General features: G+C 44.3%; 1 protein-coding gene across 1 annotated transcript; it reads right to left on the bottom strand.

Annotated features, from left to right (window-relative positions):
• Positions 1-24,356: 24,356 nt before the first annotated feature.
• On the bottom strand, positions 24,357-111,109 carry CFI (complement factor I). The gene is made up of 15 exons (XM_089668516.1): positions 110,973-111,109; positions 85,465-85,714; positions 74,261-74,423; positions 69,657-69,838; positions 67,688-67,798; positions 60,921-61,031; positions 57,701-57,748; positions 42,274-42,309; positions 41,854-41,886; positions 41,378-41,413; positions 37,689-37,798; positions 35,648-35,751; positions 28,228-28,511; positions 25,788-25,889; positions 24,357-24,707 (listed from the first exon to the last, which is right to left on the bottom strand). The coding sequence occupies exons 1-15, from the start codon at positions 111,069-111,071 to the stop codon at positions 24,490-24,492; spliced, it is 1,887 nt and encodes a 628-aa protein (XP_089524642.1). The 5' UTR covers positions 111,072-111,109; the 3' UTR covers positions 24,357-24,489.
• Between the last annotated feature and the right edge of the window lie 13,250 nt (positions 111,110-124,359).

Raw genomic sequence — 124,359 nt, 5'->3', positions numbered from 1 at the left:
CACTTTCAGGTCTCCTCACACACTGCTGGTGTGTTGAATTTTTTGACATAGGGTGCTGGCAGATTACGGGCCTCCCATAGCTGCTGCCAGGCCCCTAATCTGCCATGGGCCCCTATATACCGCCTCCTCATGCTGCTGCCAGGTCCAGAGTCTCTCATGGGTCCCTGTACGGCCTCCCATTGCTGCTGTCTCCATCGCCACACTCTGCTATGTGCCACTTTCAGGTCTCCTCACACTGCTGGTGTGTTCCATTTTTTGTCATAGGGTGCTGGCAGATTACAGCCTCCCATTGCTGCTGCCAGGCCCGTAATCTGCCATGGGCCCCTGTACCGCCTCTTCATGCTGCTGCCAGGTCCAGAGTGTGTCATGGGTCCCTGTACGGCCTCCCATTGCTGCTGCCAGGAGGCAGCAGGGTCGCAGCAGTGTCAGTGGAGGCAAACGGCCACGGAGTAGAGCACCAGCTCCACTGCAGCCTACCACCACGGCCAGTAGTGGTGCCGGTGTGCACGGAGGAAGTAGCAGTCAGCCAGTGAGGAGTAGCGGGGGCAAAGTTTCCTACTCGGCAGTGTGGCAATTTTTCGTCAAGCCGCCCGAGGAAGTAAACGTAGCCGTATGTCGACTATGTGGCCAGCAAGTCAAGCGTGGCCAGGGGGCCCATGTTGGGACTACAGCGTTGCGTCAGCATATGCAGCGTCGCCATTCGGTGGCCTGGGAAAACCGTGATAAAGATACGGCGGTTCTGCCTGCCCCAGCCCAGGGTTCCATTTTGTCATAGGGTGCTGGCAGATTACGGGCATCCCATTGCTGCTGCCAGGCCTTAATCTGCCATGGGCCCCTGTACCGCCTCCTCATGCTGCTGCCAGGTCCAGAGTCTGTCATGGGTCCCTGTACGGCCTCCCATTGCTGCTGTCTCCATCGCCACACTCTGCCATGTGCCACTTTCAGGTCTCCTCACACACTGCTGGTGTGTTGAATTTTTTGACATAGGGTGCTGGCAGATTACGGGCCTCCCATAGCTGCTGCCAGGCCCCTAATCTGCCATGGGCCCCTATATACCGCCTCCTCATGCTGCTGCCAGGTCCAGAGTCTCTCATGGGTCCCTGTACGGCCTCCCATTGCTGCTGTCTCCATCGCCACACTCTGCTATGTGCCACTTTCAGGTCTCCTCACACTGCTGGTGTGTTCCATTTTTTGTCATAGGGTGCTGGCAGATTACGGGCCTCCCATAGCTGCTGCCAGGCCCGTAATCTGCCATGGGCCCCTGTACCGCCTCTTCATGCTGCTGCCAGGTCCAGAGTGTGTCATGGGTCCCTGTACGGCCTCCCATTGCTGCTGCCAGGAGGCAGCAGGGTCGCAGCAGTGTCAGTGGAGGCAAACGGCCACGGAGTAGAGCACCAGCTCCACTGCAGCCTACCACCACGGCCAGTAGTGGTGCCGGTGTGCACGGAGGAAGTAGCAGTCAGCCAGTGAGGAGTAGCGGGGGCAAAGTTTCCTACTCGGCAGTGTGGCAATTTTTCGTCAAGCCGCCCGAGGAAGTAAACGTAGCCGTATGTTGACTATGTGGCCAGCAAGTCAAGCGTGGCCAGGGGGCCCATGTTGGGACTACAGCGTTGCGTCAGCATATGCAGCGTCGCCATTCGGTGGCCTGGGAAAACCGTGATAAAGATACGGCGGTTCTGCCTGCCCCAGCCCAGGGTTCCATTTTGTCATAGGGTGCTGGCAGATTACGGGCATCCCATTGCTGCTGCCAGGCCTTAATCTGCCATGGGCCCCTGTACCGCCTCCTCATGCTGCTGCCAGGTCCAGAGTCTGTCATGGGTCCCTGTACGGCCTCCCATTGCTGCTGTCTCCATCGCCACACTCTGCCATGTGCCACTTTCAGGTCTCCTCACACACTGCTGGTGTGTTGAATTTTTTGACATAGGGTGCTGGCAGATTACGGGCCTCCCATAGCTGCTGCCAGGCCCCTAATCTGCCATGGGCCCCTATATACCGCCTCCTCATGCTGCTGCCAAGTCCAGAGTCTGTCATGGGTCCCTGTACGGCCTCCCATTGCTGCTGTCTCCATCGCCACACTCTGCCATGTGCCACTTTCAGGTCTCCTCACACTGCTGGTGTGTTGAATTTTTTGACATAGGGTGCTGGCAGATTACGGGCCTCCTATAGCTGCTGCCAGGCCCCTAATCTGCCATAGGCCCCTATATACCGCCTCCTCATGCTGCTGCCAGGTCCAGAGTCTCTCATGGGTCCCTGTACGGCCTCCCATTGCTGCTGTCTCCATCGCCACACTCTGCCATGTGCCACTTTCAGGTCTCCTCACACACTGCTGGTGTGTTGAATTTTTTGACATAGGGTGCTGGCAGATTACGGGCCTCCCATAGCTGCTGCCAGGCCCCTAATCTGCCATGGGCCCCTATATACCGCCTCCTCATGCTGCTGCCAGGTCCAGAGTCTGTCATGGGTCCCTGTACGGCCTCCCATTGCTGCTGTCTCCATCGCCACACTCTGCCATGTGCCACTTTCAGGTCTCCTCACACACTGCTGGTGTGTTGAATTTTTTGACATAGGGTGCTGGCAGATTACGGGCCTCCCATAGCTGCTGCCAGGCCCCTAATCTGCCATGGGCCCCTATATACCGCCTTCTCATGCTGCTGCCAAGTCCAGAGTCTGTCATGGGTCCCTGTACGGCCTCCCATTGCTGCTGTCTCCATCGCCACACTCTGCCATGTGCCACTTTCAGGTCTCCTCACACTGCTGGTGTGTTGAATTTTTTGACATAGGGTGCTGGCAGATTACGGGCCTCCTATAGCTGCTGCCAGGCCCCTAATCTGCCATAGGCCCCTATATACCGCCTCCTCATGCTGCTGCCAGGTCCAGAGTCTCTCATGGGTCCCTGTACGGCCTCCCATTGCTGCTGTCTCCATCGCCACACTCTGCTATGTGCCACTTTCAGGTCTCCTCACACTGCTGGTGTGTTCCATTTTTTGTCATAGGGTGCTGGCAGATTACGAGCCTCCCATTGCTGCTGCCAGGCCCGTAATCTGCCATGGGCCCCTGTACCGCCTCTTCATGCTGCTGCCAGGTCCAGAGTGTGTCATGGGTCCCTGTACGGCCTCCCATTGCTGCTGCCAGGAGGCAGCAGGGTTGCAGCAGTGTCAGTGGAGGCAAACGGCCACGGAGTAGAGCACCAGCTCCACTGCAGCCTACCACCACGGCCAGTAGTGGTGCCGGTGTGCACGGAGGAAGTAGCAGTCAGCCAGTGAGGAGTAGCGGGGGCAAAGTTTCCTACTCGGCGGTGTGACAATTTTTCGTCAAGCCGCCCGAGGAAGTAAACGTAGCCGTATGTCGACTATGTGGCCAGAAAGTCAAGCGTGGCCAGGGGGCCCATGTTGGGACTACGGCGTTGCGTCAGCATATGCAGCGTCGCCATTCGGTGGCCTGGGAAAACCGTGATAAAGATACGGCGGTTCTGCCTGCCCCAGCCCAGGGTTCCATTTTGTCATAAGGTGCTGGCAGATTACGGGCATCCCATTGCTGCTGCCAGGCCTTAATCTGCCATGGGCCCCTGTACCGCCTCCTCATGCTGCTGCCAGGTCCAGAGTCTGTCATGGGTCCCTGTACGGCCTCCCATTGCTGCTGTCTCCATCGCCACACTCTGCCATGTGCCACTTTCAGGTCTCCTCACACACTGCTGGTGTGTTGAATTTTTTGACATAGGGTGCTGGCAGATTACGGGCCTCCCATAGCTGCTGCCAGGCCCCTAATCTGCCATGGGCCCCTATATACCGCCTCCTCATGCTGCTGCCAAGTCCAGAGTCTGTCATGGGTCCCTGTACGGCCTCCCATTGCTGCTGTCTCCATCGCCACACTCTGCCATGTGCCACTTTCAGGTCTCCTCACACTGCTGGTGTGTTGAATTTTTTGACATAGGGTGCTGGCAGATTACGGGCCTCCTATAGCTGCTGCCAGGCCCCTAATCTGCCATAGGCCCCTATATACCGCCTCCTCATGCTGCTGCCAGGTCCAGAGTCTGTCATGGGTCCCTGTACGGCCTCCCATTGCTGCTGTCTCCATCGCCACACTCTGCCATGTGCCACTTTCAGGTCTCCTCACACACTGCTGGTGTGTTGAATTTTTTGACATAGGGTGCTGGCAGATTACGGGCCTCCCATAGCTGCTGCCAGGCCCCTAATCTGCCATGGGCCCCTTTATACCGCCTCCTCATGCTGCTGCCAAGTCCAGAGTCTGTCATGGGTCCCTGTACGGCCTCCCATTGCTGCTGTCTCCATCGCCACACTCTGCCATGTGCCACTTTCAGGTCTCCTCACACTGCTGGTGTGTTGAATTTTTTGACATAGGGTGCTGGCAGATTACGGGCCTCCTATAGCTGCTGCCAGGCCCCTAATCTGCCATAGGCCCCTATATACCGCCTCCTCATGCTGCTGCCAGGTCCAGAGTCTCTCATGGGTCCCTGTACGGCCTCCCATTGCTGCTGTCTCCATCGCCACACTCTGCTATGTGCCACTTTCAGGTCTCCTCACACTGCTGGTGTGTTCCATTTTTTGTCATAGGGTGCTGGCAGATTACGGGCCTCCCATTGCTGCTGCCAGGCCCGTAATCTGCCATGGGCCCCTGTACCGCCTCTTCATGCTGCTGCCAGGTCCAGAGTGTGTCATGGGTCCCTGTACGGCCTCCCATTGCTGCTGCCAGGAGGCAGCAGGGTCGCAGCAGTGTCAGTGGAGGCAAACGGCCACGGAGTAGAGCACCAGCTCCACTGCAGCCTACCACCACGGCCAGTAGTGGTGCCGGTGTGCACGGAGGAAGTAGCAGTCAGCCAGTGAGGAGTAGCGGGGGCAAAGTTTCCTACTCGGCAGTGTGGCAATTTTTCGTCAAGCCGCCCGAGGAAGTAAACGTAGCCGTATGTCGACTATGTGGCCAGCAAGTCAAGCGTGGCCAGGGGGCCCATGTTGGGACTACAGCGTTGCGTCAGCATATGCAGCGTCGCCATTCGGTGGCCTGGGAAAACCGTGATAAAGATACGGCGGTTCTGCCTGCCCCAGCCCAGGGTTCCATTTTGTCATAGGGTGCTGGCAGATTACGGGCATCCCATTGCTGCTGCCAGGCCTTAATCTGCCATGGGCCCCTGTACCGCCTCCTCATGCTGCTGCCAGGTCCAGAGTCTGTCATGGGTCCCTGTACGGCCTCCCATTGCTGCTGTCTCCATCGCCACACTCTGCCATGTGCCACTTTCAGGTCTCCTCACACACTGCTGGTGTGTTGAATTTTTTGACATAGGGTGCTGGCAGATTACGGGCCTCCCATAGCTGCTGCCAGGCCCCTAATCTGCCATGGGCCCCTATATACCGCCTCCTCATGCTGCTGCCAGGTCCAGAGTCTCTCATGGGTCCCTGTACGGCCTCCCATTGCTGCTGTCTCCATCGCCACACTCTGCTATGTGCCACTTTCAGGTCTCCTCACACTGCTGGTGTGTTCCATTTTTTGTCATAGGGTGCTGGCAGATTACGGGCCTCCCATTGCTGCTGCCAGGCCCGTAATCTGCCATGGGCCCCTGTACCGCCTCTTCATGCTGCTGCCAGGTCCAGAGTGTGTCATGGGTCCCTGTACGGCCTCCCATTGCTGCTGCCAGGAGGCAGCAGGGTCGCAGCAGTGTCAGTGGAGGCAAACGGCCACGGAGTAGAGCACCAGCTCCACTGCAGCCTACCACCACGGCCAGTAGTGGTGCCGGTGTGCACGGAGGAAGTAGCAGTCAGCCAGTGAGGAGTAGCGGGGGCAAAGTTTCCTACTCGGCAGTGTGGCAATTTTTCGTCAAGCCGCCCGAGGAAGTAAACGTAGCCGTATGTCGACTATGTGGCCAGCAAGTCAAGCGTGGCCAGGGGGCCCATGTTGGGACTACAGCGTTGCGTCAGCATATGCAGCGTCGCCATTCGGTGGCCTGGGAAAACCGTGATAAAGATACGGCGGTTCTGCCTGCCCCAGCCCAGGGTTCCATTTTGTCATAGGGTGCTGGCAGATTACGGGCATCCCATTGCTGCTGCCAGGCCTTAATCTGCCATGGGCCCCTGTACCGCCTCCTCATGCTGCTGCCAGGTCCAGAGTCTGTCATGGGTCCCTGTACGGCCTCCCATTGCTGCTGTCTCCATCGCCACACTCTGCCATGTGCCACTTTCAGGTCTCCTCACACACTGCTGGTGTGTTGAATTTTTTGACATAGGGTGCTGGCAGATTACGGGCCTCCCATAGCTGCTGCCAGGCCCCTAATCTGCCATGGGCCCCTATATACCGCCTCCTCATGCTGCTGCCAAGTCCAGAGTCTGTCATGGGTCCCTGTACGGCCTCCCATTGCTGCTGTCTCCATCGCCACACTCTGCCATGTGCCACTTTCAGGTCTCCTCACACTGCTGGTGTGTTGAATTTTTTGACATAGGGTGCTGGCAGATTACGGGCCTCCTATAGCTGCTGCCAGGCCCCTAATCTGCCATAGGCCCCTATATACCGCCTCCTCATGCTGCTGCCAGGTCCAGAGTCTCTCATGGGTCCCTGTACGGCCTCCCATTGCTGCTGTCTCCATCGCCACACTCTGCCATGTGCCACTTTCAGGTCTCCTCACACACTGCTGGTGTGTTGAATTTTTTGACATAGGGTGCTGGCAGATTACGGGCCTCCCATAGCTGCTGCCAGGCCCCTAATCTGCCATGGGCCCCTATATACCGCCTCCTCATGCTGCTGCCAGGTCCAGAGTCTGTCATGGGTCCCTGTACGGCCTCCCATTGCTGCTGTCTCCATCGCCACACTCTGCCATGTGCCACTTTCAGGTCTCCTCACACACTGCTGGTGTGTTGAATTTTTTGACATAGGGTGCTGGCAGATTACGGGCCTCCCATAGCTGCTGCCAGGCCCCTAATCTGCCATGGGCCCCTATATACCGCCTCCTCATGCTGCTGCCAGGTCCAGAGTCTGTCATGGGTCCCTGTACGGCCTCCCATTGCTGCTGTCTCCATCGCCACACTCTGCCATGTGCCACTTTCAGGTCTCCTCACACACTGCTGGTGTGTTGAATTTTTTGACATAGGGTGCTGGCAGATTACGGGCCTCCCATAGCTGCTGCCAGGCCCCTAATCTGCCATGGGCCCCTATATACCACCTCCTCATGCTGCTGCCAAGTCCAGAGTCTGTCATGGGTCCCTGTACGGCCTCCCATTGCTGCTGTCTCCATCGCCACACTCTGCCATGTGCCACTTTCAGGTCTCCTCACACTGCTGGTGTGTTGAATTTTTTGACATAGGGTGCTGGCAGATTACGGGCCTCCTATAGCTGCTGCCAGGCCCCTAATCTGCCATAGGCCCCTATATACCGCCTCCTCATGCTGCTGCCAGGTCCAGAGTCTCTCATGGGTCCCTGTACGGCCTCCCATTGCTGCTGTCTCCATCGCCACACTCTGCCATGTGCCACTTTCAGGTCTCCTCACACACTGCTGGTGTGTTGAATTTTTTGACATAGGGTGCTGGCAGATTACGGGCCTCCCATAGCTGCTGCCAGGCCCCTAATCTGCCATGGGCCCCTATATACCGCCTCCTCATGCTGCTGCCAAGTCCAGAGTCTGTCATGGGTCCCTGTACGGCCTCCCATTGCTGCTGTCTCCATCGCCACACTCTGCCATGTGCCACTTTCAGGTCTCCTCACACTGCTGGTGTGTTGAATTTTTTGACATAGGGTGCTGGCAGATTACGGGCCTCCTATAGCTGCTGCCAGGCCCCTAATCTGCCATAGGCCCCTATATACCGCCTCCTCATGCTGCCGCCAGGTCCAGAGTCTCTCATGGGTCCCTGTACGGCCTCCCATTGCTGCTGTCTCCATCGCCACACTCTGCCATGTGCCACTTTCAGGTCTCCTCACACACTGCTGGTGTGTTGAATTTTTTGACATAGGGTGCTGGCAGATTACGGGCCTCCCATAGCTGCTGCCAGGCCCCTAATCTGCCATGGGCCCCTATATACCGCCTCCTCATGCTGCTGCCAAGTCCAGAGTCTGTCATGGGTCCCTGTAAGGCCTCCCATTGCTGCTGTCTCCATCGCCACACTCTGCCATGTGCCACTTTCAGGTCTCCTCACACTGCTGGTGTGTTGAATTTTTTGACATAGGGTGCTGGCAGATTACGGGCCTCCTATAGCTGCTGCCAGGCCCCTAATCTGCCATAGGCCCCTATATACCGCCTCCTCATGCTGCTGCCAGGTCCAGAGTCTGTCATGGGTCCCTGTACGGCCTCCCATTGCTGCTGTCTCCATCGCCACACTCTGCCATGTGCCACTTTCAGGTCTCCTCACACACTGCTGGTGTGTTGAATTTTTTGACATAGGGTGCTGGCAGATTACGGGCCTCCCATAGCTGCTGCCAGGCCCCTAATCTGCCATGGGCCCCTATATACCGCCTCCTCATGCTGCTGCCAGGTCCAGAGTCTCTCATGGGTCCCTGTACGGCCTCCCATTGCTGCTGTCTCCATCGCCACACTCTGCTATGTGCCACTTTCAGGTCTCCTCACACTGCTGGTGTGTTCCATTTTTTGTCATAGGGTGCTGGCAGATTACAGCCTCCCATTGCTGCTGCCAGGCCCGTAATCTGCCATGGGCCCCTGTACCGCCTCTTCATGCTGCTGCCAGGTCCAGAGTGTGTCATGGGTCCCTGTACGGCCTCCCATTGCTGCTGCCAGGAGGCAGCAGGGTCGCAGCAGTGTCAGTGGAGGCAAACGGCCACGGAGTAGAGCACCAGCTCCACTGCAGCCTACCACCACGGCCAGTAGTGGTGCCGGTGTGCACGGAGGAAGTAGCAGTCAGCCAGTGAGGAGTAGCGGGGGCAAAGTTTCCTACTCGGCAGTGTGGCAATTTTTCGTCAAGCCGCCCGAGGAAGTAAACGTAGCCGTATGTCGACTATGTGGCCAGCAAGTCAAGCGTGGCCAGGGGGCCCATGTTGGGACTACAGCGTTGCGTCAGCATATGCAGCGTCGCCATTCGGTGGCCTGGGAAAACCGTGATAAAGATACGGCGGTTCTGCCTGCCCCAGCCCAGGGTTCCATTTTGTCATAGGGTGCTGGCAGATTACGGGCATCCCATTGCTGCTGCCAGGCCTTAATCTGCCATGGGCCCCTGTACCGCCTCCTCATGCTGCTGCCAGGTCCAGAGTCTGTCATGGGTCCCTGTACGGCCTCCCATTGCTGCTGTCTCCATCGCCACACTCTGCCATGTGCCACTTTCAGGTCTCCTCACACACTGCTGGTGTGTTGAATTTTTTGACATAGGGTGCTGGCAGATTACGGGCCTCCCATAGCTGCTGCCAGGCCCCTAATCTGCCATGGGCCCCTATATACCGCCTCCTCATGCTGCTGCCAGGTCCAGAGTCTCTCATGGGTCCCTGTACGGCCTCCCATTGCTGCTGTCTCCATCGCCACACTCTGCTATGTGCCACTTTCAGGTCTCCTCACACTGCTGGTGTGTTCCATTTTTTGTCATAGGGTGCTGGCAGATTACGGGCCTCCCATTGCTGCTGCCAGGCCCGTAATCTGCCATGGGCCCCTGTACCGCCTCTTCATGCTGCTGCCAGGTCCAGAGTGTGTCATGGGTCCCTGTACGGCCTCCCATTGCTGCTGCCAGGAGGCAGCAGGGTCGCAGCAGTGTCAGTGGAGGCAAACGGCCACGGAGTAGAGCACCAGCTCCACTGCAGCCTACCACCACGGCCAGTAGTGGTGCCGGTGTGCACGGAGGAAGTAGCAGTCAGCCAGTGAGGAGTAGCGGGGGCAAAGTTTCCTACTCGGCAGTGTGGCAATTTTTCGTCAAGCCGCCCGAGGAAGTAAACGTAGCCGTATGTCGACTATGTGGCCAGCAAGTCAAGCGTGGCCAGGGGGCCCATGTTGGGACTACAGCGTTGCGTCAGCATATGCAGCGTCGCCATTCGGTGGCCTGGGAAAACCGTGATAAAGATACGGCGGTTCTGCCTGCCCCAGCCCAGGGTTCCATTTTGTCATAGGGTGCTGGCAGATTACGGGCATCCCATTGCTGCTGCCAGGCCTTAATCTGCCATGGGCCCCTGTACCGCCTCCTCATGCTGCTGCCAGGTCCAGAGTCTGTCATGGGTCCCTGTACGGCCTCCCATTGCTGCTGTCTCCATCGCCACACTCTGCCATGTGCCACTTTCAGGTCTCCTCACACACTGCTGGTGTGTTGAATTTTTTGACATAGGGTGCTGGCAGATTACGGGCCTCCCATAGCTGCTGCCAGGCCCCTAATCTGCCATGGGCCCCTATATACCGCCTCCTCATGCTGCTGCCAAGTCCAGAGTCTGTCATGGGTCCCTGTACGGCCTCCCATTGCTGCTGTCTCCATCGCCACACTCTGCCATGTGCCACTTTCAGGTCTCCTCACACTGCTGGTGTGTTGAATTTTTTGACATAGGGTGCTGGCAGATTACGGGCCTCCTATAGCTGCTGCCAGGCCCCTAATCTGCCATAGGCCCCTATATACCGCCTCCTCATGCTGCTGCCAGGTCCAGAGTCTCTCATGGGTCCCTGTACGGCCTCCCATTGCTGCTGTCTCCATCGCCACACTCTGCCATGTGCCACTTTCAGGTCTCCTCACACACTGCTGGTGTGTTGAATTTTTTGACATAGGGTGCTGGCAGATTACGGGCCTCCCATAGCTGCTGCCAGGCCCCTAATCTGCCATGGGCCCCTATATACCGCCTCCTCATGCTGCTGCCAGGTCCAGAGTCTGTCATGGGTCCCTGTACGGCCTCCCATTGCTGCTGTCTCCATCGCCACACTCTGCCATGTGCCACTTTCAGGTCTCCTCACACACTGCTGGTGTGTTGAATTTTTTGACATAGGGTGCTGGCAGATTACGGGCCTCCCATAGCTGCTGCCAGGCCCCTAATCTGCCATGGGCCCCTATATACCGCCTTCTCATGCTGCTGCCAAGTCCCGAGTCTGTCATGGGTCCCTGTACGGCCTCCCATTGCTGCTGTCTCCATCGCCACACTCTGCCATGTGCCACTTTCAGGTCTCCTCACACTGCTGGTGTGTTGAATTTTTTGACATAGGGTGCTGGCAGATTACGGGCCTCCTATAGCTGCTGCCAGGCCCCTAATCTGCCATAGGCCCCTATATACCGCCTCCTCATGCTGCTGCCAGGTCCAGAGTCTCTCATGGGTCCCTGTACGGCCTCCCATTGCTGCTGTCTCCATCGCCACACTCTGCTATGTGCCACTTTCAGGTCTCCTCACACTGCTGGTGTGTTCCATTTTTTGTCATAGGGTGCTGGCAGATTACGAGCCTCCCATTGCTGCTGCCAGGCCCGTAATCTGCCATGGGCCCCTGTACCGCCTCTTCATGCTGCTGCCAGGTCCAGAGTGTGTCATGGGTCCCTGTACGGCCTCCCATTGCTGCTGCCAGGAGGCAGCAGGGTTGCAGCAGTGTCAGTGGAGGCAAACGGCCACGGAGTAGAGCACCAGCTCCACTGCAGCCTACCACCACGGCCAGTAGTGGTGCCGGTGTGCACGGAGGAAGTAGCAGTCAGCCAGTGAGGAGTAGCGGGGGCAAAGTTTCCTACTCGGCGGTGTGACAATTTTTCGTCAAGCCGCCCGAGGAAGTAAACGTAGCCGTATGTCGACTATGTGGCCAGAAAGTCAAGCGTGGCCAGGGGGCCCATGTTGGGACTACGGCGTTGCGTCAGCATATGCAGCGTCGCCATTCGGTGGCCTGGGAAAACCGTGATAAAGATACGGCGGTTCTGCCTGCCCCAGCCCAGGGTTCCATTTTGTCATAAGGTGCTGGCAGATTACGGGCATCCCATTGCTGCTGCCAGGCCTTAATCTGCCATGGGCCCCTGTACCGCCTCCTCATGCTGCTGCCAGGTCCAGAGTCTGTCATGGGTCCCTGTACGGCCTCCCATTGCTGCTGTCTCCATCGCCACACTCTGCCATGTGCCACTTTCAGGTCTCCTCACACACTGCTGGTGTGTTGAATTTTTTGACATAGGGTGCTGGCAGATTACGGGCCTCCCATAGCTGCTGCCAGGCCCCTAATCTGCCATGGGCCCCTATATACCGCCTCCTCATGCTGCTGCCAAGTCCAGAGTCTGTCATGGGTCCCTGTACGGCCTCCCATTGCTGCTGTCTCCATCGCCACACTCTGCCATGTGCCACTTTCAGGTCTCCTCACACTGCTGGTGTGTTGAATTTTTTGACATAGGGTGCTGGCAGATTACGGGCCTCCTATAGCTGCTGCCAGGCCCCTAATCTGCCATAGGCCCCTATATACCGCCTCCTCATGCTGCTGCCAGGTCCAGAGTCTGTCATGGGTCCCTGTACGGCCTCCCATTGCTGCTGTCTCCATCGCCACACTCTGCCATGTGCCACTTTCAGGTCTCCTCACACACTGCTGGTGTGTTGAATTTTTTGACATAGGGTGCTGGCAGATTACGGGCCTCCCATAGCTGCTGCCAGGCCCCTAATCTGCCATGGGCCCCTTTATACCGCCTCCTCATGCTGCTGCCAAGTCCAGAGTCTGTCATGGGTCCCTGTACGGCCTCCCATTGCTGCTGTCTCCATCGCCACACTCTGCCATGTGCCACTTTCAGGTCTCCTCACACTGCTGGTGTGTTGAATTTTTTGACATAGGGTGCTGGCAGATTACGGGCCTCCTATAGCTGCTGCCAGGCCCCTAATCTGCCATAGGCCCCTATATACCGCCTCCTCATGCTGCTGCCAGGTCCAGAGTCTCTCATGGGTCCCTGTACGGCCTCCCATTGCTGCTGTCTCCATCGCCACACTCTGCTATGTGCCACTTTCAGGTCTCCTCACACTGCTGGTGTGTTCCATTTTTTGTCATAGGGTGCTGGCAGATTACGGGCCTCCCATTGCTGCTGCCAGGCCCGTAATCTGCCATGGGCCCCTGTACCGCCTCTTCATGCTGCTGCCAGGTCCAGAGTGTGTCATGGGTCCCTGTACGGCCTCCCATTGCTGCTGCCAGGAGGCAGCAGGGTCGCAGCAGTGTCAGTGGAGGCAAACGGCCACGGAGTAGAGCACCAGCTCCACTGCAGCCTACCACCACGGCCAGTAGTGGTGCCGGTGTGCACGGAGGAAGTAGCAGTCAGCCAGTGAGGAGTAGCGGGGGCAAAGTTTCCTACTCGGCAGTGTGGCAATTTTTCGTCAAGCCGCCCGAGGAAGTAAACGTAGCCGTATGTCGACTATGTGGCCAGCAAGTCAAGCGTGGCCAGGGGGCCCATGTTGGGACTACAGCGTTGCGTCAGCATATGCAGCGTCGCCATTCGGTGGCCTGGGAAAACCGTGATAAAGATACGGCGGTTCTGCCTGCCCCAGCCCAGGGTTCCATTTTGTCATAGGGTGCTGGCAGATTACGGGCATCCCATTGCTGCTGCCAGGCCTTAATCTGCCATGGGCCCCTGTACCGCCTCCTCATGCTGCTGCCAGGTCCAGAGTCTGTCATGGGTCCCTGTACGGCCTCCCATTGCTGCTGTCTCCATCGCCACACTCTGCCATGTGCCACTTTCAGGTCTCCTCACACACTGCTGGTGTGTTGAATTTTTTGACATAGGGTGCTGGCAGATTACGGGCCTCCCATAGCTGCTGCCAGGCCCCTAATCTGCCATGGGCCCCTATATACCGCCTCCTCATGCTGCTGCCAAGTCCAGAGTCTGTCATGGGTCCCTGTACGGCCTCCCATTGCTGCTGTCTCCATCGCCACACTCTGCCATGTGCCACTTTCAGGTCTCCTCACACTGCTGGTGTGTTGAATTTTTTGACATAGGGTGCTGGCAGATTACGGGCCTCCTATAGCTGCTGCCAGGCCCCTAATCTGCCATAGGCCCCTATATACCGCCTCCTCATGCTGCTGCCAGGTCCAGAGTCTCTCATGGGTCCCTGTACGGCCTCCCATTGCTGCTGTCTCCATCGCCACACTCTGCCATGTGCCACTTTCAGGTCTCCTCACACACTGCTGGTGTGTTGAATTTTTTGACATAGGGTGCTGGCAGATTACGGGCCTCCCATAGCTGCTGCCAGGCCCCTAATCTGCCATGGGCCCCTATATACCGCCTCCTCATGCTGCTGCCAGGTCCAGAGTCTGTCATGGGTCCCTGTACGGCCTCCCATTGCTGCTGTCTCCATCGCCACACTCTGCCATGTGCCACTTTCAGGTCTCCTCACACACTGCTGGTGTGTTGAATTTTTTGACATAGGGTGCTGGCAGATTACGGGCCTCCCATAGCTGCTGCCAGGCCCCTAATCTGCCATGGGCCCCTATATACCGCCTTCTCATGCTGCTGCCAAGTCCAGAGTCTGTCATGGGTCCCTGTACGGCCTCCCATTGCTGCTGTCTCCATCGCCACACTCTGCCATGTGCCACTTTCAGGTCTCCTCACACTGCTGGTGTGTTGAATTTTTTGACATAGGGTGCTGGCAGATTACGGGCCTCCTATAGCTGCTGCCAGGCCCCTAATCTGCCATAGGCCCCTATATACCGCCTCCTCATGCTGCTGCCAGGTCCAGAGTCTCTCATGGGTCCCTGTACGGCCTCCCATTGCTGCTGTCTCCATCGCCACACTCTGCTATGTGCCACTTTCAGGTCTCCTCACACTGCTGGTGTGTTCCATTTTTTGTCATAGGGTGCTGGCAGATTACGAGCCTCCCATTGCTGCTGCCAGGCCCGTAATCTGCCATGGGCCCCTGTACCACCTCTTCATGCTGCTGCCAGGTCCAGAGTGTGTCATGGGTCCCTGTACGGCCTCCCATTGCTGCTGCCAGGAGGCAGCAGGGTTGCAGCAGTGTCAGTGGAGGCAAACGGCCACGGAGTAGAGCACCAGCTCCACTGCAGCCTACCACCACGGCCAGTAGTGGTGCCGGTGTGCACGGAGGAAGTAGCAGTCAGCCAGTGAGGAGTAGCGGGGGCAAAGTTTCCTACTCGGCGGTGTGACAATTTTTCGTCAAGCCGCCCGAGGAAGTAAACGTAGCCGTATGTCGACTATGTGGCCAGAAAGTCAAGCGTGGCCAGGGGGCCCATGTTGGGACTACGGCGTTGCGTCAGCATATGCAGCGTCGCCATTCGGTGGCCTGGGAAAACCGTGATAAAGATACGGCGGTTCTGCCTGCCCCAGCCCAGGGTTCCATTTTGTCATAAGGTGCTGGCAGATTACGGGCATCCCATTGCTGCTGCCAGGCCTTAATCTGCCATGGGCCCCTGTACCGCCTCCTCATGCTGCTGCCAGGTCCAGAGTCTGTCATGGGTCCCTGTACGGCCTCCCATTGCTGCTGTCTCCATCGCCACACTCTGCCATGTGCCACTTTCAGGTCTCCTCACACACTGCTGGTGTGTTGAATTTTTTGACATAGGGTGCTGGCAGATTACGGGCCTCCCATAGCTGCTGCCAGGCCCCTAATCTGCCATGGGCCCCTATATACCGCCTCCTCATGCTGCTGCCAAGTCCAGAGTCTGTCATGGGTCCCTGTACGGCCTCCCATTGCTGCTGTCTCCATCGCCACACTCTGCCATGTGCCACTTTCAGGTCTCCTCACACTGCTGGTATGTTGAATTTTTTGACATAGGGTGCTGGCAGATTACGGGCCTCCTATAGCTGCTGCCAGGCCCCTAATCTGCCATAGGCCCCTATATACCGCCTCCTCATGCTGCTGCCAGGTCCAGAGTCTGTCATGGGTCCCTGTACGGCCTCCCATTGCTGCTGTCTCCATCGCCACACTCTGCCATGTGCCACTTTCAGGTCTCCTCACACACTGCTGGTGTGTTGAATTTTTTGACATAGGGTGCTGGCAGATTATGGGCCTCCCATAGCTGCTGCCAGGCCCCTAATCTGCCATGGGCCCCTTTATACCGCCTCCTCATGCTGCTGCCAAGTCCAGAGTCTGTCATGGGTCCCTGTACGGCCTCCCATTGCTGCTGTCTCCATCGCCACACTCTGCCATGTGCCACTTTCAGGTCTCCTCACACTGCTGGTGTGTTGAATTTTTTGACATAGGGTGCTGGCAGATTACGGGCCTCCTATAGCTGCTGCCAGGCCCCTAATCTGCCATAGGCCCCTATATACCGCCTCCTCATGCTGCTGCCAGGTCCAGAGTCTCTCATGGGTCCCTGTACGGCCTCCCATTGCTGCTGTCTCCATCGCCACACTCTGCTATGTGCCACTTTCAGGTCTCCTCACACTGCTGGTGTGTTCCATTTTTTGTCATAGGGTGCTGGCAGATTACGGGCCTCCCATTGCTGCTGCCAGGCCCGTAATCTGCCATGGGCCCCTGTACCGCCTCTTCATGCTGCTGCCAGGTCCAGAGTGTGTCATGGGTCCCTGTACGGCCTCCCATTGCTGCTGCCAGGAGGCAGCAGGGTCGCAGCAGTGTCAGTGGAGGCAAACGGCCACGGAGTAGAGCACCAGCTCCACTGCAGCCTACCACCACGGCCAGTAGTGGTGCCGGTGTGCACGGAGGAAGTAGCAGTCAGCCAGTGAGGAGTAGCGGGGGCAAAGTTTCCTACTCGGCAGTGTGGCAATTTTTCGTCAAGCCGCCCGAGGAAGTAAACGTAGCCGTATGTCGACTATGTGGCCAGCAAGTCAAGCGTGGCCAGGGGGCCCATGTTGGGACTACAGCGTTGCGTCAGCATATGCAGCGTCGCCATTCGGTGGCCTGGGAAAACCGTGATAAAGATACGGCGGTTCTGCCTGCCCCAGCCCAGGGTTCCATTTTGTCATAGGGTGCTGGCAGATTACGGGCATCCCATTGCTGCTGCCAGGCCTTAATCTGCCATGGGCCCCTGTACCGCCTCCTCATGCTGCTGCCAGGTCCAGAGTCTGTCATGGGTCCCTGTACGGCCTCCCATTGCTGCTGTCTCCATCGCCACACTCTGCCATGTGCCACTTTCAGGTCTCCTCACACACTGCTGGTGTGTTGAATTTTTTGACATAGGGTGCTGGCAGATTACGGGCCTCCCATAGCTGCTGCCAGGCCCCTAATCTGCCATGGGCCCCTATATACCGCCTCCTCATGCTGCTGCCAAGTCCAGAGTCTGTCATGGGTCCCTGTACGGCCTCCCATTGCTGCTGTCTCCATCGCCACACTCTGCCATGTGCCACTTTCAGGTCTCCTCACACTGCTGGTGTGTTGAATTTTTTGACATAGGGTGCTGGCAGATTACGGGCCTCCTATAGCTGCTGCCAGGCCCCTAATCTGCCATAGGCCCCTATATACCGCCTCCTCATGCTGCTGCCAGGTCCAGAGTCTCTCATGGGTCCCTGTACGGCCTCCCATTGCTGCTGTCTCCATCGCCACACTCTGCCATGTGCCACTTTCAGGTCTCCTCACACACTGCTGGTGTGTTGAATTTTTTGACATAGGGTGCTGGCAGATTACGGGCCTCCCATAGCTGCTGCCAGGCCCCTAATCTGCCATGGGCCCCTATATACCGCCTCCTCATGCTGCTGCCAGGTCCAGAGTCTGTCATGGGTCCCTGTACGGCCTCCCATTGCTGCTGTCTCCATCGCCACACTCTGCCATGTGCCACTTTCAGGTCTCCTCACACACTGCTGGTGTGTTGAATTTTTTGACATAGGGTGCTGGCAGATTACGGGCCTCCCATAGCTTCTGCCAGGCCCCTAATCTGCCATGGGCCCCTATATACCGCCTCCTCATGCTGCTGCCAAGTCCAGAGTCTGTCATGGGTCCCTGTACGGCCTCCCATTGCTGCTGTCTCCATCGCCACACTCTGCCATGTGCCACTTTCAGGTCTCCTCACACTGCTGGTGTGTTGAATTTTTTGACATAGGGTGCTGGCAGATTACGGGCCTCCTATAGCTGCTGCCAGGCCCCTAATCTGCCATAGGCCCCTATATACCGCCTCCTCATGCTGCTGCCAGGTCCAGAGTCTCTCATGGGTCCCTGTACGGCCTCCCATTGCTGCTGTCTCCATCGCCACACTCTGCTATGTGCCACTTTCAGGTCTCCTCACACTGCTGGTGTGTTCCATTTTTTGTCATAGGGTGCTGGCAGATTACGAGCCTCCCATTGCTGCTGCCAGGCCCGTAATCTGCCATGGGCCCCTGTACCACCTCTTCATGCTGCTGCCAGGTCCAGAGTGTGTCATGGGTCCCTGTACGGCCTCCCATTGCTGCTGCCAGGAGGCAGCAGGGTCGCAGCAGTGTCAGTGGAGGCAAACGGCCACGGAGTAGAGCACCAGCTCCACTGCAGCCTACCACCACGGCCAGTAGTGGTGCCGGTGTGCACGGAGGAAGTAGCAGTCAGCCAGTGAGGAGTAGCGGGGGCAAAGTTTCCTACTCGGCGGTGTGACAATTTTTCGTCAAGCCGCCCGAGGAAGTAAACGTAGCCGTATGTCGACTATGTGGCCAGAAAGTCAAGCGTGGCCAGGGGGCCCATGTTGGGACTACGGCGTTGCGTCAGCATATGCAGCGTCGCCATTCGGTGGCCTGGGAAAACCGTGATAAAGATACGGCGGTTCTGCCTGCCCCAGCCCAGGGTTCCATTTTGTCATAAGGTGCTGGCAGATTACGGGCATCCCATTGCTGCTGCCAGGCCTTAATCTGCCATGGGCCCCTGTACCGCCTCCTCATGCTGCTGCCAGGTCCAGAGTCTGTCATGGGTCCCTGTACGGCCTCCCATTGCTGCTGTCTCCATCGCCACACTCTGCCATGTGCCACTTTCAGGTCTCCTCACACACTGCTGGTGTGTTGAATTTTTTGACATAGGGTGCTGGCAGATTACGGGCCTCCCATAGCTGCTGCCAGGCCCCTAATCTGCCATGGGCCCCTATATACCGCCTCCTCATGCTGCTGCCAAGTCCAGAGTCTGTCATGGGTCCCTGTACGGCCTCCCATTGCTGCTGTCTCCATCGCCACACTCTGCCATGTGCCACTTTCAGGTCTCCTCACACTGCTGGTGTGTTGAATTTTTTGACATAGGGTGCTGGCAGATTACGGGCCTCCTATAGCTGCTGCCAGGCCCCTAATCTGCCATAGGCCCCTATATACCGCCTCCTCATGCTGCTGCCAGGTCCAGAGTCTGTCATGGGTCCCTGTACGGCCTCCCATTGCTGCTGTCTCCATCGCCACACTCTGCCATGTGCCACTTTCAGGTCTCCTCACACACTGCTGGTGTGTTGAATTTTTTGACATAGGGTGCTGGCAGATTACGGGCCTCCCATAGCTGCTGCCAGGCCCCTAATCTGCCATGGGCCCCTTTATACCGCCTCCTCATGCTGCTGCCAAGTCCAGAGTCTGTCATGGGTCCCTGTACGGCCTCCCATTGCTGCTGTCTCCATCGCCACACTCTGCCATGTGCCACTTTCAGGTCTCCTCACACTGCTGGTGTGTTGAATTTTTTGACATAGGGTGCTGGCAGATTACGGGCCTCCTATAGCTGCTGCCAGGCCCCTAATCTGCCATAGGCCCCTATATACCGCCTCCTCATGCTGCTGCCAGGTCTAGAGTCTCTCATGGGTCCCTGTACGGCCTCCCATTGCTGCTGTCTCCATCGCCACACTCTGCCATGTGCCACTTTCAGGTCTCCTCACACACTGCTGGTGTGTTGAATTTTTTGACATAGGGTGCTGGCAGATTACGGGCCTCCCATAGCTGCTGCCAGGCCCCTAATCTGCCATGGGCCCCTATATACCGCCTCCTCATGCTGCTGCCAGGTCCAGAGTCTGTCATGGGTCCCTGTACGGCCTCCCATTGCTGCTGTCTCCATCGCCACACTCTGCCATGTGCCACTTTCAGGTCTCCTCACACACTGCTGGTGTGTTGAATTTTTTGACATAGGGTGCTGGCAGATTACGGGCCTCCCATAGCTGCTGCCAGGCCCCTAATCTGCCATGGGCCCCTATATACCGCCTCCTCATGCTGCTGCCAAGTCCAGAGTCTGTCATGGGTCCCTGTACGGCCTCCCATTGCTGCTGTCTCCATCGCCACACTCTGCCATGTGCCACTTTCAGGTCTCCTCACACTGCTGGTGTGTTGAATTTTTTGACATAGGGTGCTGGCAGATTACGGGCCTCCTATAGCTGCTGCCAGGCCCCTAATCTGCCATAGGCCCCTATATACCGCCTCCTCATGCTGCTGCCAGGTCCAGAGTCTCTCATGGGTCCCTGTACGGCCTCCCATTGCTGCTGTCTCCATCGCCACACTCTGCTATGTGCCACTTTCAGGTCTCCTCACACTGCTGGTGTGTTCCATTTTTTGTCATAGGGTGCTGGCAGATTACGGGCCTCCCATTGCTGCTGCCAGGCCCGTAATCTGCCATGGGCCCCTGTACCGCCTCTTCATGCTGCTGCCAGGTCCAGAGTGTGTCATGGGTCCCTGTACGGCCTCCCATTGCTGCTGCCAGGAGGCAGCAGGGTCGCAGCAGTGTCAGTGGAGGCAAACGGCCACGGAGTAGAGCACCAGCTCCACTGCAGCCTACCACCACGGCCAGTAGTGGTGCCGGTGTGCACGGAGGAAGTAGCAGTCAGCCAGTGAGGAGTAGCGGGGGCAAAGTTTCCTACTCGGCGGTGTGACAATTTTTCGTCAAGCCGCCCGAGGAAGTAAACGTAGCCGTATGTCGACTATGTGGCCAGAAAGTCAAGCGTGGCCAGGGGGCCCATGTTGGGACTACGGCGTTGCGTCAGCATATGCAGCGTCGCCATTCGGTGGCCTGGGAAAACCGTGATAAAGATACGGCGGTTCTGCCTGCCCCAGCCCAGGGTTCCATTTTGTCATAAGGTGCTGGCAGATTACGGGCATCCCATTGCTGCTGCCAGGCCTTAATCTGCCATGGGCCCCTGTACCGCCTCCTCATGCTGCTGCCAGGTCCAGAGTCTGTCATGGGTCCCTGTACGGCCTCCCATTGCTGCTGTCTCCATCGCCACACTCTGCCATGTGCCACTTTCAGGTCTCCTCACACTGCTGGTGTGTTGAATTTTTTGACATAGGGTGCTGGCAGATTACGGGCCTCCTATAGCTGCTGCCAGGCCCCTAATCTGTCATAGGCCCCTATATACCGCCTCCTCATGCTGCTGCCAGGTCCAGAGTCTCTCATGGGTCCCTGTACGGCCTCCCATTGCTGCTGTCTCCATCGCCACACTCTGCCATGTGCCACTTTCAGGTCTCCTCACACTGCTGGTGTGTTGAATTTTTTGACATAGGGTGCTGGCAGATTACGGGCCTCCTATAGCTGCTGCCAGGCCCCTAATCTGCCATAGGCCCCTATATACCGCCTCCTCATGCTGCTGCCAGGTCCAGAGTCTCTCATGGGTCCCTGTACGGCCTCCCATTGCTGCTGTCTCCATCGCCACACTCTGCCATGTGCCACTTTCAGGTCTCCTCACACACTGCTGGTGTGTTGAATTTTTTGACATAGGGTGCTGGCAGATTACGGGCCTCCCATTGCTGCTGCCAGGCCCGTAATCTGTCATGGGTCCCTGTACGGCCTCCCATTGCTGCTGCCAGGTACAGAGTGTGTCATGGGTCTCTGCCATGTGCCATGTGCCACTTTCAGGTCTCCTCACACTGCTGGTGGTTTCCATTTTTGTCATAGGGTGCTGTATGGCCTCCCATTGCTGCTGCCTCCACCGCCACACTGTGGCTACACACTCTGGTTTTGGCCCCGTGACTGCCCAAATGAGTGAAGTGTGCGGTGATTCTAAGATCGACGGCACTCATCTGCATGTCATACTGACTGACAGTATTATTTCTCTTCCCCAGCAGACTCCAAGGGCATTTAAATTAAAGGTACAGTGTTCTGCACTAATATTAAGTCTCTCTGAAGCCTAGAAACACCCTTTTTTAAGTTAAATTCACAGCGAATATATTCGACTCGAATCGAATATTGTCCACGAATTCGCCGAATCAGTCGAATCGAATTTTTGAATACTTCGCTCATCTCTAAATATAATGTAACAGGACTAAACAAAATGCAATTTTTCTTTTCTTTCTTTTTTTTTTGTGCAGTGTTAGTTTTAAAATAAATTGTTAGTTTAAACATAAGTAGTGTAGCTGCACATAAAAAGTGCATATTTTATTCTGTAATTTGTCCTATTTAAAATGATACCAAAATTATGATTCTGGTACAAAGCATTGCAAAGTTTGCAAATGAAATGAAGTGCTTTATTTACATTGTAGAGCTTTTTTGTTAATGGGTAAATATGTGTAAATATATATTAAATGTGTAAAAATAATAATAAACAAAAACAAAAAAAGTTTAAATATTGATAGTTAATAAAATAGAAAAAAAGAAAAAAACAGCAGGAAAATAATAGTCCAAGACAGAATGAGACTAAGGAGTTAATTAGGGCTGATTAGAGAAATGTAGGGGTTAATAAGTGGTTAAATGGAGGACCATTTTATTAAAAAAAACAAAAACTTTTTTTTACTTGTCAGGGTGTTAATTTCATCCCTTTAATGTGCAGATAAAGGAACAGAATGATACAAAAGTGACTATATGTTACTTTGTATCTTTGTAGTGCTTGGAGCAGTGTTGTTTCATTCAGTTGCTTTTTTTATAGCTACAGCTGCTGACTTCATCTATGGTATATCCCGGGCAGGGGTGGCTAACCTGTGGCTCTCCAGCTGTTGTGGAACTACATTTCCCATGAGGCATTGCAAAGATGGGAGGTTACTGACTTGCAGAGGCATGATGGAACTTGTAGTCCTGCAGCAGCTGGAGAGCCGCAGGTTGGCCACCCCTGGTATATAGTAATGCAGGCTTTGATTAGTAAAAGCTGACATTTGCCATATACTGGAGGAAGGGGTCCCAGAAGCAGGGCAGTGGGACTGTGTACAATAGTAAAGTTTTTCTGGGTGTGTGTAGCACACACAACATCTGCAACTAGTTAATCTTTGTTTTTCAGATTTCTTAGATACCTAGTCAATAGCATCCATTCCTGATGAAGTGAATTATTGTTCACAAAACACGTTGCGATATGTGATGTGCTCTCTCCACCCACTGGAATTGTGTGAAAACATTTTGGAAAGCAATTCAGTGTACAAGGACATGGAAATACAGTATTTATTCAGTATACAGTATTCCTAAATGATGTTATCATGAATGTAGACTATACCGGAATATACTAAATTTGTGTCTCCTTTATATTTTTAATAATATAAGATTCTTTTATTATTTATATATTAATAAAATGCCTGTGTTTGGTGATGTATTTTGTTAAATTCCCATGGGCAGTTTAATGTTGCTATGTATCTAAAAATTGGGAATGGGGGTACATCACTTTGTGTATCAGATCACATATGTACATCTGTGGTCTCCTACACCTCAATAAAAGCTTAATAGAAACTGTCCAGTGGCAGGACAATTTTGCAATTTTGCATTGGCAAGAAGTGGGTTAACCTCAGTAAACTAATTTCTATCCATCAGTCACAAGTGCCACTTCTTAACTACTCAGAAAAAAATAGGTTTTTTTTTAAATTTAAATGAAAACAGCTGCTGTTGTAAGTTAGCCAAGCTAATTGTGTTTGTAAAAGGATTCCACAGCCACATATTTGCTGCCAGAGTATGCTGTTGATAAGGATTTCCACTAAAATTGTACTGTTCACTAGCACTACATACAGCTTTAAGGCATTCCTCAAACCTGTAATTTAAAAGGATTGTGTTTTTTTTCCATGTCACCTTCAAGGCTGCATTAAAAAGCCCCTATGCATGCGTTATGGTATTTGAAAAATAAAATTCTTGGCACTTGGCCCCCATAGCAGTATCTAGCTTCTGGTGACTTTCTTTGATGGTAGTTTGCCTCCCTTAGACACCAAAGGGACTCATCAAGTTTGAGTTAGGCAAATTTCAAACAAGATTCTTGTTCCTAATGATGAAATGGAAGTTATTAGATTCTCACAGTAATTGTAAATGTAGGACATAGTAAGTAATTTGATATTACACATTGCATGTAATGTCACAAAGAGCTAAGGAGCTGGAATAATGCTTATTTACTGCAAGGTTACTATAAAAGTTACATATTTTAGTCTAAGAACTGTTGATCAGTAAAATGTGTTAAGCCATAAAAAAGCGTAGTTACCCACTGTCCTGGCTTGTGTAAGAATGGTGGTGTTCCATGTTAGATATCTAGGCTACATTGAGACTTTTCATTGTGTAGCCCCTGTAGTGATTCTTCATTCAAATGTAGCTCAGTGGTGATCTGTGCTGAACCAGAAGGTTTTGTACCGCTGTTCTGAAGCAGGGGTCAGGGACGAACCCCATATACATACCACTTTACTCAGTAAGGACAACAAATCTGTGTACAAAACTGTGTTCAGGACAATGTGGAAAAACATTAAAAAAACTAAGGAAACGGAACAACTTTATTGTACTACAGGAAAAAGTAGAAATTATGAAACAGTTGAAAAAACGTAATATATTTTCAAAATGCTGATATTCTGTGATTCAGCCATCTCCACATTGTAACATTTGGATACATCAATTATTATATTTAGAGATGAGAGCTCTTCCAACATGTCGGGAAATCCACTCAAAGTAGTGTGCAACCTTTGTGTATACTCCAGGGAAACCTGCCACTCCACAGTTCTCACCCCAGCTTACAACTCCCCAAACATAGGCCACATTATTAGCATCATAGCAAACTAGGGGACCTCCTGAGTCACCTTTGCAGGCATCTATGGATCCATCATATGTCCCTAAAACAAAAAGAAGGAATACCAATCATGAACATTACAATTAAGATATTAGCAAAGAACTGTTGGTTTCTGGATATAATGAAGTATAGAGATACCCTGGGACTGCTTATTGAGCAATTATGTACAGTTCATTATGACTACACAACTTGTCTTCTAAAATAAGTGTATATGAGTGATAAATTAAATATTTCTCACAGTGGGTGAAAAAACAGTCTATGAAAAAAAAGTAATATGTAATTATTCACAGGTAACCCACAGTGTATCTAAAGATTCAGGAACAGGATAAGTATTCTTTAAAAGCAAAAAAGTGAAAAACAGTAACATAAGAGGACTCCAGACAAAATACAAAACTCATTATTAAAAGAAAAAAAAACGTCAGGAAAAAAAATACATAACCTGACATTAATGAACATCACCTGCAATTGGTTGCTTGGATTTCATGCTGATCCCCTGGTTTTACTTTCTGAGTTACCAACCGGAACAAGCAAGATAAAGCATATCCAAACAAAAAACAAAAATTGGATATTTTCCAGTGTATCTAGTCCTTATGTGAAGTAATAGGATACATTTTTATTTTTAAGATTTTTTTTCCCACTGGGACTGAGATTGAGCTCTGCAATCACTTTTGCAGCAGTTGTTTTTTTATTCTGGGTCACAATCCTGCACAATGTCCTTTTATCTTTTTCAGTCAGATGACCATTTTGACCGCGCTTATGCTCATCAGACGATGTTTTCCCGGAAACTGTACCTCGCGACACAGCAAATAAATTGGCAACTTCAGTCACAGAGGCAAAATCTAAGCAGGCACCAACAATTTGCCCTCTTTGAAGCTCAGTAAGCTCTGCCACGACTCTGCATTACTAGCAGCGTGCGCAATGAATGACGAAAGTGAGGTTCTCACCAGTTAGAAAGGTGTCTCATCACACAGCAAGAATGTTATATTACTTCCGCTTTCAATGCTACACATGTCACTTTCACACCTGCAAATCATGTATTGTTTCCATTTTTTTGTCTAACCCCTGTATATTGTATCGCTTAGTGTATGCTGACTCTGATCATCAAAATTTATAGAACTCCTACCTGCACACTCCATTCCATTAAGAAATCGTTCTTTGTAGATCGAAGTACAGTTGTTCATCAGGTTAATATGTCCCCACTTCAGATGAAATACCTTAGTAAAACCTACAAAGAAACGAAAGTGAGTCAAATTCCTTCACCACAGCCAAGCCAGAAAGGGGCAGCAGCCAGCTCTCCAAACATTGTCATAGTGATAGTTAATGATGCATCTCTGTAATAAGAAGTTACAGACTGTCACATTGGCTGACAGTGTCTTTCAACAAGGTTTTAATTTTGCCCCTGCAGGTCCTGCCTATTTATATTGATGGAATAGTGTACTGCAGGGCTCAAAATTTCAAGTCATGAGCTACTAGCCAGGACTTAAGAGTTACTTGCCACCAGTTGCCCCACCCAACCGCTACCCTGCCCCACCCTTAATTCTGCCCCTAAACACACACTCCTAAATTATCTCATGAAATGGCACAGTTAAATGTTTTATGCAGAATGAAGGAAGGGAAAAGAAGGAAGGAAGAAAGGAAATGAAAGGAAGGGGTGGAAGGAAGAGAGGGAGGGGTGGAAGGAAGGGAGAGGTTCAAGGAAGTAAGGGAATGGTGGGTGGAAGGAAGAAAGGGTGGGGTGGAAGGAAGGAAGAGAGGGATGGGTGGAAGGAAGGGAGGGGTGGGTGGAAAGAAGGAAGGGAGGGGTGGGTGGAAGGAAGGAAGAGAGAGGTAGGTGGAAGGAAGGAAGGAAGGGAGGGGTGGAATGAAGGGAGGTTTTGGTGGAAGGAAGAAAGGAAGGGAGGGGTAGAAGGAAAGAAGGAAGGGGTGGAAGGAAGGATGGGCGGGGTGGGTTGAAGAAGGGAAGGGTGGGTGGAAGGAAGGAAGGGTTGGTGGAAGGAAGGGAGGAAGGAGTGGGTGGAAGGAAGGTAGGACTCATATGCTCAGTCAGAGGCATCAGAGCTGTCAGCTGCTGTGTTCAATTTCCCACCCACACATCCTCTGAAGCTGCACAGACTGAAGTGTGGGTGGGAACAGGAGGAGGCAGAGCAGATCCAGCCTCTCTCCCCTCTTCTCCTATTGGTGCAGGGGAATGTGGGGGGGGCCAGGCACTGAGGAGCAAACAGCGGGGGGGGGGGGGGCCTGGAAAGAAACCTGATGATCAGTGTGGCGGTGGGGCAGTGACAAACAACAATCTCCTGTATAGATTTTAATTAATCAGCTGGAAGTCACTTCTGACGTATTTGACGAAGCTGAGTGAAATACGCCCATCGGCAAAACGCGTTGACGTCATACATCAGATACGTCACTTCCAGTCATGCGCATTGGCGTTATGCACGCTGACCTACAAGGAGGCAGCCATTTCCACATGCCATGAGTCATGCAAAGCTGTACAGGCACCATGGAGAGGATGGAACCCGCGAAATGTTGGCTGATGTAAGCGGTTGTTCCCTGGATCAATACGGCAGTACATGTGAAGGACATTTCCATTATTTACTACCCATGGCACAGGTGGAGAGTGGACTGTTACAAGAATAACGAAGAAGGCTTCTTGTTACTTATTATATACATCAGAGTGAGAGTACCCAGAGTGACTGTCCTTATATTATTTGTCTTATTTCAGGATAGGGACATTATGATGCATTACCTAGATGCAAGCCATACAGCATATATTGCAACAAACGGAAGACCCATTGGGCCTCATTCTAGTACATACTGTATATCAAAGTGGTTTATAGTCCACACGCTGTGGTGAAGAAACCATATAAAGCAGGGCTCTACTATCTACATTTATTATTCTATCAAGACATCAACAGAGACTCTTTCATCTATAAGAATTTTTGCAACTATTTGCGTCTACCAAGGGTAGATGGGCCCCAAACACAATAATGGGTGATGCAACAGGACAATGACCCAAAGAATACAAGTAATTCAACAAAACAATGGCTGCAACAGCACAGAATAGGCCTTCTGGAGTGGCCCAGTCAGAGTCCTGACCTCAACCCGATTGAAATGCTGTGGCATGACCTTAAGAGAGCGATTCACACCAGACATCCCAAGAATATTGCTACAATGAAACAGTTTTGTGAGGAGGAGTGGTCCAAAATTACTCCAGATTGTTGTGCAGGTCTGATCTGCAGCTACAGGAAACGTTTGGTTGAGGTTATTGCTGCCAAAGGAGGGTCAATCAGTTATTAAGTCCAAAGGTTCACATACTTTTTCCTCCCTGCACTGTGAATGTTTACATGTTATGTGCAATTAAACCATGGCAACATCTAATGTTTGTGTAGTATTATGTTCAGCAGACTGTGTTCTTCTATTGTTGTGACTTTCAGAGCACATTTTATGCCCAATTCATGCAAAACTCCACGTAATCCCAAGGGGTTCACATACTTTTTCTTGCAACTGTATATTACTATGTACACTGAAAAAAACAATTACATGAACTCCAGTCACTATATACCTACCTTCTTCTCTGCCCCATCCTGAAACTACGCAAGTTTCCCCTGGTTTGAACAGATGAGTTGACCAAGGAACACACGCAGGCACTAAATTATTGTCCACTTGCATACAAGCTGGCTCATTGTATATGTTGACAACCTCCAGCAGAGCAATATCATTTTCATAGTTGGCAGCGTTGTAATTCTCATGCACTTTCACAGTTTTCACAGGGAAAGAATCCACATTCTCAGTCACAGACAGACGATCCAGGAGCTCAATGATTACACGATACTTCTGTGGCTGGTCTGCCCTAAAAAATATAGGTGTTATAGGAAGCATAATACCATTATTCAAATACAATCAGGATTAGTCAGTAAGGAAAACAGCAGTGTGCAAAGTATAGTACAGTAATTATATCAGCCCATCAGAATGTGGATTTTAGTGATCTCATATCAGTAAGCTGAAATTAAAAGTTTGGAATTATAGTGGGAGATCCCACTGCTGGTGGTAGGTCAGATTGTGGGGTGGTGGTTGTGTGTGTGTGCATGTGTGGGGGGGGGGGGTTAAAATAAGTTGGAATTTAACTTTTAGACTGTGTAAGGTGAGATTCTACCTAACTGCATATAATTTGGATAAATTGCATAGGTAACCCCTCACACTACATGGCTGATGGAAACTGTTGTGAGTCTGACCAACATTTTTGTGAACAATAACAAGCATTGCCAACAAAATACTCGGTATCTACTTCGGTAGTTGCTAACTTAGTTGTAGAATTTGTTAACATAAAATAGTGAAGCGCTATTTATTTATTACCAATAAAATACTGAAGTACCTATTATAACTAACTACTAGTGCTCTGTGAAAAAAAGCTTATATACATATATACATAGTGTGTGCATTTTGCACAATCTTAAAGTAATAATAATTATAATAATAATAATAATAATTCTTGTTTTTAATAGAGGATAATATCTGAAACTGCACTGTGTTTGGGGTGCCATTGCGTGGTACATGTCGCAGTATTTTGATGATTCCAAATCACCAAGTGTGAATGGGGCCTTAAAGTGCAACTTTACCCAAAAGGTGAAGTTCCCCTCTTTCTCCTCCTCCAACCTCTCCTCCTTCACATTTGGGACATTTTTTTTTTAAGGGGAGCGGGTACCTGGTTTTGACAGGTACCAGCTGCCCCACTTCCGGTGAGATTGCTGCGGAGACGTGAGTGGAGGTTCAGCCCCCTCCTTCCCCCGCAGCCTTTTTGGACATGTCACAAGCTTCAGAAAGCTGAGGGACCAATAAAATAGTGAAGTGCGGCTCGCGTATGTGCAGTGAGCAGCCGGCTGTGAAGATGACAGCAGTGACAGCCGAATTCCCACACTTAGTTTACCAGTGCCAAGGACCAAAGCCCAGTGAAGAAACCAGCTGGGTGAGGACATTGCTGGGTTCTGGGACAAGTGAGTGTCCTATTAATAAAAGTTACCAGCTACAGTTTTTGTAGCTGCTGACTTTTAATTTTTGCACTTCAGACTGAAGAACCACTTTAACCAGTACCCACCTGGCCTCATCATATCATATGACGTCCTCCCGGAATGCGCCTCACCTAACAGCAGATCACATGACAAATGTAAACAATGTATGGCTTTCATTCATGCCATCCATTGTGTACTATTGTGTTGATCTCTGTGTTGGTCACAGTGATCACATGGCACAGACAGGACTAATCACAGCTCATCTGTACCATGTGATTAGCTGTGGCCAATCACAGTTAACCACAATAGTAAACTATGAATTCATCCATTTCATTCAGTGAAAATGGTTGCTTATAACAGTGAAATTCACTGGTATAAGCAATCATAATGTGTAAAAAAAAAAATCCTGATCACTTCCCCAGAGTAGTACATTGTTATTGTGGTAACACTCTATTGCTCTGGTCGCAGTGTGTTAAAACAAAAATCGTAAAAAAAAAAAAAAAAAACTTAATAAAAAAGAAAGAAAAATGTAAAACAAATTATTTAAAAATGTTTTACATACTGTCATTAGTCAGTGTCCCTGTACTGCACTGGTGACAGTATGTGAAAAAAAAAATTGGGAAAACATTTTTTTTTTAAATTTCTCCATTTTCCAAAAAAGTGACAAAAAAATTACAACTTCAAAAAACTTGCCATGCCTCTTACTCAGGGGTCTCCAAACTGTGGCCCGCTGGCTGGATGTGGCCCTTTGCTTGCTTTTATCCAGCCCTTGGGGCACTTTTCCTTCCATTGATACGAAGCACTATTCCTTCCATTGGGGCACCATTCTTTCCACTGACACCAACATTAGGACGCTATTCTTCCCATTGACACCAATGATGTGGCACTATTTCTCCCACTGACACCAACAATGGGGCGCTATTCCTCCCACTGACCCCAAATGATGGGGCACTGTTCCTCCCACTGACACCAGCGACGGTGTACTGTTCCTCCCACTGATACCAGAAATGGGGAACTATTCCTCCCACTGACACCAGCAACGGGCACTGTTCCTCCCACTGGCACCATCGATGGGGCACTGTTCCCCCCACCAAGCCTAGGGTATTGTTTAATCCCACTGATGCTGGGGCATTTTCTACTTCCACTGGTCACAATCTGGCTCCCCTAAAGTTTGAAGGGCAGTAAACGGGGCCTTTTGTTTCAAAAGTTTGGAGACTCCTGCTCTTACTAAATACCTTGGACTTTCTATTTCCAAAAAGGGCTAATTCTGGGCTCCACCCTCCCGAGGAGTTCATGTGAGTGCAAGGGAGCAGCCACAAATGTGCATGGTGGCACAGTATAGTCTGACAGAGCAGACAGGGCCCAAGCCTGTGGGCTGGAGAAGCAGGAATGCTGTGAAAGCGCGCTAACCAAGGTACAGCATTTTGTATGTGAATGGGCAAGAGGACCGAGGCATAAAGCCTGAGCAGCAGTGCTGCTAAAGAGAGCCAGGAGGCTGAATCTTTTTCTTTTGCAATGACAGTGGATACCCCCTCGTGGGAACCTATATTGTATGGACTTTTCTTGTTTTCTTTTTAATAAAAGTGGCGTACCAAGCTCTGAAAAATAGTTCCTGACAAATGTGAACTCACACACTTTGCTGCAATGTAAATTAGTGAGTGTACAGCTTGTATAACAGTGTACATTTGCTGTCCCCTCAAAATAACTCAACACACGGCCATTAATGTCTAAACCTCTGGCAACAAAAGTGAGTACACCCCTAAGTGAAAATGTCCAAATTGGGCCCAATTAGCCATCTTGCCTCCCTGGTGTCATGTGTGTTAAATTTGGTGTTATCACTCTCAATCTCTCATACTGGTCACTGGAAGTTCAACATGGCACCTCATGGCAAAGAACTCTCTGAGAATCTGAAAAAAAGAATTGTTGCTCTACATAAAGATGGCCAAGGCTATAAGAAGATTGCCAAGACCCTGAAACTGAGCTGCAGCATGGTGGCCAAGACCATACAGTGGTTTAACAGGACAGCTTCCACTCAGAAAAGGCCTCACCATGATATATATATATATATATATATATATATATATATATATATATATATATATATATATGTATATATATTGTACAGGACACCAGCGATGGGTCCAGGATGGGTGCTATGTGGCACCGATATTTGGGTTATGGCCCCTTTAAGGGAAAAAACAGGTGTGTGTACTCAGGGGTCTCACTAGGGTTGCCACCTCATCCCTTTAACACCACACACATTAATTACACAGGTTCTGAGGCTAATTTAATGCATATAAGGCACTAAGTAAGTTTAAGTGCCATCTTAATCAGCCACAGAACTTGTATAATTAATATGTTTTCGGTTTTAAAGGGATGAGGTGGCAACCCTAGGTCTCACCCATGAGGTATTCCAGGGTAGCCATGTAAAGGAGAGGACTGACTCGCAGAGATGTATTCAGGAACCTAGAATTTTGGAAGTTCGGAGTGACATTCGGGTGGGAAAAGAACCTCCACTCCTCACTATGGGGACTCCAGTCCCTAAATGGTTAAGCAGCCCCAAGATTAATGACAAAAACAGGAAGCTCTGAAAGTCAGGTGTGGAGAGTAGGAGTTTTTGAGAAAGACCTGTTGGAGTGCTGCACATGTGCTGGGAGATGCCAAACAGCCCGAGTTGGACTGAGCTAACCTTGGGGTAAATCCCATCTATGAACTTTATGTTTCTTTATGTTTTCTGTATGCTGTTGTGCTGAAGATAAGCAGACTTTTCTGTTATATTCTCTGAAGTCAAGTGAATTTCGTGATACTGCTTAACTTGCATTTACAGATCAATAAACACTTTTATGTTTCAGTAAAATGGCTTTGCACATGGTCCTGAGGAGCTATACCCCTGAATATTACAATATATATATTGTGACAGTGTGACGATCTGTCACCCAGGATTCTCAACTAGGCAGGTTGAGGGGCTCCATGGTAAGTGTTTGATACGGAGGAAAGTGGATTTTCACTTTCCTCCTTTGTTTGTAAGGTCTGTTTTGGGATCTGGAGCCTGGAGATTTCAAAGAGATCTGGTAGGGATGAAATCTCCAATCCTGGGACCAGGTTTTGGAAATGGCCAGCATACTGATTGTACAGGTGTGTGCAGGCCTTTTCATAGAGTCAGGACCAGGGTTCTGGGCTCCACCCCGGCAGATAGGAGTCAGGAGGGCTCCACGTGGAAGACAGGAGTCAGGTGGGCTTCACCTAGGAGAGGTGGAAGCCAAAAGCAGCAAGGGGCTGCTAGAGACTAGCTGTGTGCTAGTGGCCATAATTCTTGAAGAAGTCTGCAGGAGACAGACATCAAGCTGAGTGTAAGCCAGGAGGCTGAATCATTGTTTTGTTTGATGGTGGATACCCCTGTGTGGGAAACTTCTGTTTGAACTTTCATTTAAATAAAAGTGGGCTAAAAAGGCCCTGAAAAAGAAAGCGAGTAGCTGTGTGCGTTTAAAAGCTCTACCACTTTGAAGCGAGTTCCCACAATATACAGTTGCAAGAAAAAGTATGTGAACCCCTTGGGATTACGTGGAGTTTTGCATGAATTGGGCATAAAATGTGCTCTGAACGTCATCTAAGTCACAACAATAGAAGAACACAGTCTGCTGAACATAATACTACACAAACATTAGATGTTGCCATGGTTTAATTGCACATAACATGTAAACATTCACAGTGCAGGGAGCAAAAAGTATGTGAGTCCCTAGCTTAATGACTTCCCCCAGAGCTAATTGGAGCCAGGAGTGAGCCAACCTTGACTCCAATCAGTGTGGTGATATTGGATGTGTTGCTGACAGCTGTCCTGCCCTTAAAAAACACACATCTGTTTTGGGTTTACTGGTTTCAAGAAGCACTGTCTGATGTGAACCATGCCTCGCAGAAAGAGCTCTCAGAAGACCTACGAAAAAGAATTGTTGACTTGCATGAAGCTGGAAAGGGTTACAAAAGTATCTCCAAAAGCCTTGATGTTCATGTGTCCACGGTAAGGCAGACTGTCTACAAATGAAGAAAGTTTAGCACTGTTGCTACTCTCCCTAGGTGTAGTCGTCCTGTAAAAATGACTGCAAGAGCACAGCGCAGAATGCTGCATGAGGTAAAGAAGAATCCCAGAGTGTCAGCTAAAGACCTACAGAAATCTCTGGCACATGCTAACATTTTTGTTAACACATCTACAATAAGGAAAACATTAAACAAGAATGGAGTACATGGGAGGACACCACGGAGGAAGCTATTGCTGTCCAAAAAGAATATTGCAGCACGTTTGAAGTTTGCAAAAGAGCACCTGGATGTTCCACAGCACTACTGGCAAAATATACTGTGGACAGATGAAACCAAGATTGAGTTGTTTGGGAAGAACACACAACACTATGTGTGGAGAAAAAAAGGCACAGCACACCAACATCAAAACCTCATCCCCACTGTGAAACATGGCGGAGGGAGCATCATGGTTTGGGGCTGCTTTGCTGCCTCAGGGCCTGGACAGATTGTTGTCATTGATGGGAAAATGAATTCCAGAGTTTATCAAGACATTTTTCAGGAAAACGTACGACCATCTGTCCACCAACTGAAGCTCCGCAGAGGATGGGTGATGCAACAGGACAATGACCCAAAGCATACAAGTAATTCAACAAAACAATGGCTGCAACAGCACAGAATACGCCTTCTGGAGTGGCCCAGTCAGAGTCCTGACCTCAACCCGATTGAAATGCTGTGGCATGACCTTAAGAGAGCGATTCACACCAGACATCCCAAGAATATTGCTACACTGAAACAGTTTTGTGAAGAGGAGTGGTCCAAAATGACTCCAGATCATTGTGCAGGTCTGATCTGCAACTACAGGAAACGTTTGGTTGAGGTTATTGCTGCCAAAGGAGGGTCAACCAGTTATTAAGTCCAAAGGTTCACATACTTTTTCCTCCCTGCACTGTGAATGTTTACATGTTATGTGCAATTAAACAATGGCAACATCTAATGTTTGTGTAGTATTATGTTCAGCAGACTGTGTTCTTCTATTGTTGTGACTTAGATGACGTTCAGAGCACATTTTATGCCCAATTCATGCAAAACTCCACATAATCCCAAGGGGTTCACATACTTTTTCTTGCAACTGTATATATATATATATATATATATATATATATATACATACAGTATATACCATAGTTTGCATACTCTATAAATTTCCTACAGACTAAATAATAAACACTGATTTGGGTTATTTTCACCAAAGAAATGTAGCAGAGACAGTTTGGCCTAAATTTATGAATACATTTTTTTGTACCATTTTATAACAGAAACAAAGAAAAACGTATTTTTTTTTCAAAATTTGTGGTCTTTTTTTGCAAAAAATAAAAACCTAGTGGTGATTAAATACCACCAAAGAAATGTTTATCTGTGTGAAAAAAATTATAAAAATGTAATATGGGTACAGTGTTGCATGGCCGTGCAATTGTCATTCAAAGTGCGACAGCGCTGTAAGCTGATAATTGGCCTGGGCAGGAAGGGGGTGAAACAGCCCGGTATTGAAGTGGTTAAAGAGGATCTTCAGTCTGTTGTGCCAAAATTAAAAGTCATCAACTACAAAAACTGTAGCTGCTGACTTTTAATAAATGGACACTTACCTGTCCAAAGATCCATCCTTTTACTCACCGGTGTTCTGGTCCCTGGCATCGGCATTTTAACTGTGGGCAGCTGGCTGTTCTGCTTGTGGTTTCATTACCGACTGCCCACTGCACATACGTGAGCGTAAGTCTGCCCGAATCGCCTAGAAGTGGGAGCAGGCACCTGTCAAAACTAGGGACTCGCTCCCCCCCCCAAAAAAAAATTGTCAACTATATCAGAAGGCATTTGGGTGAAGGTCCACTTTAAAAAGAATCTATCAAATAAGATAAGATGTCTTTTGTTATGTAATACAGTTACTTCAATAATCCAGAGAACATGCTTATACCTGACACAATGGGCAGCTGTCAGTACCCAGCAGCCACCAATGTAAATTCCACCACAGTTAACTTTGGCCCCATCTTTAATTGCGATTTGCCAAGGAAACTGATTCTAAAAATGAAAAAATTAAGTTTGGAATAACATTTCTAGATAATTCAGTTTTTATTGGATCAGTTTTACGCAGAAACAATAAGACAAAATGACTATACCATTAACAAGTCAGTAAAACAAAGTAGGCAGAAAGTGGAAATATATAGCACTGCTAATAGAAAAATATTAGAAAAAATATCCACAAAAAAAATTATGCAACCACTGTATCTAAAAAGCTGATATATATTATATTTTTGGTTTCAGATATACTTTAAAGTGTTACTAAACCCACAACAGTAAAATCAGTCTATATGCAGTAAAGCATGCTTGTTATACTCACTGTTCCTCCCCTTTTTCAAGCAACCACCTTCTGATAAAACAGACTGAACCATAGGCATTTTGCAAATGCTCAGTTTGGTGTGCATTGCTAGAGAGGTTCTTTTTTTCTTGGGAGAGTACATGTGATCAGCACAGGGACAATCAGCACTGGTCAGACAGAGGTCAGGGGTTTTGCATCCTCCTAGAGCAGAAAAAAACTCCTTCTACAAGCTTTAGCTAGTGCTTGGCTGGGCACTGATAGAAGTAACAAGACTGCTCTAACTGCTGATCAAAAAAGGTATTTAGCAGTTTGTATCTACTAAAATAATTGCACTTTCATGTTCTGTGTACTGTGGGAGACCAGATGTAGTGAATGCAGGGTCCTGGGTTTAGTAAAACTTTAAGTAGAAACAAAACATAGACTCTGTTAAGGAATCTGGCCACCATCTGGAGCAGTTACATGGCACAAGGACAAGGTAAGGCAATTCCACAATCTAAACAAGTAAAATAAGTGTTTCAAAGCTTTGTTGAATACTATTTGTAAGCTGTATCTTCCTTGTGGTTACTAATGAATGTTCCAAAGAGAATGTTCTTTGGCCTTATATTATAAATATGTGAAGAAACTCCTGGATGTGCATGATAGAGTTTGTGGTCATTTCAAGCAGACAAAAGTATCTTTCAAGTGTTGTGCCTACATCATAATCAATGTCTGAATGCATTGCTTGCATCTCAACCCATGCAATTCAAGTTTAAAAAAAAATTGACTTTAAAAGTTTTGAATTATTGTCTACTTATCTCTATCACCTTCAGTGATCAATTTAGATATAAATTATCCTGGCTACCACCTATTTTTTTTCTATAATTTATAAATAGTTATTAAGTGCAGGGACCTGTCCTAATTATTGGGATTCCCTTATTTATCAAATTTAGGGTCTGTTGGTACCACATATTTTATTATGTATGTATCAGTTTTGATTTAATGTTTTATGTTCCTTCAACTACTTTCCACTTCTGGCTTGAAGAAATGTCAATGATCTGTCACCTAAATTGAACATGTAATCTGTATTGTGCCAAAAAAACTGTGTTTAGAAAGCGTACACACTCTAATAAATTTTTGCCATCAATTTACACAGTGCTTTATATATACAGTATTGTACATTCACATCAGTCCCTCAAGGAGCATACAATCTAAGGTCCCTAACACACAATAATATATAAACATACTAGGGTCAATTTAGCTATTAACCTACTAGCATGCCTTTGAAGTTTGGGAGGAAACCCATGCAGGCACAGGGACATACAAACACCGTGGAGGTAGAGTCATGGTTAGGATTTGAACCAACAACCCTAATGCTGCCAGGCAGAGGTGCTAACCACTTAGCCATTAAACTGCCCACCCATTTGGTGTAGCGATTAGTCATAGAGTTTGACTAAGCTCCATAAATGTACTGATTAGCAGCAGATTTAGTCCAAAATTATTTTCTGCTTTGTGGATATCTGGCTAGGGATCTTTTGTAAGCACACATAAAAAACTGAGAAGTTTTATCTGATATTAAACTGCAGTTTGCATTCTACTTGAAAACAACTATTGAAATTGCATTGCATATACATGTTAGCGAACCACTAAAACCTTTAATTACCTGTTTTGCTTTTTCTCCTCCAACAATTCTCTTGAATCGTTTTATGTCAGGTAGTTTTACCGGAATCCCACAAGACACTCTATTAATACTTTCTTTTATAAGCTTTCTCTCTTTATGGATAATAAGGAAAACATTAATTATGCATGTTTTACGACATAAAATTAACTTGAAAATACCAGTTACAGTAAATGTAGAGACATTCTATCTATCTATCTATCTATCTATCTATCTATCTATCTATCTATCTATCTATCTATATATACACAGTTGTGTTCAAAATAATAGCAGTGTGTTGAAAAAAGTGAATAAAGCTCAAAATCCTTCTAATAGCTTTTATTTCCATACACACAAATGCATTGGGAACACTAAACATTCTATTCCAAAACAAAACATGAAGAAAAATATATCAAATTTGTGTTGTTCCTCTAAAACAATTGAAGAAAAGTGAATATTAGACTGTTCAAAAAAATAGCAGTGTTGTATTCTTCTTTACAAACTCAAACATTTACTATATAAACTGAAAAATGTTTGAAATTTTTGCTTTCCTTTGAATCAATTAATATTTAGTTGTATAAGCACTGTTTCTGAGAACTGCTGTACATCTGTGTTGCATGGAGTCAACCAACTTCTGGCATCTGTGAACAGGTATTCCAGCCCAGGATGATTGGACTACATTCCACAGTTCTTCTCTATTTCTTGGTTTTGCCTCAGAAACTGCATTTTTGATGTCACCCCACAAGTTTTCTATTGGATTAAGATCCGGGGATTGGGCTGGCCACTCCATAACGTCAATCTTGTTGGTCTGGAACCAAGATGTTGCACGTTTACTGGTGTGTTTGGGGTCGTTGTCTTGTTGGAACACCCATTTCAAGGGCATTTCCTCTTCAGCATAAGGCAGCATGACCTCTTCAAGTATTCTGATGTATTCAAACTGATCCATGATCCCTGGTATGCGATAAATAGGCCCAACACCGTAGTATGAGAAACATCCCCATATCATGATGCTTGCGCAACCATTCTTCACTGTCTTCAAAGTGTACTGTGGCTTGAATTCAGTGTTTGGGGGTCATCTGACAAACTGTCTCCGGCCACTAGACCCAAAAAGAACAATCTTACTTTCATCAGTCCACAAAATGTTGCGCCATTTCTTTTTAGGACAGTCAATGTGCTCTTTAGCAAATTGAAACCTCTTCAGCATGTCTTTTTTTCAACAGTGGGACTTTGCGGGGGCTTCTTGCAGATAGCTTGGCTTCACATAGGCATCTTCTAATGGTAACAGTACTCACAGGTAACTTTAGACTTTCTTTAATCTTCCCGGAGCTGATTGTTGGCTGAGTCCTTGCCATTTTGGCTATTCTTCTATTCATTCAAATGGTAGTTTTTCGCTTTCTTCCATGTCTTTCAGGTTTTGGTTGCCATTTTAAAGCATTTGCGATCATTTTAGCTGAGCAGCCTATCATTTTCTGCACTTCTTTATATGTTTTCCCCTCTCCAATCAACTTTTTAATCAAGGTATGCTGTTCTTCTGAACAATGTCTGGAACAACCCATTTTCCTCAGAATTTCAGAGAGAAATGCACTGTAACCAGCATGTACAACTTTTGCTGCTTTCCTTCCTTAAATAAGGGCAATAATTGCCACCTGTTTTTCAAAGAATGAATGACCTCACTAATGGAACTCCACACTGCTATTATTTTGAACATGCCCCTTTCAATTAGTGATTCAATTACACAGAATCAGCAGCATGCATGTCATGACTGTTGGGTCTGTTGGATTTCTATTACTCTCCTACACCTGCTAGTAAATTATTTGCCATGTAGAAATATCATTTCTACCAAAAACAGTGATTGATCAGGTTAGTGATGTCTGACTGCTATTATTTTGAACACATATATATACAGGTGAAACTCAAAAAATTAGAATATCTTGCAAAAGTTCATTTATTTCAGTAATGCAACTTAAAAGGTGAAACTAATATATGAGATAGACTCATTACATGCAAACCAAGATAGTTCAAGCCATAATTTGTCATAATTGTGATGATTATGGCTTACAGCTCATGAAAACTGCAAATCCACAATCTCAGAAAATTGGAATATTGTGAAAAGGTGCAATATTCTAGGCTCAAAGTGTCCCACTCTAATCAGCTAATTATGCCATAACACCTGCAAAGGGTTCCTGAGCCTTTAAATGGTCTCTCAGTCTGGTTCAGTAGGAATCACAATCATGGGAAAGACTGCTGACCTGACAGTTGTGCAGAAAACCATCATTGACACCCTCCATAAGGAGGGAAAGCCTCAAAAGGTAATTGCAAAAGAAGTTGGATGTTCCCAAAGTGCTGTATCAAAGCACATTAGTAGAAAGTTATGTGGAAGGGAAAAGTGTGGAAGAAAAAGGTGCAGAAGGAGCAGGGATGACCGCAGCCTGGAGAGGATTGTCAGGAAAAGGCCATTCAAAAGTGTTGGGGACTTTCACAAGGAGTGGACTGAAGCTGGAGTCAGTGCATCAAGAGCCACCACACACAGACGGATCCTGGACATGGGCTTCCTCTTGTCAAGCCGCTCCTGAACAACAAACAACGTCAGAAGCGTCTTACCTGGGCTAAAGAAAAACAGACCTGGTCTGTTGCTCAATGGTCCAAAGTCCTCTTTTCTGATGAGAGCAACTTTTGCATCTCATTTGGAAACCAAGGACCCAGAGTATGGAGGAAGAATGGAGAGGCACACACTGCAAGAGGCTTGAAGTCCAGTGTGAAGTTTCCACAGTCTTTGCTGATTTGGGGAGCCATGTCATCTGCTGGTGTTGGTCCACTTAATTCCAGGGTCAACGTAGCCGTCTACCAGGAGATTTTGGAGCACTTCATGCTTCGTTCCACAGACGAGCTTTATGGGGATGCTGACTTAATTTTCCAGCAGGATTTGGCACCTGCCCACACTGCCAAAAGCACCAAAACTGTGCTTGATTGGCCAGCAAACTCTCCTGACCTGAACCCCATAGAGAATCTATGGTGCATTGCCAAGAGAAAGATGAGAGACATGAGACCGAACAATCCAGAAGAGCTGAAGGCTGCTACTGAAGCATCCTGGTCTTCCATAACACCTCAGCAGTGTCACAGGCTGATAGCTTCCATGCCACGCCGCATTGAGGCAGTAATTGCTGCAAAGGGGGCCAAAACCAAGTACTGAGTACATATGCATGCTTATACTTTTCAGAGGTCCGATATTGTTATATGTGCAATCCTTGTTTTATTGAGTGCATGTAATATTCTAATTTTCTGAGGTTGTGGATTTGGGGTTTTCATGAGCTGTAAGCCATAATCATCACAATTATGACAAATCACGGCTTGAACTATCTTGCTTTGCATGTAATGAGTCTCTCTCATAAATTAGTTTCACCTTTTAAGTTGCATTACTGAAATAAATGAACTTTTGCACGATATTCTAATTTTTTGAGTTTCACCTGTGTGTGTGTATATATATATATATATATATATATATATATATATATACATACATACATACATACATGTACACACACACTGTATATATAGATAGATAGATAGATAGATAGATAGATAGATAGATAGATAGAACGTCTCTACATCTTTATATATTACACAACAAGACAACAGAGAGGCTTCCTTCATTGACTGTACAGATGAATAACAAAGACCATATACAGTTCACTTACCTGCTTCAATGTCATATTTCACTGCGTTAAGAAGCTCTGCACAGAAAAAAGAGAATCAATTATCACAAGATAAGGATATCAGAAAAAGGAACCCTTCTTTTTGCTTTTCTGCCATTTCTTGCAGGTACCAGAATATAATATTTCATGTGTGCTGCAGTCTATTTACATATTGCCTTTGGCCCTTAATTCCTTGTTTCTTCAACTACAGGTTAATTTTTTTTTAATTAGATAGTTTTTATCAGGATAAAGTTTGTTTACAAAACAAGCAGGCCAAGAACAAAGGCAAAAAAATTAACTGAGTAACAATAGAACGAGTACAGAGCTGTACAATATTATATATCTAGGCTATGCATGCATACATACATACAGTATGTTCAGCCATCTTGTATATAATAAAACAGTAATGTTCACCTGCAAGTTCATTTAGAAAAGCATGCTTGGTCCCTTCTTCCTATGCCAGGGCTGCATTTACTTACCCATTGTTTTCTCTTCCCGTGGGGCTTGTGTGGCTAAAAACCAGTAAAAAAGTAAAATGTGTGAAACAGTTGCTCTCACCTATAATCATTCTCTACTCTTTAAAGTATATGTAAACTAAATAACTAAAATCTCATTCAATTTTAAAATAATTTCAAAAGTTATTTTAATGTTTTACATTTACAGCTTTTATTTAAATATTATCTGATGAAACTAAGTGTTACTTCTGTAAACAAAAGCTAAAAATCTTTTATTAGGTGCATTTTAGTTGCACTGGTTAATAATGCCAACTGCAAATAAAAACTGGATTTACTGCAAGGTATCTGCATTTTTTATTATCATAAGTGAGATTATACCAAACCACCAGTATGGCATATATGAAAAAAATACATATGAATACGTAAAACATTTAGTATCATTACCATATTTGTTATTGTTATCTTTTTCTGATCTTGCCTCTGGAGTAAAACAAAAAGTTAGAAAATATATTGCAATATTATTAACCTTTTAAGGGTAATCTTAGTACCTAGTACAGAGAAAAAAACAGTACATTTTATCCAAAGTATGATGTAAGGTCTGCCAATCGGCTTCAGATCAGCGCTCTCATCTTATGATGGGGGGGCAGTCCCCCTGACAGAACACACTAGCACAGGGGAGAGATCGCTGTTCTAACACCGCTTGTATTAGTACAGCGATCTGTCAGTTTTTTTGTCGTTCAGCCTACTGGGCAGTGTATACGAGGCTTAAGACTTGGGCAGCCTCTCAAATGACCACCAACTGAAAGCCAGGAACTCTGCTTGTAACAGTTTAATTCTACTTGTTTTTACATTACTGTTTGTAATTCATCTCCTGGAGCAACTGTTTTCTTCACAATATCAAAGTGATGATAGAACTCAGCCCTATTTTTTTCTGTGACAAAGGTCAACGTAGTATTTTTTGTTGGGTCTAGATTGTGATGCAACAAGAAGAAGGGTCAGTCGCACTCCGGAGGATAGATGAATATAGTGTGTATTTATTGATCCATAGGACACACAAAACACCAGGACATGAATACAGAATCTGTTAACGCATTTCATACGTTTGGTATGGTTATGGTTCTGATTAAGCACGAGATCATGTGAAACACGTTAACAGGTCCTGTATTGATGTCCTGGTGCTTTGTGTCTCCTATGGATCAATAAATACACACTATATTCATCAACCCTCCGGTGTGCGGCTGACCCTTCTTCCTGTTGCACCGTGTGTGGTGGCGAGCCAAAGCCTGCACCTGTCGTGGATTGATCTGGATTGTTTGCCTGAGTGGTATACCTCTGTTCTTTGTGATCTATGACCCCAAAAGAAAGATCCCCCCATTCACTGTTCTACTGTTAAAGTCAAGTTTCTACTGTGCACTGAAGGTCCTGGTTTCTCTTGCTGATGGAAAATATCCATATACAGTCATGGCCGAAATTGTTGGCACCCTTGATATTTCTCCAGGAAATCATGTATTTCTCACGAAACGTATTGCATTAACACATGTTTTGCTATACACATGTTTATTCCCTTTGTGTGTATTGGGACAAAACAAAAAAAGGGAGGAAAGAAAGCAAATTCGACATAATGTCACACAAACCTCCAAAAATGGGCTGGACAAAAGTATTGGCACCCTTTCACAACTGCGGATAAATAAGAATGTTACAAGCATGTGATGCTCCTGTAAACTCACCTGGGGCAAGTAACAGGTGTGGGCAATATAGAAATCACACCTGAAAGCAGATAAAAAGGAGAGACGTTCACTTAACCTTTGCATTGTGTGTCTGTCTGTGCCACACTAAGCATGGACAACAGAAAGAGGAGACGAGAACTGTCTGAGGACCTGAGAACCAAAATTGTGGCAAAATATCAACAATCTCAAGGTTACAAGTCCATCTCCAGAGAACTAGATTTGCCTTTGTCCACAGTGCGCAACATTATCAAGAAGTTTGCAACCCATGGCACTGTAGCTAATCTCCCTGGTCGTGGACGGATGAGGAAAATTGATGAAAGATTGCAACGCAGAATAGTCCGGATGGTGGATAAGCAGCCCCAAACATGTTCCAAAGACATTCAAGCTGTCCTGCAGGCTCAGGGAGCATCAGTGTCAGCGCGAACTATCCGTCGACATTTAAATGAAATGAAACGCTATGGCAGGAGACCCAGGAGGACCCCACTGCTGACACAGAGACATAAAAAAGCAAGACTACAGTTTGCCAAAATGTACTTGAGTAAGCCAAAAGCCTTCTGGGAAAACGTCTTGTGGACAGATGAGACCAAGATAGAGCTTTTCGGTAAAGCACATCATTCTACTGTTTACCGAAAACGGAATGAGGCCTACAAAGAACAAAACACAGTACCTACGGTAAAATATGGTGGAGGTTCAATGATGTTTTGGGGTTGTTTTGCTGCCTCTGGCACTGGGTGCCTTGACTGTGTGCAAGGCATCATGAAATCTGAGGATTACCAAAGGATTTTGGGTCGCACTGTAGGGCCCAGTGTCAGAAAGCTGGGTTTGCGTCCAAGATCCTGGGTCTTCCAGCAGGACAATGACCCCAAACATACGTCAAAAAGCACTCAGAAATGGATGGCAAAGAAGCGCTGGAGAGTTCTGAAGTGGCCAGCAATGAGCCCAGATCTAAATCCCATTGAACACCTGTGGAGAGATCTTAAAATTGCTGTTGGGAAAAGGTGTCCTTCCAATAAGAGAGACCTGGAGCTGTTTGCAAAGGAAGAGTGGTCCAAAATTCCGGGTGAGAGGTGTCAGAAGCTTATTGATGGTTATAGGAAGCGACTGATTTCAGTTATGTTTTCCAAAGGGTGTGCAACCAAATATTAAGTTAAGGGTGCCAATACTTTTGTCCAGCCCATTTTTGGGGTTTTGTGTGACATTATGTCATATTTGCTTTTCTGCCTCTGTTTTATATTTGTTCCAATACATACAAAGGGAATAAACATGTGTATAGCAAAACATGTGTTAATGCAATACCTTTTTTGTGTGAAATACTTGATTTTCAGGAAAAATATCAAGGGTGCCAACAATTTCGGCCATGTATTTCTATATAGAATCCACAAGGGGTGTAACATCATCAGCCTTATGTCACCAGAATCCTAATATATTCCCCATAGGTATAAAAGGAAAGTACATGTCTGCAAGAGAGAAGGAGGAGTTCAGGTCAAAGCATACCTGGTTATCACAGCAGAATCAGAGATGGGATGAGATCTCCCCACTGGGGTTATGTACAGCATAGGCCTAGTGGGGATCAAATTGTCATTACTTTATGCGCTTTCCTGCCACCCTATAGCAGAAACACTGTTACAGGGCAGCACGGCTGTGTACAATCACGTATATATATATATATATATATGTGATTTTGCAGTTCCGGGTAGGGGGCGCGCGAGAGCCCTAACCACGCCGCCATTGGCGGCCTCACCTGCTGATCACCGGGCCACCTGACGATTGCCGCGTATCACCAACAGGGGAGAGAACTGTATGTAAACAAAACAGATCTCTCCAGTCAGCTCCTGCACATTGCTTTGCATTGCTCTGCATAAAAAGAGCAATACAAAGCAATGTGCTGACACAGCAAAGCACACGCACAGCACACAGTAAAACACACACAGCACACAGTTAACCCTTTGATCGCCCCAGATGTTAACCCTTTCCTGCCCAGTGTCATTAGTACAGTTTCAGTGCTTTCTTTTAGCACTGATCACTGTATTGGTGTCACTGGGGATGTCCCCCCAGTGTAAGAATGTCTGCCGCAGTCCTGCTATAAGTCGCTGATTGCAGCCATTACTAGTATTATAAAAAAAAAAATTCCAGTATATATACTGCCATTTGTAGACGCTATAACTTTCACGTAAAGCAATTAGTTTACACGTATTGGGATTTTTTTAGCAAAGACATGCAGAAGAATACATTTTGGCCTAAATTTATGCCGAAATTTGATTTTAAAAATTTTTTTTGTTTATAGCGCAAAAAAGAAAGCTCCAAAAAAAAGCTCTATTTGTTGTAAAAAAAAAGGACGTAAATTTCATTTGAATGCAACGTTGCATGACTGCACAATTGTCAATTAAATTAATTCAGCGCTGTATTGCAAAAAATGGCCAGGTCGGGGGGGGGGGGGGGGGGGGGGTAAATTCTCTGGAGGGCAAGAGGTTAAATAATACAGTTGTATCATTTCATATAAAATTGTAATTTAAGGGCACCACAGTGCCTAAATGGTTAGCACTTCCACCTGGCAGTACTAGGGTCGTCGGTTCGAATCCCAACCACGGCACCACCTGCCTGGAGTTTGCATGTTCTCCCTGTGCCTGCGTGGGTTTCCTCTGGGTACTCCGGTTTCCTCCCACACTCCAAAGACATGCTGGTAGGTGAATTGGATCCTGTCTAAATTGGCCCTAGCATGTGTATGTATGAATGTAAGTTATGGACCTTAGATTGTACACCCCTTAAGGGTTAGGGACTGATGTGAATGTATAATATATATGTACAGCGCTGAATAAATTGACGGCGCTATATAAGTACCTGAAATAAATTAAATAAATAAATAAAGACATAGGGCTAAAAGTGAACCTCTGACTTGCCTTTACATTTGACCAAATTAAAAAATTAGGCAATGCACCATGGATGTACTTACAGCATGGCTAAAATCTTACATTGTGAAGTTAAATACTAGGAAATTGGATATCTCTGGTACTTTGTGGTCAGCAGTTGCTTAGGTATTTGGGAGATTGATGTAATCAGACTTCCTGTCCCTAATCTATCCAGCGAATCCTAATGGATGGCCTGATTACATCAAGCTCCCAAGATGCATTTGGATATACTAGGGAACTTTTTTTTTGCGCTAGATGTCCTCCATCTGATGACCTCTGAGACCAGGTCCTCCTGGGCCCAACCCAGCCTGTGATTGGACAGTGAAAGAAGATTCAGCACAGTGATGAGCACTTCTCACTCTCTCTCTCTGCTTTCTCTTCCAATCAACATGGTTTTTGTCTGCACATGAACTGATTGACTTCTTGTACTGCTTATTACTCTCACACTCTGGCTGTAGAAACTGCAAGAGACCAATAGCAAGCCAATTCAGATACTTACATTGTGTTAATTTCAAAAAACACATTTAATGATGTATTAACAGATACATAGCTGCATTAAGATGACATTAAACCCTCTGTTTTTTTCAAAAACATTTAATCTGATTTAATCACGTACTGAGTATGCTGCTTTTTTATCTTCCTTGTCTATGTTCCTGTTTAAGATGGCATCATGATCCCTGCCCCAAGTTTCCTGTTTCAGGATGACTCCATTCTCTTGCAGCATCCTATTGAGCCATCCTTGCATGCAAGGACTAGCATTGTGTCCCCCTACACTGTGTGCATCAATAGAAACACACAACCCCTTAGCCTAGAATGACCTCTGCTCTTACCTTCTCCAAGCTAACAGACTGACTGGAAACTACACTGTCCACTATTAACTATTTCCTGTAAAGACCATAAGTTCAGAGAAGCGTTACTAAGAGAGCAACAGCACTGAAAGTTGTAAACTGAAAGTGTTGGGGTAAGAATTTATAAAAAATAGTCTACTGGGTACTATTTATTTTATTGCGCTTAATGTGGTAAACTAAACACATGCATCTATACTACATAGTTTTTAGAAAATCTAAAGGGGATTGTACAATTAGAATTTATTTTTAATTAATTTTTATTGGTTTTTCAATATACAATATATATATAATACAATATATAAGTGTAATGAGGAAAAAGATCTATACTGTACATGCCATATAACAGGGGTGTCAAACTAGTGGCCCTCCAGCTGTTGCGAAACTAAAAGTTCCATCATGCCTCTGCCTTTGGGAGTCATGATTGTAACTGTCAATCTTACAATGCCTCATTGGACTTGTAGTTTAGCAACAGCTGGAGGGCCGCCAGTTTGACACCCATGCCATAGAGGTTGTACATATAAAACATACAATTAGATTTTAATGTGGGGTTTATTTACTAAGGCTGGAGAGTGCAAATTCAGACTAATGCAGGCCATAGATGGGGAGAAAACCAGCCGATTTTTCTTTAAAAAAACAAAAAATCGGTTGTTCAATTGGCCGACGTTACCAGGAACGGTAAAAAAAAATTGGCCGATTTTCATCCCGTCTACAGCCGGCAAAAAGCGTCTCTGCAGAGAGCTCCGCTATTTCTTTGACAGTTCTTTGACATTTATAGCGGCTGCAACATTGTATCTATTTGTATCCATTTTGGATACAGATGTTTTTATTCGGAAACAAATAGATACATTCTTGCAGCCGCTATAAATGTCAAAGAACTGTCAAAGAAATAGTGGAGCTCTCTGCAGGGACACTTTTTGCTGGACTGGAATTCTTCTTCATCCTCTTCTTCTTCATCCTCTCCTTCTTCATCCTCTTCTTCTTTATCCTCTTCTTCTTCCTCTTCATCCTCTTCTTCTTCCTCTTCATCCTCTTCTTCTTCTTCCTTTTCTTCTTCTTCCTTTTCTTCTTCTTCTTCTTCCTCTTCTTCTTCATCCTCTTCTTCATCTTCTTCCTCTTCTTCTTCATCCTCTTCTTCTTCTGCTTCTTCATCCTCTTCTTCTTCATCCTCTTCTTCTTCTTCTTCTTCCTCTTCTTCTTCATCCTCTTCTTCTTCTTCTTCCTCTTCTTCTTCTTCCTCTTCTTCTTCATCCTCTTCTTCTTCTTCCTCTTCTTCTTCATCCCCTTCTTCTTCTTCTTCCTCTTCTTCTTTTTGTCTTCCTCTTGCAGGTCACTGCTCATGTGCAGATTTTTTATCGGTAAAAAGATCTGCCGATTTGCCCATCATTCCGGCGAAAATCGGCTGATCGGCAAAATCGGCCAATTTTTTCAAACTTTACCGATAAAAAAAATCTGCCCAAATACCGAAAAATGGCCAACCTATTAACCCACTAACGATCCAAAAATTGGCCGATTTTATTTTCGGCTGAAAAATCGGCCGATTTTCGACCCATCTATGGCCTATATAACTTCTGCATAGAAACCAATCAGCTTCTAACCTCAGCTTGTTGAATTAAACTTTGACAATAAAACCTGGAAGCTGATTGATTTCTATGCAGAAGCGAGCCTGATTTTTCACGCTCCAGCTTTAGTAAATAAACCCCTGTGTGATGCCAACTTTAGGAATTGCTGCAACTTAGATGTCAAAATGATGGTGAAGCAATAGTTAGTGGTAAGTTATTTAAATTCCTTTTGTTTGCTTTTGTGATCCAAAGCTGGTTGAAGGTTGTTGAAATTGTAGAAAATTACCAAGCTTTGGGCAAGCTAATGATTAGAGATGAGCGAATTGAACATGACGAAGTGGAATTCGTTTCGAAGATTAGGAAAAATTCGATTCGCGCCGAATCCGAAAATTAGCAAACTTCGGATGCACGAATCGAATTTTTCCAAAAATGGCGGCAACATGTGTGGCAACGGAGCGGGGATCTCTGGGAAGGCGCGCAGACAAGGCGCGCTGACCCATAATGCATTCATTCATGACATGTGATCGCATTAGCCAATCAGCAGCCAGCCAGCCAGCACTGTGTAATGGTGGAGCTATAAATCGCGGCCATCTTAGAATTCTCCATTAGCCTCCGATCATTCAAGAGAGACAGACCTGTCTGTATTAGGGACAGAGTTAGGGCCACAGAGACTTTAGGGCCACAGAATCGTTACTCAGGGACACAGAATTGTTACTCAGGGACACAGAATTGTTACTCAGGGACACAGAATTGTTACTCAGGGACACAGAATTGTTACTGAGGGACACAGAATCGTTACTGAGGGCCACAGGATTGTTACTCAGGGACACAGAATTGTTACTGAGGGACACAGAATCGTTACTGAGGGACACAGAATCGTTACAGAGGGACACAGAATTGTTACTCAGGGACACAGAATTGTTACTCAGGGACACAGAATCGTTACTCAGGGACACAGAATTGTTAGGGACACAGAATCGTTACTCAGGGACAGACACAGAAATGTTACTCAGGGACACAGAATTGTTACTCAGGGACACAGAATTGTTACTCAGGGACACAGAATGGTTACTCAGGGACACAGAATTGTTACTCAGGGACACAGAATTGTTACTCAGGGACACAGAATTGTTACTCAGGGACACAGAATTGTTACTCAGGGACACAGAATTGTTACTGAGGGACACAGAATCGTTACTGAGGGCCACAGGATTGTTACTCAGGGACACAGAATTGTTACTGAGGGACACAGAATCGTTACTGAGGGACACAGAATCGTTACAGAGGGACACAGAATTGTTACTCAGGGACACAGAATTGTTACTCAGGGACACAGAATCGTTACTCAGGGACACAGAATTGTTAGGGACACAGAATCGTTACTCAGGGACAGACACAGAAATGTTACTCAGGGACACAGAATTGTTACTCAGGGACACAGAATTGTTACTCAGGGACACAGAATGGTTACTCAGGGACACAGAATCGTTACTCAGGGACACAGAATTGTTACTCAGGGACACAGAATTGTTACTCAGGGACACAGAATCGTTACTGAGTGACACAGAATCGTTACTCAGGGACACAGAATCGTTACTCAGGGACACAGAATCGTTACTGAGGGACACAGAATCGTTACTCAGGGACACAGAATTGTTACTCAGGGACACAGAATTGTTACTCAGGGACACAGAATCGTTACTGAGGGACACAGAATCGTTACTGAGGGACACAGAATTGTTACTCAGGGACACAGAATCGTTACTGAGGGACACAGAATCGTTACTCAGGGACACAGAATCGTTACTCAGGGACACAGAATCGTTACTCAGGGACACAGAATTGTTACTCAGGGACACAGAATCGTTACTCAGGGACACAGAATCGTTACTGAGGGACACAGAATCGTTACTCGGGGACACAGAATCGATACTCGGGGACACAGAATTGTTACTCGGGGACACAGAATCGTTATTCAGGGACACAGAATCGTTACTCAGGGACACAGAATCGTTACTCGGGGACACAGAATTGTTACTCAGGGACACAGAATCCTTACTCAGGGACACAGAATCGTTACTCAGGGACACAGAATCGTTACTTTCTGCTTCACAACCACTATTGAATTAAAGAGTATGTCAGACAACACGCAGAGGAGTGGCAGAGGAGGCAATGTTTCAGGAGCGAGCAGACGTGGCAGCAGAGGAAGGGGTCGAGGCAGCACTAGTCGCAGCCAGAGGCCAGTGCTCCCGGTGTCATCCAGCGGTCCTGTCTCCACCGACAACCCTGCCGTCATCGATTGGTTGACTCGGTCGTCTTCCTCTTCCCAGGTCACCTCTGACACCTACAGCCAACGGTCGGTGGGTACGTCAGACACAACCGTTAGTTGGCATGGCCCGGGACCAAGCCCACTGAAATCACGTGTCCTCTACCTGCCCCTGTCCTTTGGTGTTCCCTCACCAAGCGAAGTATCGCATGCTGTGGGCTCAGCCCCACTGTACAGTGAGGAAGAGCTAACAGAGGGCGGTCAGGAACGGGGGGAGACATCCGCCTCTTCAGCAGCCAGGCGAAGAAGTACTGGCGAGGAGAGTGGCTCAGTAGCCGGTCTAGAGACAGGTCTGTCTCCTGACCCACACGCAGCCGAGGGGGCTAGTAGTGACGCGGAGACCCTAATTGATGATGATGAGGCTGATCGCACTTGGCAGCCTCGTCGTCATCAGGCTATTGCTTCCACATCATCAGGAGAAGAGGGTGCCAGCTTGGCAGCGAGCAAAACAGTCGGTGGGTTGCCCAGGAGGCAGCAGGGTCGCAGCAGTGTCAGTGGAGCCAAACGGCCACGGAGTAGAGCACCAGCTCCACTGCAGCCTACCACCACAGCCAGTAGTGGTGCCGGTGTGCACGGAGGAAGTAGCAGTCAGCCAGTGAGGAGTAGCGGGGGCAAAGTTTCCTACTCGGCGGTGTGGCAATTTTTCCTCACGCCGCCCGAGGAAGTAAACGTAGCCGTATGTCGACTATGTGGCCAGAAAGTCAAGCGTGGCCAGGGGGCCCATGTTGGGACTACAGCGTTGCGTCAGCATATGCAGCGTCGCCATTCGGTGGCCTGGGAAAACCGTGATAAAGATACGGCGGTTCTTCCTGCCCCAGCCCCCGCTCCATCACCCGCTCCGTTACTTGCTCCGTCACCCGACGTCAATCGCCCTCTATCAGCCAGTCAAGGCTCCAACACCTCTGCTGAGGGGAGTTGTCGCTCGTTGGCATCTTCCGCTCGTTCAGATGCTCCTTCTCCTGCTACTCCTCTTCACGGATTCCGTCAGCAGTCTTTCTTGGAATCCGTTTCCAAGAGACAACAGTTTGCGAGCACGCACCCGACGGTGCAGAAGCTGAACGTCCTCCTGTCCAAGTTGCTGGTGCTGCAGTCCCTCCCTTTCCAAGTGGTGGACTCAGCACCTTTCCGAGAAATGATGGCTTGTGCCGAGCCGCGGTGGAGAGTGCCAAGCCGGCATTTCTTCGCCAAAAAGGCAGTGCCAGCCCTGCATTCACATGTAGAAGAGATGGTGGGCCAGTCTTTGAGCATGTCGGTCTCTGCCAAAGTGCACGGCAGCGCCGACGTGTGGAGCTGTAACTACGGTCAGGGACAGTACATGTCATTTACGGCCCACTGGGCGAACGTGGTGCCGGCACAGCCGCACCAGCAACTTGGACAGGTCACGCCGCTTTTGCCTCCACGTTTGCATGCCCTTGGTCCAGCAAAGATGTCCGCCTCTACCACCTCTTCTTCCGCCGTGTCCTCAGCCGCCACCCCCGTGCCAAGTCCCATTACCCGACCGGCATATCACATGTGCAGGGCGCAACGGTGTCACGCTGTGCTGCACCTGGTATGCCTTGGCGAACGTAGTCACACAGGGGAGGAACTTCTGAGTGTAATGAACAGAGAAATCGACAGATGGCTGTCTCCGCGCAAACTGAAAATCGGAACCATGTTGACCGACAACGGAAAGAACATGGTGTCTGCTCTGCGTCAAGGAAGGTTGTGCCATGCGCCATGCATGGCTCACGTGTTCAATCTGGTTGTCAAGCGGTTCCTAAAATCCACCATCCCACTGCAAGACATCCTTAAAATGTCACGTAAACTTTGCATGCATTTCAGCCATTCCTACACCGCAAAGCACACCCTCCTTGAGCTGCAGAGGCAGAACGGAATTCCACAGCATCGCCTGATCTGCGACGTTGCAACAAGGTGGAATTCAACCCTACATATGTTAGACCGCCTTTACGAACAGCGAAAGGCCATCACCGATTTCCTGATGTTACAAGCGGATAAAGGTACTCCCCTGTGTAACTTAGATGTCAGCCATTGGCAGCTCATGCGTGACACCTGCCGCTTGCTCAGGCCCTTTGAGGAGGCCACGCTATTCGTGAGTCGGCAGGACTATGGGATGAACGACGTCATTCCTCTGTTGCACGTCCTGGAACAAATGCTGTTAACAATGGCTGGTCAGGGTGCGGTAGACGTGGTGCACAGATCTCAACGCCACATGACCCCTGTGGGGGCAGGACAGGAAGAAGAGGAGGAGGTAGAGGAGGACATTGGTGCTCAGGAATTATTGAGTGAAATGGGTGGTTTTTCCACTCAGCGGACAGGAGTGGAGGAGCAGGAGCATCTGGTAGAGGAGGAGGAGGAGACAGAGGACCCAGACGCACCGTGGCAGTATGCTGTGGAGATGGAGGCAGGGAGTCCCTCGCATTCCTTGGCACAAATGGCCCATAGCATGCTCGGTTGCTTGCGTAGCGACAGCCGAATAATAACCATCAGACAGAGGGATGACTTTTGGCTGTCCACCTTGTTGGACCCTCGCTACCGTTCAAAAATGGTGGCCTTTTTCACACCTGCTGAGAGGGAGGCCAAAATAAAGTACTATAAAAACCACCTATGTAGTCAGTTGGTCTCTGCCTTTCTGCGCCAACGTCCATCCTCAGACACTGTGGGCCCTGTGCGCTCGCGTTCCGCTGCCATGGCAGCAGGGGAGGGGTGGGGTGGTAGGAGCAGTGGCAGCTCCACCAGCAGTGGCTGCCTCAGTCTGCAGTCGATGATGAGTAGCTTTCTTCACCAGCGCAGTGAGGAAACTACTAACCAGCCGCAGCAGCAGCAGCATCAGGTGGACCTGGAGCAGGACCTCAAACAACAGTCTCGGGCCTACTTGGAAAGCACCCTGCCAACCGAGGTAGACAATCCCCTTGACTACTGGGCAACGAAACTTGACCTTTGGCCCCAACTAGCTGAATTTGCCCTTGAAAGGCTGTCATGCCCGGCCAGTAGCGTGGCATCGGAGCGCGTGTTTAGTGCGGCAGGAGGTATTGTAACTCCGCGGAGGACACGACTGTCCACCCAAAGTGTGGAGAGACTCACGTTTGTGAAAATGAATCAGGCGTGGATTAGTCTGGATTTCAAACCACCAGTTCCTGACACAACTGACTAAATCCGCCATGAATCATGCCCCAAACATGTTATTATTTTTAACATAGGCCTCTGTATGGCCTTCAATTTAAGCTGCTTACGCTTCGCCACTCTGCCATGGGCCCCTGTACTGCCTCCTCTTGCTGCTGCCAGGTCCAGAGTGTGTCATGGGTCCCTGTACGGCCTCCCATTGCTGTTGACTTCATCGCCAGACTCTGCCATGTGCCACTTTCAGGTCTCCTTACACTGTTGGTGGGTTCCATTTTGTGATAGGGTGCTGTATGGCCTTCCATTGCTGCTGCCTCCACCGCCACCCTGCGCCATGTGCCTCTGTCGTCTGCTCACGCTGCTGACGGCTTCCGCTTTTTAACCGAGGCCTGTGTTTGGCTTCCGAATACTGCTGCATCCACCGCCACCCTGCGCCATGTGTCTCTGTCGTCTGCTCACGCTGCTGACGGCTTCCGCTTTTTAACCTAGGCCTGTGTATGGCTTCAGAATAATGCTGCCTACACCGCCACCCTGCGCCATGTGCCTCTGTCGTCTGCTCACGCTGCTGCCAGGTCCATACTGATTCATGGCCCCCTGTACCGGCTCCTCATGAACGTGGTTCAGCGGGTTTGCATCACTTAACGGCAAATCGTTGACAAACGCTGGGACGTTCAGTGTTGTGCGCATTAAGCCAGACACCAAAGGGCAGCACAGACCTGTTATTACTCGCTCAAGCATGGCTGAACAAAACCAGTCTCTACCACAAATTGGACCCAGACCTGCCCAGGGTCTCGTAAGTAGATTGCACGGAGGAGTAGAGTTCGTTATTGGAATTAACTGTGAGGGACTTTTAAACCTAGGCCTGTGTATGGCCTTCAATTGAAGCTGCTTCTGCTCCGCCACTCTGCCATTGGACTCTTGATAGTCGATGACAATTTGTGGTAGAGACTGGTTTTGTTCAGCCATGCTTGAGCGAGTAATAACAGGTCTGTGCTGCCCTTTGGTGTCTGGCTTAATGCGCACAACACTGAACGTCCCAGCGTTTGTCAACGATTTGCCGTTAAGTGATGCAAACCCGCTGAACCACGTTCATGAGGAGCCGGTACAGGGGGCCATGAATCAGTATGGACCTGGCAGCAGCGTGAGCAGACGACAGAGGCACATGGCGCAGGGTGGCGGTGTAGGAAGCATTATTCTGAAGCCATACACAGGCCTAGGTTAAAAAGCGGAAGCCGTCAGCAGCGTGAGCAGACGACAGAGGCACATGGCGCAGGGTGGCGGTGCATGCAGCAGTATTCGGAAGCCAAACACAGGCCTCGGTTAAAAAGCGGAAGCCGTCAGCAGCGTGAGCAGACGACAGAGGCACATGGTGCAGGGTGGCGGTGGAGGCAGCAGCAATGGAAGGCCATACAGCACCCTATCACAAAATGGAACCCACCAACAGTGTAAGGAGACCTGAAAGTGGCACATGGCAGAGTCTGGCGATGAAGTCAGCAGCAATGGGAGGCCGTACAGGGACCCATGACACACTCTGGACCTGGCAGCAGCAAGAGGAGGCGGTACAGGGGCCCATGGCAGAGTGGCGAAGCGTAAGCAGCTTAAATTGAAGGCCATACAGAGGCCTATGTTAAAAAGTCCCCCCAGCAGCAGCGTGGGGAGACGACTATTAGTCGTCTCCCCACGCTGCTGCTGGGGGGACTTTTTAACATAGGCCTCTGTATGGCCTTCAATTTTAGCTGCTTACGCTCCGCCACTCTGCCATGGGCCCCTGTACCGCCTCCTCATGCTGCTGCCAGGCCCGTAATCTGCCATGGGCCCCCGTACCGACTCCTCATGCTGCTGCCAGGCCCGTAATCTGTCATGGGCCCCTGTACCGCCTCCTCATGCTGCTGCCAGGTCCAGAGTGTGTCATGGGTCCCTGTACGGCCTCCCGTTGCTGCTGTCTCCATCGTCACACTCTGCCATGTGCCACTTTCAGGTCTCCTCACACTGCTGGTGGGTTCCATTTTGTCATAGGGTGCTGTATGGCCTCCCATTGCTGCTGCCAGGCCCGTAATCTGCCATGGGCCCCCGTACCGACTCCTCATGCTGCTGCCAGGCCCGTAATCTGTCATGGGCCCCTGTACCGCCTCCTCATACTGCTGCCAGGTCCAGAGTGTGTCATGGGTCCCTGTACGGCCTCCCATTGCTGCTATCTCCATCGCCACACTCTGCCATGTGCCACTTTCAGGTCTCCTCACACTGCTGGTGGGTTCCATTTTGTCATAGGGTGCTGTATGGCCTCCCATTGCTGCTGCCAGGCCCGTAATCTGCCATGGGCCCCCGTACCGACTCTTCATGCTGCTGCCAGGCCCGTAATCTGTCATGGGCCCCTGTACCGCCTCCTCATGCTGCTGCCAGGTCCAGAGTGTGTCATGGGTCCCTGTACGGCCTCCCATTGCTGCTGTCTCCATCGCCACACTCTGCCATGTGCCACTTTCAGGTCTCCTCACACTGCTGGTGGGTTCCATTTTGTCATAGGGTGCTGTATGGCCTCCCATTGCTGCTGCCAGGCCCGTAATCTGCCATGGGCCCCCGTACCGACTCCTCATGCTGCTGCCAGGCCCGTAATCTGTCATGGGCCCCTGTACCGCCTCCTCATGCTGCTGCCAGGTCCAGAGTGTGTCATGGGTCCCTATACGGCCTCCCATTGCTGCTGTCTCCATCGCCACACTCTGCCATGTGCCACTTTCAGGTCTCCTCACACTGCTGGTGGGTTCCATTTTGTCATAGGGTGCTGTATGGCCTCCCATTGCTGCTGCCTCCACCGCCACACTGTGGCTCCACACTCTGGTTTTGGCCCCGTGACTGCCCAAATGAGTGAAGTGTGCGGTGATTCTAAGATCGACGGCACTCATCTGCATGTCATACTGACTGACAGTATTATTTCTCTTCCCCAGCAGACTCCAAGGGCATTTAAATTAAAGGTACAGTGTTCTGCAGTAATATAAAGGCTCTCTGAAGCCTAGAAACACCCTTTTTATAAGTTAAATTCGCAGCGAATATATTCGCATCGAATCAAATTTATTCCGCGAATTCGGCGAATCAGCCGAATCGAATTTTTGAATAATTCGCTCATCTCTACTAATGATCTTAACAAAATTGAAACAAACTAAAACAATCAGGAAAATCATTATAGATTTAAAACTTAGTTTCCAATGGTTCATTACTCTTCTTTTGCTGATGATGTAAGGATAATGCCAGTCGCAGAATAGGGATTTTGGCACAAACTAAACCATCAAACTTGTACATACACCATTACGTGAGAGCTTACTTATATATAGGTCTGCACCCACAAATATATACCAGTACATTTACATCTCTAAAGGAAAAGCATAAGTATCTTTACCAATGTGACCTTTGCCTTCATTATTTTCACGATTTTCTTCTTCTGATCCTTCGATTAAAAAACAAACAAAAAAAACCCATTATTTTATAGATGTTTTCCCCATTCATTGTTGATTTTGCCATTAAACACCTCACACGTTCAGTCTCCTCTTGCATTACTAACTTACTAACTGACATATCAACATGGATGTCACACCACTTCCTTATTGTGTTATTAAACCCACAACAGTAAAATCAGTCTGTATATGCAGTAAAGCATGCTTGTTATACTCACTGTGGAACCTAAGGTTAATCCTCTGCATTGTTTAAAAATGCTGCTTGATCCTGACTTCTCTGCTCCTCTCCTTCTTCCAGTGCCCCCCTCTTATCTCCTAATAAGACATATCATGTGGAGTCACTCTGCACATTCTCAGTTTGGTGTGTACTGTCCAGACAGAGGTCAGGAGTCCTGAATCTTCCTAAAGCAGAATGAAAACTCCTCCTACAAGCTTTAACATGTGCTCGTCTGAACACTGGTAGAAGTCACAAGACTGCTCTAACTGCTGATGAGAAAAGGTATTTAGAAGTTTATATTTACTAAAATAATTGCTTTTCCATGTTCTGTGTACTGTGGGAGGCCAGATATAGTGAATGCAGGCTCCTGGGTTTAGTAACACTTTAAACTAAATCTCTCTAAAACCGAGATCATAATATTTGCATGTTCATGAGGGAAATAAGTATTTAATTCCTCTATCATTCAGCAGGGTTTCTTGCTACCAGGTGACTTTCATACAGGTAACAAGCTGAGATTAGAAGCAGTCTCTTAAAGGGAGTGCTGCTAATCTCATTTTGTTACCTGAATAAAAGACACCTGTCCACAGGAGCAATCAAAAAATCAGATTCCAAACTCTCCACCATGGCAAAGACCAAAGGGCTGTCCAAGGATGTCAGGGACAAGATTGTAGACCTACACAAGGCTGAACTTGGCTACAAAACTATTGCCAAGCTGCTTGGTGAGAAGGTGACAACAGTTGGTGCAATCATTCGCAAATGGAAGAAACACAAAACAACTGTCAGTCTCCCTTAGTCTGGTGTACCATGCAAGAATATGTGACATGCCCTAAAATTCTTGATGCAACGCAAATTAAAGTGATGCTAATGTGCTTGTGTGTACTATCCCATCTGTCTGCCAATTTTTTTTTAATAACCTAGTGCATTAGAAGGAGATACAAGTGCTTCTGAAATGCAGCTAAAATTCTTGTTTTTGCTGCATCTCTAGGCCCATGAGAAAAAGGCAGAAATCTAGTGGTGGTAACTCTTGTGCTACTATGGATATTTTATTCAGTTTTGATAACCTGGACCTTTGATCAGGATTAAAATAATAACCTCCGCTTTTAAATTTGCATCCTAGAGTGACTGATCATTACCTTCACATTATAAATATTATTCAAATTACGTACTTTATAGGATCTAAGCACAATCACTCCAAACCAAAAAATTTTATTTTGTTATAACAAAATTCAATGCTAATTCCAACACCCCGCCCCCCCAAAAAAAAAATTCTTCCTACTATTAAAGCATTAAAAAAATATATAGCGTACCTTTCAATGTACTACCATCATGATGAATAAACAACACATAGAAATTAAATTTCATTGTACTGCTGCCCAAACTCTGTGTTCCCACATGTACCAGCAAGATATTATATATCAAAGTCGTGCAGTACTAATACATAAATATCATACTATAAAATTACAAGTTGTGATAAATTAATCTCTGCTGAAAATGTGAAAAACTACAGAAAAAAAAAGTCCACTGTGTCCACATTCCTTATATAACTTAATCCAATTTAAACATAAAATTTCATGGCATACAGTTGTTCCGCAAAAGTCATCAGTTCTTATAGATGTATCTCTGTAATATTCTATCACCTTAAGTGCATATCCCTTCACCTGGGACCTGGCCCTTTAACCCCTGATGAAGTCACGTGATCTGGTGGCGTAGGGATAAGCCTGTGTCAGGAATGGACTGGCCAGTAATGGTGGGACTCACCTGCCTTGTGGGCTGCAGTACCAGGGCTGGCCAGCGGGTGCTCCCAGCAATCAGAGACTCAACCCTGCAGCCAGCCAAACACCTGAAACTGCTTATGCAGGTGTATTTAAGTGATGGCCAGACCTGCAGTCTTTGCCTTGGTGTGTGTGTTTTTTCCTGGGCCCTGTATCTTGTTCCTGCATTCCTGTTCCTGTTCCTGGTCCTGTCTCTGTCTGATTCGTTGCTGACCCTGCCTGATTCCGGACCTCTGCTGACTTCTCCTGTTTCATCCCTGGCTTGTGACCCCGACCATTCTCTGCCTGACCCCCTGTTCCTACCTGCCCGATTGCTATTGACCCGGCCTGCCTGACGACGCTTGCATTGTATATATTGTTATCTGTGGGTGGTTTGGTTTGGTTCGTTTGCACTGTGTTATGTTTTAGTATTGCACTGCGTTTATGTTTGTATTGTTAGTCTTTAATAAATTGTCTTATTGTTTATAACATATCTGAGACCTGCGTTTCCCTGCGTCAGTCACATACCTCTGGTCACACCCTGGAGCCCTGACAGCCTGTGACGTCATGCCGCTAACCAAAAGTACACGGTCTGCCATCTTGAGAAAGAGTCTTCCTATTGAAATGCATGTAAACTGTTGTGCACCAGGATATGTGTATATTTTCATTTGAGAGTATAGAATTTGGGTTATTTTAAATAAAGAAAAAATTAGTGATTATATGGAAAGCACTAGATATCCTTTCATTTTTTGAGCTTTACATGAAGTTTCATGAAAACCTGAGGATTACGGAAGGATGTAGATAGATTAAACGAGCATCTGGGCATTGGAGAGAGAAAACAACAGTCCTAACCTAAGAGATCCTTTAAAGGGAAAGTGCACGAAACCTGATATATTGCGTCAATACATAAGGTGAGAATTTTGGAGTGTTGCTGAAGGCATATGCACTGAAAGTGAAAGAATATCAGAGAGATACAGCTATAAAAACTGATGACGTTTGTGGAAGCACTGTTTGCCACAAAGTTTTACATTTAAATCGGATGAAGCTATATAAGGAATATGGACACAGTGGACTGTTTTTTCTGTAATTTTTCACATTTTGATTGATTTATCACAACTTATAATTTTATAGTGTGATATTTATGTGTTAGTACTGAGTTGACATAATTATTCAAATTACGTTTGTGTTATTTTATACCTTTGCAATTGACTTCATCCTCTCCTTTGAGACAGTCCACATGGTCGTTACATACATAATGTTTTGGAATGCAGATGTCTGATGAACAGTGGAAACCTTCTTTCCGACACTCTAAAACAACATTATACAACAGAATGATTTTCAGTCAAAGTAAACATATTGAACTTGGGCTAATAAATGGGAGAACTAAGGTCATCTGGCACAGTCACTTTGACAACCCACCCACACAAAGTTCAGCAGTGAGGTCGGTCTTGAGTGCCATGGAGGTTTGCTGTCAGCATGTGTGTTAACATAGGCCAGGGGTCTCCAAACTTTCTAAATAAAAGGCCAGTTTACTGTCCTTTAGACTTTGGGGGGGCAGACTGTGCCCAGTGGGAGTAAACAGTGCCCAATCTTAGGTATTAGTCAGATAAATAGTTGGTGTCAGTTGGAGGAACAGTGCCCCATTTTTGAGGAAGGAATTATGCCCCATTGTTGGTTTCAGTGGAAGGAATAGTGCCCTATTGTTGGTGTCAATGGAAAGAATAGTGCCCCATTTTTGTTATCAGTGGAAGGTATTATGCCTCATCGTTGGTGTCAGTGGAAGAAATAGTACCCCATTGCAAATAATAAAGGCTTGTACGCTGCTACACCCTAAATAATAAAGGAAGGAGGAGATTGCTGCACTCCCTGGTCAAGTGTACTTTCACTTAAATTAAATAATTAAACAAAAAATGTGATGTGTTAACTCCTCAAAATGTGAAACATAAACTTTAAAAACATGCAATATCAATCCACAAAAGTTCAAATGTGAAGTTGTATCAGTCCAATCCAACATATACTGTATAACTCCTAATGTTGTGCTATCATCCAACAATATTGAATTGTAGCCTCACTCCCTGCTCACCTTAAAGTTTGATCTATAAATTATAATAGGCCAAATGCACTTTTAGAAGGACTGTGTAGCCTCCAAATTTCTGGTCCATGTAGTGTACCTTCCACGTGCTATATCTTCATTGGACCTTTAGCTACAAAACATTAAAAATAGAAAATGTGGTGCTTCAGACGGCTTATGTCAGGGGCTCTCTGCCTGTCTCTATGACCAAGGCCACAGTGGTCTTGCTACTTAAGCCAGGCAAGATGGCTACTGACCCAAGCTCCTATAGACCTACATCTCTATTACAATCTGATGTAAAGATCCTGGCCTAAGTATTAGCGCGTCACTTAAATAAAGTCATTACCACTATCATAAACCCTGATCAGGCAAGTTGCATGCCACAGACATCCACCGCTGTTAATTTACGCAGACTGTTTATTAATATGCAAACGCCTGCTGACAACAAGGGCCGTAGAGCGCTTCTGTCATTAGATGCCACTAAGGTATTTTGATAGAGTAGAAAGAGATTATTTATGGCGGATTTTCGTGAGATTCAGTTTTGGCAAACAGTTTATAAATTGAGTGAATCTTCTTTATCATTCTCCCTGTGCCGCGATTAGACAGGGCGAAGCAATTTCCTCAACTTTTTACCTGGCCAGGGGCACCCATCAGGGATGCCCCCTTTCCCCGCTTTTGTTTGCACTGGCCATCAAGCCTTTGGCGGCACGAATTAGGGCTAGTATAGAGGTTGACGGTTTCAAACCTCAAACTCATCAAGTACCATCAAGTGTGGATTGATATTGCATGTTTTTAAAGTTTATATTTCACATTTTGAGGAGTTAGCGCATCAAATTTTTTGTTTAATAGTACCCCATTGTTGGTGTCAGTGCCAGAAATTATACCCCATTGTTGGTGTCATTGGCAGGAATAATGCCTCAAGGGCCGGATAAAGCATTCTGTTTGCATGCTCATGCATGATTGATGGAAGATCAGGCATACACATCCTTTTCAGTCATACCCGTAGTGCCTGCTTTAAATTTCAGTTGCAATTAATGGGTATCTATCAGAGCTGGTGTGTAGGCTTTCTACTCCCTTTCAATACAGGTTGAGGAGGAGCAGACAAAGATTACAGCTACTATATTTTACTCCTGGAATGGATGCTGCCTTTTTAGCAAAACTGGAAACCCTTTAGAATTGGATATAACTTACAAACAAAACATGAAATTTTTTTTTAGAGCACTAACAGTACATTTGTTTTTAGAGCACTAACACCCCCTACCCCCCACCCCCAAGGTATGTTTAGCATATACAGTGAGGAATAGAAGTATTTGAACACCCTGCGATTTTGCAAGTTCTCCCACTTAGAAATCATGGAGGGGTCTGAAATTCACATTGTAGGTGCATTCCCACTCTGAGAGACAGAATTTAAAAAACAATTCACGAAATCACATTGTATGATTTTTAAAGAATTTATTTGTCTTGCACTGCTGAACATAAGTATTTGAACACCTGAGAAAATCAGTGTTAATATTTGGTACAGAAGCCTTTGTTTGCAATTACAGAGGTCAAACGTTTCCTGTAGTTCTTGACCAGGTTTGCACACACTGCAACAGGGATTTTGGCCCACTCCTCCACACAGATCTCCTCTAGATCTGTCAGGTTTCAGGGCTGTCGCTGAGCAACATGGAGTTTCAGCTCCCTCCAAAGATGTTCTATTGGATTTAGGTCTGGAGACTGGCTACGCCATTCCAGAACCTTGATATGCTTCTTACGGAGCCACTCCTTGGTTATCCTGGCTGTGTGCTTCGGGTCGTTGTCATGTTGGAAGACCCAGCCACGACCCATCTTCAATGCTCTGACTGAGGGAAGGAGGTTGTTGCTCAAAATCTCACAATAAATGGCCCCATTCATCCTCTCCTTAACACAGTGCAGTCGTCCTGTCCCCTTCGCAGAAAATCACCCCCAAAGCATGATGTTGCCACCCCCATGCTTCACAGTAGGGAATGTGTTCTTGGGATGCAACTCATCCTTCTTTTTCCTCCAAAGACGACGAGTGAAGTTTAGACCAGAAAGTTCTTCTTTGGTCTCATCTGACCACATGACTTTCTCCCATGCCTCCTCTGGATCATCCAGATGGTCATTGGCAAACTTCAGACGGGCCTGGACATGTGATCACTCGAGCAGGGGAACCTTCCGTGCAATGCATGATTTGAAACCATGACGGCGTAGTGTTCTACCGACAGTGACCTTTGAAACTGTGGTCCCAGCTCTCTTCATGTCATTGACCAGCTCCTCCCTTGTAGTTCTGGGCTGATTCCTCACCTTTCTTATCATCAGTGATACCCCACGAGGTGAGATCTTGCATGGAGCCCCAGTCCGAGGGAGACTGACAGTCGTCTTTAGCCTCTTCCATTTTCTAACAATTGCTCCAACAGTTGATCTATTTTCACTAAGCTGCTTGGCAATTGTCCGTAGCCCTTTCCAGCCTTGTGGAGGTCCACAATTTTGTCTCTGGTGTCTTTTGACAGCTCTTTGGTCTTGCCCATGGTAGTAGTTGGTGTCTGACTGACTGTGGGGTGGACAGGTGTCTTTAAAGAGCTCAGACAGGTGCTACTAAGTTAGATTAATGAGTGGAGTAGAGGTGGACTTTTTAAAGGCACAGTAACAGGGCTTTGAGAGCCAAAATTCTTGCTGTTTCTCAGGTGTTCAAATACTTATGTTCAGCATTGCAAGACAAATAAATTCTTTAAAAATCATACAATGTGATTTCCTGAAATTTTTTTTTAATTCTGTCTCTGAGTGGGAATGCACCTACATTGTGAATTTCAGACCCCTCCATGATTTCTAAGTGGGAGAACTTGCAAAATCGCAGGGTGTTCAAATACTTCTGTTCCTCACTGTATTATACTTATCTACAGCATTGCTGTCCTGAAAACTTCACTCTGCAACCTCCATTTACTTTAATAGAAAACCCATCCACAATTTCAGACGCTGACCGTTGAGTTCACATTTGGTCACCGGTCACACCTCTGCGATTTAAAATCATACAATTTGTGTGCAATTTCAGCGTGACTTCAGGGGTGATTTTTGAAGACTTTATTGCTACTTGTGAAGATCTTCAATGATTTCTTGGTATTTGCAGTGCAATATTGATTATATTCTATATATGTGAAATCGCAAAAAACTCCAGAAAAAGTAATGCAAGAACTACGTTAGAGATCACGCTGCAGCAAATCGCATATGTTAAGACACTGACATTTACATTCATTAGTTACGATTTAAATTCCCAAATTGCACCTGAAATCGCTCCGGTATGACTGGACACTTAGGCCAGCATCAAAATAAGATGCTTTGGCAGGGAGGTTGTAGAAAAGGTTATGTACACTAAACATTTAAATGAAGCTAAAGCATTTCTGATTACTGGTTTAACATACTGTATACACATATATACTTGTATTTCTGACACTGCAGTCAGCAGCTTCCAAGAGCCAGGGCTTGTGCCTTAATCAGGTATTGGTGGTTTCCCCATTCCCCCCTTATGGGCCATTACCATGTTGAAAAGTAGACGGGCGCAATTCCAAAAATGTGCTTTGATAGGGATATTCTGGTGGTAATTTAGAGGGCTAGGGCCATATGAAAGTATAACCGATGACAAAACATTTTTTTTTTATTTTGGATTGAGTGGAGAAGAATTAGAACCTCTGTCAAGTTTTTATTGCTGCCTGTGTCCCTGTTAGGGAGATTCACCTTCTGTTTGTCCCAGGGACCATTATCACTGAAAGTGAAAGAGAATCCCAAATTTTGAGTGTTTAACAGTAAAGGAATAGAGGGGAAATTTTCCAATGGTAACACCAGTTCTGGTCACCCTGGTGATTACTACAGATTTCCCTAAGTTTGGAGGGATTTCCTCTCACTTCCTATTGGGGCTATGGGACAAGTGAATCAAAATTCAGACAATAATTTTATTATTTGCAGATTCAGATGTATCTGAATTTCTGATTCACAATAGTAATAGATTTCAACAAATCAGAAATACAGTATAACAAAACAAATTGTCCAAATTTGAATTTGAAAATTAATTTGAATTAAACAATTAATTCAAACTTGGAAATTAATTTGAAAATGAATTTGAATTCGAAATGGAAACAGATTGCAACAAATACAGGTATAAAAGTTATATAAGATAATGATTCCCACTTAGGCTGCTTTATAGAATGGAATAGAAAAGAATAGAATAGAATAGAAAAGAATAAAACAGCATAGAATAGAAAATAAAGGAATACAGTAGAATAAAATAGAATAGAATGGGAAAAGTGAAGGGAAATCTCTTCAATAGGACAATGACTAGATATGTGCAATTCGTTTTGTTACAAATCAAAATTCGGAGTAAATTTTAATTATCCGGAGATTCGAAAGTGTCTGAATTTCCTAATCACAATAGAAACTAATTTAATTGAATTCGCAATTAGTATGACAAAACAAAGTATACAAATTTGAATTTTAAAATGAATTTAAATTCAAAAACAATAATATTCAAAACTGAATTAAAAACAAACAATTGTTTGTATTTCAAACAAGTAATTTTGAATTAAAAAATTAATTAAAATTTGGAAATTAATTTGAAATGAAAACATTGCAATAAATAAAGTATGGTATAAAAGTGAAATAAGATGATGATTCCTATTTACGCTGCTTTATAGAATAGAATAGAAAAGAATAGACTAGAACAGAATAGAATACAGAATATAAAAGAATAAAACAGAGAATAGAAAATACAAGAATAGAAAAGAATACTAATGGAATAGATAATAAAGGAATATAATAAAACAGAAAAGAATAGAAAATAAAAGAATAGAAAAGAATAGAATAGAACAGAATAAATATAATGAAACAAAGGAATCAAACAGAATAGAAAAAAATAAAATAGACTAAAATAGAATAGACAATAAAAGCATACAATAAAATAGAAAATAAGGGATTAGACTAGAACAGGAAAAATAGAATAAAACAGAATAGAAAATAAAAGAATAGAATAAAGTAGACTATAGAAGAATAGAATAGAAAAAATAGAATAGACTTTAATAGAATAAAATTGAATGAATATAGCCATCTTCCCAAATTTTAATTTAGAATTGATTTGAAAATAATGAATATACAAAACGAATCTGTATATACCAAACGAATTCTGAAAATAAATCATTCTAACATAACGAATATGATGTAACAAAATGATTAACTTAACAAATGAATCTGAAACAAAAGGAAACAGATTTTTCCTTTGTTCACACCCCTGATACTGACAGGGGTTATAACCCTCCCTTGCTCTACCAAAAATGAAAAAAAGGTTTTGCCTTCAGTTCCACTGTAAAATAGAAGTATGGGCTTTTGAAAAAACACCCCATTATACTCACTTAGGTGGATGCAGTATCAATCTGATGCTGCATATGTCCCCTGCCGGCTACGCAGTGAGGACTGACCCATCAAACACTGCTGATCGCTCAGTTCTCCTCCACTGTGAGCAGAGATCTGTGACAGTCAGTCTCCGGCTCTCTGCTCTGCCCCTCCAGTGTACACTGGAGTGTTGGGCTGTGGAGGGGGAGTGAGTGGCTGACTCAGGCTCTTGGTAGATTGCTGAGCGGCTGAACAGGTCCAGGCTTCTGTTCAGGATCTTTTCAGAGCCTGGATGGGCTCTGTGACGTCAGCCGACAGCAGGCTCACAGGAGTGTAGAACTACAATAACTGCACTTCTGTGGTCCATGGGAGAAGTATAGCCAAAAAAGCTTTGTCTATACTTCTCCTTTAAGCATAGTTTACAACCTACATCCACATTCTCTGCTCCACACTTGATATTTTGGTTTGCTCTTTTATATATATGGTATATGTTTTGTTTGTTTTCTAAATGTATACATACTTGAACAGCACAGTTCATCACTGAGGTCTCCACAGTCATCTTCCCCATTGCAGGCATGATCTAAAGGAACGCATTTCCCATTCACACATGTGAATTCATCAACTGTACAATCTGAAATATAATACAATGCATTCTTTATGTCTGTATTCTAATAACGTAAACTCACAAACATTGTAAAATGTAACTGTGCTTGCTCAACTTTAAGAACACTCCAAAACAAGAAGCCCATTTTTCCTATGTGTTGAAAGTTATTTTGCTGGGATTTCAATGTTAAAGTGTTACTAAATCCACAACAGTAAAATCAGTCTTTGTATGCAGTAAAGCATGCTTGTTATACTCACTGTGGAACATAAGGGGTTAATCCTCTGCATTGTGTAAAAAGGATGTTTGATCCTGTCTTCTCTGATCCTCCCCTTCTTCTACTGTCCGCAATCCATCTGCTGATAGTACAGAGCTCTAGGAGTCACTCTGCATATGCTCAGTTTAGTGTGCATGGCTAGAGTTTTCTTTTTTCTTTGGGAGGGTGCATGTGATTAGCTCAGGGCCAATCAGCACTGTCCAGACAGAGGGTCAGGAGTTATGCAGCCTCATAGGACAGTCAGAAGAGAATGAAATCTCCTACAAGCTTTACCACTTGCCCTCCAGAGGATTTACCCCCCTTCCTGACCAGGCCATTTTTTGGCAATTACGGAACTGTATTACTTTAACTGACAATTGCGCAGTCATGCAATGCTGCACCCAAATAAAATTGATGTCCTTTTTTCCCACAAATAGAGCTTTCTTTTTGTGGTATTTGATTGCCACAGCATTTTGTATTTTTTGTGCTATAAACAAAAAAAGACTGACAATTTTGAAAAAAAAACAACAATATTTTTACTATTTGCTATAAAACATGCCCAGAAAATTTTTTTTAAATCAAATTTCGTCATAAATTTACGCCAAAATGTATTCTGCTACATGTCTTTGCTAAAAAAAATCCCAATACATGTAAATTAATTAATTTAATTTTCAATACATTTTTTCTTAATACTAGTAATGACAGCAATCGATGACTTATGGCAGGACTGCGGCAGGCATTCTGACACTAACTGCCACTGACATCCCCAGTGACACTAATACAGTGATCAGTGCTAAAAAAAACAGACACTGTACTAATGACACTGGGCAGGAAGTGGTTAACATCTGGGGCGATCAAAGGGTTAACTGTGTGCTGCATGTTTTACTATGTGTGCTGTGTGAGATTTACTGTGTAAGCATGCTGCTTTGTATCGCTCTGCTATGCAGAGTAAAACAAAGCAGTGTGCTGGAGCTTACAGAGGAGAGATCTGTGTTGTTTACATACAGACCTCTCCTCTGTCAGTGTTCTTCAGTGATCGCCGGTGTAGAATCTCCAGCTGGGACCCGGTGATTGACAGCCATAGCCGCCAATGGTGGCGCAGGAAGGGCAGCGCAGATTTTGTGCAGTCCTGCCACCCTGTAGCAGTTTTTTTGCTATAGGGCAGAGGGGAAGCAGTTAACCAGTGCTGAGCTGGACACTGTTACAAGTCACAAGCAGGGGCGGACTGACAACTCATGGGGCCCCCGGGCAATAGGGGATCATGGGGCCCCTGTGTCCTTGCCCAAACCCAAAAAAGCCTATGAAAAGGTACCCCCTACTGACCCCGGGCCCTCGGGCAGTGCCCGAGTTTTTAAATTGTCAGTCCGCCCCTGCTCACAAGACTGCTCTAACTGCTGATGAGAAAATGTATTTAGCGGTTTATATTTACTAACATAATTGCATTTCCATGTTGTATGTAATATGGGAGACCAGATATAGTGACCTGGGTTTAGTATCACTCTAAGTTTTCTGCTTTCTTACATAATAACCCTGGTATATTTTCTGCTACAACTAAAGTTATCTAGATGAAATGAGCAGTAAACAGAAGATATGCCTAAGTATAGTAATTATTTCTACAAAGAAGATGCAAACCCTTTTTCTCTTTATAACAATTGACCGCCGCCCACAAATTTTCATTGACTGTGTCTCTCTTTAATACACATTCCGCCATGGAGGTTTCTGCTCCTCTGCAAGCAACATGAAGACATTCATTATGTTGTCCTTGTTGTACATCTTCTTTGAAACTGGCTGTAATTGGTTCTGACAACGCACCTCTAGGAAAGAACACATTAAGGGAAGAGTTTTATTAATATGGTGTCACTGGAGAAAACATTCAAAGAATATCTACTGGTTTGCTCTCAGTCATTGTTACTTAGAAATCTAGATCACAGTTGTCCAGAATTCTGTCAGCCTGAAAAAAAATTTGAGGTTATAGCTTTTTGTATATGATGGCATGAGGAGGGTTTAAAACCTCTGCCAGGTTTTAAATGATCTTTAAACATTTGTTATGTGTATTCATATTGAATCTTGGTGTGCTTTGTATTTCTCATAGATCTGTGCAGTATCCAGTGTAAAACTTTACATCTGTGCAGGAGCGTCCTGTAATAAAGACCTGCCACTGCTGCTTCTATTCTATTTAAAATTCTAATTTCAGAAGACGGCTATACTCTATTCTATTCTTTTATTTTCTATTCTGTTTTATTCTATTCTTTTCTATTCTGTTTTATTATATTATTTTATATTCTGTTTAATACTATTCTATTCTATTCTGTTTTATTCTTTTTTTTGTTACAAAGTTGAATTTTGAAAGATGGCTATATTCTATTTTATTCAAAACTCAAATTATTATTATTTTCTAATCTATTATTTTATTTTCTATTCTCTTTAATTCTATTTTATACCATTCTATTCTATTTTATTCTATTTTTTTCTAAATTTGAATTTCAGAAGATGGCTATAGTCTTTCTATTTTATTCTATTCTAAATTGAAATTCGAATTTTGGAAGACAGCTATATTCTTTCTATTCTATTCTATTTTTTCTATTCTACTATTTTCTATCCTATTCTTTTATTTTCTATTTATATCTTTTTAATCTTTTCTGTTCTATTCTATTCAGTTTTATTATATTCTATTTTATTCTATTTTATACTATTCTATACTTTTATACTATTCTATTCGATTCTGCTTTATTCTATTCTATTTTTTCAATTTGGATTTCCAGAAGACAGCTATATTCTTTTTTTTTCTATTCTGTCCTATTCGAAATTCAAATTCAAATTTAGAAACTTCAGTTTCGCAAGATTGCTTTATTCTTTCTATTGTATTCTATTCGATTATTTTCTATGCTATTCCTGTATTTTCTATTCTATTATTTTCTATTCTATTCTCTTCAATTTTATTCTATTCCTATATATTCTATTCTGTTTTAGTCTTTTCTATTCTCATTGTTTTCTGTTCTATTCTATTTTATGCTTTTATATTCTCTTCTGTTTTATTCTATTCTTTTCTATTCTACTCTATTTTATTCTATTCTATAAAGCAGCCTAAGTAGGAATCATCATCTTATTTCACTTTTATACCTTACTGTATTTATTGCAATATGTTTCCTTTTCAAACTCATTTTCGAATTCGAATGATTTGTTTCATTATAATTTATTTATTTTTTTTCTATTCTGTCCTATTCGAAATTCAAATTCAAATTTAGAAATTTCAGTTTCGCAAGATGGCTTTATTCTTTCTATTGTATTCTATTCGATTATTTTCTATTCTATTCCTGTATTTTCTATTCTATTATTTTATTTTCTATTCTATTCTCTTCAATTTTATTCTATTCCTATATATTCTATTCTGTTTTAGTCTTTTCTATTCTATTGTTTTCTGTTCTATTCTATTTTATGCTTTTCTATTCTCTTCTGTTTTATTCTTTTCTTTTCGATTCTACTCTATTTTATTCTATTCTATAAAGCAGCCTAAGTAGGAATCATCATCTTATTTCACTTGTGTACCTTACTGTATTTATTGTAATATGTTTCCATTTCAAACTCATTTTCGAATTTGAATGATTTGTTTCATTATAATTTATCTAGGATTCATTGAAATTCATTATAATTGTGATTCGGAACTTCGGATCATCCAACATACAAAAATTTTGTCTGAATTTTGATTCATAACAAAATGAATTGCACCTGTCTACATATCAGCAAAGGATTAAATCCAATGGGATGGGGTCACTCTCAAGGTATGGATTGGCATCCCACATGCAGCCGAGCAGTCTCAGGATCTTAAGATTTTTCTTTTTTTTATTTATTACTAATAAACTGATTTACTGTATTAGGGTTTGTGTTTCCCTTTTTTCTTTATTTTTGTGCTCTTGGTTTGTCCCTGACCCACAGACTATTGGAATCTGTATGATTTGTGCCATGTCCATTGCCATCATGCTGTTACAGAGACTTTTCTGGACTTCTTGTGAGGAATGTCCTATTTGGTGTGAACTTAGCACAAGACTATGTTATACATAATTGTCTAATATACAAATGAAGCCTCTCCTAGGACCCCTCTAATCCACAAACCATGCAAAGTTCTGGGGATGCACACTAATTCCAAAGAGTAAAATCAACTTTATTGTTCAGCACAAACATAGACATCCCACACCATGTGTAGGAATCCACTGCCCTCTACAATCAGCTGCAAGTATCACACTGTAATGTAAAATTATCTATGTCAATTCTTGACTTGGGCTTGTTGGGAAAGGATCCAGTGAGAAGGTTTCAGCCACATGTTCTGTTCATGCTACTAATACCAGATCAGAAGAGGTGATTATGCAAGTGTTTCTATTGACTATTAGTTTCGCTGCAGCTGCCTCTAGCTTCATGAGTGTATTGCTGAATCCTCATGACAAATAGAGTATCTTTGTCCCACTTTGTCCTATTACTATCTCATATGCATAGTGTCAGAAAATTAGGACTTCATTCCAGACTGCCTGGGCAATGGCTGAAGGTTCTCCTCATCACTGCTTGTCTTCAGGTCAATGACTCAAGGACAGATGCAGCATCATCCTCAGGGGCCCCTGCAAGGAGACTTTGTTGCAACATTCATGTGGAGGTATCTCTATAACTATATCTAAATACCCGGGTATATATGTACAATTTCACCAGGACTCCTATTGGGACCCTTTGCTGATAATATCTGTTTGTACATTGGATGTATGAACTGTTTAATCTTTTCTTATATAAAGCTTGTATTATTTCTATATTGGTGTGCTCTATATGCTTATGTTTAATGTTATATACTGGTTGCAGCAGTTCTGCTTCCAATTACTTTGCTTAGATTACTGGTTATTTTTCCAGGAAGGAAATCCTTTCTGTTCAGTAGCCCTGTCCTGGGTGGAGGCACTGCCAACCTTATTATCAATCCCACCTAGCGAAGGTTCTGGTTCTCATATTTATGTTCTGTAAGTGACCACCTTGAAATATTTATCCAAATGTAACTATATCGCGCCTGATGCAAAAAAGATTTTTATCCTCTAAATAAAAATATATATTGCTGCCACTATACCCTATTTTAAAATCCAAAAATATAAGTATCACCCTCATTTTAGTGAATACAAGTAGCGCATACACTTCATAATGCTATCATCAAACATTAGTGATAAAAACTCCAATTATCTCTCATATATTATATATCATTCTTTGTCTTCACCATTATTTCTGTAACAAAAAATACATAAATAAATAAACAACTTAATAAATATGACACATGATGTGATATTACACAAATCCCATGACTTGAAAATATATATATATATATATAAGTTCAAAAAAAGTGCCGTGGTAAAAAAGTAATAAAGAAGAAATTAAAGTCCAGTGCTGAAATAATTTCATGTGATGCAGAAAACTTTAAAGTGTTGAAACCTTGTGCAGTGCCCACTGTGCACCCCCACTCAGGTGTTCCCTCACCAGATATTACCTTTGTTAAAGCATAATCAAGAGGATATCCATTAATTAGACCAGGAGGTTCCTCCAAGAATAGCCCACTCAATGATTGGTTGCCAGAATAATTCAAAAACTCCACTCCACCATATCATGAAAAGAGAAGAGAAATATCCGCTCCAACAGTATATTACCCAAGATAAATGGCTTTATTTGCTCCAAGTAATGCACTTTCAAAATTAAAAACATCAACAAGCCCAAATGATATGTCTTTGTGATAAGCAGATACCGCATGGTGCTCCCACCACCTCCGGAACTGTTGAACAGAACGTCGTCACGTCACTTACAGTTACGGATCTACGCTGCTTCTGGTCTTCCACATTGTCACGCTCTGATGCGTTTCGTCATATCCTGACTTACTCATATTTGCCTACAGGTTTAGTGCAATATCCTGTACAGTATATAGGGACATATCCTGAGCCATTTCTCTTCATATCCCCCAAAGAGAGCTACACATATTTTGCCCCCTACCATGCTGAATTGTGTTGGAGGAAGGAACCCCTAAATACGTGCATAAAATGTACAGACCAGTCATATTAAACAGTATTCAGCCCAGTCCAGTTTTTGGAAAGTCTGCATGTCTTAGCCCACATGTGCCTAAAAGCAGAATATGATGAGAAAGCCTTTCACCCATGAAACAGTGAAAAATTAACTTGTGGGAAATAGAAAACAGAAAAAATTGGTAAAATAAAACTTATGCAACTTACAGGGGAAATCCAAGCTGCCTGCAGGCTACATTGGCTTCTGTGATTGTCCATTTTCCTGGACACACAAGGTTTTCCTTTGAGTCATTGGGTAATTTTATTATCAAAGTGCCATTATTCTTCACAAGGATGCCATTTCTTTTCCTCACAAGTAATTCAAATTTTCCTAAATTGTAAAAAAAAAGTAACAGTATGACAACTTGGGGCCAGAGCAGTGATTGTCCTTTAATGTGATGTGCAACTGATTTACATAATTAGGTTAAAAAAAAGATACTGGTCAAACAAGTTCAACTTAAATATAAAATAAAAACATTAAAACCACTTGCCCTCCGGAGGATTTAGCCCCCTTCCTGACCAGGCCATTTTTTGCAATACTGCACTGCATTATTTTAACTGATAATTGTGTGGTCATGCAACACTTTACATAAATTAAATTTATGTCATTGTTTCCCCACAAATAGAGCTTTCCTTCAGTGGTATTTGATCACCTCTGCGGTTTTTATTTTTTGCACTATAAACAAAAAAATACCAACAATTTTGAAAAAAAAAATTGAAAAAGTTTGAAAAAAAAATAAATATTTTTTACTTTTTGCTATAAACATATCCAATAAAAAAAATCTAATTTCTTCATAAATGTAGGCCAAAATAATTTTTGCTACATGTCTTTGCTAAAAAAAAAATTAATTGGTTTACGTGAACGTTATAGCATCTACAAATGGCGGTATACTGGAATTTTTTATTTTTATTTTTTTTATACTAGCAAGCAATCAGCGATTTATAGCGGAACTGTGGTGGGCATTTTGACACTGGGTGGGAACTGACTAACTGCCACTGACATCTCCAGTGACACTAATACAGTGATTATTGCTAATAAAAAGCACTGACACTGTACTAATGGCACTGGGCATGAAGGGTTTAACATCTTGCCTGATCAAAGGGTTAACAGTGCGCTGTGTGTGTTTTTACTGTGTGCACTGTGTTGTGTTTTAGTAGGGAGACATGCTGTTTTGTATCTCTCTGCTATGAAGAGAGTTACAAAGTAGCATGTCCATGCTGACAGGAGAGAGACCTGTGTTGTTTACATACAGATCTCTCCCCTGTCAGCTTTGCCCAACGATCGCTGAGTGCCAGCCGGGAATCACCGGCCAGGACTGCCTAGCCAGAACTGCAAATCACATATATACTGTATACGTGATTTTGCGCAGCCCTGCCAACCTATAGCAGTACTTCTGCTATAGGGTGGAGGGCAAGTGGTAAAACCTTCAGATGGTCCAGAGGTTTAAAACTTGGCTCAATTTGATTTGTTAAGACAAAATTCCTTTCTGATCCCAAATGGCAGTTGAAAATGCCTCTTTAGAAATAAATCAGTCTGTACTAACCAATTCCTGCAAAGACTATACAACAGCTCTTACAATAAAAAGCCCTTTTTATTCAGCCGAGATTAAACTTCTATTCTTCAGGCCAAAAGGTTCTTCTAATGTCTTTTATGCTGACCTAAAAGGGTACATGTGTATCACAATTGTGTTGGCCTTGAAAATGATTGGCTCTGCAACACACACGACTGCTGAGGAGCATAGACCTAAAGCCATAAAACAACCATATCGACCAATAACCTTGCCAAATAAAGGACGCAAGACAGGTTAAGTTGGAAAAGGCAAGGCCACAGCTTTATTTACATTTCCAACATAGCAATATGTCAACATAACCATTTAACCATTTAACCAGTGGCAGTCACAGTTGTACTGTGAGCACTCCTGAACCTTAAATTGACCTAGTCTAAAAGGCCTGTTGTTACCATGAGTACCAGACAGACATTAGACTGATCAAATTCCACTCAAGGGCATAGTCCATTAAAGGAAACATTTCACTCTGGCAAGGTCAAAATCACTTGAGAAAGCTGTGATAATCAGCCTGAAACGAAAGAACAGAGCAGGCGGGCAACTCGTCTTCCCTGCTCTTCACCTGATGAGTGATGAATTAACCCCAGAGTAGAGCTTATATAGAGTTCAGGTCCTGCCCCTCACTTCATGTCCAAGCAGCCACTATTTTAGCACACTCAAGTTTGTACTCTTGACCACGCCAAGTAACAGAGCCATGCTCTCTGCAGTCAAGCCTCCCTTTCCCAAGGGGCCTTCACAGACATAGGGCTGCACACCTTGCTACAACAATTCGCAATGCACAGGTGTGAATAGGTCCTTTTTTTTTAACCCACTTGCTTTCCAACCTTTGTAAATACCATGATTGGTAAATACCATAATTGCATAATATATTTAAATTTACTCACATGTATGCTGTTGGATCAAATTATTTTTTAACCACATCATTAAACAATGGCCATATCATTCTTTATTAGTTACACTTCAATCATTGTGACCAATATTACTTGGGGATTAACCTAGTTTTTTATTTTTAAACTATCCAAAGCAGGTCTGTATCATAGCTATACACATAAAAGTAAAGGAATTGTTACTGTTACATAAAAAAGGTGTTCGTTATGTTTATAGAACAACTGTAGGCAACAACAACAGGTTTAATTTAAATAAATAGGTGCGAGCTGATTTACCTGACAAAATAATATGTTAAGGACCATTCCAGCTTGGAGAGCGAAGAAGCAACAATACACTGATGAGCTCAGCCTGGTGATCACCTCTCTTATCAGCCTGCTTTCTTTTAGGGTTGAGCTTGGGTTTATTGACTTCAGTCTATACCTAGAAATTAGCTGCCAATAAGTTAATAAGCTATGGACAAGAGATTCCCAACCCTGCATCGACACATAAACAGGGGCAGGGATGACATCATCTAATTTGGCCACACGAGGTCAATGACATTGTTCCAACATGGCCGTGTGCCCATATTATGTAAAGTATATAACTCCTAGCCCTTTATGTATATCAGGGGAATCTCCCACCCACAGCTCATTGGCCTAGCAATGACAGCTAATTTCTAGGTTCAGACCGAACCCAAGCCCATAACTAGTAAAGACAAATGGAGGTACTTTTTAATTTTTTAATTACAGGTATTTGTATTGTGCCAACAATTTACATATCGTACATTCAGTCCCTGCCCTCAAGAAGTGCACAATCTAGGCTCTATATCTCACATACATACACTTACATACAAAGGACAATTTAGACAGAAACCAATAAACCTACCAGCATGTCTTTGGAATGTGATAGAAAACCACAGAAGTACAGGGAGAGTATATAAACTCCATTCAAGTAGTTTCCTGGTTGGAATTCAAACCAATGACCCTAGTACTGTGAGACAGAAGTGCTAACCACTAAGACACTGTGCTGTTACTAATACTATAAATAATTTTTAATGAATGTATAAATTGGTTAGATGGGGTATTTTATATCTGCCTAAACTTCAGCTCTAAGGAAAACCACTATCAGGCTCCATGCACACTAACGTTTTTTAAGCTCCTAAAAGCTGTTAATAGTATTTTTGTTCTGCTCCTAGAAGCTAAATAATGTTATCTAATGTGTCCATGCACACTACTTTAGGCTATTAGAGTTTTTTGAGCTTCAGCTTCTAAGAGCAGAAAAAAATAGTTTTTGTCGAGTTTTTTGGAGAGTTTTTCCAGCAGAAAACAAAAATAGTAAACGCTACTAAAACGCTACTAAAACGTTACTAACAGCTTTTTTCTGGATTTTTCTTTTTTTTTTTTTCTACATGTACTGAAAAAAGCTAACGCTCCTAAATGCTTCTAAATGCTACTAAAATGCTACTAAAAAATTGTATTACCAGTGTTTTTCATCCAGCGTTTTCTGAGCTTAAAAAAATGCTAGCTGGGGAACAACAGAAGGTTAAGTCAGACAAGTGGTTTCTTTCCGGTATTAAAAGTAACGGTCCTTTGCCCCTTATTCCCCTTGCTCTTCAACCTGGCCCTAAAAACCTTAGCTCGCTTTCTACTATTCCACTCACGATTGCACGGAGTTCAAATTGCACAACAAGACCTTCGTCTGGCTTTGTTTGCTGACGATATATTGATTTTTACTGCTGACCCAGCCCACGACCTGCCTTATATACATGATATTTTCACGGCTTTCCGGCATTGCTCGGGTCTCCACATTAATTTCTCCAAAAGTGAAGTCCTCCCGTTATTCCATGCACGCACTCCTCCATGGACCCATAATTCTCTCTTCAAAATCAACTCGCATCACATTACATATCTAGGAATAAAGATTGGAAAACTATCTTCTTCTATTTATTCGCTTAATTATTCACCAGCAATTCAAAAAATTATAGGCGAATTGGAATTGTGGAAAAAGTTACCATTATCACTCACAGGACAAGCACATCTCTTCAAGATGGTGAGCTTTCCGAAATTATTATACCCACTTCAAACTATCCCTCTACTACTTAAGCATAAGGACATAATTAGATTAAACAAGGCGATCTTCAATTTTATTTGGAAAGGTCGCCGCTCACGCATTGCCCTGCAGAATTTATATCTGCCCAGATGCGAAGGGGGAGTCGGTCTCCCAAATATTAGAGTATATAACCTTTCTTGCATTATACGTGTGTGTATTGATTGGCTGACCAAATCCTCTATCTACTCCAATTTACAACTAGAACCTGCCATGGTTTGTCCGTTTGATCTCTCAGCCCTTCTACATTCGATTCCTAACTCTCTCCCACCACATCTAAAATATAATCCTCTTATACGAGATACCCTTATCACGTGGAGGTAAACCAGGCGTAAACTAGGCGTATCCCCTTGAGTCTCTCGCTTCTTACCCATTCACCACAATCCTGCTTTCTCCATCCCAAGACAACACGCGGCACACGATATTTGGCTTGCACAAGATCTCACATTAGTAAGCCAATCATATGACATGGTCTCTGGCTCTCCTCTGTCTTTATCACAGATCTCAACTTCTTTCAATCAACCTCCTCACCATTTTCTTTATGTCCTACAAGTATGTAACTATGTGAATAAGATAACTCCAGCTAAGGCTGACCGCTTCCGTTCAATGTTCATAGACACCCTAGCCAAGATCCACAAATATAAGATTTCTAATATCTATGGACCACTAAATCTACATTATATACGACCTTTAGAGACATCCTCTACCAACTCTCCCTGGATTAGAGACTTCGATAACGCATTCTCAATGGATCAAATCCTCACTGAATTCAACAATACTTGCGCTTTTAACACCAATGAGTTCTGGCGGGAGCAACATCTCAAGCTATTACACCATGCCTATATGCCATGCTTATATGTTCGTGGAAACCCTTCAGCCTCTACCTGCCCTTTATGTGGTCATTACAAACCCTTGTTAAAACACAGATTTTGGACTTGCCAACCACTATCCACTTTCTGGACTCAAATACTCAATTACATCTCCTCCATCACTTCTCTTCACCTACCAAGAGACCCTCTACCTCTTCTCTTTGGCAATCTAGAACAGCTCCCACCAAGGGCTTGCCCGCATCAGCTTGCTACACTTCGTGCCACAAAATCATGGCTGTCCTCCTGCCTGATGATCACGAGAAGAGCTATTTTGAAAGAGTGGGTCTCCAACAGCCCCCCGAATATCTCAGATGTCAAAACAGACCTTAATGCTCATCTTCGTCTGGACCAACTCGATTCTCTAACCTCCTCCCAGCAGCATAGAGAGGACAAACATATTAGAAAATGGAAACTTTATATTCAACAATCCTTTCCGACTCCAGAGCAGCAGCTACTTCTTTGTGACTCATCTGTAATGACCCAACCTGGAAACATGATCCAGTAGTCTCGATATTCTATATTGCTCCATCCTGTCTTCTGTTATCATGATTATATATCATAGGCATACTAGGCTCATTATGTTGTTACTACTCTCTTACCACTCCTAGTCAGCCAAGCTAAACTTCTATTTAACTATTCTCTCCACCGTTTCCTATATACTTCAATCCCCTTCTTCTAACCTCGACACTTCATCCTTTCACATCCCCAACCAAGTGAGGCCTTACAACACCTGCAGTACCCTCCACCCCATATTGCCTTCTTCTGCCATCCCCCTAGCTCCTTAATTCACCCTTCGTCTTACTACTAAACATATACAATGTCTTCTGGGAAGGACCCTCCAGCCCGCTCCTACTTCATCTTCCCTTCTCTTTTCTTTTGTCCTTATTCTTCAGTCTAAGCTCTCTCCCATACCTTTTCTTTCTCTCTATTGCTCCCTTTAGCTTATCATCTTCTTCTCTCTCTTTTTCTATCTTCTTTCACATACGGTTTTTTCTTCTCCCTACAGTAGTTTTCGACCCATATACATGACACTCATCATAGTCTCAGTTCTTTGGAACATAGCCATTACACCACAACCTGCTATCACCTATATACCTCAGGGTACATTCTCGCATACTTTTACGCATCCTTCTACATCTCTGACTCACAACACCCCTCTCCTTTTTTTTTTTCTTTTTTCTAAACAGTTTTTTTTTTCAGAATCTCTGCTCAGATTTTCCTGATGATACTGCTGCAAACTACTGACTTCTCTTCTTATTCTGAAAACTCTTCAGAAATATCATATACTTGGTGAATTTCTTTGTTTAGATTATCTGTACAAATCTATTACTATCGCCTGTGTTGGTTATTATGTCAGTACAACTACTAAAGATGCTATGGTGTTGAGATACATCCTTGGAATATGTAACCTGCTCAGGTTTTGTATAATTGAAAACCCAATAAAGATTCTTTAAAAAAAAAAAAAGTAACAGTCCTGAAAATTGCATAATATATTTAACCTCCCTGGTGGTAGCTCGGGGTAAAGTTTCAGTACCACAAGTGGTAACCCCGAGCTACACTTAGGAATACCATGCAGCGCTGCTCCAGGATCTCTTCTTCACTTACCTTGTCCTGCGCTCCCGCAATGTCCTCCCTGCAGTGTCCCCGGCAATGTCCTCTGGCCAATGCCAGCATCTGTCTTCTGGGTCCCGTTCCCTGTGACGTCAGGACGTACAGGGTACGGAACTGGTGGGAAATCACATAGTAAAACATTACTTTACTTTATCAAACCATTTCACATACATTGTGTCCCTAGTGCTTTGTCCTGTGCCCTGCCTGCATTTTTACTGTTCTTTCTGTCTGGAAACTGAGAAACGTCCATGGCGTCCAAAAAGCGTCCCTTTAGGTCAAAAGTGGTTTTAGACCAGCTAAAAAACAGCGATAGTAAATTAGAACCACTTGCAGAATTGAGTGATAATGATTCGTGGGGAAATTCGTCATCAGACACTGAAAACGATTTTGCGACTTTGCTTAGTGATGTGCGAACTTGGCGCTATATTTAAAATGTCAGTGTTTTTGGTTTGATTATATAATTGAATTAAATTTATTATTATATTATTTTTTTATGATTATTAATTACATTATAATTTATGATTTCGTGTTTCAAATTTGAACATACCCGGGATGTTTACTAGACTCTTGTTTGGACAGATTTCAGTGAGTTATTCCTAAAAATTACAGGCCTACAATAAAAAAAATACATATTTCCATGCAACAAAATGTACCGCTTTGAGCACAGAAATATGGACATAATCAGACCGCTAGGGAGGCTACATTTACTCACATGTATGCTTTTGGATCAAATTATTTTTCAACCATATCACTAAACAATGGCCATATTATTCTTTATTAGTTACACTTCAATCATATTCCTTAGTACAGTGTTACCCAAATTCAAAATGTATATGTAGTGAAACAGACTTGATTGCAAATGTGCTCCTTCAACCACTGCAGATGATCAGTAATTGTTTGTTGCTTTACAAATATGCCCCACAGTGCTGAGATGATCCTGTCAAATACATCATGTTTACGTCTATAATAAAAGACCAGGTGGGCTTGGAAGATAAAGGGTCTTTTTAATATTGCTAGATGTACAAGTATAGAAAATCTGCCTAAAGAATATCTTAAGCCTAAACTTTTCTTTTCTGTTTTCGATGGAGTGTGGAAAGATAAGGTGTGTTACTGCTGGGGAGGATTCATCCTTTTTCTATTTGTCCTGGTGACAGATACAGAAAGTGATGGGAAATCCAAAAGTTTTGGTTTCTCCAAAGAACAGAAAGTGAGTGAAAATTTGCCAATGGGGCAACAGTCTAAAAAGGGATATCCCTTGGTTTGGAGAGAACTCCTATTACTTCTTGTTGTGTCTCTGGGACTGAATGTTAAGGGAAATCTATCCGATGGACACAGACAGCAATAAAAAGATAAAAAATAATATTTTGAGTCTGATCTTGGTCCATCGCTGTGCACATCTGTAGCAGCTACTCTCCCCTCTCCCGACACTCAAAGGCTTGGCTAAGAGCAGTGGGAGCAATTGGTTCTTGCTGCTGCAAGTCAAAACTTGTGAGCAGAGAGCAGGGGGTGGGGCTGAGCTGTTTGAATTGATGCAATCTGCCCAGCTCAGAAGAAAGAACGCATGAGTGACCACCATAGGAAGCGGCTTCTTATGGTGGGCACTTGGAGAAGGGGGGGTAGCCAGGAGCACCGGCGGGGGACCCCAGAAGAGGCGGATCAGGTCTGCAATGTGCAATCCATTGTTCAAAGTAGGTAAGTATAACACGTTTGTTATTTTAATGAAAAAAAGTCAAGTTTTACAATCGCTTTAATTACCTATTCTGTCATATACTGTATGTACAGTATATGGGGTGGTTACATCTATTAAATGCCAAAGCAATCTAACTGACTTCACTTTTAGAGTTATACCTTTACAACAAGTAACCCAATTGGTTTAATGTTTCATAAAAAAGAATATGCTGGATACCCTATTACTAATCTAGGACATATGTTTTCTATTATCTGAGAATACAATGCCTTCCTGCTGTATCAGCTGTGACTACCATGTTCAGAATAAAATGCCTTAAAGCTGACATGATATTATAAGGCAGTATGTACTTACCTCTCATGCTGCTGGCACCACTGTAATCCTGAGATCCTGTGAAGTCTTCTGAGAAACTGACACTTTCAGGAGTGTTGATACGGTTTTCATGTTTTTTTTTTTAGCGTTTTGTTGCACGATTTTTGTGCATGTGTGTTTTCCTACAGCGTTTTTTGGGCTTTGGCATTTTTTTTTAGCCAGTAGAGAAAAATATAATCTGTGCATCATTTGTTGCTGGGTTTTTCAGCTTTTTTAGCTTTTCCATCAGCTTTTATTTCTTATTTTATTCTTATTATTATTATTAATTTGTTAGGGTAATGGATTTGAGTTAAGGTTAGGACTAGGGGGTTGGGTTAGGGGTATGTGTTTGGTGTTAGGGTTAGGGGTCAGGTTTAGGGTTAGGTGTTAAGTGTTGAGGTTATGGTTTGGTAGGGGTTCACATTTTATTTATTGTCTTATTTATTTATTTGTTGTTAGGGTTAGAGTGTTAATAATAATATCTGAATAAATACTTATAAAATAAATACACAAATAAAAATAATAATTAATAATATATATATAGATAGATAGATCTATATATATTTTTTTTTATATTTTTTTTTAGGGTTGGGGGTTAAGGTTAGGGGTTATTTATCTATTTATTATTACATATTATTAATTTATATATTTATTTATGATTTTTTTTATAGTGTATTTATTTTCATTTATTTTACATTTATTTATTCATATATTATTACAATTTTTTAAAAATGTTTCCATTTGAGCAGAGAAGCACGCGTCAAAACACGGCAAAAACACATGAATCCCGCTGTTCCATTTATTTCTATGAAATTAAAAACGCTCAAAAACATGCAAATCTACTTGATCTGAGTGACAAAAAAAAGCTCCAGAACTTGTTTGAGCTTCAGGCATTTGGCTTCAGGTGATTTGGAGTGGAGATGTGAACCACTGAGAATAATTGATTTCTTCTCCTGAAGCGCTGTGGAGCTTCGGGCTTCAAATAGCTCAGGTGTGAATGGGGCCTTCATGTGACCTTAACTTCATTACAGGACACAGTAATGACATAGTGGTCATCAGCAGTAGTGTATTTAGGTTTTGTGCAAGACACAAAAATCGTCTGCCCCCACAGTCACCAACCAACACCCCCCCTTCCCTCTCCAGCCCAGAGAGCCTGACATTAACCAAAAACACTCCTGCCTCCCACCTGGGACAGCCTTCTAACCCCCCTTCCCCCGGCGAGAGAAAAAGACACTCATCTTCACAACTTCGGACATCCCCGGGAACAGGAGTTAGACTCTAGATACACCATCAAGCAGCTTGCAGCTTCTCTTCGATCCCACCTGGTTACCATGGGACGCATGTCGCTTTTTCATCCCTTCTTCTGGAGGGAGGTGCTGTCCCCCTGAAAAATTCGGCCCTAGGCAGGTGCCTTGTTTGCCTTATGGTAAATACGCCCCTGGTCAGCAGAAAGAACCTGGGAAAGTTGTGGAGGACCTCTGAGACCACAACTGCTGATAGTGTTGGTTTTTCAGCAGTCTTTGGGGGATTGTTTCTCAGGAAGGATGAGTGTTCAGTGGCACACATAGCAGGAGAGGTATATTCTCTTTTCTTTTACAGGTATACAGTTTGTAGTTTCCTTTTGGATATATGATAAAGCAACACGAGTTGCTGAACATGCACCTTTCAATTTGCATGTGCAATCTCTTTTAGATCTACCAAAGCTATGTTGTAGAAGTCCCAAGTCCTACCTAACCTATTTACTCAAAGTCTATGTAATAAGGTAGGCTCTCATACCCCATAATTGTTGGTAGATATAAAGAACATTTTGAAATGAGATTGTTAGGGCTCTTTCACATGGACGTTCCAATCAGGTCCACCTGCCCATTTTTCAGGCGGACCCGATTGGAACCTCCATTCCCCTTTATGGAGCAGCAGGTATAAATGGACATGTGTCCGTTCCGATCTGCCGAAAAGGAACGGATGGAGATCCAATTCACCTTTCATCCGTCAGATCAGGTCGGATAAAAACAGACAGGTGGTCCGTTTTCATCCAACCGCCCATTGAGGAGAGCAAGCAGCTCTGTGTCTGCTCTGCAGCAGCGAAGGGGACACAGAGCTGACATCCGCTTGGTCAGCAGGGATCAGCGGAGAAATCTCCTGCTGAGCAAGAGGATCCGCTGAACGGGTCTGTCCCGTGTGAAAGAGACCTAAGGTGTATGGCCAACTTCACTGTAGCATCAGCTGAGAATGCAATGCTTTACTGCTGTATCTGTTGACAATGCAGCTTAAATTGAACATAACCTCTTTAAAACAGATGTTTGAGATCATATTTACCTTTACATGGAGAGTCAGATGTAAATTTGAAGGCAGGATTAGTACACTCAGCACTCTTTAACTGACAGTAAGTGAGGAAGGTCTTCTGTGTCTCTGTGCACACACCCATGGTTTTATTCTTAGGACATAGGTAAGGCGGCTTACAGATACACTTGCCATCCACACACCTCTTCCAAGGATCACAGAACACTTTTTGGCATGAGCTAGAGGTGTGCTTTTCAGCCCAGCATTCTTTCAGCGAATAGGTATCCTGCCAATAAAAATTAAAACATGTTTTGTATCGGTGGTTTATCTTTTGCTATGAACATCATTTTCATCCTGAACTTCTGTACCTGGAGCTCCCCTGATGCCTTAGCATGTTAGGTGCAAACAATACAGCACAAATACAAGGCAGATCAATCAACTCAGTGTCCGTACATGCATAATGGGCAGAAAGGGGAGCCCTCATCTATGCTTGATGGGCATATGGCTTGCCTTATATTACTGATGCAGGCAACAGTCTTATAGGTGCATCACATCACCATAGAGATATTCCTTTTTGGACTTTACTGAGTTCAAAAAAGGCTAAGACAGGTGAAACAGAGCTACTAGCTCCTTAAAGCGGAGTTCCACTCACACTGTAAAAAAATAAAAGTCAGCAGCTACAAAAGCTGTAGCTGCTGACTTTTAAAAAACAGCCACTCACCTGTTCATGTTATTACACGAAACGCGTTGAGTGGAGCCCTATTGCTGACGTCATGCCGAGGAGCGGCGGCCATCTTGGTACTCATTTTACGGTTGTTTTGCATACTCCACGTGGATGATTTTAATTGTTGTTCGCGAATGATACAAATAAATACTACACTATAAACCACCTTTCTGGCTCCTGTGGCTGAGCTAATTCCTCCCCAGGACCACTTGGTATCTACCCCAATGGATGGATGGATGGAGCTGGATGACTAGACCTGGAGCTTTCAGCATACTGCTGCACCCCCAGTTGTGTGCTGTTAATAACCCATGCGCATTAATACGTTTGGTCAGGTGAGTGTACATCTGTCCCAAGGGTGGATTCCTTTTCACGAATTCCTACATCTGTTTGTCACGAATAACCACATGTGCCAACGCACGCACTTTCTGAATTGATATCCTTCCACAAAGGACATTATTAGTACTTATAATTTATTGTATGAACTATTTACAATTGGTCATCATTCAGAGAGTGAAATACTCAGATTGCACCGTTATTGCACTTTTCTGCACTTTATTTACTTATACGTTAATATCATATGCGTTTATAATATGTTTCATGCGTTTATAGCGCTGCACTAATACTTTTCACACCCTGCTGTGACAGCTTGCGGCCGGGTGCCCACTACGCATGCTGAATGGCCCCGTAGTCTTCTGGGACCTGTCATGTCCCAGAAAACTACAGGGAGGGAGGGTAGGAGAACAACTTCCGCTTCCGATCGCCTAGGAGCAGGGAGCAGGTACCTGTCAATTTCGGGTACCCACTTCCCAAAAGGTTCCAATCCTTAATGGGGAGAGGGGGACCAGTCTTTAAAGTGGAACTTCCCCTTTTGGGTGGAACTCCGCTTTAATCATTCACAGCTTGCAGGCACAGGCTTCCAGCTAGGAAGGTCTCCGATAACCTCCAATCTTCAAGCAATGCATAAGGAAAGCTGGCGCTCCAGTGCACCGGCTATAATCAAAAGTTCTTTATTAAAGTTTGTGTAGTACAGGCATGCACTCTACTGATTGTACTACACGAACTTCAATAAAGAGCATTTGATTATAGCCGGTGCACTGGAGCGCCAGCTTTCCTTATGCATTGCTTGAGTCCAAAAAAAGGACTTCACTCTCTCAATCAACATTGACTATTTTTAATCCTTTTTCTGCTAGAATTATTCAGTAGATAGAAAGGTATATCACATCTACTTGTTTTGACCTTTCTAACATTTATTCAGTTAATAGTTTTTTATTCCTGGTTTCTTGCCTAGGCAAATTATGTCATACATCACAGCATCCACATATGGCCCTGCAAGTTGACAAATAGGAGTTGCGTTTTCATTTTGTTATATTCACTGGGTGACTAGAGGGCACCAAGGATTCTCAGTTATTTGAAGTATGAGTGAGAGGGGAGCCTGCACTCTGATATGTAATACGGTTTATAAAAGTAGACTGATAAAGGGTCCAAAGGACCCTTCTACTAGGTAACGTAATGCTGGCAATCCATGGTGTGAGAAATGCGTCACTGCGGTCACATGATCCCTAAACCACGCCCCACCCGCACCGCCTCCCGGCGTCTGAAACTCTTAAAGGGCCGGGAGGCGCCGGCGGGAAGGGGTTAATTACTAAGCTCTGGAGCAACTGCACTTTACTATTTGCCTTTAATAAATCAACCCCTATGTTTACATCTGGGAGCATGGAACATCTTATTATAGCAAGTGTTGGAATGAATTTCTTTTGTCTTATTATCTTGGATACTGCTATCAGAGCTAGCCACAGGCAGGGGTTTATTTACTAAAGCTGGAGAGTGCACAATCAGGCTCACTTCTGCATAGAAACCAATAAGCTTCCAGGTTCTACTGCTAAAGCTTAATTGAACAAGCTGAGGTTAGAAGCTGATTGGTTTCTATGCCGAAGTGAGCCTAATTTTGCACTCTCCAACTTTAGTAAATAAACCCCACAGTGCCAAACAGAGAAAAAATGTATGCAAACAATTGCACCAAACTTCATGTTTCTGCCAATTAGAGAAATGTATGAATCTTGGGTGAATGTTTTGTGAATGTTGGGTAAAAAAAAAATGTATAAAGAGACCCTTTAGACCTTGCACAAAATAAGGGATATTGCTTACCCAATAGATGACTGCTAACCTAACAGATACTTAAAAGAAATCTATTATGAGAAACATATGGGGGGAGATTTACTAAAACTGGAACACTCAGAATCTGGTGCAGCTGTGCATGGTAGCCAATCAGCTTCTAACTTCAGCTTGTTCAATTAAGCTTTGACAATAAAACCTGGAAGCTGATTGGGTTCTGTGCACAGCTGCACCAGATGTTGCACTCTTCAGTTTTAGTAAATAATCCCCATGGAGGCTGCCTGTGTTTGCCGTTTACCTTCTGGAAAAGATAGTTACCTGTCTGGGATGATGACATTTCTTTTACTAGTTTGATCTGTACTGACCTTGTCCCAGGTCAGTGACTTCGAAAACACCAACAGTTAGGCAACTATCAGAGGAAGGTCTGCAGTGATGGCTCCCATTTATCCCTCTGGACATGTTTAACAAATTGCCCTTCAGAGGATTTACCCCCCTTCCTGACCAGGCCATTTTTTGCTGTTCGGCACTGCGCTATTTCAACTGGTAATTGAGCGGTCGTGCAATGCTGTGCCCAAATGAAATGTATGTCCTTTTTTTTTATTTTTTGCGTTATAAACAAAAAAAGACCATAAATTTTGAAAAAAACTATTTTTTTTGGTTATAAAAAATATCCAATAAACTGAAAGTTAGTCATTAATTTAGGCTAAAATGTATTCTGCTACACGCCTTTGGTAAAAAAAAAAATCTTGTGTATACTTGTTGGTTTGTGTGAAAGTTATAGCGTCTACAAACCATATATATGCCTGGGCAGTACAACCCCCCCCCAACAAATGCCCCTTTCTGGAAAGTAGACACCCCAAGGGTTTGCAGAGAGGCATGTTGAGTCCCTGGAACATTTTATTTTTTTGCCACAAATTTTTTGAATATGACCTTCTTTTTTTTTTTTTTTTTTTACACAAAGTTGTCACTTTAATGATATATTGCTCATGCATGCCATGGGTATATGAGGAATAATACCCCAAAACACATTCTTCTACTTCTCCCGAGTATGGGGATACCACATGTGAAAGACTTTTTGGCAGCCTAGCTACATACAAGCCCCCAAAATCCAATGACCACCTCCAGGCTTACAAAAAAGGCATATTTCCTCATATCACTTCCCCACTACCTATCACAGTTTCAGAGGCCCTAAAATGCCAGGATAGCACAAACACCCCCCCCAAATGACCCCTTCATGGAAAGTAGACACCCCAAGGAATTTGATAAGAGGCATGGTGAGTATTTTACAGATATAATTTTTGTCACAGGGTTTTGAAAAAGAAAAAAATCTTTTTTTTTGTTTTCTTTCTTTTTCCAAAAACTTGTGGCAACAAATTAGATCTGCAAAACACTCCCCATGCCTCTTAGCAAATACCTTGGAGTGTCTACTTTCCAAAAAGGTGTCATTTGGGGGGGTTGCTTCTACTATTCTGGCATTTCAGGGCCAACATTAGGAGCTTATGCCACACATCACCCACACTTGAAGGCCAAGCCTTTTCTGACACTTTTTGTTCGCATGAAAAAACAGTTTTTTTGCTACAAAATTACTTTGAACCCCCAAACATTATATATTTTTTTAAAGCAGAGACCCTAGAGAATAAAATGGCGGGTGTTGAAATTTTTTTACGACATACAGTATGTGCGCAGTGATTTTTAAAATTCAAATCTTTTGGGAAAAATAAACTTTTTAGAATTTTAATCCACACGCGCAGGGGGCAAGAGTGCTTTTTTTCAGTTATTTTGATTTTTTTTTATTATTTTTACACTGTCCCTTTCATTTTTTTTAATCACTTTTAATGCTATCACAGGGAATGCAAATATCCCCTATAACTTCAATGGGCATTGTCATATATTCTTTTTTGAGAAATCTGGGGTCTGTCAGACTCTAGATATCTCCTCTGCCCTTACATTATTTAATCTAACCAAGATCGGTGTGATCAGACGCTTTCCCAATTTAAAAAATGGTGCTTTTTATATCCTGTGAAACTGAAGTGATGAAATGCTCGTAGCGTCTGATTTCTTAGACTATAGAGATGACTGGAGCCATTCTGGTCTCTGAGCAGCTCTATGGTCAGCCAGTGGAACCTCCGGCTGCATTATCGGATTCCCCTGTGGAACAGGAGAGCCCAAGATAACTGTGGAAGGCAGCAGGAGGATGGGGGGGATGTTCCTTCCCACTGCTCATAAAAACAATTCAGCATCTAACTGGCCACTAGGATTGTTTTTGCATGAAAGCCGACCACCAGCTGAAAAAAAAGATACTAGAATGATGCCTGTAGCTGCAGGCATCATCCCGGTATAACCACTCATAGCTGGTCCTTGTTAGGCATATATGTAACAGCAGAGAACACGGGCATACAATGAATTTGCTCTGTGGATTAATATGGGTGCAATTCATTTTTTTGTAATGCCCATGTTAAGGGTTAGGCCCAAAAAAGTTTTAAATTCAGAAACCGTGATATGTTTCCATGCGAATTGTCTGGCAAGAGCTGAATTTGGGTGGGCGTTGATGTATTGTTATGCGTATAAGTTGCCTTGGCCCACAATCAATTGATACAAATCTTCCATGAAAAACAGTGGAGGGGCTAAATGCTAGTGCTGGCAGCCAACCAGGTCGATCCTGCTAACTTTATTTTGGACACTATACAAAGGGGGCACTAGTATAGTTCTGTACGTGATCAATATATTGATCTGTACTTACACTATACTAGTAATGGCGGTGATCAGCGACCTATAGCGTGAGTGCGATAGTGTGCGGGCAATCTAATGCTAGCTGACCCTGGCTGGGGGAGACGCTTACTGAACCTGATGCTATCTGATGTCGCTAATGGCAGGAATACAATGATCAGTGAAAAATTCTATATACTGATACTGTACTAATGGCACTGACTGGGTGACGGGGTAATCAAAGGGTTAATAGGGGTAATAAAAGGGTTAATAGGGGCAATCAAAGGGTTAAATGTGCTAATCTAATGCATGTGTGTTAAATGTAGTGGTGCTTTTACTCAGTGCCGCGTTCTCTCTTCTCTCCCTGGACCAACGGGTGGGGGGGGTTGTGGGGGGCGCAGGTGGGTTCACATCCCAAAATAGGAAGGGATGCATGAGTACGTCGCTTTGCCAAGAGCTGCTGCTCGCCTGCAAAATGCGGGTAAACGGTTGGCATGTAGTTAGTAGTTAAAAAAAAAACACTATTCCTCCCACTGACACCAATGATGAGGCACTATTCCTCCCACACTGACACTAATGACAGGGCACTATTCCTCCCACTGACACCAATGATGGGGCACTATTCCTCCCACTGACACCAATGATGGAGCTCTATTCCTCCAACTGACACCAATGATGGGGCACTATTCCTCCCACTGTCACCAATGATGGGGCTGTATTCCTCCCACTGACACCAATGATGGGACACTATTCCTCCCACTGACACCAGTGATGGGGCACTATTCCTTCCACTGACACCAATGCTGGGGCACTATTCCTCCCACTGACACCAATGATGGGGCACTATTCCTCCCACTGACACCAATGATGGAGCTCTATTCCTCCAACTGACACCAATGATGGGGCACTATTCCTCCCACTGTCACCAATGATGGGGCTGTATTCCTCCCACTGACACCAATGATGGGACACTATTCCTCCCACTGACACCAGTGATGGGGCACTATTCCTTCCACTGACACCAATGCTGGGGCACTATTCCTCCCATTGACACCAGTGATGGGGCACTATTCTTCCACTGACACCAATGATGGGGCACTATTCCTCCAAATGACACAGATAATGGAATACAATAAGAGGTGGAGCTCTAACAGGAAGAGGTGGAGCCTACAGATGAAGGGGTTGGGTTTACAGATGAAGGGGTGGATCTTAAACAGGAAGAGGTGGGACAAATTTAGATGCGTGGGGTGCCCGATTTTAGTCTTGCCTAGGGCAGCACAAAAGCAAAATACACCACTGATTAGGCCAGCTTCTGTTGAATGGTCCTGCTGGACAAAAGCACTCAATCAGCGCTGATCAGTGTATTCTAACAAGGGGGTTCCCACAGTCAGAATACAATAGAACAGAGGAGGAGATTCCTGCAGTCACATTATTTGAAAGGTTGCAAGAATCTTTGCGTTTTTTTTCTGTTCAACCCACTAGTTAATGGAAAAAACTCACTATTTTTTTATGTTTATGAAATTTCAGATTATTATTATTATACACAATTTATATTGTGCCAAAAGTTTCTACTTTACAATATGTAGACACTGTTTTTTGGGCTAAATTTCCTGTGAGCTTGTAGGCAGGTGCAGTTTGTTTTCTCCACTGCATGTGGCGCTCAAATCGAGTTGCACCTCAGCCTGGTGAGGAAGTCCAAGAGAAACAATGTTTCTCTATGGTTTCCTGGGTCAATGGAGCAGCGTCCCGGTTGGCTACAATGTGCCCATGTGACCCTTGGTGGCCATCTTGGGTCAGCAGGGTCTTTTTGAGTTCCTGCCCTTGGGTTTTGTGCGCTTCTGGCATGTGGCTAATGTAGAGAGAGACACCACTTGTTAGGGAAAGTAACTAGCGGTAGGGAAAGGTTCCTGATGAGGAGGGGAAGATTAGGGACTCGCTATCCTAAAAAAGAGCTTCCCTCTTAGGACTGGACTGGCCAGGCCGTGCTTTACCCTCTGAAACAGACACTGTCGGTACCTCTTCTCTACATCTGACTTCATTGGACTGTGCGTTATTTTCCTAGGGGTGCTCTTCCGCCTGGGTGTTTGTATCATTGGCATTCTGTTTAATACAGTTCCAAAAAGTTCCATGTTTTACTGCAACTGGACTCCAGTTGTTTACTGCCCGCACCACGCTGCACCTACCCACAAGCTGCTTATCAACAAAAATTGGCAAAGCCAAAGACAGATATCATCAGTGCAGGTTTCTTTTTAAAAATACATTGACTGTAGTCTGCATTTTTTCCTTACGTGGAACCTCAGAAGTGCTAATAATACACTTTTGATAGGCATAGACAGTTTTGTGGCTCTTACTCCCTGTTTATCGCTAATTGAGGTGTCCTAGTTTAGGAGCAAGGAAAATATGTTTATCTAGGATTGCAGTAACTTATTACTAAACCCTGACCACTGAATGTGTATATAGCTAAATAAATATTTAACTCAATTTCTCAAGAATTCTATGTCACATACACTGTAAATGCTCATGTTGTTACTGCAGTTTTTACATAGTGAAGTATTTTAATTAAAGTTTATCTAAAGCCAAAACTTTTTTCCTCAGTTTTGGGTAGTCAGGAACAATAACCTGTTAGGTTTTTTTATTCACATTAGGAGATTTCTGTTAGGCCAGGTTCACCCAATTGCATTCAAGTATTGCATTTTAAAGCTATATTAAACTGAAAAACAAAATATTATATATTACAGCTTACCAGTCATTAGATGTGGTGGCTGCATTCATTTTATTTTTGTTTAGTCTTTTTCTCTTGGTTTTCACCTGGTTAATGGGCCAGTAACAGATCCCCCATATTACAGTGCCCCCTTACTCTGAAGGAAGGAGCAGCAGAGACACCTTTGGGCAGCAGAATTGTTAATCTAGGAGGAAGGGAGTTATAGCTACACTAGCAGATTTAGATACACTAAACAAATTGAGGAAACACTACATATAACACTTTTTAGGCAGTTAGAACAGTTTTTTCTCTTTTGGGATAAAGGTTTTGTATACAGTATATTACTAAAAGCTGATCATTGTAAGCACTCTAGTCATTGGTAAATGGTTTGTCTCAACCCTCTAACTGATATATCTGCAGGACAGCTTGTTTTGTTGAAAAACATCAGACTTACTAGCCAGATCACCAGGCGAAAATAAAAGAAAAAAAGCCTAAAGACCCGTTCACAGTAGAATGCGATGTGGGAAACCACATTCAGAAAGCACTGTCCTTGTGATCTGCAGTTGGTGTCAGTGCAATGTTAATGACACCCCAAATGCAGATCGCAAATGCAGAGCGTTTGCCCGCACCGGATCACATGGTACAAAAGTGCCATGCAATCTGGTTGTTGTGCATTTACGAAAGTGCATGCATTACTTTTGGTGCAATGCGGTGCGATTTCAGTCCATGCAGAGTAAATGGACTGAAATCAAACTGCATAGAAGTGTATATGAATCGCACAGTAATGTGCTGTGTGTTCCTGTGCAATTCCTAGTGTGAGTTGGCCCTAAAACAGAAACCTCATGCAACTATCACATCTAACAATTGGTAAGCTGCAACATTATACATGTTTTCCTTTGGGTATATTACCACTTTAAGGCTTTAAGCACATGGGGATATTTGCCCATGCAGCATAAAGACAATGTGTATTTTTGGTGCCTGGATTGTCCTGGAGCTGCATGCAGCCATCCATACACATGAATGGATGAAGGCAACTTCATCCAGCTATTTGTCCCTGTTTACGTAAAGAAGTGTATGCACACAGATGGAATGCCCCAAATCCAGGTAGTGTGCGTCTGGAATAGTACATCTATGCACATAAGCTACTTTATGCAAATAGCAAAATATAGGGACGTACAGCCATTTTCACCTATTTATGACCATCGGCAGGTGTATGCAGCTCTGTGAGCACCAGAAATATGCAATGCGTTGATGTGCAAAAAGCCTTATGCGAGTTAGGTACTTTGGTGCTCTGTGGTACTGTTGATTCTGGAAGACACCCCAATACACTAAGACAGTGGTCTCCAAACTGTGGCTTGGGGGTTGGAGGCGGCCCTTTGCTTGCCTTTATCTGGCCCTTGGGGCACCTTTCGTCCCACTGAAGCAAGAGACATTAATCCCACTGACACCAACAATGGGGCATAATTTCTGTTACGCCAACAATGGGGAATTGTTCCTCCCACTAACACCAACAATGGGGCATTATTTCTAACATTTATACCAACAATAGGGCACTATTTGTTCCACTGACACCAATGATGGTGCACTATTTCTCCCATTGATAACAACAATAGTGCACTGTTCGTTCCACTGACACCAACGATGGTGCACTATTCCTCAGCTAATGCCAAAGATGCAATTTTTGCTCCTCCAGACGCCACGACAATGGCCGCAGTCCACCCCCTGAAGTCTGAAGGACAGTAAACTGGCCCTTTGTTTAGAAAATTTGGAGACCCCTGTACTAAGTCAATGCATCTGCACCACAGCACACTGTAACATTGCTTAAAAAAAGAGTCAGATGCTGCTCTGGCAGTGCTGGAAGTCTGCGCAGCAGACAATTGTGAGAGGGTAAATTTCCCCAGTGGTGACACAACCAACAACTAACAAGGCTGCTATTCCTTCCCCACTCTACCAAAAACTACAAAAACAAAAAGTATTGCTTTTAGATATACTTTAAAGTGTGTCTAAACCTAAAAGCAAAAAAGTTATATATTACAGCTTACCAAACCTTAGATGTGGTAGCTGCATTTATTTTCTTTTTTAGCCTTTTTTCATTTATCTTCCCCAGTTGATACGCCCAGTAAGTCTGTTATTTTTCCGTTTTCTTTAACAAATGAAGCTGTCCAGAAAAATCAGTAGTTGAGGAAAATAATGTAAAGTGGTTGTAAACCCTTACATATACAGTATCTCACAGAAGTGAGTACACCCCAGGGGCGGACTGACCATTCGAGCACTCGGCACTGCCCGAGGGCCCGGGGTCAGTAGGGGGCCCCATAAAATGCCCCTGGTACCTTCTTTTTTTTTTTTTGTTTAGGCTTTTTTGGGTGTGCTTTGAGTGTGGGCAAGGACAAAGGGGCCCCATGATCCCCTATTGCCCGGGGGCCCCAAGAGTTGTCAGTCCGCCCCTGGTACACCCCTCACATTTTTGTAAATATTTTATTCTATCTTTTCATGTGACAACACTGAAGAAATGACACTTTGCTACAATGTAAAGTAGTGAGTGTACAGCTTGTATAACTGTAAATTTGCTGTCCTCTCAAAATAACTCAACACACAGCCATTAATGTCTAAACCGCTGGCAACAAAAGGGAGTACACCCCTAAGTGAAAATGTCCAAATTGGGCCCAATTAGCCATCTTCCCTCCCTGGTGTCATGTGACTCGTTAGTGATACAAGGTCTCAGGTGTGAATGGGGAGCAGGTGTGTTAAATTTGGTGTTATCGCTCTCACTCTCTCATACTGGTCACTGGAAGTTCAACATGGCACCTCATGGCAAAGAACTATTTGAGGATCTGAAAAAAGAATTGTTGCTCTACATAAAGATGGCCTAGGCTATAAGAAGATTGCCAAGACCCTGAAACTGAGCTGCAGCATGATGGCCAAGACCATACAGCGGTTTAACAGGACAGGTTCCAGTCAGAACAGGCCTCGCCATAGTTGACCAAAGAAGTTGAGTGCACATGCTCAGCATCATATCCAGAGGTTTTCTTTGGGAAATAGATGTATGAGTGCTGCCAGCATTGCTGCAGAGGTTGAAGGGGTGGGGGTTCAGCCTGTCAGTGCTCAGACCATACGGCGCACACCGCATCAAATTGGTCTGCATGGCTGTCATCCCAGAAGGAAGCCTCTTCTAAAGATGATACACAAGAAAGCCCACAAACAGTTTGCTGAAGACAAGCAGACTAAGGACATGGATTACTGGAACCATGTCCTGTGGTCTGTTGAGACCAAGATAAACTTATTTGGCTTAGATGGTATCAAGCGTGTGGCGGAAACCAGGTGAGGAGTACAAAGGCAAGTGTGTCTTGCCTACAGTCAAGTATGGTGGTGGAGTGTCATGGTCTGGGGCTGCATGAGTGCTGCCGGCACTGGGGAGCTACAGTTCATTGAGGGGACCATGAATGCCATCATGTACATACTGTGACATACTGAAGCAGAGCATGATCCCCTCCCTTCAGAGACTAGGCCGCAGGGCAGTATTCCAACATGATAATGACCCCAAACATACCTCCAAGACGACCAATGCCTTGCTAAAGAAGCTGAGGGTAAATGTGATGGACTGACCAAGCTTGTCTCCAGACCTATACCCTATTGAGCATCTGTGGGTCATCCTCAAACGGAAGGTGAAGGAGCGCAAGGTCTCTAATATCCACCAGCTCCCAGATGTCATCATGGACTCCAGTGGCAACCTGTGAAGCTCTGCTGAACTCCATGCCCAAGAGCTGGAAAATAATGATGGCCATACAAAATATTGACCTTTGAAGCTCTGCTGAACTCCATGCCTTAAGGCAGAGCTGGAAAATAATGGTGGCCACACAAAATATTGACACTTCGGGCCCAATTTGAACATTTTCACTTAGGGGTGTATTCCCTTTTGTTGCCAGCGGTTTAGACATTAATGGCTGTGTGTTGAGTTATTTTGACGGGACAGCAAATTTACACTGTTATACAAGCTGTACACTCACTACTTTACATTATAGCAAAGTGTCATTTCTTCAGTGTTGTCACATGAAAAAATATAATAAAATATTTACAAAAATGTGAGGGGTGTACTCACTTCTGGGAGATACTGTACCTAGTGAAGTGAGTGACTGGCCTCAGGTGATACACAAAGATGAAGCAAATCATCCTAAATCACCCACACCGACGGGAACACCCTGGACCCCGTTTTCTCCCATCTCTGCACCCTCCACAACCTCACAAACACCCCTTTCCCTCTCTCTGGCCACAACCTCATTACGTTCTCCATCTCCCCGTCCTCTAACACCTCCCCCCCCAAACGTCAAACCAGCAACAGACGTAACCTCTGCAACCTGAACCCGGCCCCACTCCACTCTGCAGCTGACCGTCTGTACGACATTATCCTTTCACTGTCATGCCCTGACCTGGCCGCTACTGCGTATAATGACTCACTGCCAGCTGCCTTAGACTCATTAGCACCCCTAACCACACGTAGCATTAGACCCCGACCACTTCAACCCTGGCAGAACGACCACACTAAAAATCTTAAATGACGCAGTCGCACGCTGGAACAATTATGGCGCAAAACCAAATCCCCTCGAGCGTTCTCCCTCTACAAATCCGCCTTCCTCACCTACTCCTCCTCCCTCCATGCCGCCAAACAAGCCTACTTCGTAACCCTCATCAACACCCTTTCCACCTGTCCTTGCTGGCTCTTCTCCACTTTCAACTCCCTACTCTCTTCCCCCCACCCCCACCCAGTACCTCACTCATCGCCCACAAGATTGCCAATCACTTCCAAAATAAGATTGACGCAATCCGTTAAGGACATCGCCAATGCTCAATCTACCTCCCCACCTAGCCGCCCTCCCACTATAACCCCATCAACTCTCCCCTCCTCTGACCTCGCAACCGCCCTACCCCCCACCACATCTAACGTCCCGCACACTATAACCTTCCCAACACTCCGCTCCTTCAGCCCTCCTACCACTGAGGAGGTCACTAAAGTCTTCTCAGAAGCCCGCCTCACCACTTGCCTCCTTGACCCTGTCCCCACACAACTCCTCCGGTCACCCTCCTCTTCCATCCTACGCTCCCTCAACCACATCTTCAATCTCTCCCTCTCTACTGGCGCATTCCCCTCCCCCTAAAGCACGCGCACATCACCCCCATACTCAAAAACCCCTCCATGGACTCCACCTACCTGAACAACCTTAGACCCATCTCCCTGCTGCCATTTACTTCCAAGCTCCTTGAGCGCTTAGTCTACAATCGCCTAAGCGCCCACCTCACTGACAACAACCTCCTCGATCCCCTACAGTCTGGCTTCCGTCCCCGAAACTGCCTTACTCAAACTCAACAAAGACCTGCTAACCGCCAAAGCTAATGGCCACTACTCAGTCCTCTTACTCCTCGACCTCTCCGCGGCCTTCGACACAGTCAACCACCCCCTCCTCCTTAATAAACTACACTCCCTCAGCATCAGAGACTCCGTTCTCTCCTGGCTCTCCTCCTATCTATCCCAACGCTCCTTCAGCGTTACCTATAACGCTACCACCTCCCCCTCTCTCCCCCTCTCTGTTGGGGTCCCCCAAGGCTCTGTCCTCAGGCCCCTTCTCTTCTCCATCTACACCTCCTCCCTCGGCAAACTGATACACTCCCACGGCTTCTACTATCACCTCTATGCAGATGACACGCAAATTTACCTCTCCACCCCTCAACTCACCCTTCAGTCTCCGCCCGTATCACCCACCTACTGAACGACATATCAGACTGGATGTCACTCCATTTCCTCAAATTGAACCTTTCCAAAACCAAGCTCCTGATTTTCCCCCAGCCCGTGCCCCCCCCCCTTTCCATCATGACCAACAACGCCACCATCAGTCCCACCCCACAAGCCAAAGTCCTAGGTGTCACTCTAGACTCAAACCTGTCCTTCAAACCCCATGTCCAATCGTTGGCAAACTCATGCAGGCTCCACCTCCGCAACATCTCCAAAATACATTCGTTCCTAACCCCAGACACTACTAAACTACTCGTTCAGTCCCTTATTATCTCATGTCTGGACTACTGAAACTCCCTTCTCACTGGCCTACCTCATCGCAGACTATCCCCGCTTCAGTCTATCCTGAACTCAGCGGCCTGACTCATCCACCTTACCAACCGCTCCGCTTCTGCCGCCCCCCTCTGTCATTCCCTCCACTGGCTCCTGATTGCCCAACGCATTAAATTCAAACTACTAACACAGACATACAAAGCCATTCATAATGCTGCCCCAAACTACCTCACCGACCTGATACTCAAATACCACCCTACCCGTAATCTTCGCTCCTCACAAGACCTCCTACTTTCTAGCTCCCTGGTCTCCACCTCCCACGCCCGACTTGAAGGACTTCTCCAGGACTTCCCCCATCCTCTGGAACTCACTACCCCAATCCATCAGACTGTCACCTACCCTCCTCACCTTTAGGCGCACCCTGAAAACCCATCTCTTCAGGGAAGCCTACCCCACCCTCACCTAACAGCTGATCTCCTCCACTCCTCCCACCACTCCATCCCCCACAGCCACTTCCTCCTGTACCACTCTCCCCTCCCTCCTAGATTGTAAGCTCGAAAGAGCAGGGCCCTCAAACCCCTCGTGTATTGTTTTGTTACTGTATTGTCTCATGTACTGTCCCCCACTATAATATACAGCGCTGAGCAAACCTTTTAGCTCTATATAAATACTGTATAATAATAATAATAATAATACATAAGTTGTAGCTGTTTATCTGCAGCAATTTGTTCTGTGCATCTATTCAACTTCCAGAATATACACAGGACCTCTCAGCTTTGAAAAGCAGTGGTGGGAGGAACTGAAGTTCACCCAGCACACAGGAACAGCGCTGAGGCTGTCAATCACAAGCTGTGTGTCAGTAAACCTGTCCAAAGTGACTCATGCAGAAAGCAGAGGAATGAGACAACAGACAGAGGTGGCACTTAGTGCTCTGGATTACGTAAAGTAAACAATATAGAGGTATATTCTTTGTGCATATTTCATGTCTGAGGTTTGCAATCACTTTAACACTAGTGATGGGCTGAACACCCCCCTGTTCAGTTTGCAGTCGAACATTTTAACATAACGAAAGTTCGACCGTGAACTTCCAACAGAGCGGACAATTCACTAAATGGTATCTTACCGTATCTGAGTATGCGGTAAGATACTGCACAGCTACTAAAAACATTCTTTATCGATTCAGCTGTCAGCAGGATTCTCCGCTGACAACTGAATGTAAAAAGAATTACTGGCATTGCCCGGCAATTAAACTTTTTTTTTAAAACGCTTGGGGTCCCACCCCCAGAATCCATGCCAGACCCTTATCTGAGCATGCAGCCCGGCAGGTCAGGAAAAGGAAGGGATGAGCGAGTGCCCCCCCCTCCTGAACCATACCAGGCCACATGCCCTCAACATGGGGGGTGCTTTGGGGCCCCCCAAAGCACCTTGTCCCCATGTTGATGGGGACAAGGACCTCTTCCCCACAACCGTGGCTAGTGGTTGTGGGGGTCTGCGGGCGGAGGGCTTATCGGAATCTGAAAGCCCCCTTAAAAAGTGGGCCCTCAGATGCTGCACACCCATGTGAATAAGTATGGGGTACATGGTACTGCTACCCATTCTCAAAAAAAAAGCTGACAGCTGCACCGGGATGTCACTTCTTAAATAGTGTGATGATGTCACAAGGGGGTGGGATCATCCCCGACCCCCTTGTTGTGTCAGGTGCATTGCTTTGGCCAATCACAATGCACTGTCAGGGCACAGTGCATTATAGGGCATGGCGGGCGAACAGCCTGCCGAACACCCTTGCCGTTTTTGTGTTCTCCAAACGCACGATTTGACCGTTGTTCAAGTTAAACTAAATTTCAACTCAAACTTACAGCCCATCAGTGTTAAACACTGATAGGGATGCTTACAATGGTCAGTTATAAATTCAATAATGTAAAGCCTTTAACCCAAAAGGAAAAAAGAACTGTTGCTGTGACTGCTTAAAAACTGTATGGCTTTATTTGTTAGTCAAGTCCATCTAAACCTGCCAGTGCATACAATACTACCCTCACCCAAGATTGACAATGCTGCTGTCCAAAATTGACTCTATTGTTCATAGAGTGGAGCCACCCCAAGACAAGAAGTCTTTTACTGACCTGATCACAAAGTGAAAATAGGGGGAAAAAGCATAAAAAAGAAAACTATTGCGTCCACCACATCTAAGGATTGGTAAATTGCACTACATTACAAGTTTATTTTTGGGTTTAGATACACTTTAAAGATATTCTCTGGTCACTCATGAGAATTTGCTCGAAAAATGATGCAAAGCTGGTTAACTTGCTGAGTGGCTCCAGTTTTCACCTTGACATTCCAGGGCCATCTGCTAGCATTCCTTTAGCTATATGTACAATTATTTGCCAAAAAATACAGGTCAGTGTGTTTATTGGTTTAAGCACCACCCGTTCTCAGCACATATTAAGGAAAAACTCTACTAAAGCCAGCCATACAGTGAAGGAAATAAGTAATAAGTAATTTGATCCCCTGCTGATTTTGAATGTTTGCCCACTCACAAAGAAATAACCAGTCTAAAAATTGAATGGTAGGTGTATTGTAACACTGAGAGACAGAATAGCAACAAAAAATTCAAAAGAAATGCAAGTCTAACAAATTATGCACTGATTTGCATGAGCGAAATAAGTATTTGATCCCCTTCACAAACATAACTTAGTACTTGGTGGCAAATCCCTTGTTGCCAATCACAGAAGACAGATCCTCTCCAAGTCGTTAAAGTTTGGTGGCTGACATTTGGCAACTCGAACTTTCAGCTCCCTCCACAGATTTTGAGTTGGATTAAGGTCTGGAGACTGGCTAGGCCACTCCAGGACCTTAATGTGCTTCTTCTTGAGCCACTCCTTTGTTGCCTTGGCCATGTGTTTTGGGTCATTGTCGTGCTGGAACACCCATCCACGAGCCATTTTTAATGCCCTGGCTGAGGGAAGAAGGTTCTCACCCAAGATTTGACGGTACATTACCCCATCCATCGTCTCTTTGATGCGGTGCAGTTGTTCTGTCCCCTTAGCAGAAAAACACTCCCAAAGCAGAATGTTTCCACCACCATGTTTGACAGTTGGGATGGTGTTCTTGGGGTCATAGGAAGCATTCCTCCTCCTCCAAACACGGCGAGTTGAGTTGATGCCAAAGAGCTCGATTTTGGTCTGATCTGACCACAACACTTTCAACCAGTCCTCCTCTGCATCATTCAGATGTTCAGTGGCAAACTTCAGATGGACCTGGACATGTGCTTTTTTGAGCAGAGGGACATTTCGGGCACTGCAGGATTTCAATCCTTGTCGGCGTAGTGTGTTACCAATTGTTTTCTTGGTGACTGTAGTTCCAGCTGCCTGGAGATCATTGATAAGATCCTCACGTGTAGTTCTGGGATGATTCCTCACTGTTCTCATGATCATTGACACTCCACGAGGTGAGATCTTGCATGGTGCACCAGACCTAGGGAGACTAACAGTTGTTTTGTGTTTCTTCCATTTGCAAATGATTGCACCAACTGTTGTCACCTTCTCACCAAGCTGCTTGGCGATAGTTTTGTAGCCTAGTCCAGCCTTGTGTAGGTCTACAATCTTGTCCCTGACATCCTTGGACAGCTTTTTGGTCTTTGCCATGGTGGAGAGTTTGGAATCTGATTGGTCCTGTGGACAGGTGTCTTTTATACAGGTAACAAAATTAGATTAGCAGCACTCCCTTTAAGAGACTGCTTTTAATCTCAGCTTCTTACCTGTATGAAAGACACTTGGTAGCCAGAAATTCTGCTGAATGATAGGGGATCAAATACTTATTTCCCTCATGAACATGCAAATCAGTGCATAATTTGTTAGACATGCATTTCTGCTGAATTTTTTGTTGCTATTCTGTCTTTCAGTGTTACAATACACCTACCATTCGATTTTTAGATTGATAATTTCTTTGTCAGTGGGCAAACATTCAAAATCAGCAGGGGATCAAATACTTATTTCCTTCACTGTAGATGAGTCGAAACCAAACTTTCTATCGATCAAAAAATGAAAATAGCTCATACGATTGTGCCATCATTTTGTGTTGTTTTTCTAAAAAAAAACTCAGCATGTTGGATCAGGCACTTTTGATTGTGGCACAAAAATCGCATGTCGCAGCTGGCACACTAATGATGTGAAAAATGAATGATTCAACAATCGATAAAGACTGCATCAGGTTTTTAACTCATCTATGGCCGGCTTAAGCAGTATTTAGAGTTAAACTGCCTACACATGTCAGAATTTTGAAATAATGTCAGTCTTACTCACACACACCCCACAGCATCATGTGAGAAGAAGATGATAAAGCCACATAAGAAGGCTGTAAAACATGGCTCAGACCAAGGGCTCGTTCACACCATAGTGCAGAGATGTGACTTTTTCTGCACCCGTTCTGCAAAGGCAGAACAAAATCCATTGTTCTCTATGTTACCTGTTCGCACCACAACACTAGTATCATCTGCTGATTTTTTTCTGTGCAGAAATCTGCAACGTGTATAAAACTAATTGAAGCACGCATGAAAACTGAAGTAAACTGATATCTTTGCAAGTGAAATCTGTGGGTCAGTTTCCATCAGTTGTTCTGCAGGTATGGTGTAAACATGCCCTTAGAGTTTTATTTCATATAATTCTGAGTGACTTCAATACTATTAAAATATTAGAGGGACATTTCTTTTTTATGAATATGTTTATGGCAGTATATTAGAGACATTTGGTAAGGGCCTTAGATAAGTTTCCCTTTCGGGCCTTTTTGGCATATTTTCAGGCATGAGAGTATCCCCACTGATGCTGGAAGTCTTTTCCCCAACAAGTGGGAGATGAAGGCAGGAATTATTGTGAGTGGTTAAATAATCTTTGTAAAGTGCTATGGAAAAAGTGTCAGTGCTATGTAAAGTGTACAAATAATTATACAGTCCATTTAAGAAGCATCAGGCTAGGTCAAGATTTCCAGCAATGAGATTATTCAGCAGCATTGGCATCTCTACTGCTACTGTAACTAGCCATAAGATACTCTAATTACAAGGGCAAACTCCAAACTGATTTCTGCTTATGAAGAATACCAATGAAATGGATGACCTGCTTTATACATTTATTGGCTCTTTGCCACAATCATTACAAAACTGTGTTAATGTGTCACAATTAAAAAAAATAAAATGCATGTAGAAATGTAGGATCCAGATGCAAGAGTTTGACACCCTCTAAATCTTGGAATGGGTTAGATTTCAGAACTACGTAGAGATATTTCATCAGCTGATTCAGAAAGAAATATATAAAATCGGCAGATAATTAAAGCCACCGGCATTCTACCCAAAATATTCTAACTTTATTTCCAGCAGCACAATGGACACAGTTGGACCTGAAATCTGGACCTGTTTAATGTTTCAAATTAAGACTTTGAGTAAGTTTACTCAACCTTTTGATCCCAGAAGAACCCTTGAAATAATTTTCAGGTTCCTGGGAACCTCTACTAAGGTTAATTTTGGGGGCTGTTGGGAAAATGCCCTTTAAATCAGTGGTCAATGGGAAGAATACAGTGGTGGCCAGAATGCCATCCTTACAGATAGCTAAAAATATCATTTCTGTCATAGTACTGGCTTTGCCAAGTGACATTAGACCTGGAACTGTTCAGGTACCTCCAGATGAGAAGTCAGTAAAGTGGGGTACGTGCTATGAGAAAATTGGAAAAATTGCATATGAGGACCAATCATTCAATTTTCGTATAGTGTGTACACAGCTTTCGACATCCATTTCAGACTTTCCAAATGAAAATTTCAAAAGGGACAAACTCCAAAATTTTCTCGTATCTGAACAGAACTAACACTTTTCGGTTGCTGTTTTTGTATGGTTTTCGTATAAGAAAAATCAGATACAAAAGACTGTGCATGATCAGAAACAATAAACAAAAATAACAAAACCTTTGTTCGAGAATTCTCGTACAATTAGTACCATCCTTGGTTTCGACTTGCTGTGAAACATTGAGGAAAATCGGACGATTGTTCGCCTGATTTTCTTATAGTGTGTACTGCTTTAGACACAGCTCAAAGAATCCTTAGTAAAGTACAATGCCAAACTTCACTTAAAGAGTTTTTATTGTGTGCAGAATTACATTTTATCAGTTGTCACAGAGGGATCATTATTAAAGGGAAAAGATAACTACTTAATTCCAGTAAACAAATGTGTGTGTTACGCAATGAAATATCTGTGCTAATTTAATCCACAACAACCTCTCTCTTCCAGTCAATTACGTAAAGCTCCTATCTTGATTTGTTTCACAATCCCAGAATGTATTTCTCAACAGCATTTCAGTTCATTGTTGAATATGCCACCTGAGAACGACAGCCATTTTCAGTATGAATGTTCAACTTCTAAGTAGATTTCATGAAAATTTTGTTTTAGATAATATACCTATACATAAACTAAGATTAATGTTGTGGGGCCATTGGCAACAGAATGAAATGCACTAAAACACACATGTGTTCGTGCATTGAGGTGGGCTGCGTCAGGCAGTCCATTCAAGATGAATGGGCTGCTATGCGCCTCAATGCACTAAAAAATTTGCATTGAGGAAGTGCGTTACCGTGCGTTCCAGTATTGTGCACATTTACTACATGTTGCCACAATGCGATTGGTGTTAATGGGATAAGAATAATAAAAGAACCTACTGGGTACCGCGAAAACCTCCTTCAACATTTTAGGTAATGAAAATTCCTACAAAGTCCTTTTAGATGGTACCTCATACCCTCTAGAATCTCTAAGTACGTACCTCAGTATTCACCATTATGCTTCCAAGTTTCTGGTGAGGAGGGTACAATGCTTCATATTTGGTAGATACAATCAGGTCCATAAATATTGGGACATCAACACAATTCTAACATTTTTGGCTCTATACACCACCACAATGGATTTGAAATGAAACAAACAAGACGTGCTTTAACTGCAGACTGTCAGCTTTAATTTGAGGGTATTTACATCCAAATCAGGTGAACGGTGTAGGAATTACAACAGTTTGCATATGTGCCTCCCACTTGTTAAGGGACCAAAAGTAATAGGACAGAATAATAATCATAAATCAAACTTTCACTTTTTAATACTTGGTTGTAAATCCTTTGCAGTCAATTACAGCCTGAAGTCTGGAACGCATAGACATCACCAGACGTTGGGTTTCATCCCTGGTGATGCTCTGCCAGGCCTCTACTGCAACTGTCTTCAGTTCCTGCTTGTTCTTGGGGCATTTTCCCTTCAGTTTTGTCTTCAGCAAGTGAAATGCATGCTCAATCGGATTCAGGTCAGGTGATTGACTTTGCCATTGCATAACATTCCACTTATTTCCCTTAAAAAACTCTTTGGTTGCTTTTGCAGTATGCTTTGGGTCATTATCCATCTGCACTGTGAAGCAGCGTCCAATGAGTTCTGAAGCATTTGGCTGAATATGAGCAGATATTATTGCCCGAAACACTTCAGAATTCATCCTGCTGCTTTTGTCAGCAGTCACATCATCAATAAATACAAGAGAACCAGTTCCAGTGGCAGCCATACAGGCCCACGCCATGACACTACCACCTCCATGCTTCACTGATGAGGTGGTATTCTTAGGATCATGAGCAGTTCCTTTCCTTCTCCATACTCTTCTCTTCCCATCACTCTGGGACAAGTTGATCTTGGTCTCATCTGTCCATAGGATGTTGTTCCAGAACTGTGAAGGCTTTTTTAAATGTCATTTGGCAAACTCTAATCTGGCCTTCCTGTTTTTGAGGCTCACCAATGGTTTACATCTTGTGGTGAACCCTCTGTATTTACTCTGGTGAAGTCTTCTCTTGATTGTTGACTTTGATACACATACACCTACCTCCTGGAGAGTGTTCTTGATCTGGCCAACTGTTGTGAAGGGTGTTTTCTTCACCAGGGAAAGAATTCTTCGGTCATCCACCACAGTTGTTTTCCGTGGTCTTCCGGGTCTTTTGGTGTTGCTGAGCTCACCGGTGCGTTCCTTCTTTTTAAGAATGTTTCGAACATTTGTTTTGGCCACGCCTAATGTTTTTGTTATCTCTCTGATGGGTTTGTTTTGTTTTTTCAGCCTAATGATGGATTGCTTCACTGATAGTGACAGCTCTTTGGATCTCATCTTGAGAGTTGACAGCAACAGATTCCAAATGCAAATAGCACACTTGAAATGAACTCTGGACCTTTTATCTGCTCATTGTAATTGGGATAATGAGGGAATAACACACACCTGGCCATGGAACAGCTGAGAAGCCAATTGTCCCATTACTTTTGGTCCCTTAACAAGTGGGAGGCACATAAGCAAACTGTTGTAATTCCTACACCATTCACCTGCTTTGGGTGTAAATACCCTGAAATTAAAGCTGACAGTCTGCAGTTAAAGCACATCTTGTTCGTTTCATTTCAAATCCATTGTGGTGGTGTATAGAGCCAAAAATGTTAGAATTCTGTCGATGTCCCAATATTTATGGACCTGACTGTATGTCGAAATGTTGGGAAGCTTTGGATCAGGGTCTATACCCTAATATATAATACTGGGCTATAATCTGCACAAGGACTGGGTAGAGGCTTTACTCAATACACCCCCAGCTGATGTTCCACATGCCTCAGAAAGATTGATAACATTTATTTGCAATTCTACCAAGCAAATGATTTAACATTCATGGAAATCTCCTTACTAAGAGTTTTTTCACCTTTCCCCTCCTGGTCTGTATAATGATGGCTTGTTATCTGTTAACTAATTTGACTTGTATTTTACAGTAATGACATACCCATACTATGATGCATAATTTTGCTATGTGAGAACATGCCTTGAGGCCTTTTTTCTTTGCTTTTTCTTTTGTATTTGCAATGAAAAACTAATAAAAATAATTAAACAAGAAAAAAGGAACACTACAGAGAGGGCAGTTTTATTTATTGTGTGCAGTATTGGGGTTCTGTTCTACCACTGGCAGCAGTTTTATGTGAATATTTTTGTATATAAAATCAAATGTTTCTTAGGGCCAGTTCACACCAAGAGTTGCACAGGAACCTGATCATGTTCCTGTGCAATTCCTGTGCAGTTTGAGTGCAGTGTGTTTTTAGCCCATTCATTTGAATAGGCTGAAATTGCACCGGACCACACCAAAAGTAGTGCATGCACAGCGTTAAAAAACACACTGCAACAGAATTGCATGGTACTTCTGTACCATGCGATCCGGTGCAGGCAAACGTACTGTGTGTCATTAACTTAACATTTACACCCATTGCAGATCACAACTGCAGTGAGCTTTGAACACAGGGCAGGAAATATGCATGGAACAAGCCCTTAAAAGGAGTTCACTGGGTAACAATAGAGCACAGTAAGTCCCATATATACCAATGAAATATAAAAGGTGCAGCACTAAAGTAATGAATGAATCAAATGAAATACTTCTAAAACATGTGCATATACAAATAATAAGGTGAATAGAAGCAGCAATAGAACGAATAGCAGCAATATTAAAAGGCAGACACAGTGAGGCGCTCTGATCTATTTTCTGGACTTTTTTAGAACTATTGTTTATCGCAGTTGTGTCATTTGATATATGTTCACTATCAATCACTATTCATTTCATATCACCCAACGCTGACCACTCAGTGTCACGTATACCATCACCACACTTATCAGTATATTATTTATTGCTATTTTATTAATTCATGAACTTTCACACTTTAGACTGGTAGCACTGATCAGAGCGCCTCACTGTGTCTGCCTTTCAATATTGCTGCTATTCGTTCTATTGCTGCTTCTATTCACCTTATTATTTATTTATGTATATGCACATGTTTTAGAAGTATTTCATTGGATTCATTCATTACTTTAGTGCTGCACCTTTTATATTTCATTCACTAGTGAGAATACCAAGGGCGGTTCTTTTGTGCCAGCAGCTTATACCTTTCTACACACCCATAGCGCTCACTGCCATTCCATATACATTCTCCTATATACCAATGTTCAAGTTGCTAACTTTCGAAGAGGCGAACATGTGCTCTCATGTCCAATCATGTAAAGCTGGGTACACACACCCAGCAGGATGAACGAAAAAAACCTGACAGATCGTCGTACCAACACAAGCAATTTATGTGCTGCGATATTCTCCTGCTGTGCCTTTGTGTTCTGACCTACCAGAACACATTGCTCAGCGCTAGCAGCCATTGTCTGCAAGCTCTGATCTTTGTTGGACTTACAAAGAAATTGGACTTACGAACGCATTCTCAGAACAGAACTCGTTCATAAGTAGGGGACTTACTGTACTTGCAAAAACATACTATTATATTATAAATACACAAATATCATGACACAAAGCTTCATGTTCATATACAATAATAAATAAGGTGAAGCTATGTTCTTTTTAAATACCCAATCATATGAAAACAGGAACTTTGCTCATTCATATTTGGGTGATTGAAGTGAACAGATTCAATTCACCTCTATTGTTTTAGTAAGTAATTGCAATGACTAGAGCATATCAGTTTTGGGAAATATGATTACTAGGACTCTATAAACCTCATTACAATATTCTAAACAGTCTAATCCCTAGCAGGTACCTCGGGCGCAAATACTGCCCTCCTGAACCTTATTCATACCCTTAATATATTTAAAGAATAAGTTCATCTTAATGAACATGTTACACCCTTATTTAGGGTGTATAACATGTATAGCAACCTCCTCCTTGATAGTAGGAAGGAGATCCTCTCCATGCATCCGCTGTCAGATTTCAAAAACTGTGTGGCTTTGCATACATTATCATCATAGTCCTGATATATCCTAGAACCTTTTTGTTTTTGTATTTTAATATATAGTATATGCCAATAAACAAGCAAATACATAAACCACCTTATTAATCTGGTTATCTTTGATCATCTAAACTAAAAATTTCTACTACATTTATCTGAATAAACAGAATTTATCAATCTTCATTTTATGCCCTCTCTGGTGGCACTAAACAGCCAATCCTTGGCCAAGCATCCCCTTGAGCCATCAGATATGGCCATTGTTATGCCCTATACATATCAGCTATGTGAGGAGTTTTAATCTTGTATTGCATGCTGGTCTTAGATCGATGGGCATGGTAATAATTCTAGTTTACACATATAATAGATATACAATTACTTACAATGTAGAGTAAGCATATTATGATTAAAATAGTTTTTTCAATCAGGTGATTTGCTACTTGTAAGATAAGCTGTTCTTACCTTTGCAATACAAAAACCAACTAGGCTTACAAGCAACCACACAAGGGTTGATGTCTTCATTGTGATGACTCCCCCGAGGTTCTGAGCCCTTGTCAACATGAAGCCTCAATTTCTAGAGAATTTAGGCAGAATCAGCTATCAATCTTTAACCACTAATCCAACAAGTTTAAAAAGGTTTGTTTGTAGAACTCTGCATGTGCAACCTGGAATCTGAACTCTATAGCTGTAGAAAGCCAATCCAGTCAAGGTAATTCTAATGCTAATCCAGTAAACAAAGAACTGGTACAAAGACAATAGTTTACTTTTTAACAGTCATCACATTTTCCATTCAACTATTTCCTTCTAAGAGTTTTCTTTAAGGAGAGGAATTGCACCATCAAGTATTAAATGCATTGCAAATCAGAAAATACATTGTAATTGCCAAAAATGTTTAAAAAAATCAATATACATAAATGCTCCAGATAAAACTATAAAATAGCCAAAATATATGCATCACATCACCAAAAGATGACCACTCAAATACAGAGTAAGTGGAAACTGCAGTTCAATGTTTCTAAATGTAAAATAATGCACCTAGGGGAAAAAAATCTCAATAGAGTACAATATGGGGGGTGCAGAGATGAACAGAGTGACAGAGGAAGAATATGTGGGGATACTTATTTCAGATGACTGCAAAATGATCAAACAGTTTGGCCAGGTAGTGGGAAAATCACAAGGAATTCTAGGGCATATCACTAAAGATCCCCTACCCGCTGTTACGGGGAAGGGGGGGATTGGGGATATAGGCAGGGGTTGCCGAACATAAATACGGGTGTAACATGTAACATGGTCAGAAAGGTGAGCTTCTCCTTTAAATATATTAAAGGGTGTGAATAAGGTTCAGGAGGGCAGTATTTTCAATATGAAGCTAAGATCAAGACTAATCTTAAAAGGAGTAGTTGATGCTGGGGATAGACTTTCAGTAGAGGTAGTGAGTCAGTCAACAGTAAGTGGGTTCAAACATGCTTGAGACCAACATAGAACTATACTCAGACAAAACAAATGTTATATACAGCAAAAAAAAAAAAAAAAAAAAAAAAATATATATATATAGATATGTGTGTGTGTGTGTTCAGCATAAATAAGTACACCCCTTTTGAAAAGTAACATCTTAATCAATATCTCAATAAACACAAGAACAATTTGTACAGTTTTGACAAAACTGGGTTTTATACAACATTTGTTTAGCTCATTACATGAAAGTAAAGTTAATAATATAACTTACATTACAAAATCTTCTGTTTTACTCAAATTAGTTGATGCAAAAATTAATACACCCCACAACAAAAACTACTACATTTAGTATTTTGTATGACCTCCATGATTTGTATGGACAGCACCAAGACTTCTAGCCATGGAATGAACAAGTTTGCTATGTATTGCAACATCTACCTTTTTCCATTCTTCAAGAACGACCTCTTTTAGAGCCTGGATGCTGGATGGAGAATGATGCTCAAATTGTCTCTTTGGAATTCCCCATAGGTGTTCGATTGGATTCAGATCAGGAAACATACTTGGCCACTGAATCACTTTTACCCTGTTCTTCTTCAAAAATGCAACAGTGGTCTTAGATGTGTGATTTGGATCATTGTCATTTTGGAAAAGTTCATGGCAACCAAGGGCACAGAGTGATAGTATTATTATTATTATTATACAGGATTTATATAGCGCCAACAGTTTGCTCAGCGCTGTATATTATAACATTATAATGGGAGACAGTACACGAGACAGTACAGTAACAATACGATTCAATACACAAGGGGTTCGAGGGCCCTGCTCCTTGGAGCTTACAATCTAGGAGGGAGGGGATAGTGGTACAGGAGGAAATAGCTGTGGGGGATGGAGTGGTAGGAAGAGTGGAGGAGTTCAGTAATTAGCTGAGGACGGGGTTGGCTTCCCTGAAGAGATAGGTTTTCAGAGTGCGCCTAAAGGTGAGGAGAGTAGGTGATAGTCTGATGGATTGGGGTAGGGAGTTCCAGAGGATGGGGGGAAGCCCTGGAGAAGTCCTGGAGACTGGCATGGGAGGAGGAGACCAGGGAACTAGAGAGTAGGAGGTCTTGTGAGGAGCGGAGAGTACGTTTTGGGTGGTATTTGGATATCAGATCGGTGATGTAGTTTGGGGCAGTGTTATGTATAGCTTTCTACGTCAATGTTAGTATTTTGAATTTTATCCGTTGGGCAATCGGAAGCCAGTGGAGGGATTGGCAGAGAGGGGTGGCGGACACGGAGCGGTTAGTAAGGTGGATGAGTCTGGCCGCAGCATTCAAGATAGACTGAAGCGGGGATAGCCTGCGGTGAGGTAAGCTGATGAGGAGGGAGTTACAGTAGTCAAGTCGTGATATAATGAGGGAGTGAATGAGTTGCTTAGTGGTTAGGAACGGATGTATTTTGGAGATGTTGCGGAGGTGAAGTCTACATGAGTTTGTCAGCGAAAGGACCTTGGGCTGGAAGGACAGATTGGAATCCAGGATGACACCTAGTACTCTGGCTTGAGGGGAGGGACTGATGGTGGTGTTGTTGGTCTTGATGGAGAAGTCAGGGGGGGGGGGCTGGGGGGAAAACTAGAAGTTCAGTTTTGGAAAGATTTAGTTTGAGGAAGTGGAGTGACATCAAATCCAATATGTCACTCAGTAGGCTTGTGATACGGGCGGAGACTGAAGGGGTGAGGTGAGGGGTAGAGAGATAGATTTGTATGTCGTCAGTATAGAGATGGTAGTTGAAGCCGTGAGAGTGTATCAGTTGACCAAGGGAGGAGGTGTAGATGGAGAAGAGAAGGGGCCCGAGGACAGAACCTTGAGGGACCCCAACAGAAAGGGGGAGTGAAAAGGAGGTGGCAGCGTTATAGGTAACACTGAAGGAGCTCTGTGATAGATAGGAAGAGAGCCAGGATAGAGCGGAGTCTCTGAGGCCAAGAGAGTAGAGTTTTTTGAGGAAGAGGGGGTGGTCAAGCGTGTCGAAAGCCGCAGAGAGTAGTAATAATAGTAGCATCTTCTCTTTCAATATAGAGCAGTTCATCTCTGAATTCATGATACCATCAATGAAATGCAGCTCCCTGACACTAGCAGCATTCATGCAGCTCCACAGAAGGACATTGCTACCACCATGTTTCACTATAAGCACCATGCATTTTTCTTTGTACACCTCACCTTTGCAACGCCATGCAGTTTTGGAGCCATCAGTTCCAAAAACATTTGTCTTGGTTTCATCACTCCAGCGTACAGAGTCCCAGTAGTTTTATTCTTTTTCAGCATGGGCCCTGGCAAATTCTAGGCAGGCATGTTTGTGCATGGGCTTTAGGAGAGGCTTCCTTCGTTGATGACATCCATGCATGTTATTCCTCTGCAATACACGCCGTATTGTGTCGCGGGAAACAATCACCCCAGTTTGGCTTTCTACTTCTTTAGCTAACTGCAGTGAACTTGCATGGCGATTTTCTTCAACCCTTCTCATCAGAAGACGCTCCTGTCCAGTTGTTAACTTCTGTGGATGGCCTGGACGTCTCTGTGAGATGGTTGCAGTTCCATCTTTGTTCCATTTTTGTATCACTTTTGCTACAGTATTCTGACTGATTAGTAAAGTTTGGCTGATCTTCTTGTAGCCTTCACCTTTCCTGTGTAAAGAAATTATTTTCTTTCTCAGGCCTTGTGACATTTCTCTTCCATGTGGTGCCATTGCTGACAGCATGAAATGGGAAGGGGCTTTCTTTGTTAAGTAACTTTTTTTTATAATCAACTCTCTACTGGACACGTGTTTAATGAATGAGTAGTCTCACCTGTAGTTGAAGTCTTGGTAATTAGGTTTTTGTTGTTTAAAATTCAAGTTGCGAACTTTCACATATACGAACGGACCTCGCATTACGAACATTCGTAGATGCAAACAAATAAGTAGCTCACGTATCTGCCGGACATTGTCACAGCTGCACATTGTCACAGTTGTGCTGCTGAGTCCTTACTGTACAGTACGATAGTGTACTGTACAGTAGTACATTGCTCAGAGCCCAGGATGTATATATATATGTACATGAATATTTTTCCACTGTCCTTTGATAGATGAGAAAACAGATAGCAATGCATTTCTATAGCTTTGGAGATGAAAATGGATGACCATGCGTATACATCTGCTTACATCTGTGTCTGTTCAGGTGCAATTTTTTAAATGTAAACTGCTTTAACCACTTCAATACCAGGCACTTTTACCCCCTTCCTGCACAGACCAATTTTCAGCTTTCAGCACTCTCACACTTTGAATGACAATTGCGCGGTCACACAACGCTGTACCCAAACTAAATTTTTATCATTTTGTTCACACAGCTAGAGCTTTCTTTTCATGGTATTTAATCATCACTGGGGTTTTTATTTTTTGCTACATTAACAAAAAAAATACCAAAAATGTTGAAAAAAAGCCCCACATTTTTCTTTGTTTCTGTTATAAAAGTTTGCAAATAAATAATTGTTCTTCATAAATTTAGGCCGAGATGTATTCTGCTACATTTCTTTGGTGAAAATAACCCAAATCAGTATTTATTATTTAGCCTGTAGGAAAGTTATAGAGTTCACAAACCATGAGATATTTCTGAAAATTGATCAATCCTGAAGTACTGATGGCCAATCTAATTTCTTGAGGCCCAAAAATGTCAGAACAGCCCAAATCACCCCTTTTTGCAAAGTAGACAGTCCGAGGTATTTCATCAGAGGCATGGTGAGTTTTTTGAAGTTGTAATTTTTTGGAAAATGAAAAGTTAAAAAAATTATTTTTTTTTGTTAACCAGTTCAGTACAGCAAGGTGTGATCCAGGAAGGATGTCATATGACGCCCACTCAGATCGACGAGAGTCCCACCCGACCATCATTTTCCTATTGGCTGGGTGGGAACTGGTTAAAGGAATTGTATAAGCAAAGCTATTTTGGCTATACTTCTCCTGGAGATGACAGGAGTGCAGTTCGTTCTGCGCTCCTGTGACCTGTTCTCAGCCAACAGTGGGCTAAAGTTTGCTGTCATCTGACATCACAGAGCCAGTCAGACTCCGATTTTACTGTTGTGGATTTAGTAACACTTTAAAGTTGAAATCCCAGCAAAATAACTTTCAACACATAGGAAAAATGGGCTTCTTGTTTTGGAGTGTTCTTAAAGTTGAGCAAGCACGGTTACATTTTACAATGTTTGTGAGTTTAAGTTATTAGAATACAGACATAAAGAATGCATTGTATTATATTTCAGATTGTACAGTTGATGAATTCACATTTGTGAACGGGAAATGCGTTCCTTTAGATCATGCCTGCAATGGGGAAGATGACTGTGCAGACCTCAGTGATGAACTGTGCTGTTCAAGTGTGTATACATTTAGAAAACAAACAAAACATATACCATATATATAAAAGAGCAAACCAAAATATCAAGTGTGGAGCAGAGAATGTGGATGTAGGTTGTAAACTATGCTTAAAGGAGAAGTATAGCCAAAGCTTTTTTGGCTATACTTCTCCCATGGACCACAGAAGTGCAGTTATTGTAGTTCTGCACTCCTGTGAGCCTGCTGTCGGCTGACGTCACAGAGCCCATCCAGGCTCTGATTCTCAGCCTCAATAATTAAATAATGAAAGTGGCAGACTGAGGACAGTCAGAGTGGAGGAGGAAATAGCAAGATGATGCTGGATATTCTCCAGAAAGTTTAAAGTGGAACGTCAATCGCTCAATCAACATTGACTATTTTTAATCCTTATGCTGCAAGCATTAGTGAATAGACAGGAAAGTATATCATATTTACTTGTTTTACTTTTCTTTTTTTTCTTTTCTTTTTTTTACATTTTTTCAGTTACTTCCTGGTTTCCATGCCTAGGCAAATTATGTCATACATCCCAGCAGTCTTCAGGAGGGGAGGGAGGGTTCTCAGCTCAGCCAATGCCTGAGCTAAGGGCAGATGGATTCCACAAAGTAAATGCTACATGAATCATCTGCCCTTACTCAAAAATGGCCACTGCCAGAAATGCAAGGGGGTGTTTTTTCAAAATTATTTCTCAGCAAAATAAAACATGGATGGATGGGGGAGTTTACTTTGAATATTAACAATGAATTAAATAGCATTTTTGGTTTGTGGTACTCAGATGCAGTGCGGTTCCACATAAGGGGATGGGCTCTCTCTGATATGCTGCAGGCTTTAATGTACACAATGGGAAGCTCATGATGTAGGGTGAAATCAAAGTAAGCAATTGACATGCAGGAAAGGAGCCTGTACAATTAGGTAAGAGTTAAGGTAAGGCTAGAGTTTATAAACCTGTTATTTTTAAAGTATGAAAACATCTTTTTTCCCCTCCTGTTTATTGTGTTAGTTATGTAATATTAGGCGTTATGTTATGTTTGTTCGTTGCAGTACAATATACATACATTTTGATCCTGCCATAAATATTCCTGTGCATTTTACCTCTGCTGAATGTTATTCTTTATCATTGTTCCCAGTTCTCTCTGTGGACTACAGAACACCCCCCTTTATGTTATGGCATAGTGGAAGGCGTTTTGTAATTAAAACACTTCTTGTGACAACTGTGCTCCTCCACAGGTACAGTATGGTGAATGAGTTTTGTCAACTTAACACAGGAATTGTGTTGCTGGCAAAATGAACAGGTGAAAGAAAAGGAAAATGATAACTAATGCAGCCACCACATCTTAAGACATCTAAAGACTGTTAGCAGCAATATTACATTTTTGTTCTTAGGTTTGAATTTGCTTTAATTGAGCGCTAGCTCTATTTATCTTATGTAATCTGCTGGGCTGAGCTGTCAGTTTGACAGCCTTGTCCTGCACAGTAAACATCCACTCATAATAGGACCCTTGTCTACTTCATCCTTGCTATGCTTTTTGCCTCCATTAAGACCTTTTCTAGAAAATATCTGGCATTTGCTAACCAGTCATTGTTGTTGGTGGTTGTAATGGCCAAATATTTACTCGGGGCCTATCAGACTATTACCCCTTTAGAAATAATACTTGAAGTGTTACTAAACCCACAACAGTAAAATCAGTCAGTATGTACAGTAAAGCATGCTTGTTATACTCACTGTGGAAACTAAGGGGTTAATCCTCTTAACCCCATTGTGTACAAAAGCTGTTTGATCCTGACTTCTCTGATCCTCCCTTTTTTCCAGTGTCCCTCTCTTATCTCCTAATAAGACATAGTGTGGAGACACTCTGCACATGCTCAGTTTAGTGTGTATTTCTAGAGAGGATTTTGTTTTTCTTGGGAGAGCACATGTGATCAGCACAGGCTCAATCAGCACTGTCCAGACAGAGGTCAGGGGTCCTGCATCCTCCTAGAGCAGAAAGAAAACTCCTCCTACAAGCTTTAACCAGTGCTCTGCTGAACACTGATAGAAGTCACACGGCTGCTCTAACTGCTGATGAGAAAAGGTATTTAGTATTTAAAATTTTCTAAATTAATTGCATTTCCATGTTCTGTGGGAGAGCAGATATAGTGAATGCAGGGTTTAGTAACACATTAATTTAGGCTACGACGGCGAAACAGAACTGTTTAAACAAGGGACCAAATGGATAAGACACCCTAATATATATCAGGAAAATTCAACCTTGATCAATGAGTATTAAAATGAAAATACAATTTCCCCAGAAGTAATTTGGGATGACTGTAAAGCTAATATAGTGTATATGGAGAATACTTTCCCATAACAATAGTAACCTGTCAACTGTGGGAAAAAGAAAATGTGATTCAGCAAGCATATACTATTTCTTCCATCAGTGACACATATAAATCTTTGTGTTGGGTACAATTGTATCTAGCAGAGGTCAATGAACAAATTAGCTATTTTTGAGCAGGGTGATAGAATGGCAGGTTGTTGGCAATATTAGCTGAGGATTACTGCCCTATTGTGTCAGTTCCAAGAATATTTATGTTCAATAGGAATAAAGTATCTAACCCAGAAGAAGTGTTGAAAGTCTTTGAAGACCTCTTTACAAATGTATATGCAATCATTGCAAGCTCACACCGTGCTTATTTGATTCTAAACATCCTGGACACTATAGCATTAGGATGGCTATCAGATGCTACTTTCCAGAAACAGATAAGGCTCCATGCACACTGGCTTGAAAATCGCTGCATCTACATGAGTTTTGTGTTTTGCCTGTGGAAGCAGCTCAGTGTTATCCTAGGGGTCCATGCACATTAGGACAATCAGAGGCATATTTTAGGCTCAACGTTTAGAGGCAGGAAAAAAAACCTTTCTGGTTTGGTTTTTTGATTGGAGCTTTCTGGCAGAAAAAACGCTAAACACTCCTAAACTCGCCTAAACTGTGTACAAAAACACTCTTTATCAGAGTTTTTTTCTACCAAGGGAACTGGCGTTTTTTTTAAGCCCAGTGTGCATGGAGCCTAACTGAGTGACTAATATTCTCTTGACAAGTCCAGTTTTCACATTACCGGTTACGTTTTTGTCTCCTCAATGTCTAAAGTCTACATTGCTATCATAAACAAAGCCCTTGAAACAAGTATATTCTTTGTCCATCCAGGGAAAGGCCACAGGCTTAATCCTTCACCTCCCACTATCTGATACTTTAGGGCAGTCTTTCTCAACCAGGGTGCCTTGAGGTTTCTTCAGGGGTGCCTTGGCAAAATGTCTAAAAATGTCTTACACAAAGTCACAGGTTTTCATTGTGCACCATTACGACCTTCTAGCCGCCGGCATCCTGACAACCAATGACATCATCAGTTGAGAAGAAGGATGTCTGCTGCATGCACAGCATCCTAGTTTGACCCTCTCCTGCCCATTTCCATCAGTGCTGAGGTCACATTAGCTTAGTGATGGAGAGAAACTGAGGGAGAAGAGAAACAATGGAATACTAGTCAGTACCAGTGTGCAAACGTGTATTTTCTTTGAAAGTATAAATCACCTCTAATGTTGGGTGTCCTACATGTGTGGATGTTGCTGCGTTATATAAAATTATTAGCATAGTTTTTCACATTTTAGAATGGGGTGCCTCAAGACTGTCCAGAATTTTAAAGGGTGCCTCGGGACTGTCCATGATTTCAAAGGGTGCCTTGACTAAAAAAAGGTTGAGAAACACTGCTTTAGGGTATAGATAATCATGTGACTCACTCCATGTGGCCACACTGGACCAATCAGTAGCCGAAACAGGAGTTCCCTTCCCTCCGGTAGCTGAACAGAGCATTGGGGAAATGAAATATGTCATTAGGAGGGCTAAGTCAAAGTGTGATGGATTTGGTAAAATGCCTATTTCGTTTCCTATTGAATATATATATATATATATATATATACGCTATTTCTATAAGTTTTATAAATATTTACTTTTATACTTTAATACATATGTTGTGTGAATATTTTCTGCCTGCTGGGCTTTGTGGTACTTTAAGAAATCCTTGCTTAAGAAATATTTGCTCACAGGAACAGACCCCCTCCCATCGTGTGATTTGGAAGACAAAAGAATGTTTTTCTCTTTTTAAGATAAGACTGAAGAAGATCACACCTATACCATGACGGAGATTGTTTTCGTGTAAAGTGACCAATCAAAGACTAATATAATGCTTATGCTGTTATCACGTGATGTTCGCATCATTTTTCATATATAAGCTCACGGTTTCATTTCAATAAATTAGAGAGAAGTTTTCACAGACCAAAGGTGTCAGTGTGAGTTTCTTTATGTGCGCACATTCCACAAGCTGGCCAGCGTCATAAATTTTGGACAGGAACAGATAAGCACTGGATGATTAAGTCCATGACTAAAACAATTTGGTGCCGAAACCCGGGAACTGAATAATGAACCTGCAGCCAGCCGCCATGAAAAGGCGTTCGGTGTCAGTCAAACTGGACAGGCCGGAGAGCTTGATCACCTCTCGGAGCATGGTAAGATATATTTTGCTATCTTACCATTGCTTATCCTGTCTTTGTTGTTGATTCATACCTGTGCCTAGTACGGCTGCTAAAGGTCAAAGGCAGGTAACCTTGTATGCCCGGAGTTTATTTAAATATACCTGCATGTGCTTATCTGTTACCTGGGTCTTTGTTGTGTGTTTTTATGTATCAGTCTTGAGGTGGAAGAGGAGTGGACCTACTGAGGGTTTTGACACATAATTTCTCTGGGTGTGTGGTAACCTTGTGTGTTGACCACAACAGAGGAGGTGTCGGATATGCGTCACGGTAATGTGACAGCGGGTGCCGTAACTGTTTGTGTGGGTTACGATGAGTTACTCAGTGGTCTGTACTCAGAGCCCACCAAGATAGACTGCTATGTTATGTCCTAAATGTGTGTCTGTAAGCTAATGTTTGCCATTCATAACAGAAGGTTGGGGTTTGTTAAGGGTTAAGGAAAGTCTGGACAGCAGCCTGTGAAGTGTCTTAGATTTGTTAGGAAGGACCAGGGACAGGAGGAGATGGGTCAGACGCTGATAAGACCCCTAGAAAGGAATGTTAGCACGTGACCTGGTTGCACAGAGGGAGGGGGAGCAGTATGTTAAAGGGATTAGTTAAGTTAGAAAGTGTGTGGAATCAAAGATAAGGAGGTATGAGAAAAAAAAAAAAAAAAGAGAAGAAAGATGTCTTAGTTGACAAACATGTGCTGAAGACAGCAAGAAGTTTGGTATAATGTAGCCGAAGTTATCCACAAAGAGTAGTGGACAGAACAGGTATTGCTACAGGGAAAAAAAAAAAAAAAAAAAAACTGTTTATGTGTACCATTAATGTGTTAAAATATTGAAAAGGATTACTGGCATGTCATATTGTGAAGGAAGTGAAGCAGTTAAAAAAAGTTATCTAAAGTAGCGAAAGTTTGTAAGCTGAAGGTCAGGACTGGCATAAATCATTGTAGGAACAGAGAGGAATGTTATGTGAAAAAAGGTTTGCTGAACGTGACAGAAGTTTGGTACAGAACTGGAAAAGTGTTGTATAAAGAAGGATAGTTGGAAGAAATTCAGGAAAATGGCAATTGTATAATGTATTTGTATCACAAAATTGTAAATGGAAGTGTGTGCTAAAACCACCGCCCTATGTTGGAATGTGGGGTGGAGGAGGGGAGGGACAGCACTGCCCTTCATCTAACGCCTACTTTATGCCCACCACCCCAGCCCTGCCCAGCCCACTTCCTGAAGGCAGCCATCTTGCTGCTCCTGTTTTGTCCCTTCCTGCCCTGCCCAGTACACTTCCTGATGGCAGCCATCTTGCTGCTCCTGTTTTGTCCCTTCCTGCCCAGCCCAGTACACTTCCTGGAGGCGGCCATATTGGTACACCAAAATTAGACAAATGGAAGGCCAATGCCTTGAGTGAGCCGCCTCTACCCAGTGTGTCCGGTCTTACAAGTCAATGGTACATTCTACGTGGCACCGGATGTGCTGAGCGGAATCCCAAGTTGTCTATGGTCCACAGGACCCGAAGATATTGGACGTTTAAAAAGGTACCCCCAATTATGGTGGAACTGAAGCCTGGAGCTCCCCTACCCAGGAAACCACAGTACCCACTGAAACCAGCGCAATCCAAGGCCATCTCGAAGCAGGTCAAGTCCCTTGTGGCAAATGGTGCACTCATACCTTGTACCTCTCCATGTAATACGCTTTTGTTCCCGATAAGAAAAGAAGACACCCAAAGGAGAACCAGAGAAGTACAGGATGATACAGGACCTCCGAGCAGTGAATGAAGCCACTGTCTTAGAGACACCTATCGTTCCAAATCCCCACACTTTACTCACAGGGGTATCTCCAACAGCAAAGTATTTCACCGTGATGGACCTGGCAAATGTATTCTCCAGCGTTCCCTTGTATCCTCCCTGCAGATACTTCTTCATTTTTTATCCATGAGGGGCAGCAATACACCTGGGCAGTTATGCCACAAGGGGGTGAAAAATTCCCTGAGCCAGTTTGCCAAAGCCATGACCACCATACTGGACACGTGGCAAAAGGAACATTTGGCAGTGGTCCTTCTTCAATATGTGGATGACTTTTCCTCTGTGCTGATGACCTGCCCACGGCTGAAGAAGCCTCAGAGAGTTTACTATGTTACTTGGCACACCAAGGCTGTAAGGCCTCTAAACCGAAGTTGCAATGGTGCTCTACAACAGTCGTATTCTTGGGCCACTGTCTCTCACATGGAACAAGGCATCTTACGGAGGAAAGAGTTAAGGCCATCCAGAACTTGCCACTCCCTTTAGGCCAGAAGCCACTCCATGCCTTTCTTGGCCTCATATCCTACTGTAGGTCATGGATTCCTGATGCTTCTTGGTTTATGCAACCACTCTAAGATGCTCTCAAGTCTGAGCCCTTCCATCTGTCCGAAGAGGCCGACTCCAATTTTTTTGGCTCTAAAATGCTTATTTTCTTCAGCCCCAGCCCTAGGTCTACCAGACTACGAGAAACCTTTCAAACTGTTCATGTCTGAACGCCAAGGCCATGGCACAGGAGTATTGGCCCAGTCCCACGGAGACTGCCTACGATCCGTAGGCTACTACTCATGCCGTTTGGACCCAGTGGCTAGAGGAGCACCGTTGTGTCTGCGTGCAGTTTTCGCTGCTCAAGCTCTGCTGGATAAGACCTCTGATATCGTACTGGGACATGAACTTGTTCTTCTGGCACCGTATGCCAGTGCTGCCATTTTAAACCAAGTCCAACCTAAACATTTGTCCACAGCGAGGCATCTTAGACTACAGTGTTCCCTCCACCTTCCTGATAACGTCACTCTCCTACGTTGCCAAACCCTGAATCCGGGCCACTCTCCTCCCAATTGCTGAGGAGGGTAATGAAGGTAATGAAGAAAGTGGAGAGGATAATGGAGCCACTGAGCCTCATAATTGTCTTGAAGTGATGAAAATGGAAATCTTCCATCTCCCCACAGTGAGTGAAACACCTCTGCAGGATCCAGACTTCACTTTCTTTGTTGATGGTTCCAGATATGCAGATGAAGGAGGCATATATTACAAAGGATTTGCGGTCACTACTGCAGACACAGTCCTACAGGCAAGAGCCCTATCGCCAGCAATATCTGCACAGGGAGCTGAACTTCAAGCACTCGCAACAGCATGCCAGATGAATTAAGGAAAAAGGGCCAATATCTACACAGACTCCAGATATGCCTTTGGGATGGCCCATGACTTTGGACCCATATGGAAGGCAAGAGGATTTATGACTGCGGCAGGTACATCCATAAGACATGGAGCAGCCATTGGACGACAGCTGGAAGCACTCCTTCTACCCATTCAAGTGGCTATTCTGAAGGTAAAAGTTCATGGGAAATTAAACTCTTCAGAAGCCAAAGGCAATAATCTGGCAGATTTGGCGATAAAACGAGCGGCCATGGGACCACCAGAAATGGAAGGTGAGGTGACCGGAGAGTGGGAACCAATGTTCACCT

Source organism: Staurois parvus, unplaced genomic scaffold, assembly GCF_062004578.1.
Source record: "Staurois parvus isolate SC_StPar_1 unplaced genomic scaffold, SC_StPar_1.0 ptg000058l, whole genome shotgun sequence".
NCBI classification, from domain to species: Eukaryota; Metazoa; Chordata; class Amphibia; order Anura; family Ranidae; genus Staurois; species Staurois parvus.
The sequence above is the reverse complement of the archived record's forward strand: the minus strand, read 5'-3'. Positions and strand labels throughout refer to the sequence as shown.

Excerpts from the sequence above, each read along its gene's own strand:
- CFI (XM_089668516.1), bottom strand. The coding sequence starts at position 111,071 with ATGTTGACAAGGGCTCAGAACCTCGGGGGAGTCATCACAATGAAGACA. Across the intron at positions 61,032-67,687 it reads TGATGAACTGTGCTGTTCAA|AGTGTCGGAAAGAAGGTTTC; the intron begins GTATGTATACAT and ends ATGTTGTTTTAG. Across the intron at positions 42,310-57,700 it reads TGAAGGCAAAGGTCACATTG|AGGCAAGATCAGAAAAAGAT; the intron begins GTAAAGATACTT and ends GTTTTACTCCAG.